This window comes from Microcebus murinus, chromosome 1 (genome assembly GCF_040939455.1).
Source record: "Microcebus murinus isolate Inina chromosome 1, M.murinus_Inina_mat1.0, whole genome shotgun sequence".
Lineage (NCBI taxonomy): Eukaryota > Metazoa > Chordata > Mammalia > Primates > Cheirogaleidae > Microcebus > Microcebus murinus.
Genome location: NC_134104.1, coordinates 62991672 through 63135850, shown reverse-complemented (window position 1 = coordinate 63135850; position 144179 = coordinate 62991672). Strand labels below are relative to the sequence as shown.

Sequence of the window (144179 nt, the reverse complement as noted above, 5' to 3'; positions counted from 1 at the left end):
TTCAGTCTTCCCATATTTTATTTGATTATAATACATATTAATAAGTTCTAACATTTCCTGAACACTGACTCTGGGCCAGGCACTTGGCTAAGCACATTACTTCTTTTATTTCACTTAATCCTCTTTATAAATCTGTTAATTTACATATAAGGAAACTAACGAAATTAAGTAACTTATCAGTGTGTACCCTGATCTACCTGACATTAAAGTCAGGATTCTTAGCTACTACATTTATTTTTATAACAGAAAAAGTACACATTTAAAAAAAAAAAAAAGAGTTTAGAATTGTTACTGAGCCAAACTAAGTTTTGCTCACCCAGTGCAGTAAAGCCAGACACTGAAGCTAAGACTTGCAGTGAGAAAAAAAAGGCTTTATTGCAGGGTGACACGTGAGGAGTACCAGCAGCTATCTCTTAAGAACAGGACTCCCCAATGGCTTACAAGCCAGGGTTTTTAAAGGCAGGAGTACATTTCAGGAAGGCAAAAATGTAAATCAATATATAGAGGTTATACATTGGCCTAGCCCAAAAGGCAGGATTATCCAAAAAGGAGGGCAGGGTGGGGATAGGTGGATTCAGAGATTCTTGGACTAGCAGAAAGGAATGTTGGGGTGAGTGTGACAGGAAAGGAATGAATGTTAAAATGAGTGTGACAGGCCCCCCAGGGGGAAATTTAGAACAAAGAATAGTGGTCAGAGGTCCTATTCCTCAGTTCTCCTTTATCTGCATTTTCTATCAGTGGGGATTTCTGAAAAACAACGCAAGAACATATGTTAAGTTGTCATGTTTTAGTTTTTATAGGGAACCAAAACGCCTCCTAACTCTGGCTGGCTTGGAAGGCCTTTGTTCTCATGGGTTCCCCATTTACTTTCCAAAGCTAGCCAGGCACCTAGAATTTCCCCTGAAAGGAGTCAAGATTTTCCTTTATTTCCATGCTTGGGGGGCTCCACAGGTCCCTAAAAAGGGATTTATCTTAAGGAATTGAACTGTTGTAAAAATGAGACGGTACATGGTATGGTAGTATATATAGTACGGTGGCTAAAAGCCTAGATCCTGGGGCCAGAACTCATGGGCTCAATACCCAGCCTCCTGTCTTTCTAAATCTATGACCCTGAACATAACTTCTCCATGCCATATTTTCTTATCTATAGAATGGAGATAATAATAGCAGCTATATAGCTGAGCACATGGAGGTACCTGGAGGTTTGCACGCCCAGAGAGGGAATGGAAGGTCTGCACCCCTTCCCAAATGCCTTGCGCCATGCATGTCTCCATCTGGCTGTTCACCTGTACCCTTTGTAAAATCCTGTTGACTTAAAATCAAAAGATCTATAATGATGGAAAAGAGAACTTTATTTCTTATGATGGGTTGCAATCTGCAGGGTGGGAAGTGGAGCCTTTGGCTGAGACCAAAAGCAGGCACCTTGAGGGAAGAAGGATGGGACAGAAGTTGTATGCTAAAAAGGTTAGCTAAACTGTTGTATGCTAAAAAGGTTAGCTAAACTCACATATTTAACAGGTTATAGGAGGAGCTGTGAATATTCATGAAGAGGGGGTCACACACATGTGTGGTAAGCAAACATGTATGTTACATATGTCCATCCCATATTCACTTTGGGGTGGAGACTGAAAATTACCCTGTGTATGTCCAAAAGAGAAACATAGGGCACAAAGGCATTTTGTGCATTCTCCATAAATCAGCCAGAACCAGTTTGTGGTTGGTGGTGATTTATCAGCAAAGAATACTTTGTGAACTTGTCAGTTATGTTAAAACTGCAAAAAGGAAGGGGAGTCTGGCCCTGTCATCAGGAGGCTGGTTGAAGTTGAAGTCAGTGGAAGAATCTTTTGATCTTTGTTTTCCAGGGCTGACTTCTGTTTAACTCTTAGGGAAAAGTCTAGTAATGGTTAATTAGTGATGAAGAGAGTATATTGAGGTGTAACTGGCCTTCCTTCTCATGACAGCCAGGAAACTTAGTTTTTACAGTTTTTCTGTGGTCCTTGGCCAAGAAGGGTCCATTTAGTTAGTCGGGGGACTTAGGATTTTACTTTTATCCCAAGATCCTTTATAATAATTGGGTAAGCACAAGTGTTTCCCTCAGTTCTGTGAGTCACTCTAGCAAATTAATAGAACCCTAGGAGAGATCATGGGAACCCCAATTTAGCTAGTCAGTCAGAAGTACAGGTAACAGCCTAGGACTTGTGGTTGGCATCTAAAGTAAAAGAAAATCTTGAGGGACTGAGCCATCAATCTGTGAGATGTGACTGACTCTACATAGATAATGTCCATTGAATTCTAGGACATCCAGCTGGTATCTGCTGCAGAGCTGCTTGGTGTGTGAGGAAAAACCCCACTCACATCTGGTGTTAGAAGTGTTGTATTGAGTGCTGGGTCTCTTATATCTCCTGAAAAGCAATTTGGGTTGTAATTTGCCTAAGCTCCTAGATGAAGGATTTTAAGAATGAGACTGTCTGCCTTTCCTAGTAGGATGGCTTTAAGGTAAGATATGGGATGGGGCATGATGCAGCAGGTGGGGGGCTCAATTTCTCTTGGGGCTTAATAGATGCACCTTACAGGAATAAGTCTCCTGGTATTATTATTAACAGCACAGCTAAGCCTCAGAGCAGAAATTTTCCATCTTTTTTCATGTAATAATTATAATTATTATTCTAATTATTATTAAAAGTATCATATTATCAAAGGTCTTCATCATTTTTTAAAGCAGAGGAAAAAATGTCTACAATTTACCAAATGAAACTCAAGGATATAAAAAGTATGCTGTATAGAATATTGAAAATATTTCTGCAGCAGAAACAATAGTTGCCTAATATATGATCAAGAAGCAAAATGAGTCCTTCTGTTATTAGGCAAATGGATGAATACAAGAGCATGAGTTTCACTGAGGGGAGATTGCCTAAGGAAGGGACTGGGTTATGGGCTCCGGTGTTCGGAAGTGGTGGTCTCCGCTCAGAAAGTCATGGGATATGTGGAGCCCATTTTCTTGATCTTGTGTCACCTCACTTTGGATAACCGGTTTAAGCTTAATGCAGGATAGCATAAATGGTGCTAATTCACTGTCATTTCTTAGAATTGAATAGTATTCCATTGTGAGCATATACCAAATTTTAGTTATCCATTCGTGAATTGACAGACACTTGGGTTGTTTCCATGATCTTGCAATAGTGAATTGTGCTGCCATAAACATTCGGGTGCAGATGTCTTTATAGTACTGACTTATTAAAACTATGATGCTCAAATGGGGATAGTGCCCACTAGGGTTTGGGGGAGGGAGAGATACACATCTTAGGGTTGTGGTGAGCATAGTGGGGGGGGAGAGGGAATACATCTAAACCTTCCAAGGGAAAGGCTAAGATATACAATGTAACCCAAAGGTCAAAAAAAGGGAAAAAAACAAACAAACAAACAAACAAACTTTTATCGGGTGTTGGGTAAATGGGAGGTGGGAGGAGGGGAAGAATTTACACTTACAAAATAGGTGCGATGCGCACCACCTGAGAGTAGGACATGCTTGATGTTTTGGTACAGTGGGGGGGGAGGAATGGCAGGGGCAATATATGTAACCCTAACAATATTTGTACCCCCATAATATGAAAAAATAAAAAATTAAAAAAAAATAAAATCATGAGCTAAGAATCCTCAGACTTGGTTCTTCCCCCAATATTGGTGGCTCCCAGGTCGAGGCCCAAGAATATATGTGAAATATCAGGTGAAATAACAGCAAAGAATCCAATCGAGGCAAAACAGAGAGAATGGTATCTCATTTGGTCCAGGGAATATAAATCAAACAAATATACGTCTTCACTTCTCACTCACCTCTGTCCAGTGTAAAGGTCTCCTCCAAGGTAGCCATAGTTGTACTTCTGGGTATTGGGAGCTCTCTGTTACTTATGTTGTACTATAATCTGCCTTCTTTAGCTTATACTCTACATGTTGACAGGGCAGAACAAATTTATTCTGCCTGTCACAAAAGAGCATTTTAAATATTTATAGATAATGATATTACAGACAATGGTATTCCTTTGGTTGACTATTTTTTTTTCTTTTCCAGGCTAAATGTGACTATTTCTATCAACTATTTGTGATATCCTGACCCTTACCATCCTATTACCCTTCTCTAGTTGGTCAATATCCCCCAAGAATTGTGGGACCTACCACAGAACCCAGTACTTCAGTGTGGTCTGACCACAGCCCACTGCAATAGGACCAGACCTGCATATAATCTCCACCTCACTTCCCTTCATGCAGTCAAAGATTGGGTTGCTTTTTTCCAGATGACACATCATAATGCTGGAAAATATTCAACTTGAGGATAATTAAAGCCCCCAGTCCTTTTATATGAACAAATGCTGTCCAGATAATTGCCTACATCCTCAACTTATATGGCTGTTTTTCTTTTTACCCTAAATATAGAATGCCATAATTATTTCTGATATATTCCATCTTATTGAGTTAGACAAGAAACTCCAGACTGTCTAGACAATTTTGAATTCTTATTTAGCTCTGTAGCTATACTTTCCAGCTTTGTGTCACCTGTAGGTTTAGTAAGAATGCCATTTCACCTATCGATGCACTGCAAAAGTAAAGCAAACTTTTCTAACATTATTGAAAGTGTAGGCTTGGGTACATGACACAGAATGACTTCTAAATTAGCTAGAGCAATTTATAGACAGCCTTTTTCAATTCTCTCCAACCCACCTGCGTGACATGTAATACAAAGCACACAAAGAAGTAAAAGAGTCCTATTTAATGTGGGTAGTGAGCAAAGAAGAAAACAGAAAGAAGTAGTGACACTACCTGTACCTGTACCTCCCTCCCTATTCTATCCCTGGTCCTAGAATTGAAAATTCTTGTGATTTTGACCAGGTATTATCCCTTGGAAATGGAATGGCTGATGATATGTTTACAACTCCTCCTAGACCACGGCTCAGCCTAGCCACCCAACCAACTTCCCTGGCCAGGGAGATCAGAGGCAGTAGGTTGATATCAAGGCATTGTTTGAACAAGATAGGTGTCAAATATAGCAGCCCTGGTCTGTATTAAGACTCGTTCCTTTGAAAGTTCCCATCTCCCTGCCAGAAACCGTTTCTTCTTCCCTCTTGCCTTCACCTCCACAGGATCAGTACCAGTCAGAAAAGGACTTGTTCTTCTCATTGATTTATTTCCTTCTATTTAGACCCAGTCAAAGGAACGGGGGCCTAATTTTTATGACCTTACTGTTAGGAAAACAAAGCTTACTAATAATATTAAGGAATAGAAACAGTTTTATGGCCAGGACCTGCTGACCAGTATAATGTTTTTCTGATACAGTTGAAACTAAAACATACTATCTGAACCTGAACACAGTCAATATGACTTTGACAACTCCTCTTCCCAAGGGTGATAATCATAACAATAGTCTCTAGGAAATTCCCTAACATGGGCTGATATTCTGCTCTCTTTTCCTCATATTTCAAGGTCAGATCATCTCAAATGGAAATGAGTGTCCTACACCATCATCAGAGTGGGAGCTGTAAAGCAAGAGGGTAGAGGATAGGACTATATTTAGGAGCTGGCCCTAGAATGCGGCCTGAATTTCAGTATTGGCTTCTTCACTTACCAGCCACGTAATTTTTCACAAATTACTAACCCCTCTGTTCTTAAGAGATAAATAAATAAAAACAGAGTAATCCTGTTTTCATTAATCAATAAAATGATGTGATAAGAATAAATCAAAATAAATTATGTAAACTAGTTAGTACAATCCTTGGCAATATATACAGTGCTCAATAAATATTGGTTATAATTAAATAGCCTTCTACATGTTCAGCTTTCTTTTTCTAGTACTGAATTTCTATGCTTTGAGCTAAAACAATTAAGAGATCTGGTAATAGTATCATCAGGTTCTTAGAATCCTCATAAGTGACTTAATCCAACCCTTCCTTTGATAGATGATGAAAATCAGGCCAGGAAGGAAAAAGGAATTTCCCACGGTACACAGTGAGTGAATGGTGGAGCCAGGACTATAAACTGGGTATCCTGACTCCCAATCCTGTCCCCAGTTGTAGCCCCCCTTATCCCCCAGAAAGGAATCAGAACTGGCTGTAAAACCAAATGCAAATTTAGATGCTCGTATATTCTATATATAGGAATGTGATAGTTATTGTGGAATATACTTAAAAAGATGTATTTATATGTATTTCATTCTATATAGAGAAATTATAAGAATTATCTATAAATATGTATGCATAATACAATGAAGCTGATGCTCCAAACTCCCACTTCCAAGCCTCCTGTTTCCTAAGCAGCATGGGATTACAGAAAGAGCAGAGAACTTGGAACTGACTGAGCTTAGATTCAAATCCCAATTCCACCACTTACTGCTTGCATGTCCTCTAGCAAATTACTAAACCCCTTTGAGCCTCAATTTCTTCTTCTGGAAAGTAGAGATAGCAAGTCATTGCAGTGGGTTTGTAATGCTTCAGGCATATATCAATAGTAGGGAATGGTGCCTGGTGTAAAGAGATGCCCATCACACACGGGCACCCTCCTTAGGTGATTCCCACTTGGCTTCCCGGATCTGGTGCTTTGCTGGAAGCAAGGCACTGCCCAGGGCTGAGTGGCACAGGAACCATGTTTAGGAGGAAAGACAGTCGCCTGCTTTCTTTATCATGAGTGTGATGGGAAATGGTTCTTGAAGTTTCCCTCAGGGCCACTTGGGAGAATAATGTTTCCTAGAGGACATCAGCTTAGGAAGAATGCCAAGACCCAGGGTTACTTACCACAGGGAAATTGTCTCTAGATTGTTCAGGGTTGGGCCTTGCCTGGCTGGACTCAGAGCCGTCTGTGCACCAACCCTACATATTCTAATTCTCAAAGTCCATTATCACCTAAAAGCAGTTTTTGCTTTTTGGCACTTGGATTGTCAACTGCCACAGCCTCCTCTTGGTAATCTTCCTTATGCATTAGGTATTTATAAATATTTATGGAAGGACGAGGGAAAGAGGGAGGAAAGAAAAATGGTAGTAGAGAGGTAGGAAGAAAGGAAGGAAGCTCACGGATGCAACAGTGATTGGTCCTTGATAACTAGGAAATAACATTTTATTCTGAGAGATAATCTATAAAGTCGATCTATAATGGATCAAATCAGAATATGCAAAGTCATCTTAAAGTGGCAGTATAGATTCTTAGCCAAGTAAGACTTTTATATCAGTGGTTCCCTAACCTGGCTGGGCCTGAGTGGGACACATTTGCTCTGATGAATTCACTGGAGTCCAGGGTCAGGCCCTCAGCTTTGCAGCACTAGACACTTGAAACCTGGCCTGATCAGAGTCACTTGGGATCCCCTGATAAACATTCAGATTCCTAGACCCCTCCACAGATCTAATAAACTAGTATTTCCAGCAGAGTTAAAAAGCCTGTATTTTTTTTTATAAATTCCCCAGGTGCTTTTGTGGCAACCAGCCTCACTCTGGTGGGCAGACTGACTTTGGGAATAAGTTCCACTGCAAGAGGTCTGAAAAGGATTAACATATATAAGGGGCACTGTGTTGATCAGAAAAACTTGGTCAGCAAGGGGAATGTGGGGAAAAGGGCACACTTGGCACATCTGGCTCATGCATGCATGCATGGTTCAGGAATGGGATCCCCTGCCAGGGTGCCCGAAACATCCAAACCATCTGGAAAGTGGATTCCTGTTGAGGAGCTAGAGGCCCCAGGTGAGCAGAGCCTGATGTTATTAAACATTTGAATCATCTAACTCCCTTTGTCAAAGTTCCTTGTTCATTGGGCAACTTTCTGATGATCTCTCTCTCTTCCCATGCAGCTGGCCTATAGGGAGAAAAGGGGCAGATCACACCAAATGCTTCCCACTGTAAATTAATAAACTGGCATTCTGGTTATATATAAGTCTCTTGTGGGTTAGTATGAGTCAGCATCCCTGAGTCTGATCAACTGAGAGGCTCTGCCAAGATCAAGTTTCTGATGCTGCAAAGCTGAGGGCCTGAGCCCTGACCCCAGTGAATTAATCAGAGTAAATGTGTCCACTCAGGCCCCAGGAAGTCAGCCAGTTCACCTCTCCTGGAGAAGGGAGGTGAGAAAAAGCCCATTTCCCAGAGAAATACACGATGGAAAACCTTGATACTACATGTGCTTCACTGGGCACACAGACTAGGTAGGAAGGGTGATATCCTTATAATAACAGTCCTTTAAAAATCTTTTTCTGTTCTCAAAGGGCTTTCATATGTATAAGCTTATCTGACATTTGCAACAATCCTGAGAGGTAGGTGGCAGGTCAGGCATATATATTATTATTTTTCTTATTGCAGAGCTGAGGAATCTGAGCACACAGTCACTTACCTAAGATCCAGAGTAAGTGGCCCAACTAAGACTAGAATCCAGGTCTTTAGACTCTTATCCATTATTCTTCTTACTTCCTCTCTCATTTAATAAAGAAAATACCCTACACAGAATCCTAAAGAGGTAATAGAAACACCTGAATGGGACAGAGTTGGACTGTAGTTGCATGTTTGTTGGCGGGGGGCCCGAAGGGCAAATTCACGGCAGAGCAGAAAAGATATCAGACCAGTGGTGGTGATAAGAAAGCTCACTCAATTATTTTCTTAGCCAAGGGAACTGAGGACTGATTTGATTTAATTTGAACAGATGATTATTGAGAATCTACTGTGTGCAAGGCTTTGTGTAGTAAGTGCTACCAAGAGGAGTAGAGCTCAGAAAAGAGCATTTTTAAACATGTACTTTGGTGTGGTGAAGAGTGACCCTGAAATGGCAGCATCAGAGAATGTGACCCACAACCCAGGGTATTTTAGGGGAGACAGGAAAGGGGAGAAGCTGACTGTGATTAGGACTCTGGCAGTCAAGACCATTTGGAAATTCAGGCTTGATGACATTTCATCAGGGATGGATGTTTATATAAAATCTTTCTTGGGGAAATAAAAAAGGATGCAACTTCCTCAACATTTTCCCATCATTGTATTTTCTTAGTTCTTTAAGTCCTTGGTGACTTAACTAGTGACAGTTCCCAAAATAAATCCTGGGTTGTTTTTCTTTTTTACTGTTTTTTTTTTTACAATTGTATGAAAAGGAACTGTGGGCCAGGTCCCTGGGCTCCTCTTTCTCCTACTCTAACAAGGGCTTCAACACTATCTACAGCTGAGATGGGGGCTCCAGCTGGACCTCTGCTCACTGGCGCACAGACACTGCCCTGTGGCTTGCTTCAGTCTTCATGTTTTGCTAACAGGTTGATCCGGTTCTCTCTTTATAAATCTGTACATTCTGATGTGAGCACTCTGGAGTGGCAAAGGGAGGGAGAGCTGCCTGTTCCCCACCCGGTGGGTTCATGTCTGGCTGGATCAGCCTCCCACCTCTCCGGCTGATTCATCAGGCTCAGTCTATTCAAACAGATGGAACTTCTATTTAGGTATTTTAATAGCATGTATTTAAGATACCCTATTGAGAATCTGATCTGACAGAGGTTTGATGAAGTGTTGATGTACTGAGAAACCAGGCTTACTAGGCAAATAACTTCTTCCCCAAAACCAGATAATTTACATCAACTCAACAAGTACTTGACGTGGGCCTACTGTGCACCAGTGTGTGTCCAGCACTGAGTTAAGAAAGCTAGAAAGAATGCGGAATGCTTGGCACACAAGCCTTTGGAAGCTTCCACTTCCTCTGGGGAGAAACAGTGCATGGATGGATGCATTTACAATTTTACAAATGTCTTTGACTACCTACTATGTGCAAGGAGTTTGAGCAAGTAAGCAGCTAAATAGGGTATTTGCCACAACACCTCTTTTATATTAAGCCTACATCAAGCAATTCAAAGGAAAATGGCTCTCTCGTCTCTCATGATGAGAAAAAGGAAATAAAAGGTCTAACATGTATTGAGTGCCTCAATTAAATGTACTGAATGCTCTTCAATGCATCATGTTCCTTCTTAACATCATGCTATTGCTTCTGTTATTGCCCTGACATTAGGTGATATCCACTCCTTGACTCCGTTATGCTTATTCAATTTTCATCCTTCTTTTTTCGAGCAAATCTAACCTTTTCCAAAAAGTTTTTGGTTTCAACCTTCTGACAATAATATCTTTCCTTCAAAGCCTTTATGGTTAATACCATGCTGTTTGGATCTTCAGTTTAGTAACTAACAGCATATATTGTCTTGCATTGATCTTGAATCTTTGATGTTTTTTATGCTTGAATATACAACAATACTATAAGCCCTTTAAGGGTAAAGCTCAGTATATTTGTTCAGTTAATCAATATTTGCTCAGCACTACTTTGCACCACATCATAACTGTGGGAAAAACAAATATGTATAAATAAGAAAAGATTCTTGCTCTTAAGGAGCTCATACATTTTGCTACTCTGAAATGGAATAATAATCTCTTTCTGAAAAGCATTTAGCATAGTGCCAGACACATAGTAAGTCTTCTATAAATGGATGCCATTATTAGTAATTATTTCTCTGAGACTGGTTAGAAGAGTGGGAAGTAGTAATAAGAACTGAGAAAGGAAGTTGCCACTGTTAAGATGCTTTTGGAAGCAAGTAACAGAAAACCCAACTCAAATGGCTTAAACAGTAAAGGGGATTTATTGGCTTTCCTCACTGGAAAAGTCTAGAGGTAGAGTAATGATTGGTGATGATTCAATCAGGGCTTTGGCTGTGTCTTTTTGTGATTCTTTTGGAACTACTCTCCCCCCATGTGCTGGCTTTATCCTCAGGCTGGTAGCAAGATGACTATAGTAACTCTAGGCTTCACATTTACATACAACATCCAGAGAAAGAGAGAACTCATATCTTCTGGTGGCTTTCTTTATGGTGAGGAAACTTCTTTCCTCTATGCCCCAGCAAACCTCCCTTCTCATTTCAGTGTACCAAATGAGTCCCAAGCCTTTTTCTCAACCAATTCCTTGGCCATGGAATGCCCTGGACTGCTTGGTTTAGGCTCCAGGTTCCTGATCCAGTATTGGTAAAAGGATGAGATTACTATGCCATTTAGGGTGGTCTTCTACTGCAGTAACAAGCAACCCCCAGATCACAGTGGCTATTTAATACAGCTAAAATTTGTTTCTTTCTCTTACTTCATGCGTGTGTATAGGTCGGTAGGGGGAGCTCTACCATTATGGTCACCCTGGGACCCAGGCTGATGGAGGCTTCCTCTTGACACAGGCTTCAGCAATCACCATAGCAGATGGAAGGGGACCTGGTGAATCATACACTAGCTTTTAAAGGCGTATGCCTGGAAGTGATATATACCATTTCTGTTCATATTTTATTGGCCAAAGCAAGTCACATGGCTACCCTTAACTTCAACAAGCTGGGAAATGCAATTCTACCATGTATCTAGGAGAACTAGAATATTTATGAATAGCCCCAATTACTACCATAATTACCCTTGGCACAATCAGGATCAACTATGGAGATGACCATAGAGTTAGCTTCTTCTAAAGCACATGTACTACCTTGGGAAGGAGATCCCTTAGTAAAACTCAGGTGTTATTAGGAAGGGAGCAATGGAGCTGAGTAGACAACCAATGATGTTTATTATAGAAGTTGTATGAAGGCAAACTGATCTCAGACATCAAAGAAATAGAAAAAGCAAGATCATGAACAGACTGGAAAAGTTAGAGGAAAACAGAAGCAACTACTGTTAAGAATGTAGCCACTTAGAGATGTGCACAGCAGAAAGGGCCCAGATGAACATAGGCAGCAAGGCCAACAGTGATGAGGTAGTATCTTTGCTGCTGCACTTGCCAGGCTGGGAGTGGGAGCATAAAAAAGCAGACCTGGAAGATACGTAGGAATGATGGATGATTTGAAGAACTTTGTGGGAGGTCTTGGGTTGTGGAAGTTAAAGACTTGAAGTCAAGAGGTTCTCAAATGGGCAGCACAGCCAAAATCATAATATAAACTCAAACAAGAATCATATTTTTAAACTGAGACTTTGAAAAGTAATCTATAACAGTAACAAAGACTTGTGGTAGGTGGTACAGACAGACGAAATGGAATCCAAATAATGCAAAATGGAGAACAGCCAATCTGAAAGAGATACTGAAACGCAGATGAGGCTTTCTGCCCCACTGGGCCTTATGGGTATTGCAGAAAAGTCTCCAAGGGAGACTTGGAGACTTACACTCCAAGGCAGTGTAAGTTTACATTAGAGCTGTGTTTCTACCCAGGGGAGCCAACATAATATAAAAGAAAGAACTCTAGATCTGCAGTCAGGAAAATCAAGTTTGAGTCCCAGCAGTGACTATAAATAGCTTTATATGGGCAAATTATCATAAACTTCTTTTGACTTGTTTCCTCAGCTAAAAAGAGGGGATAATGCTTTCTCTATCTTCCTTGGAGCTTTGTGTGAAACTCAAATGAAATAGAAAAGCCCCTTGACAGACTAAATGGCCCCAGGGTATCTATGAAATTATAATACTGGCATGGGTCAGCAGGAGAAGTGGAGAAGGTCAAGAATAGAGGCAGATGCTATCACCAATTAAATAGGGCCCAGAGGGAAAGACACAAGAGAGATATCAGTGGGCTGGCAGGCATTGCTTGGTCAATTCTTTTAATTGCAAGGGATAGAAACCCAACTCAAATCGGCCTGAGAATAAAATAAAATGTATTGACTCACCTAACAGAAACAATTGAAAGGGTAAAATGGCTTCAAGTGTGGCAGGATTCAGGTGCTCAAGTGTTATGGCTGGAAGTCTGCTTCTAGTCTCTGCCTTCCACTGTACTGGTTTCATTCTCAGGCATGTTGTCCTCAAAAGGTGACAAAGATTGCCCCCAGTAGCTATCAGTTATGTTCCACCAGCTTAGTAATCCTTGCAGAGAGAGTGCCTTTTTCTCGTCTTAACTCTTATTGTCTGGCCTGGATCCTGTACCCTTCTCTGAGTCAATCACCATGACAGCCGTCAAGCCCAGCTGAATCACATGGATGGAGAGTGGGGAAGAAATGCAAACTGTGGGGGAGCAAATGAAAACCACCCATACCCACCACAGGATGCAGGCTTAAAAGGCTTACTCCAGAAGCGATGATTGAGGAGAAGAGGATGCTGAACAGAGGAGGGACGAAAATCAAAGGAGCGGCAGAGGGAGAGTTTCACTCACGGAGAAAGGCACATTTAAAAAGGACTCCCCATGTGCACTTTGGGGAATGGAGCGGTGGTGTAGGGAGACAGATGCTGCAGCAGATAGCTGTGAGTCAAAGAAGGGGAGGACAGCAAGGACACATTTAAGAATTCGCAAAGTGGCCCAATACACTCTTTGAGAAATAGTAGTTTAGGAGGGAAAAGGAACCACTGTCACATCCTTTCAGTTATTTCTGTGCTTGGTGGGTGTTTTTGTTCCTAACTGTTGGTGGCAGCGGGGGCGAGAGGGGTAGGAAGCCTGCGTCAGTAGGAAGGATCTAGACAGCTAGATGATGCCAGAGACGTGGACCTTTGAGATGCCTGGAACACAGCAATAATGTTATAGCTTAATGAGTCTCAGTGGAAAAAGTAGCAAAGAAATTATCACTAAATTTACTAGAAGTTACAGCCTGTCAAAGAGATGTGAAATGTGACTGACATACACCGCACGGTAGGTCCTTCTCCACCCACACTAAACATAAAGGCCCACCCTGTCTTGCCTTTTTTCCCCGCCCTCCTACATACACATAATACCTGCACACAGGCACATAGCAGCAGGGAATGATTCTCCTGGAACATTGTCAGAGTCATTCTTTAGACCTCCCAGGTAGGTTACTACCCTGAAATGAAAAGCCGCCAACCTCTAATTTTCGAAGCTGGTAGAATAGCGCTGATTAAAGTTGACTCCATACTGAGCAAATACTGTGAGGGGCAATTTAGTTCTGGATCCATCCTCTGGATGCTAACAATTGCCATCACCGCCACCCTTAATATTGTTACAGTTCCAAGCATATTCAAACAGAAGGGCCTTACCTCCCTGCTTAACTGAATGAAAACATTAGCCCACTTCTGACCCTGGGCTTGAAGACTTGATTATGTGACAGAGAATTAGAGAGATCAGTTCCAGGTTAGAGTGCTGGAAGGTCAGGATGAATCCGTATTATGACTTGGAGTCAGAATCCCAGGAATAAATGTAAAGGGCAACTTAAGAGAACCTAATTCCTTCAGGGGGTGGGGTGGGGACATAAAACAAAAAGACCCTCCAGAACTCCTGAATTCTTATCTCATGTGCACAATTTCTATTAATCTGTCCTCTGTAGTTATTGCCAAGAAAGCTTCTCTGGTCACAAACCCTAGAGTTCTGGTATTCTCTGTTGACTCTCACATCCAAAACAAACATCTTGTACTATTCCCCACTGAATGACAGCAGTTACTGCACACAGTGCAGGAAGAGGTATTACTTTAAAAAGAAATAGCACATAAACATAGAATTCCCATATGATCCAGCAATTCCTAGGTACATACCCCTCAAAACTCAAAATAAGTGCTCAAATACTTGTACACAATGTCCATAGCAGTGCTATTCACAATAGTCAAAATATGGAAACAACCTATATGTCTATCAATAGCTGAATGGATAAACCAATTGTGGTATATACATAAAATGAATATTATTCCAGAAAAAGGCATGAAATATTCATACATGCTACCATATATGTAAACCTCAAAAACATACTAAGTGAAAAAAGCTAGACATAAAAGGTCACATACTGTATGATCCCATTTATATGAAATATTCAGAATAGGTAAATCCATAGAAACAAAGATGGTTTATCCTTGCCAAGGAGTGGGGGGGGAGGGAAGAATGGGGAACAATTGCTTAATGGGTACTGGGTTTTCTTTTGGGGTGATGAAAGTGTTTTGGAACTGAACAGAGATGGTGATTATACAATATTGTGAATATTCTAAATGCCACTGAATCATTCACTTTAAAATGGTTAGTTTTATGTCATGTGATTTTCAGTACAATTTTTTTTAAAAAAGCAGGGCATACTGATTTAGCTAGCATATATATTTATCATCTTAAACCCTCCCTTCTTTCTAGCTGAAGGTGAAGGGGGATCAGCCATTATCAAGCAACAAGCATTTCCCAAAGGAGCCTGAACATAAAGACAAAAGGAACCTGGGTCTTTGATATCATGAAGGCAACCACAGAATCACCATTTTTATGAGAAAAATAAAACCCCTAGTTGATTTAAAAATGAAATAGCACAATCTTTGTTCTTTACATATTTCCTCTTTAAAGAACAATCTTAACATAGACTAGATGAACAAAATTATGCGCAAGCCTTGGCTAGACGTTTTTGCTAAATGTACTTTTGGTTAGGTGGCTTCACCAGTTGCTGGGAAAATGTCCTTTGCTGCACAGGTCAGCACTCACCATCTGTAGACACTCCAAACAGGAAGTTCTGGACAGATAATTAATACAAAAGAACATCAGACATTAGGTATACAAGTAATGACAGAAATTGAATATGGCAGCCCTTTATGTAAGGGACATAGTTTACTCTTGGCCTGAAGAAGCTGACACTTAATTGTTTATTCATTTAACAAATATGCACTGATGGCTACTTACTACGTGTCAGGCACTGAGCCAGGGGTATGACCTGGAATACTACAGTGAGCAAGAAAGATAAAACTCCTGCTCTCATGGAGCTTATGTTCCAGCAGGGAGGGAGGAGGAAGATAGACAATAAACACATGAGAAATTTAACACATATATTAATACAAAGCATACAGATCAACATGTTGGGTTTTCAACTCTCCTCTGATTTAGGACTGGCTCTTAGCTCCTCCATCTCTGGTATGGCTTGGCAGGGTGTTCAGGATCCTCAGATACCCAGAAGTCAGCAGCTTTTTCCATATGACACCACAGGTCTCAGTAGTTAAAAACTTTTCAGTTCCTTGTTACTATTGCTGCCAGTTTCCCTCCATTCCATCCTACTCCAGAAAAAAGGCAAGTGAACAAAACAGACCACCCCAAACACCCCCAACCCTCTCCAAAAGGGGAAAAAATAAACCAGAAGCAAAATCCATTATTGTTCTCCAAAACAAAGAGCCTACAAACAAAACAAAGCCTAACTTTCTGGTAGAAGCTGACGGAGGAGAGAAGAGTGGGCACAGTATTCAGGTAAAAAACATTTAGGAGGAAAAATGCAAATAATCATTAAATACAATACATACGGTTATACATGTTAACTGTAGCATCTGAAGAAAATGCCCTAGATCAGTGCTAACCAATAGAAATATACTGCGAGCTACAAATGTGAGCCATTTATGCTGTTAATGCTGTTAGAACTATTAAATGTTCTAATAGTCATATTAAAAGAAGTAAAAAGAAATAGGTGAAATTATTTTCCATAGTACACTTTCTATAACCCAACATATCTACAGCATTCTTTTCAACATATAATCAATATAAAAATTAAGATACCTTACATTATTTATTCCCATACGGTCTTCAGAATTCAGCATATACATTTGCATAACATCTGAATTCGGATTAAATAATAGCCACAAGTGGCTTGTGGCAACCTTGTTGGACAGTGTAGCCCTAGAGAAAGTGCTCACTAAATTCCTTTTTCCATGGACATTACAGCTAATGGCTCCCAGAATTAAAGCCTCTAGATGTCTCCTTGGCTGTGCCTTAGAAGATATATTCCAGCACTCCCTCCTGATAGTCCTGGAGACACAGCCCTAGTACCAAGTTCCATGAGTGAGCATAATTAACTGATTTGCCATTCAGGTAGTGTCAGGTGTGGTTAGGGAAGAGTTGTCCTGGTTCTTTGGCTCCTTGCTTGGAACAACTGCAAGCAGGGCCGGTATGACGGAGCGATGACAGACACGAAGCACTTCCACACAAGCAGCTTTTATTGCAAAGCGAAAGTAAGGTCTAGAGAGAGGAACAGGTCAGTCCCCAGGAGTGGAGAGACCCTGAGCTTAAAGACACAGTGTAGAAAGTATAGCCTCATCCCAGGGTTAGGGTCTGTCCTTTATGCTAATCCCTAATATGTTAAGCGGGGGGTGGGGGGTGGAATATTCATATTTTTTTAGTAAGTGGGTGAAGATTCCCTGAATCATGTACCCTCCCAATTTCAGTCCTTGTATGCCTGGTTCCGGAACTGTCATGGCACTAGGAGTTGTGAGTTTTGCTATGTCAGTGAGGGAAAGGTTACCTTTGGTCATAAGCTCCTAGCTTCTGCGCATGCTCCCTGTCAGGAAAAGTCCCTAACCTTAAGTTCTTGCTGTTGTGGTTTCTTTTCTGTTTTTATTGGTCCCAACACTTGGCCCTTGACCACATCCCCCTAACGCCTGCCCTGCCACGTGCATATCCATATCCCTACTACCAGTAGGAACAAAATGATAAGCCTTAGTGAAAAAAAGTCTATGTTCTCTTTGTGTCAATTCTGTCTGTGCATCCATTTGACATTTATTGAGAGCCTACTATGTACCAGAACTCTATCTGCCCTCAAGGAGCTCATAGTCTTTTGGGGGAGTAGTGGGTGGACATAAAAAAATCAAATAAGAAAAAACACGTTCATTTCAAATAATAATTTTGCTGTGAAGAAACTAAAACATATGATAGTGAATGTTAGAGATTACTTTACATAGTAAGCTATCGATAGAGAAGGCTGGCTTCTCTGAGGTGGCATTTAAGCTGAGAATGAAATAACAGGGACAAGAATAGAGAAAAGAGCTAGGGCAAAGACCTAAGGCAGGAAAAAGGTTGGCATATTTGAGAAACAGAATGTCAATATGGTTAGAGTAGTTAACAAGGAGATTTGTAAGAGATGTAGGTTGCCAGGGGCCAGACCACATGGGACCTATTAAAAAGAGTAAGAAGTCTGGATGTTATTCCAAGACAAATCAATGAAGGGTTTTAAGCAGTGGAGTAAAATCATCTAATTTACATTTTTTTAAAAAATCCCTCTATGGGGAGAAAATGGTTAAAATCCCTGTGTAAAGGGGCGGGGACATAAGAGTGGGAGTGGGGAGAACAGCTGGAGGCTGCTGCAGCCAGCAAGAGAGTTGATGTGGCTGAGAGTAGGGTGATAGTGGTGGAATAATGAGGTCAGATTTAGAATGTATTTTTAATTTATCAGCAAGTCCTGCCAGCTCTACCTTCAAAATTAAGTTACATAAATTAGATTATATTTTGAGTCTGACAAGACTTGCTCAAAATTGGTTATAGGATGGAAAAAGAAAGGATGGCCAACTATTAAGACTTTTGGCTTGAGCTTGTAGATATAATAGTGGTGCCATTTGCCGAGTCTAGAAAAAAGAGTAAAACTTGCTCCTCCTCCTGTATTTCCAATCGTGGTGGATGGAACCTCCATCCAGCTAAAAACCTGAGCTTCATCCAAGACACTGCCCTATCCAAACAGTCACCGAATCCCATTAATTCTACCTCCCCAGTTTCTCAAATCTGTCCGCACCTTTCCATCCTCACTGACTTGGACAGGTCTTTAGACCAAATTACTCACCAAGCCTACTAAAATGGCCTTAATAATCTCCAGGTTTAAACTTCAATCCAGTATCAATACTATAGTTCCTCTGCTTAAAATTACCAATCTTTTTGAAGAGCAATTTCAGTATCTATCAAAGTTTAAAATAGACATATCCTTTATTTATTTTATGATTCTAACCTATATAAAGAATGAAATTATGAGGGTAAATTCATTACAGAACTGTAACAGTGAAAAACTGGACACAACCTACATATCCATCAAGAAGGGAATTACTATAAAAACATTATACAATTATAAAATTCCATCTAGTTCTTATTTTTAAAAAATGAAGATCTAAATATACTGAACAGAAATCTAAGTTACTTAAAAAGCAAATAGTAATGTCTATGATTTCTTTCATTTATGTAGAAAGCACAGAAGTGTGTGTGTGTGTGTGTGTCTGGTTTCTGAAGGCCTAGAAAAGGTCTGGGAAGATACACATTCAACTATCAACAATGGTTACTTCAGGGTAGTAAGATGGAGGTAAGCTAGGGAGTTTTCATTTTTTACTATATGTATTTCTTATTGGATGAATTTTTATAAATGAATACTTACATCAAAAAACCCTGTACAACCATCAGGTATACCTTAACAATTCAAGGCATTTTAGGACCTGACACCAGAGCCTTCTTTCCAGACTAATTTTTCAGGATTATTTACATTAGGTAGGCAGTAAGGTACCTTTGTATTGCGGGAAATGTGGGTTGACTGTTGAGGCTGGGTTGTACACTAAGCCTACTTGTTTTGCAACTGGAATAGGAAAGACTGCCTCTGGTACTCAGGAGGACGTGAAGCTCTTTTTGAAGAGAAGCTAAGGTACCTGTTCCTGCATGTGTGGGCATACCAGAATTAGTTCATTCCTTTAGTTCTTCAAGGAAGATGTAAGATTTCATGACTCTTTCCCCTTCCCAGGCCATTTTGGTTTTACATGTTTTAAGAGTACCTGTACTTATCTTGTTCATAGTTTATTTTGCTTCTTTTATAGCAGAAAAAGCCAACAGAATAGACAGTAAATTTACCATAGTGCCAGTTCCTTTCTGAAAATCTTCCTGTTTTCCCTAAGAGATGTTTAGATATTAAAAAAAAAAAAAAAAAAAAAAGAAGTGATAGCAGCCCAGCTCTGCTAGAGATAATACACATAAAATAGTTTTGGTAGAAACAAAATGTTAAACAAATAGAAGGTGGAATTATACTAAATTCTAAATTTTTATATTTCTTTCTTGTCATTCTCTACTTACTTTTTTAAAACTTGGGAATAAAGAGAACAAGACAGTACCTATGTAAGTCTTTCTATGGTAGTCCTGTCTAGGAAGCCTGTCATAGAGCCAACAGGGTAGAAGAAAATGAACTGTTCTTCCCAATCTTGTTTCCATTCAATGTTCAGTTGTCTCAAAAAATACAAAAAAGTTAAGAAATATTCAATTATTTCTCCTTCAACCAGATGACTAGAAATGAAGTACCTTGGCAAGATGAGGAAGGAGAAACATAATTAGCTATTGTTTATGTTGTAGTTTGCTACCACCTCAATCCTAAACCTGCCAGCTCCCCACCCCACCTGACCCCCATTGGTCCCTCAACTAATAAATACATACTTGAATTGCTCTAGCGTTTCAGAAGACTGTTTTGTTTTTGGTTATTATTTGGCTTTATTTCAAAATGTATTATCTACCACCATAAAATATTAGAGCAAGAGGGAATCTTGGTGATTATAGCAAAATCCTCTCATTGACAGTTGAGAAACTGGCCCAGAAATATAACATAACAGTGTCACAGGAAACAGTGTCTAGTTTGCTGGAGCTGGGATTAGAACCTAGTCTCCAGACTTACAGAGTATGCCAAATTGAATATTTTCTTTTAATCATTTAAATTTAATACTCCTTAAGGTGCTTGGAAAGAAAAGGGCTTCGAAATTTTAAAAAAGCTTAAAAGGCTTTAATGGCAAATAGAATGAAAGCAGTCTTCCACCAGACACAGTTTATGGATCACCTACAGCCAAGGTTGTTTATTCTTCACCCTATTTTTGGCAAAGTGTGAAGAGTGATTTTTTAGTGCTGTGGGGAAACTATTAATAGTTCCTCTTAAAGCCGGTTACCCTCTTATGCTGACTCCTAGAGGTGGAGAGATTGCTCCTTGGTTAGGGAAACATATTGATAGGCCATTGGGATATAATAGGAACTTTCAAGGCATTATTTAAAAGGAATAGGAACAAAATAAACAACTAAGTTATTTTCTCTAATACATTTAGAACTTTCCAAGGCCTTTGTAAAGAAACAAGTGATGAAGAGAAGGAAAAAGAAAGCTGAATTTTTAGTAAGATTTGAAGGCAGGCTTCTACTTGGAATGAAATCTGTGAGAATGGCTAAGAGATTCCTTAACAAGGATATATACAATCCAATCTTAGCCCTTGACTATGCAGAGCTGAGACAATAACCCCTCTTTCATTGTCCCTCTCCCCTTGGTCATTACTATAAAACTTCAGCAAAGATCTGCTACACAGACTTGTGTTGATGGTTCTGGGGGGAGTCAATACAGGTGGTACAGAGGAGATGGAAAAGCCATGGAAGCAGAGCCAGAGGACATAAGCTCCCTGCCTTCCCACAGCCCCTCAAAAGAACAGTGATTTCCCAAAAGAAATGATACCAGAAGTATTCTGGCATGTTAGGATAAAAAGTTCTATTTAAATTCTAAAGGATGGTGGAAAAGTTAGGAAACCTGAGCAGCTAACACTTGAGTTACACTAACACAGTCAGTACATTCAGATAAACCAAGTTCCTGGCCATCCCTTATTATAAGCTTTGGGTGGTGACAACTCCAGTTGTCCTGGGGTCAAGAGACACTGTGTCTGCATGAATCTACCTACCTTGGGTGTGAGCCTGCCCTTTTAGAGTTCAGAGACTGATAACTGGCTGGGCTCCCATTTTTGATACTTCTGTCACTGACTGGTTTTCCTCACCAGATTGTGTCATTCAAGAGACAAATCTGTCTGAGAAAGTAATATAAACTCTATTGATTCTTATTAGCTATGTTATTGAAATAGGGGGGTAGTGTTCAAAATTTTACATATTAAATTATATTTTCCCATTAATTTTGAGTATAAATTTGGAGACATTTATCCAAGGAAATGATAAACCCAGGATTTAAAAGCCAAAAAAGAAAAAAAAAAGCCCCACAAAAAATTCTAGCATCAATCTAAAAAGAGCTTGCTTTTGTCACTCTGTTTCTTTCATTCTACCAGGTCACTTCTTACATGAAATTCATTAAATGTCCGTTTGATTCTTTTTCCAAAATGGGAATATCATTTTTATTATAATAGCTTAATATCACTGTAACTTTCATCCCCAATTATATATATTTATATATGTATACCTACCTCATAGTTTTATTACAAAAGATTAAATTAATCAACATATGCAAAGCAGTTAAAATAGTGTCTGGTACACAGTAAGCCCTATATGTTAGCTATTTTTTCCCTTTACATTAAAAGGCTTCAGGGGCAGATAAAATTTAAGCAGTTTACCACAAGACACAAGTTATAATCACCTACAAAAAACCCTAGAAAACCTGAGTCTTATATTTAACACACTATGGATATCTTCTCACTGTTAATTGAGTGATCCTTCCACCTCAACCTCTTGAGTAGCTGGGACTACAGGTGAGCACCACTGTGCCTGGCTCACTATATTCTTTTTACTATCTTTGTGGTTTCATGAAAAATAATTTAATCACTGATTAATGCATATTTGGTGATTGTATCTATCTTTCTATTTCAAATCTTCTGCAATAAATACCCTTATTCACATTTCTGTAATCACTTGTGACATTTTTCCATAACACATACACACACAAGAACATACAGTTTTAAAAATGAAGTACATTCTAATATTAACATCTGATCATTTAAATTAACTTCTTTCTAGAATTATGAAACCTTAAAAAACAATGTTTAAAAGTTGAATAGCATCACTTCTTGAACGTTTTGGCTAACATCAAATGTGAACATCGAGATACTCCACATATATAAGATACAAACATAAAGGTCATTCTTAAGGCAACTTATTGCCAGAAAAAATTTAGATCACATACGATGCATCTATTATTATTAATAGAAATGAAATGACTAATAAGAGAAAAATGTCTTTAAATTTTTTAATGGGAAGAATATTCTTTTTAATTATGTTCTAAGATATTACAGAGCTAGAAATTAACAAATTTCAGTCAGTATAAAATAGATTTATTGTCAATAGTCAGTAATTAACACAACCCAGGTAAATGAAACATCACTTCACACAAGGCTCAGATACTCTAAAATGCTATCTTAACTTCACACGTGTAGTATAAAATGATAAATACTTAAAAATTACAATGCAAGAAAAAATATTACAAAAAATACAATTGTAATAGACCCTTGTATGAAAGTTCTTTAGTTTTAGAGTTCTGCCCTAGGGAATTAACATGCTACATATGCGAATCCAAAATAACTGTTCCTTGAGGTTACAATACTCAAAATACCACATCTGACAAGAACAAAAAGTGAGACAAAGAAAGCCTTCAATGATGCTGGGTGTGGGGACGGTGAGGGAAGAAGGGAAGGATGTAACCAATTATTCTATGTTGATTTCTGCTGGAATGGCCTCATGAAACAATTTATAGCACTGACAAGAGGACTATAGAAGAAAGGAGAAAAAACCAGGACCAGTCCCACCTCCACGTAAAGGATTTCCAAATCAGATCAAACTCAGGCAGTTCTAAGGCACTATTCCCAATGCTCTCCACTCTTTAATCCCTTATATGGACTTCTTATTCTATGTCTATGTTTTTTCTAATTTCTTCATAAGGGTTTAGCAAGCATACTTTCTGTTTTCTATCACGCGAAGTCCAAACGAAAAAGGATGAAACAAAACAACAGAATCTACCAGTTGGGTCAGTTTTAAAGACACAAATTCTGGTTCAAACATGAGACTCAGGCATATCCATCCCTGGTCCACACACACTCCGATCTCCCCTTACAAATTGACCTCCAACCTCAATTTTGAGCAAATACTCAAATTTTGAGGAAGTTTTAGAAGTTTTTTTTCCTGTTGGCAAGTTGCTTTGGCTGGCAGCAATATAAGGAATTATTCGGAATGCTTGGTTAGAGCTGATAAAAAAGGATGTGATCAGTGAATTATTGTAATCTATCGTAGTAGGCTTCTGCAGGCAGACAGGAAGAATTTACACTATGGACTTTCCTCACTCATTTCAGAAGAGAGAGAAATGTCTTTAAAAGGAAAGGAAAAGATTAGATAAGGAAATACAGTAAAATATTAATACTGTAGTAATAGAAGGGAAGGGAATGCTTATAGCCAACCTACCTTACCTTGCTGGAAAGTTTCTGGCATAGAAATTAAACTTTCTCTCCATTATTCTTTGCACAAAGTTACAGGTGCTTTACATCAAGAATGACAGAAAGCTATTTAAACACTTTGTTTCAAAGGTGGGGAATTTCATTTTGAAATGAGCATTAGAGAAAGAAGGAAAAGGTAGGGATAGCTCACTCAAAAAGGTCCTCAAACATGCGTTGTCCCATTGCTATGTATGCTTCCTTTTCTTCTGGTGTCATCTGGGCCACCAGCTCTGGCCGTTGGCTCACTTCACTGTAGGAGAATGGACGGCCAGCCACCATGACAGTGGGGTCATCTGCTACTTCTTCAAACTCATCGTCATCTTCCTCATCCTCTTCCCGATGATGCGTAGCCACAGCTGCTGGACGGGGTGGAGAATCTTCATCTGACTCACTGGTCTCACTCTCTGAGTCACTGCCATTGGCGGTGGTCACAGGAGCGGCCGCCCCCACTGAAGCAGCTGCGGCAGAAGGAGTCTTCTTCTCATGAATAAGCAGCGCTCGCATGACCTCCTCATTATCATCCGGCCCTGCACGGCCTTCCTCACGCTCCTGAAATGCATCCATATCTATGCCACCTGGGGAGTAAAACTCAGAAAGTCAGGATCCTTAAATATAAATGGTATTCCTTTATAACTAATAAAATAGGATTTTAATATATTTAAATATATAATAATCTAATAAAATAACACAGACTTCACTAATTCCATTTTTTGAGATGCTGTCCATAAGATATTCAAATGTTTCTTACAACTGGAGCTTAAATAGCATAATGGTTAAATACATGGGTTTTAAGAGTAATATAGCATGGATTTGAATCCTGGTTCTTCTATATGCAAGCTGTACCAACCATGGGCAAGTAAGTTATCTCTAAACCTCAATACTTTTTTTCTGTAAAATGGGGTTATAAAAGCATCTCTATTCTAAGGCTTTGGATAAGAACATAAGAAATAATGTCTATAAAGGACTAAGTACAGTAGCTTGTATAATAGTAAATCAAAACATGGCTCCTCATCTTGCTCAGAGTAAAACCCAAAGGCTTTACAGTGGCCTATAAGGTCCTACACATCATCGGGAACCCTTCCTGACTACCTACCTCTTACTTCTTGCTCATTCTGCTCCAGCCACAGTGGCCTCTGTGGACTCCTACTTCACAGCCTTTATATGGTCTGTTCCCTCTGACTGGAATATTTTTCCTCTAGGTATCCATACAGCTCTGGCCATTGGCCAGTATCTCTTATTAGGAGTTCTACACTTTCCAAAATGTCCAGGGTTACAGCTAATTCATTCTAATGTACTAATGTCTTCTACTTCTCATGTTTTTACTCAAATGTTGCCTTCTTTTAATTCACCCCATCCTTACATTTCCAATGGCTCTATTTTTTTTTCCCCATAGCACTTAATTTCTAACATAATAAATAACTTATGTCCACTGTTTTTGTAACCCTCTTTCCAAGGATGTAGGTTCTACCACAACATACATTAATGTTTTTTTTTTGTTGTTTTTTTTTGAGACAGAGTCTCACTCTGTTGCCCAGGCTAGAGTGCCCATGGCGTCAGCCTAGCTCACAGCAATCTCAAACTCCTGGGCTCAAGCAATCCTTCTGCCTCAGCCTCCCAAGTAGCTGGGACTACAGGCATGCACCACCATGCTCGGCTAATTTTTTTTTCCTATATGTTTTTAGTTGGGCAATTAATTTCTTTCTATTTTTAGTAGAGACAGGGTCTTGCTCTTGTTCAGGCTGGTCTCGAACTCCTGACCTTGAGCGATCCACCCGCCTCGGCCTCCCAGAGCTCTAGGATTATAGGCTTGAGCCACTACGCCTGCTCTATTTATCTTTGTTTTATTTACTGATATTATCCCATGTACCTAGAGAGTACCTGCCACTAAATATTTGATGACTGAGTGAATAAACAGCAGTTTTATTTTCCTAAAGCAAACTAAACATATGAACTCTTTATAAAAAAGGAATCTAAATTTAGGAGTAAAATTTCTCTCACCTCACCACACACCTATCATTTTGTGTACACATCTTCTGTGATATATTGCACATAAAATAGAAGACAGCTGTATTCTGCATTGTGATAATACTACCAAACATACTGCCATTTAAAACATATAAAAGGATTAAAAGTATTGTTTGAAACCTGTCTCCTCACTTTCAACTCTAACACTTATTAGCTGTGTGACTTTGGCCAAGTTACTTCATCTCTCTCTAATTTTCTCAAGTACAGAAAGGGAAAAAAAATGAGAGTATTTACATCACTGGATTACTGTGGGGATTAGATGAATTTCTGTGAAGTGCTTAGATTAGTGCTATCATTACCATCGTCAAGAGAAGGCTCAAAAATGGTCAATTCTGACAATGGATGATGTGACAGCATCTTCACATTACAATGGATTAGCTGTAATCCTGGACATTTTGTAAAGTACAGAACTCCTAGAAGAGATACTAGGCAGATAAGAGAAAGGGAAACAGGAATTGACAAGTTAAAGTCAAAAAGGCTTTTGATAACATGGATGTCAAAATGAGAGTTAAAAATCAAACTTAACTACTTCAAAACATTGCCAAAGGCTGAACTTCCTCCCTAGAGCTCTTACTGCCAATGTAATATTTCAATAATAACAAAAAAGGAAAGAAATGCATGCAAGTGTCTAAGACAACAATTGCTTACAAAAGAATGCTCCAAATAGGTTAATACTACCAATATAGTATTTTCAGCAATGTTTAATATAAAATTAGGGGAAAAGTAAATTAGTTTCATAAACTAAGTTACATCTAACAGATTTCTGACAGAACAAAGGAATTGTTTTGTTATGGATGAAGAGAGAAAACAAAAAACAAGCATAAATGAGCAAATCTCTGGATGGTAAAGTAGCAATAGTAGTTCTAGGAAGAGTCTTATTTAATAGAGTTATAAATTACAAAGAAGATGTATACTATGAAACTATCAAGTTCACTGATTATGCTAAGCAATTCTGAGTGCTTAAAGGCCAAGCTGCAACAAAAAACATAGGAAGAGCTGAAGGATGTATAAGTGGGCAGAAAGGTAGTAGATCTATTTCTATACTGGCAAGTGTAAGAAAATCTGCCTATAGAAAAATATTCTAAAATATACTGAAAGATATTTATTCAACCTATTGGATTCAAGGCAGGAGAGGGTCCTAACAAGTACCTGCACATGTTTCTAAAGTTGTAGGTTCTAATATGCTTCAAAATCAAAGCAAAAGCAAAATGTCTGGTGAAAACCAAAAGATACTAGAAATAAAACTCAAAAAATTAATGATGAATCCATGCATGAACAACACGTATTGTTCTGGTCACTGGTCCCAAAGTATATTACAATTGGAAATGGTCCAGAGAAAGAATTAAAATCAACAAAAACTGTAGGTAGAGGTGGTGGTGGGAAAGAGGACTATTTACAAGGAAAGCAGGTTCAAAAGGAATTAGAACTTTCATTATATTTATGAGGATATGATTGAAAGTCTATAAAATGCTAAAAGATATCAACATGATGAAGTTGGAGGAAAATTACTATAGGACAAATAAGACTCACTTCATAGTTTCACTGGATAAAGCCTATTCTACTATCATGAAACTTTTTACAAAGATAAACTTAGACATGACAACATACTATCCTATTTTATATAAAAAGAAATATTCACAAAACTTAATGAAGTAGACTAGATGGCTTCTTTAAGACCCACATGATTCAAATTCTATCATTCTAGGAATTGTAAACATAGTATGTTGGTTAATAAGTTTTATTTTCTTCAATTTTGTTTCTAAGTTCAAAGAAAAGAAAGTTTGGTTGCCTCAAAAACAAGCAAAAAGCCAAGCTGGGGAAAATAAATCTATTAAATAATTGTACAGTCTAACCACTATATAATCTAAAACAACTTGAATCAAAATAACTAAACATAGCAAGCTAATCAGAGGAGGAAAGAGAGTAAAGTACTGTTGCCAAGGAAAACTTTTTTCTTATTGGAATTTAAATATCTAAGAGAATCACAGTAGAGGTACTACCTGCTTTTACCATCACTACCCAACTCCACAGTACTTTTACAATTTCTAGTATAAATGGTGAATGCTAATTATGAAGGAAAAAGAAGTTAGGAGATAGCTCAAAAGACAAGTGTTTTTCAGTTACTTATGATTCTTTAGCATTAAAGAACCATACTCTCAGGTGATAAGTTAGCAATCATATATAATAAACCTGAAAATAGCAGCATGTAAATTCACATGCTGATGAAATCTAACCAGAGATACAGACTCCCATTCTCCTCTGCTTTTCAGTTTGAGTCACCTTTGTCCAGTATCAGCCTCCCACTTTCTACATATTCCTAAATCATCACCACCCAAAGTCTTGAATCCAGTAACTTAAACTAATCTTCTTGGACTGTGAGAATGCTCAATTCTTTACACATGTGGTACATATCTGAATATATTTCAGGCAGCACAAATTCCTTGGTGTTTATGAAGAGACATCTTAAAAAGTCTGGAGTATAGTTTTGCCTCCCAGTTCAGAAAAATAAAACACATATAAATTAGGGCAATAAAGGATTGCAGAAGAGGTGAAATGGCCACCTTGAACACAATAGCACTTTTCCAAGAAATTAAGATGAAGAGATGGCAATTTTTCAAATCTAAAAATAGAGATTCAGGCTGGGCACAGTGGCTTATGCCTGTAATCCTAGCACTCTGGGAGCCCTAGGCAGGAGGATCCTTTGAGCCCAGGAGTTTTAGATTGCCAGTGAGCTATGATGATGCCACTGAACTCCAACTGGGGTAACAGACTGAGACTCTGTCTCAGAAACAATAAATAAATAAAATAAAAACAGATTTAAAAAGCTATTTGTTATTTCCACTAAGCTGAAGAACAGTACAAGTATATGGGTTGTTTTTTATAATTACTGCTCAATTTCTTACTTCTCGATATAATGCAATTAATTGTTTTTTAAAACAAGTACAGTGGATTATCAATAAAATTAAGAACTGGTCAGTTTCCCTCTAAGCCGAGTTATACTGAACGCAAGACATATCCATTTTACTGACTACTTCTATTCTTACCTTCTTTCATCTCTTCAGAACTATACGCCCCTTGGACAGTGCTCTCTCTCAACCAAATGGGCCTCTCTTTGGCAGATTTCCCCTCCAGTGAGGCTCGATGAAGATCTTCCTGGTCATCCATGTTAATGACAACATTCTGAGTGTACAAGTCCTCATAAGAGGGGCCTTTGGTGGTCCATGCTTCCCGGTGGTGCCCACCTGCCAGGCCAGCAGCTCCAGCAGTAGGTGCTGCACGGTCCTTGCTACATAGAAAGATTAGAGGAGGACAGGAAAAAGAAAAATTAAAGTCTTGATGTTAGAAAAGAAGGACTGGGTGATTACTGACATATTATTTAAAAACAATGCTATCTAACAATCATGCACGCATGTTTTAATAATTCTAAGAAACCTCTTCTATATCTCAGGGTGAAAGCTGCATGGGTTAGAACAACACATCATATTTACATTTAAGTTCCTTAAGCACTGGATCCTCTGGTGCAGTGGTCTCCAACCTTTTTGGCACCAGGGACTGGTTTAATGGAAGGCAATTTTTACACAGTCTAGTTAGGGGTAAGGGTGAAGCTCGGGTGGTGATGTCAGTGATGAGGAGTAACTGTAACAGATGAAGCTTCGCTGCCTTGCCCACTGCGCATCTCCTGCTGTGCACCCCCCTCCCACGTTTCATGGAAGACAATTTTTCCGAAGCAGGTGGGAGGGTACAGAGTTCTGTGGCCCAGTCCACAGCCCTGGGGGGTTGGTGACCGCAGCTCTGGTGTACATAAATGACTGAGGTTTTATAGAGTAAGGTGTTTCCATAAATCTACTTGCAGGGGGAGAATGATATGGTGACATAATCCACTTAGAAACACTAGGTCTGGCAAAAATCTTTCCCAGTAATACTGTTCATGAGTATTTTGTTTAAGAAACAAAATAAAACTGTTGTATTATTAATAGAGATATTCTCTCAGCCCAACCTACAATAATTCAAAGTGGTTCTGTATGCCTTTTCCTTTCATTTGGGTGCTGACCATGGATGGAAAAAGCTTGAGAATTAAGTTCTCTTGCCACTCACCGAGTAAGGCATACCCTTCTGCATGGACTAGCCTCTTTTCTATTGAGCTGTATCTTTCTGTCTCCACATCTATCCTGACATCCCTACCCTGCACTGTGATCTGTTTCTCAGACTATTTTGTTTTACTTTTTACTTCTACTACCCATGATCTTCTTTCCTGTTAGCCTGTTTAGTCACTTATGCTCCCCCATCTCTATGAGTCAGGCCATTTCAGTCTTTCCACTGCTTGTTTCACTCTCATTCTGCTCCAAATTTTTTTGAATATGCCTGATTCTGTGTCTGAGCTCATACCTTGTCTTGCTCTGCCTGCTACTGATGCTTTCTGCTTCAACTTCTATGCATGACTCTCCCTCCCTCTCTGTTCAGATATCTTTTATCTCATAAACTATCTTCATGTTTCTTGAACTACCTGCTCACCCCATACCTTTTGCTGTGTTCCCTTCAGCATCCCCTGACTCTCTTAGCCTCATGTTTCTCTTTTACTTCTCCATTTTTCTCTCAATCTTTTCCACAGATCCTGGACCGTCTCCTGTGTGAAGCCCTGTCTCATTCTGAATCTAACTAATACTTTGTCTTCTCTCTTCCCTACGTCATTTACTATTTTGCTCTTACTTTTGCCTTACCTCATTCATCTTGGTTTACTCTGTTGCTCTTCACTTTTTTCTGGGCCCACTTCATATCTATCGGGGCTTTCTTGCTGATGCTTAATTGAGGTTTCTCTGATGTAAACCTCTGTCTGTGTATGTGATTGGCCCATTACATCTGTCCCTAACAACGCTGTGTTTCTGACCATCTTCTGGAGATAACCTTGGCTCATCCCATCCCTCCCCACCCTGCCTCTGGAAACCTACAGGGCCACTGGTTACTTTTGCAATTAAAAAAATACGCTCTTTCCAGTTGTCCAATCCACACTGATCCAGTCATTTAATCCATGCCTTCCAGCTACTGCCTCTGCATTCTTTTCATTATTCTAGCTCTGTACCCAGGACTACTTTGTAAAGCACTTTCCTACATCCCTTCCTTCTGATGCTTGTTCTGTTCCATGTATCAATCACTTCTTTTGTCTCATTTGCTCTCCACTCTAAGTCTAAGCCTATGAGGCATCTAAATATTACCAATCCATCTATTTGTCTTGCTATATTTTGAAGTCTTATGCTACAGTCACAAATAATTGGTTTCTCTCTAACTTCTATTTTTTTCTGCATCCATCTGATGTTACTTTTTGCACCACTACCTTTTTGTCTAATATAACTGTATCTGTCCCTATTCATTCTCTATCTTCTACCTGTTCCCATGTTGTTTTCTAAGAGGCTGTGTGGCTGCTTTCACTGCAATCTGACTCTGCTTACTTTGTGTAGGTTGGCTTTTTGAATCTTGGTGTCCCTCAGCATTCACTTTTTTCTCTTATCTCTTGGCCTTTTCTAGTTTTATGTGTGCCTGTGCTTATTCTACATTCTAAGCCTCTCCTCCCTCACCCATTTCTCTCCCTTACTCCTTTCCATGCTCCTTCTATCCTCAGCCAACATCCTTATCGTGCTGTGCTGAGCCTGATCTACACACCAGTCTGTCCCAAAATGTGTCTCCCTGAGTTAGCTCACCACACCTGGGAGACACAGAAAAGGAAATTTCTCTAGCTCTGATCTAGCCAACTACATCCTTACCTGTCTTTCCTTCATCCAGACTCTTAAGTGACTCACTCAATCTTTCTGAGGCTATTCTGTTTCTCTATATATATAATCTGAACACATAGTTTTCCTCTATCCTCTATCTTTAGCGTTAACTCTGAAGACTGTCTCATGAAGGTACAAAGTACTTTGAATAGAGAAAAACAAGAAAACTAGAGAGAAAGAACAAAACAATTAAAATAAAAGTTAATATAAGACTACTTTTTAAAGTCTTTTGTTTTTAGTATTCTGTTATGGAAATTCAAGATGGGTTTTATTCTAGCTTAAGGCAGGAAACATTTGATCACAAATCAAACAAATTTTAAAATTTGGAACAATTTTTATTGGGGTGAGGAACAATTTTTAAAACATATTTTTAACCACAGATGGTTGACTCCATAGATTTTTATTTCTACCTTCAAGACAGATACAGACAAATCTAAATCGCTAGCCAATGTGACATTAAAGAAATCTACATGAGAGATAGCTAGATTCACTCCTTCTGATATTTTAATTTCTTCTACAGAGAGAATGTACAGATTTTAATTGAAGATGACAAAAATGGCAATTTATGTTTGAATCTTTTTACATTATTTAAGAAATTTTAGAACTTTTAAAAGGTATAACTCTTACTCAGAGGTGAGAGAGGAATATTATTTCAAAACTAAATTTTTAAAGATCTTTAAGGTGAGTGTTAAGAGACGATGGAAAAGGGTAGGTTACGGGCAAGGAATTCCATTTCTGAAAAACAGGTGAAAGGGGTGGCCTTGCAAAAATAACAGGAAAATACCTAATCCCACAATTTCCCCAGTAACAGTTAAAGAGTAATCCTATGAGTTATCTCACTAACAAGCACCCTGCAGGAGTTCTATTTTGCACAACTTCTGAAATGAGCTGAACAGACAGAAAAGAGATGTAAATCTCTCTTTCAAAACTGGTTTTTTTTTTGAGAATCTGCTTTTACAGAATTCCTGAGTAAACAGCAGGAGAACAAGCTACAGACTCAACTATATCTTGAGGGCAGAGTCACATCTCCTGCTATAATCCTGATAATCCTGTCTCCAAGGAAAGGCAGGGAAGCCAACTCTTGGACTTTGACATCCTGCCACTTTTGTTATCAACTGACAGCCATCACCTTTCTTTTTCTTCATATTCCTTAATATCACCCAGTGGCCTCGGTGCTGCAACCCCTTTCTCTTTCTTTGGGATGTCATGCCATCTTCCTGTTCTCCCCCGCTTCCCCTTTCTCTTTCACTCTCTCTACCCTAAGAAGATAAACTTTTTTACTTTTATATATCCTAATCTCTGCGTGAGAAATCTTTCTCTCCCCATGCCATGAGCACCTAGTGAGCTTTCCACTCTAACACTCTATATATCACCAATGGATTGACTTGCTAAAAGGCTGGCACTGACCATCAACTCTTGGGTTAGGCCTACTGACAGTTCTGTAGAGGCAGTCTGGTTCCTGATCTAAGCATAAGATGGAATTTAACTGATTATAGATCAGTAACCAAAATAACAATGATACCACTTAGTTTAATAAACAACAACAAAAAACACCGAACTATCATCCCTGCACTCCCATACCACTCTCCCAATGCTTCTTTTCTGTACTGAGGCAGGAACAACTATTAAATCCTTGGACAGGATTGGCTATTATAGAACTTTATGCTCCTATAGTATAGAAAGGCCAAATCAATACCACTCGCAGAATGTTATATCTGGGCAGTGGAGCTTGTCAAATGCTTGATAACACCATCTTAGGCAGGGTAATATTGTCTAACCTAGCTCCAATGATTTTTCCGCTGACCACATAGAAACAACTGTACTTCGTTCTAGATGGCAGCTTCAGGAACCCCATTCTGTCTTTCTTTACTGCCTCTTCTTCCTTAGTAGCTGGGCTGTTGGGTATATTTTTTCCTGATCAGTTTATTTACACTACTTCCTGATTCTTCTTCATCCCTGGAGTCACCATCATTCCATGAAAAGAATGTGACTCGACACAGCAAGCTGCTGTAGGGCCTCAGATGTAAATATACCACTAAGACCTGTTTCAGGCACAGAGTGAGGGATATCTAAATAAAAATCCTGGAATGGAAGTTGCACTGTGGTAGGTGGGGAACATTAGAGGCAGGATGCCTGTGGTGGTGGTGACCGAATGCTACTGTAGTGGAGAAGCATCTTGATAAACAGGACAAATAACTATAGGTAGAAAAGGAAATACAAGAATAATCAGATAGTATTATATTATGTAGAAAGCAACCAGAGAGTATGCTGAATCATACTTCAGCATGACATAATCCATAAGCTTAGAGAATTATGTATTTTTATAAAATTAATTTCCCACATAGGCTTCTGTGTTAGAGCCACAGAATAATTTAAGTGGACAGAAACAGACATAAAAAAAACATATTCTTCTAAGGAGACCAAATAACCATTAACAAAAACATAAGCCTATTTATGATATGAATGATATTAGTTCCCTACCAACTGTGGCTCCTTTCCTTCTTTGCTTACTGGTTTTATTCAAATACTGATGCCTATTTGCTCCAAAGAACTTTGAGACCTTCTCTAGCCCAAGGATGTAAATCTTTATTAGTCTAAGAACTAATTATGTGATCCCAATTCCTTTGCCAGATGCTGGTTTAGAAATAAGCATATAAAACAATTCTAGCCAGTGAGACTATGGGGGATAGATAGAACAAAGGAGGCCCTATGGGAAAGCTTTCTCCAGTCTCAAAATAGGACACAAGGAAGGGATGATCTCTTTTTGCATTTGGACATTTTCATCCACCTTAGGCTATCTGCTCTCATAGTCCCAAGAGGACAACCAACAGGCTGAGTTCAGCAGAGTATAAAGATGGAACAAATCTAGGTCCTTGAGGATATAATTGAGCTGTGAAATTAACCAATTCTGAACTGTACTACCTCAGGATTTATCGTCCTGCAACACAAATTTTCTTACTGTCCATCTACTTATAGATTGGATTCTAGATCCAACTAAAGTTGGATTTTCCATTACCACAGGCAAAGGCAGCCCAACTGACACATGGTGCTAGATGAGAAAACTCATAATCACTTGGACAGATACAAAACTTTCTGTACAACTGGATTGCTTTTGGGTAGAAGAGCATTCCCTGATCCAATTCTCATTTATGCTTTTCTTTATTTTTTTTGAGACAGAGTCTCGCTTTGTTGTCCAGGCTAGAGTGAGTGCCGTTACATCAGCCTAGCTCACAGCAACCTCAATCTCCTAGGCTCAAGCAATCCTACTGCCTCAGCCTCCCGAGTAGCTGGGACTATAGGCATGTACCACCATGCCCGGCTAATTTTTTCTATATATATTAGTTGGCCAATTAATTTCTTTCTATTTACAGTAGAGACAGGGTCTCGCTCTTGCTCAGGCTGGTTTCGAACTCCTGACCTCGAGCAATCTGCCCGCCTCGGCCTCCCAGAGTGTTAGGATTACAGGCGTGAGCCACTGCTCCCAGCCTCATTTATGCTTTTCAAAAAGAATATATAAATCACTTGTTATGGCATGACAAAACTAAAGCTACCCCTAAAATTTAAAGATTAGGGAACACAGATATTATAGGGAGCCACTGTCAGATATTTTAACCCATAAGTAACATCTACTATACTTTCAAGGAATTTGCATTTAAAACTAAGATAGGCAAGAAATTGTGCTTAAAATGTTTCACAAATAAAAAAAGAAAATGCTGAATTCTTTAAAGAACTTCAGCCTTCAGAATTTGGCTAGGAAAATTCAAATATCCCTAAGAGGCACAACTAATTTAGGATTAGCTAACAATTGGCTGGGTTGCTGTGGGTCCAAGCAGAGCACCTGAAGTCAAACCTGACTATTTAGAGATTATTGCCTAAGGCCCACACAGTTCTGCATTCAGAACAATCGAATTTCATCACAGCCACAAGTTAATAATACAAGTATGGCAGAGCTTAGAACCTGTGTCATTATAGTCTTTAGCCTCCTTGTAAATTACTTAACCCACTCCTGCTCTCCAAAGTACAGTTAGTTAAAAACAAGGGCAGGTTTAAAAATGCTCTAAGTAAAAGCACAGAGCCTACACTCACCTCTGTTTCAGGGCTGGGATTTCTGTGGGTTCTGGCTCAAGTATTTCATAGGCCAAGTTTACATCCTCTGTCTCCCGAAGCAGTGCATAAATGGGCTCAATTTGCTCATTAAACCTTGCCAAAAGTGTGCGTGCATCTTTTTTGGGCATTGCTGATTCATCCTCCTCTACCTCTGTATGGCAAAAAGTACAGCGGAAAGTTCCTACAGAGAAAACAAAAGTCTCAGGTCAGGGAGGTGAAATATTTAAGATAGGCGTTTAGTAAACAGTTTATACCTCCAGCCCTCTCCCAACATTCTATTATTAAAACTTTCAAATATACATAACAGTTGAAAAAATTTTGTAGTAAATACCCATGTACCTACCATCCAAATTCTATGATTAACATCTTGCTATGTTTGATTCCTCACATATCCATCCCTCTATCCATCTATCATTTTTGATACATTTCAAAGTATTTTCACCCCTAACTTCAGCACAGCAGTTTTTAATCGCATTTCTAGCATATATTTATTTTAACTTAAAGGCAAATTCTTTATAGCTTACCACTGCAATTTACAGTGGTAAATTTTACCCTTTCTCAATGGCTTTCTTTCATAATTACACATTTGGACCTACATTAACAGAGAAAGCCAAATAAATACCTAAAACCAAAAGTTTCTGATTCTCCTATACATTGTCACAAGGCCATTTCTTCACTTACTCCCATTTATATCTAAAAAAACATAATGAATCCATTTCCAAAATTAAAGTTCAAGAAGCCTTTATTTTTCTTATTTCTATAGTATCTCCCTCACATCCAACTTGTAACTAAATTGTAGCAGTCCCTTAGAAATGTCTCAGATTTTTCATGTCTACTGTCATTTCACTAATCTAGGACACCATTATTTTGACTGAAAGGGCTTCCTAAATGTGGTCTTTGAACCTCCGGGTTCTCCCTCTCCAAGTTTCCTACGCCACCACTTTATCATCTCATCCTCCAACTCTAAAGTCCATGTGGTAGCTGAATTTCTAAAGCCCATAGCATAAAAATCTAAGTTTTTCATCCTAACATTTAAGACCCAGTGTAATTTGGCTCCAAAACATCATAACCCAACCCAAGTCCTTTACCTGTCAAGGTAACACAAACATTTGAGAGACTATATACTAAACTTTAAATATTTACTTTATTTGTATAGTGCTTTCGCTTTCTAAAATGCTTTACATACACTTTTTGATACTTATACCAATCCTATAAAGTGTTGTCAGAACTGAGGCTCTAAAGAGTTTTGTGATTTGTCCAAAGTCACATAGCTAATGAAAGAAAGTAACAGTATCTATTTTATATTGAGTGCTTACTAAGTGCCAGGTATCACCAACCCTCTGAAGCTATTAACTATTTAGATCTGTAAAATACAAAGGTTCTAAAGGGTTAAATAACTTGCTCAAGATCAGACAACTATTAGCAGAGGGAAGGGGACAGGATTCAAATCAATCCAAAATATTATGCTAAAACTCACCCTCTTAAACATTACTTAACAGTCTACAACAAGAGTCACACTTGGATTTCCAGTTTGGTTCTTATTCCCAATGGTAGGGATAAGCATCCTTCCTTTCTGACCCAATTTACTTGAGAGATTAAAAGAGATCATTAAGTAAATACAAGCACTTAGTGCCTGGCACATATTAAGTACTCAAACATTATAGCTTTAAAAGGCCCCATATATGATCAATACATAACCCCACCACCAGCCTTTCCTCACCCGGTAAAGAATAAACAACCTAGGCATCTCTGTTTCAATGTAACACAAGATTCAACTGATATATTCCCAGTAGAATAAGCTTCTTTACTGCCCCCTCAGAAATAGCCAACAGCATGTAAATTCTTCGTTCAAACAACCTGTCCAAAATACATTTTCCTGCTGTCCAAATGCTACTTAATCTGAGAGAGAGAGAGAGAGAGAGAGAGGCAGCCCTGCACAGCTAGGAGGCGGCCTAGCACTCATAGCTAGGCTGTGGCATTTTCTGTGGAACAGATTCTCACAGATCACCAACATCAGATAAGGTCCTCCATGACCATGATGGAAGCGAGACAAAACATAGCCACTGTGGAATCACCTCTGACAACAGACAAAAGCAAGGACTCCATACAAACTACAAAAAAGCCCAGCTAGCATAAGTGACTGCTGCTTCTTTATCAATTAGTTTTAGCCTGGCTCTGTTCTTCTCACTTCTTAGATAAGATTTATTAAGATAGCCAGTCCAGGCTGGGTGGTGGCTCACGCCTGTAATCTTAGCACTCTGGGAGACCCAGGTGGGTGGATCATTTGAGCTCAGAAGTTTGAGAGCAGCCGGAGCAAGAGCGAGACCCTGTCTCTACTAAAAAAATAGAAAGAAATTAGTTACACAACTAAAAATATATATAAAAAATTAGCCGGGCATGGTGGCACATGCCTATAGTCCCAGCTACTCAGGAGGCTGAGGGAGAAGGGATCACGTGAGCCCAGGAGTTTGACGTTGCTGTGAGCTAGGCTGAAACCACGGCACTCCAGTGCAGGCAACAGAGCGAGACTCCGTCTCAAAAAAAAAAAAAAAAAAAAAAAGAAAAGAAAATAGCCAGTCAAGAATTATCCCCACTTCTTCATAGCACCCAATCCAGAGCAAACATTCACCACTTCCTTGATTCCTCTCCAAAATTACCCAATGAAAGCCCAAATTCTCTAGGTTTGTCCAGCACTGTCTTACTAATATCCCATGGTTCCCCATGGTATGTAGCTTTCCTTGCTGCAGAAATGATCAATAGACCTACCTTTGTTTACAGTAGGTGTGTACCTGATGGTCTTTGACTAATGGACATAAACATAAAGATCCTAGCTTAACCAACTGGACAAGAACACCATTTACCATAATAAACAAAGAAAACGTTCATTTTTCTTTGTAGGCAGGATATTAAATTTCTTTAAAGATCAAAGTGGATATATTAAAAACCAACTTATTACATACAGCTTAGAGCTGAAGAGAAGGGTTTAGACTAGAAATTCTGATATGAGAATCAACAATATATAGGTGGCAACTGAAGCCATAAAGTAGACCAGAGTATCCAAGATTAAGGAGAGTGAGAAGAATAAACATCAAGGTATAAACCCAAAGGCGGCAGATTCCTTAAGAAACAGAAATGGTACAACCAGCAGGACACGGCAATGTTTCAAGGAAATGGTACAGTGCTAATATTTCAAGGTCAACAGGAACTGAAAACCAGCTTTTATATTTGGTAATAACAAAGGGTAAGTAGTGACCTTGGCTAGAAAGGTTTTAGATGGTATGCTATGTTAGATTATTCTCTAACTGTTCCAAACTGTCTCAGTATCTTCAACAAACAAAGAATATAATCCATGCAGGAGTTAAAAAATACACTACATAAAACCGGGTCTAATATAGCTCTCAAATATCTGCTAAATTAGAAAAACACACTGATGTGGAATTAAAGTTGTCTGTTAAAAGACAGGCACTTACAGAGACTGTCAATGAGAACTGAGAATACTTTAGAAGTTACCTAGTTCGGTACCTTTCAAATGTTTTTTAAATGAAGGTAAATGACTCCTCAAGTGACAAAGTGCCTAATATAGAAACATAAAAGCAAGTGCTCTGGTAGAAAAGGTCAGTACTCTAACCCTCTCATTAGTGTCTTCAAAGCATCACAAGCCAGCCTTCTCAATGTTTCCCATCAGGCACACTTCAACGACGACGCAGAGCCTTGGCACTGCCGTTCGTTCCCTCTGCCCAGAATGCTTTCCCTCCAGACAGTCAACTGGCTAATCTCCCAGCTTACTTCAGTTCTTTACTCAAAAGTCACCTCAGTAAGGCCTTCCCTAGCCCACATTATCCAAAATTTCAACATTGTCCTGTCTACCTCAACAATCCTATTCTCTTTCCTTAACATTGTCACTATCCAACATACTATCTTATTATTTATCTAGTTTATTTATCATTAAAAATTCAAGTTATATCCAAATTCTTAAAAAATGTCCTCCCAAATCATCCATTTCTTCTTTAAAGACAATATATATACTGCTTCACTTGACCAGTAAAAAGAAAAAAAAAAGACAATATATATTCCAAATTTCAGCTTTAATAAACAAATTGACATGCTTGTCTATGTAGCTTATCCCCATAAACAGCTATGCTTTTATTTTGGGAAAAGAGACAGAACACTGTTAACACCATTATTTCAGAGAAGGGCAATCTCATAACGACAGTCCTTTAACTTAAGTAAATTTATTTTCATGAAAAAGAATAGGGAGAAAATGAACATAGTATATAGTTAGTCATAAGGAACTTGAATTCTAGTCTCATCCAGATTTAACAAGAACTACTTATTGAAGTGCCCATTTTGCAGGTCTGAAAAGAGCAGCTTTTAAATTACTATCAAGAACCAAAGGGTCTGAGATTTTACCCTAATTTCAAGCTAACAAATTATTCTGCCACTGTGAATGCTGGCAGAAGACACGAGACTCCTAGTTCAGAGACAAAGAACTTTATTACTCATGGCAATAGCAGTAGTCAGTGCCAGTATTTGAGCCAGTTCCCTGAGTCCCAATTTCCATGGGGGTGACACAAGAGGGCCAGTGACAACTGTTCATACAATGGGCTGTATTAAAAGAAAGAAAGCCTCAGCTTAAAAGGAATTCAAATCTTTTATAATGGGCATATAAGCATGCCCATCCTTTGCTCTGGAGGGTGACATTATCTTTACTATACCAGACTTAATAGGCTCTAGAAGGATAAACTATTTTTATTATAGTGGACAGTAAGCAAATCTGCTCTTTGCTCTCAAGAGAAATAATATCTCTATCTTTTAAGACTGCTTGCTATACAAACATCCTTGAAAAAGTCCAGAAAAAAGGCAGTCAGTCAGTAGCCTTGCTTGCAAGACATGCATAACATGTGAGAGACCCATGGAGAAGAGTCTCTCAATGATTACCACGTCTGGCAAACATTACAAAACGAAAAGTTAGGTTTACATCTCTGATTCCTACGTTTATCACAAAAACACAAGTTGCAAATGAGAAGAAGCAGCATGTCAAAAGCCAAATGTAGAATTTATTTTTCTTCTTGGACTCTAATCCAAGAAGAAAAAGAAACTTGACATTTTATAGAAAATTATTTAAGACTAGTTTAATATGCCAGCAATATTTTTATGAATCTCACTATGCATTATAAAAATGCAAATCAGTTTTCCCAAAATCAGATGAAGCAGTGGGCTAGGGGCAGAAGGACATGGAAACTCAGCATATACTATGTACTAGCATGGCACCATGCTACTGTGAGAGCGGTGGTAGAATACACACAGACACAGAACCTGTCACCAAGAAGTTTCAAGTTTAGTGGAGAAGAAAAGCATCTGGAGATAAACATGATCAGGAACCACTGCAAAAAATAAAGTACATAAATGTTTTGGGATTCAAAGAAGGAATGTGACTTAGAGCTGAGGGCAATAGGGAAGGTTTATGGAGAAGGTATACCTTTTTGATGTAGAATTCAGAAGATAAAATGTTGTTATGGAGATCAAAAAAAGGAGGAAGAGAATAGGACATCTAATCATCATGAGAAGCAGGTGGTTGAAAAATGATGCTAAACTGCAATTTCAGTCTGGTAGGAATATAGTTATCAAAAAGAATAGTAAAAAGCAGAATTATTAATAACGAAACTAGAAATGACCATAAGCGGGTCTTGAGATAAGCTTCATTTTGACTTTATTCTCTGGTAACAGGAAAGCCATTGAAAGGTTTTGGAAAAGATCATGAGGTCATCAAAACTAATATTTATAAATATTGATCTGCCTTAGTGGCTTGAGACGGCCTTCCAATAAGGCAATTCTTAACTGAGTCAGTACATAAAAATTACTGGTGGAATTTATACTCAAGCCCTGCCCTAGAGATGCTGATTCAATAGGTCTGGAGTGGGGCCCAGGGATGTGAATTTTAAAAGTTCCCCAAGGAATTCTGATGCTTACTCCTTGTGGAGAGCTGCTGTTAAGTAAACAATATGCTAAATATCCCAACTCTTCTTGTAACTGGACCTCTCTACACTAAGTAGTGGGCACAGAATATACTACTCAAGAATGAGAGAAGAAACTGGAATTGAAACTCAGAGCTCTGCACCATCTTTTCCTTCCCATATTTAACACTAAGAAGGCAAAAACCAGAAACAGTGACTCTAAGCCACACAAGGATGAATAAGCAAGCTAGATCTGAGAATGTGGTAGCTGAGGAAAAACGAAGGCTACAAAGATTGTTTAGGCAGAGCTTAACAGATGATAGGGTTAGAAGGGAAAAAGGAGATCAATGACAGCACATTTGTTTGATCACCTACACTCAGAAACCACAAAAAAAAAACTAGGAAAACTACTTTACAAATAATCCTATGTATTCATCAGAAGCAAGTCTGTGCAACACTACTACCCAAATCTGACATATGAGGAAATAAAGACTCAGACGTTAAGTTTACCAGGTCATAACTTGAACACAAAAATCATTAAACCTGGATTCAGACATAAATCTGTTTAACTCAAAAGACAAAATTCACTGTACCATCCAGAATTACACATCCCTTTCCTAACCTCCCATCAGGTTAGGGAGCCAGCTACAACTTAGCAAATTTTCCTGTGTATATACATACACTCTAAATTTTTTTAATATGGAACAGAAGAAAGGATTTGTAACAAATAGTTTATTTAACAAACATTAAGTATCTATCACATGCCTTGCATTTATGTAGCTCAGACTTAACCTATCAGGTTTGCCAGAAGGATCAAAAAATACTCAGTAGCGGATAACAAGCAATGAAAGTGAGGAGATCTTTTACAAACAGATATTTCTAAAGTATATTTTGGGGTCATCTATTCAGTAGTATAGGCAATTCTATTACTTAGCCAATTCTATGACTCAGGACTCTTCTAATAAAGGTAAGATATAACTCCAAACAAGGAGAAAAGAAATGGAGACCTGATTGTGGGAATGAGAAGAGTTCTAAACCATTTTAACTTTCTTCCAAAATGAGAAATGAATTTGGGGCAGGGAGGGTTAGAAAGAATTGGGAATAAAAGAAAAAGAAAACAGTAAAATTCAACAAAATTCCAAACCTAACGTTTTTCCTTTGCTAAATACAGAAGAAGAAAATTTAAGTGGTATCTATTATGCTGGCCAAGGCCTTCAATTTAAATGCTTCCAACATGTTACTCATTTTAACATGTTATTTGCTTTAATTATTCAAGTATTCAGGCAAGAAAACAATAAATAAATACAAATAAAACCAAAGTGAAAAAAACCTATTTATCCTCCTTAGTTTGACAAGAAAGTGCTTTGGAAGTTTATAATAGAGGAAAAGGACAGAGATATAAGATGAGACTATGGGCAGAAGACATTATTAATCAAATTCCCAATTAGTCATTACTTAGGATTATACTTTTTCCCTCTTTCCTCCAGTATATACAATGATTAGGCCCACAATTCACTGTCAAAGATTTGTCAAAGGGATTAGTTGCAACTAGAATATTATTCAGCCATTTTTTCCATAAAGTAAAAAAGAAAAATTAAAATAAGCCCAAATGCTTTGATATGGCACAGGGTGCTGCAGAGCTGATGTGGGAGTCATGTTGCAGCCCATGTCCTCAAGGCTGGCCAAAGAAAAGGGAGGATCGAATGTCTGCTGGTGCAGAGCCCTCACCACAGAACAGTGGGTTTGATGTCCCAGGGGGTTCTGACATTCAGCCTTCTTTAGTCTAGCCAATCATCTTCTGAGTTGCTTTCCTGGCACTCACATTCTAGTGAGGAGTAGTTAAGAGAAAAAAAATAACATCACATATTATGGGGGGAAGAAAAAAACAGGGAAGGAAGATAAACAAAATAAAGGGTGGAGGGAAAGGGGTACCTCTCTATTATATAGAAAACTCAGGGAAGGCCTTTCTCATACAGCATCATATAAGCAGAGATTAAAGGAAGTAAGGGAGCAAGTCATGCAGATATTTGGGCAAGGGGAAGCAGCATGCAAAAAAAGGAAAGTGAAGGCATGCCTGGGGCTTGCAAGGCACAAGTCAGATGGCTGCTGTGAACATGGGAGAGAGTGGCAGAAATAAAAGTCACCAAAATGGGGGGTGGGTGAGGGTGTGGAGAGGAGTAAATATAAGACCTTATAAATTCTGGTAAGGACTTGGACATTTCTGAGTGAAGGGAGAATCCTTTGAGAGTTTTGAACAGAAGAGTGACATGACCTGATGTGCTTTTTAGAAGGATCACTGGCTGCTATGATAAATAGTCTATGGCAGGGCACGGTGGCTCACACCTGTAATCCTAGCACTCTGGGAGGCCGAGGCAGGAGGATTGCTTGAGGTCAGGAGTTCGAAACCAGCCTGAGCAAGAGCGAGACCTCATCTCTACTATAAATAGAAAGAAATTAATTGGCTAACTAATATATATAGAAAAAATTAGCTGGGCATGGTGGCGTATGCCTGTAGTCCCAGCTACTCCGGAGGCTGAGGCAGAAGGATTGCTTGAGCCCAGGAGTTTGAGGTTGCTGTGCGCTAGGCTGACACCACGGCACTTACTTTAGCCAAGGCAACAAAGCGAGACTCTGTCTCAAAAAAATAAAAAATAGTCTATATGGGCAGCAAGAGTCAAAGCAAGAAGACTACTTAAGAGAGTAGTGCAAAATCTAAGCAAGAGATAATAGCTAGTATAAGTTTTCTGGACAACCCTACGAAAAAACTTTAAGTTTTCTACTCCCTCTCACTCAAAGAGCTTCTGGGGGTGGGAGGGAAAGGAGAAAAAAAAAAAAAATCAAAAGACAATTCAGTAGTCAGGAACAGAACTCCTAGGATTTTAGTGAGATATAGAAGAAACTACAAAACTTCAAGACATAACACTAACATGTGATTTACTTTTACTGCACTGTAAAAATCCAACCACCATATATCTTAGGAAGCATATTTGGACACTGTTCCCTTTCCACTAAATATTTTATGGATTATGGATATATTGGGAAAGGAAGCGAATTGGGAAGCTTAGGAAAATAAGACTGCCTAAAACTGTAAATATCATCCTCCATTATGCCACAGTGTGTTTCTGAAAATGGTATAATTAAGGACAGCATATTTTCTATATGAACACTACTGTAACCAGGGGATTTCAATGTCTAACCAATGCTTTGAAATTAACCAAAAGTGATTAACATCATCCTCTAAAAGCAATGATAAAACAACCCCAAACTTCTCCATACTTTTAAAATGTCAACCATGTTCCAAATCAGAGAGTGGTACGAATTTAGAGTAGAGAGAAACGATATATGGTATAGAATAAACTTAATATTTCACACATGCTAACAGTCCAAGAGTGATTATAGGATTTGCCCAAGGTGATAGTTATCAACATGGAGCAAGACTGGAAGCCTGGGCTCTGGAATCCTAACATCCTGTCATTTTACTGCCTTATAGCCATTGCTAAACAGGAACAAAAACAAAAAAAACTGGAAATGACGCGAACACTGAACATACTGATTATGTAAAAGAACCCAATATAACAAGTGCTCTAAATAAAACCATACAATACTATGCAAAGTTGACCAAGCATTATTCACCATACACTGTTTTAACAACAAAATATTTAATTAAGAATCACTTTGCCTTGTTAGATTTCAAAAGGGCTTAGGGTGGGCCTGGGGGGCTGGGAATGTAATAAAAGGACTGGAAGGATAAACACAAAACTTAATAGTTAAGACAGAGAAAGTGGTGAGAATGGAGACTGGGTTGTGTGGGAGAGCCACAGAGAGGAAAAACTAGGTTTGCCATTTTGGTTTACATCTCTATTTGAGTCTTTAACAAGATTACAGTCATATATTATTTATGTACTGTTTTTCTAGAGACAGGGTCTCACTCTCATCCAGGCTGGAGTGCAGTGGCACCATCATAGCTCACTGTGGCCTCAAATTCCTGGGTGTAAGTGATCCTCCTGCTTCAACCTCTCAAGTAGCTGGTCCTACAGGCATGTACCACCATGCCTGGCTAATTTTTTTAATATATACATATTTTTTGTAGAGACTGGGTCTTGCATTATTGCCCTGGCTGGTCTAGAACTTATGGCCACCTTGGCCTCCCAAAGTGCTGGTATTACAAGTGTGAGCCACCACACCCAGCCAACTAATGTATTTTTAAAAGGAAAACGAATATTATTTTGACCTTCCAAAAACAATCAACTCCCTCTTATTCAATATGCATTAGTTATATAGTCATTCCTGGGCTTTGAAAGCATTAAGCCCTTTGTTACAACTTTTATAACTCTTAATGTTCAGGGGGATATATATTAAAATGTTGAGTCAAATGCTGAAATCTCAAAAAGTCAACTTTTATTCTGATTTCCAAACTTTATTTTCATAAAGCAAATCTCTTAAGTTTATTTAGTCAAGGCAAAATATATAGAAAAAGAAATTGCTACTATCAAATAGAAACACACATGACAGGAACATAATATTTTATATAATTATTTTACCTATAAAAAATTTAAAAATCAACCTTTAATTCACCACAGAAAACATACAACTGCAAAATACTCATTCACACGCATGCAAAACGGAAAAAAACAGAAACAGGTTTAATGTTTTTTGAAATTCAGAAGACCTCAAATGTATTAATGATTTACACAATACCATCTCACCCCCTAAAATTCAATTTATCAATGAAATTTGCTTCTGTTCTTCTTTCAATGGACACTTACCTAGATTTGGTCTAATCATATATCATCCCTGGATTCTGGAACTCATTATACAACAGGAAAAAATGGGCAGGGGGGGGTGAGGGGTGGTGGTAGCAAAAAATGACAAATTGAAATATGGTATTTAAATGAATACTAAAGCTTGCAATAAATTCTCTAAATTAGGGCTAAATCAAACTCAAGATGCAGTAGGCAGGCAAAAAGTCTGTGGTTTTGATATGACTATTTGAAAGACAATAACAGCACATTATATGCCAGCATCAAAACTAAAAAGTAACACTTCACAAATAAGCAAAGAAGTTAGTTCTTATCGGTATCAAAACACAAAAGATTTTTTTAAAAAAAGCTCTCAAATCATCAAATTCAAAGGCAGCAGAATTTTTTTAACTTTAAGGTTTGGGTGCGGGGAGAGGGAAGGATGGAAGGATGATACTCGTTCCTTATTGTCTTTCCATAACTTGTTTATGTATGTGTGTGTGTGTGTATATATATATTTAACTTATTCTAATAATCGCTCTGTCTCCCCCTAAAAAAATCCATACCTTTGAGCTTTCTGGTATAATTTTCTAATTAACTCATCCTAGGTAAGATTCCAAAGACAAATGAGGACTCAGCAACTGAGCAAACAATCCTAAAAAGATTTTCATGTTTGTGTTTTTAGCATTTCAGGAATTGAAACACTATTTACGAGACATCTCCTGTCCTGAGTAGCAAGAGATGAAAACAAGAAAAAGTTGCCTGACCTATGAAGGCAAATATTATTAACAAGTCTTAAGAGGCTCACAAATACAGGATCCTAATAGTTTTTAAATGTTAGGTTAAGAGAACAGAAAAGGAATTTCGATGATAAGGGGGATCAGGAAACTGATCTGTCTAAACCAAAAAGCTTTACCTGCAATCACTAGGCAAGAAGGAACTCATACTATTTAATCCCAAACTTTTACATATGAATATCCCAAGTAGATACCAAATTTATTAATACTTAAATAATCCAAGTGACTCAAAATTTATCACTAGAAGAGGTCTATTCCCCTTGTTGGCTACTTTTAAGAGTTATTTATTAGAGATTTATTTTTGAGTTAATTATTAAAGACTTCTTTACACTAATCCTAAAATCTGTCTGTAAAGTCTTTTCCATGGAGCCACACAAAACAAGCTGAAACTACATGAAAGTATCATATTCTTCCTCTGTTCAATCTAAAACATCCTAACAATCTGTATACCCCTAGATTCCTCTAAATCCAACAGTACAACATAGGAATGTATGTGTGCATGAATATACACATCATTTGATGAGTCAAACTATTTCTAAGATGTTCTTAAATGCATATTTATAAGATTCCTTTTTTAAAAATTTAAATTATCTTTATCTCAAAGTTTATTTAAAATGTGATTCCCAGGTCTCTAGGTGAATTCAGTAATAGGGGCTCTCAAATTATTTCTAATTCAAACACCTAACAATTTTACTCCACCCACAGTAAACTACGGGGCCATATACACCTTTACAGAAGTTGTACAACTATATTATTTTGCCTAATAGTCTCACTGCTAAGAATTCTTCTTAAAGAAAAATTTAACTTAAAAAAAATTTAAACATGAATAAAATACTATCTATACACAAAGGTATTCAAAGAATTTTATCTATTCCAGAAAAAAAAAAAAAAAAAAAAAAAAAAACAGGTAACACCAAAGTACCCAAAAGTGGTGGAAAGAAAAATGGGGGAAATTACACCTATTAAAACCTATTTCGAACCCTAGATAAAGATAAGAGTGTTTGGTGCATTAAGGAACCAAGAGATCACAAACTATTCTAGGCTACAACCGTAATTATAGGTAATATGTAAAAGGCTGGTGGTTTTGTGGGTGATTTTTTTTCTCTTCAAATTTTTCTCTGGCATTATGGTTGCATAATTTTTAGACTAAAAATGGAAAACATAAAGCTATTTCCAAATCATCTAGCCTTAACATCTAAAAAGAGAATAAGATTCCCCTCCCCCCTGTGGAGAAGCATGCTGCTGAACTTAACTTAGAAGTGCCATTAATTAAATCACCCATGGTTAAGATTGCTAAAATAGAAATACTGAGTCTATTTAAATGGTCAGAAAGCTTGCTAAGACTAAAACATGCATTTCTAAAACACAAGATGCTACTTTGCTGATTCATTGAGGGATTTCATGTTATGTTTTTGATTACATAAGCCACCCCCACCCCTCCATATTTCAGAAACTTAAAACAGCTAATTTTGCCTGATTAAGCTTCTGAAACCAGGGACTAGTGGGCAAAGGCTAGGCTATCCAATTTTAATGAAATAAAGTATCCATACATGCCAAGCATCAAATATTTGAAGAGAGTTCAACCCAGAAACACCAAAAGCAAATTCTGAATGAAAAGTACAGACAAAATTTACAATCTTCAGGAAAAGTAGAGATGCATAGGAAAAACCCATAAACTGAAATATGAATATCACAGGCTTATGTGTGAATTAGGGATGGTAAAATAATGCTTGCTGGGTTCAGTTTCTAGATGGTCCTCAGGAGCTCATCTAGCAGTTACTATCCTTTGTCCTGCGGCAGAGAGCTGCCCACACATACACTTCAGTTAACAATTTATTAGGGAAACAGTAAAGTCTAGAAGGCTTCAAATTCAATTCCTGAATAATGTAAACCACAGTTCAATCTCAGAACTGTCAAAAAGGAATGAAGATAGTAGTCCATCAGATATCCCCATCACTTAGAAATATGGTTAGAAATATCGTCAATCTCCTATAGCAACCAGGAAATTGGATAGTTTTTTTTTTTTATAGGACTGGGCTTAGGAAAAAAACTGCAATATACCAATTTAGACAGAGCAAAAATACTACAGTAGAAAAAGTTCCCTCCTCCCCCACTATACACACCAAATGTTTATTACTCATTTCTTCTTAATGGGGGTTGGAGGACAAGAGATGATGGAGGGATGAATACTCAGCAAAAGAGTAAAGAATTAGAGAAAAACAAAAACAAAGATATCTAAAGGGAATGTGTAGACCAAGGGAGGGTGTCAGGCATTAATAGTAAAAAAAAAAAAACCCCAAAACACCAGAACTGACAAGAAACTGGGGCCTAATACCACCTAATCACATTTTCTCCTTAAAAGAAAGTCCAAATAAAAGTCAAGTTACAATCAAAAGGCAAGTAAATCCTCAAAATGAGGGTCCTCAATGATTACAAATTTCAATCATGATACCTCAGGCTTCACTGTAGGGCCATAACTACCAATTAAGTTGAACATTAGTGTTGGCTGATTGGGGAACCCTCCCAAGTGATATCAAGGTTAAGTGACTTATTCTTGCTCTCCTGTACTCTTTCTTTCAACCTTCACGCTGACCATAGCCCTCATACAGTCTTTGTTCAGGCTGGCCATAATAAAATTGTTTCAGTTTTAGTTTTCTTACATAAAATAATTTCATGCCCTCTACCCTAACTCCCTGATTCAAATAACCTTGACTACACTGGGCCATCTCTTCCACGGGCACCTATTATTACAACTAGTTTTATTCAGACACTAACCCTAGGTGAAATTCAAAGTGCATCATGGATCAATTTCCTAAACAGTGATATTAAGTAGTGAAATCATCTCCTTTCAGAAAGTTTTATGAAATTAAATAAGACTCAAATGATGAACAAATGTAGAAGCACATTACTTTAGATTACCCTCTCTGAGGGACTGAATAACAGTTTCCACTGCAGTCTAGAGTAATGAAGACAGGACCACTGTATAACACCAACATCTGTAGAGAATTATAAAACCAAACCCAGAGCTCCTTTAAGAAATCTGTTAGAGTGAATGGCAAAAATCATGAGACTTTGTCTATTTTGAAGAGCTCCAGATATATTCTACAGCCATCCTCTATAGCACACTGAAGCAATTCTTATACCCAGATGGTTAAGATTTTCTTATAATCAAGATCTCTCCTAGTTAAGCCCTTTCAAGGTGAAATAGGTTCAAACAAATTAAACACTTAATCCAAATTTGAATCCTTTAAGTAACTTTTCATCCAAAACCACTGCCTCACAGTAAATAGGAAAAAAAAAAAGTCATAGGTTCTCTCTAGCTCTTTTTGTTGCTACAGTAATCTTAATTGATATTGGTGTAATTTCCCAATTTGGTGTAAATTCCCAAATAAATTTTTAAAAAAGTATTTAAAATGTACTATACATCAAATTAAAAAATGAGAAAACATGTACAAAAATCTGTAATTTTTTACAGCAAAATATTTCATGTGTGAAAGCTTAAACTTCTCTTAAATTTATCCATAACAAAAGGACAATCTAACTTAACAGCTTGATTTAATCAAACTTGAATCTAACTTGAGTCCTTCTATAGATTTTTATCTCTAGAAAATAAGAAAATTGATCCATTGAGTAATTAGCAAAACTATACAGTCTCTTTTCCGGTTTATAAACAAGGCAAAATAACCATACAACCCAGAACTTTAAAGTTTCCCATGTTAATGCTAGACATATTATATTTTCAGAAAATGCATGTTTTCTACATTGCGTTAAGAAAAATCCTTAAAACTGAAGTTCTTAATTACATGAGGCAAATTATATATCTTGTTGACAACTCTATTCCATTAATAATGTATAGCTAAGAGACACTAAATATATATCCACTTAATTTGGAAAGGGTTCCCCCTCTTTCATCTAGTTCTTATTTTGTAGGTCTCAGCTGTTAACTTTTACCAGAGGCCTTCCCCAAATCCAGATTATATGCCCTTGTCACATACTCCTGATGGGACTTTCTACAAAGCATTTAAATACACTGTATTGTAACTGTCTAGCAGTGACAAGCACAAGTAGGTGCTCCAATATTTGTCGAGTGGAGAGGTCAAAAGTAAAATTGTCAGAATAGCCTCAAAGTGGTAGAGAAGTTAACGCTTCAGATTAGGCTATAAATAAGGGGTGGGAGTGGGGCAGAGGCCTAATAGTCATGGATGCGAAAACCCCACAGATAAGTACACTCCTTTGTGAAGGAGAAAGGCTTTGCAAAGGCTTCTCAAAGTAGTAAGACCCCCAATTGGACAGTAAGACTAACTGTATGCTGTGACTCACACCGATCCATTCACTTTTATAATGACATATATGATGGTTTAAAAATTAGATGAGTCAATTTAAGAAAAAGGGTACATATTTTATTTTACTTAAAAGAAAGATTCACATCAGTCAAGGGTCACTTAAAGCAACATAAGTAAATAAATAGATAGATAAATCACAAACTGGATAAATCTCACCTGTCATGGGGTCAAAGAGCTGATTAGCTTCTAAGTCTGTGAAAGTACTACTACAGACAGGACATTTGAAGGAAGCCCGGTTGGTGGAATCTCTCTCATCGGTCTCAATCCTCCTCCTCATGTGATCCAATTTATATTTTACCACATTAACAAGAGTCCGATAATTGATAAAATAGTAGTTATGACGAGTGGTTTTCCCATCAGCAGCAGTCTCTACCCTCATTCTGCATTTGATAAACTTGTCTCCCTTTAAATTATTCAAAACTGATCGAAGTTGTTTCCGATCAAACTTGAGCAGCTCCAGCATATCCTCTTCTTTCACACAGGGGTTCCGGATCAAGATGTCCAAGGCCAAGGCATGCTCAATGCCATAAAATCCCCGGATCACATACTTGGCTAACCTCTTCAATGCTGCAGGAACCTCGGTGAGGACATCTGGGTCTGCCATCTTTAGCAGCAAATTCCAACTTTAAATATACTGAATTCAGGAAAAAAGAGAAAATCAGCCAGGCATAAGGACATGGCAACCATTTTAAATCTAGAATAATCAAACTGTTACTGGTAGCTGATAGCTACCACTATTCTTAGAGTGCCACAAAGGTACTCAAACATTGTTTTAAAAGACTTCTAATAATACCTAAGCATTTAAGAGAACAAAATGTTTCAGAGTACACAAAAGATACCTAAAAACCCTGACACATTTCTCAAATGGTTACTTTCATAATCTATGTTGAGTTTGATTCTAGAAGGTGACTTCTTATTTAAAAAATGATATATTGTCAAGTCCACTTTCAGAAAAGCAACACAAAAGCTAAATCAAGTGATCACTATTCTTAATGATATAGATCTTTGCAAATGCTGAAACTGAGAAACCTAGCAGTTGGAATATCCTTAAAGTGTTTTTCTTTTCTTGAGTAAAATTTTTCTAGCAAAATTCTAGGATGTTTTCATAGTCGTACTTCACAATAAAAATCACAACAAACCAATAAACACATTAAGTAATCACCAGTTGACATATCTGACAAATTCATTAACTGTTCTATTAACAAATCTGAAAGAAATTAAGATTAGATCCAGACAGCTTTACAAACCTTGAAAAGTTAAATCTAGCAATTAAGTAAAGGCCATTCAATCCTTAAAAAGGAAGGAAGGGGAGGGGGAAGGGAGGGAGGACAGCCCAAGATATCCTTAAATATTGGATCCCTTGTAGGACAAAACAGAAGCCATGCCATGGCCCAGAAAGCTGTTTTCTCAAAGCTCATACTGGTAAGTGGTTTAGTTAAAAAACCTGGCCTTTGGAATTCAGAGTTAGACTATATTTTGGTAACTGTGTGATCCTGCACAAATCCCTTACTTAAAACAAGCCACACTTTACTCTCTGAGAAATAAAGATAATATCAACTACATCAATGGGATTGTTGTGATTAATAAACAAGAACAAAATTAAAGAGTTTAGAAAGCTGTCGTTTACAAGGACAGCTTTTATATTGATTTAATATGTTCCCAACTAAGAATGGCTAGGCTATCCATGCAGACTACATCAAGTTAAATTTCCCTATTTCATGGGGAAATTTTTAACAGAGGTCGCATTGAAGTTTTTCCATGGGAAATCATATTGTTATTAACAGTAGTTTTAACTGATCCTTTTATTTGAAGTCAGTGGTTACCAATCCTATCAGATTTAATGCTTCCATTTATAAGAAACATTTTGATATCCACAGAACTATACTATAAATAAATTCCTAAATAACCAATTAATATACATATTTTGGGGAAAAAATATAAAGCCCTACCTACAATAAAGGGAAAGTAAAAGGAAAGTCAGTTATAATAAAATATATAATTTAGATTATAAATACGTGGGCATGATTATACAAAAGATATAACAAAGTAGCTCCTAGATCCAAACCTGTGGTCCTAGAGATTTCCTATCACTCCAGGGCTTAAGGATGCCAGGCAAGTGCCTGGGTTCAACACCAAAGTAGTACCACAGCATATTACTGGACACATTTGCTCTCCTTTCCAATTTGGTCTATACATTGTACTTAAACCCAGTTTTGGATTTTGTTTTATATGCTCAAAAGTTAGCAGAACACAACTTATGGCTTCAGAAACCATTCTTTGGTCTGTAGACCATATGTCAGCATAACCTATTTTTCCAGTCTTATTTCCTACTATTGTGTTCTCCTACCTCACAACCTCTGTCTTATATACACTCTATGCTCTAGATTAACGGTTCTCAACCCTGGCTATAAAGCAGAATCAATCATCTAGGGAGAATCTTCAGAATATCAACCCTGGGCCCCCATTCCTGTTTTGTTTCAGCTGGTCCAGCAGGGCTAAATTAGGCATCACACTAATTTTAAAAGCTCTTTAGGTGACTCCAATATGCAGCAAAAGTCCCTCCCCACTGCTCCAAACTGGGTCCTTGGCTACTGCGTATCCTGCCAACGCCCATCTGCATGGACAGGTCCCTGTGCCACTTACCACTCAGCCTGTTTCTTTTGCCTGAAACATCTTAGGAAGCCCTGAAGATTAGAACAAGGGAGTGACATGAGGACTCTGTAATCCAACAGTTCTGGGTTTTGAATCCCAGTTCCACTATTTCTTAGCCAGTGATCCCAGAAAATTCTCAGCATCGGTTTCTTCATATATAAAAAGCAATTACCAGTGCCTTACTCAATGCCACACACCAAGTTGATGTGTGGACTGAATGAGAAAATTCATGCAAAGTGCTCTGACATAAGAGGTCAGGTAAATACTGGCATTCACAGTAAGATCTCCTATTTAGAAAAGTGACTCTTACAGCAATATGAGGAACTGAGAGTCTGTCAGTGTGGCTGGATATGAGGCTGACATGGTAGACAGAAGGTAGAGAGTGCATTCCTTTCAACTTTGTTTCTTCTGCTCCATGCCTGGTGCCTGGTAGTCCTTAAAACTTTGTATGATTACAATACATGTGGAGCTAGATAAGAAGCTAGGTAAGGCTGGGAGATGGACTATGTCAATAAAAAGAAAATACAAGGGCCCTGAGAAGTCACACTCAGAAGTCTCTGGAGACCAACCAAGGTAGAGGCACTGTGGAAGTATAGAAGCTCTAGTAAAAAACTAAGAGAGCAAAAAATTGCAAGAAAACAAGATGAATGAAACTTATTACAGAAACAAAAGGGCTCAACAATATTTTCGAAATAGAGTATTAGAGTAGGAAAAATCTTAAATAGCCCTTTTTTTGAGCCAGTGTAACCAGGAAAAGTTCTACTATGAGAAATACTTAACACCTGAAGAGAAACAAGTTTGGAAGAAATGAGGCATTCACTTTTAGATACTTGTCTTTGAGGAAATACCATAGGCTATTCCTCTGAAGATACCCAGCAGATAGCTGAACAAATGAAACTGGAGTTCATGAATGAAATCAAGCTGTGCCACCCTGCTCAAAATCTCCATGTTCTGAAATCCTCCTTCCTGACCACTGCCTTCTCTCCTCCACCACTTCCCCTTTCACACTCATGATGAATCTCCTGCATAATTCAATCTCTGGATTTCTTAAATTACTAAGGTCAGAGGTCTCAAACTGGTGCCCCACACACATTGTTTCACCCAGAGAATGAAAATTTCCTAATTAGCCACCAACATTTAAAAATCTTGACAGTTCACATAAATTTCAACTTTCAGTTTCTCTTAAAAATTGGAAATATCTGAGAAAAAGAAGTGAGCCCATGTTCCCACATGGAAACAATAAGATGAAGCTGAATAGCAGCTGACACTGTTAGGGAAGAAGGTTGGCCAGTCTCTGTAGACTTGAGCATGTAACTTCTCAGGGCCCTTGTTTCTTCTCTTTCTACACATTCACCAGTCATCTCCCAGCCTTACCTACCTCCCTACACAGTCGAGACCCACATGTATTCTAATCATACAAACATTTAAAGACTACTGTGCACCAGGCATGGAGCAGGAGAAACAAAGTTGAAGAGAATGCATTCTGCTTTGTCTACCCACGTCAGCCTCATATCCAGCCACACTGGCACCTCTCAATTCCATGAGCCTACTTCCAGGTCTTTGCACATGCTGTTCCCTCTGCCCAAACCCCCTTCACCTAATCATCCTTCAAGTCTCAAATGACATTTCCTCATAGAGGCCCTCCCAGATACACCACGGTAGTCTAGAATGATCCCCTCCACATGTTCCTCTTAGCTCTTTCCCCTTGTACTTTCTCCATGTCTATCTAAGATCAGGGACTTCATCTTGTTCACCAATGGATTTCCCGCATCTAGGCACAGCTAGGCAAGTACTTCCATAAAGTTTCAATACATCTCCTAGGCACGTGTTTTTCCAACATGGCCCATCTTGTCAAGTTCCCCCCAGTTCACCTCCTCCACTCCTGCTTTCACAACGGAAAAGGACAAGCTATTGGACTCTCTCTTCTTAAACTTAAAATGCTTCTCAGCAGGTGACTGGGTCAAGTTCGCGATGTTAAAATTCAAAGATTATGCTGACTGTAGGGTGGAGAATAAAAGCAGAAAAGAAGTGGATGCGGGAAATTCTGTCCGGTATAACACTATTACGGTTCTGGTTCTAGAAGAACTTGAATTCTATACATGTAACTGAGGGTTTTCAGTTACCATATTTCATGACACTTTCCACGCCTTCATACATATAGCGGCAGGCTACCGCCAAATCTCTGGACCCAGCTGTCCTCCGCGAGCCGCGTTCAGTAATGTTCACTCCTCCCCATTGCCTGCGAGACCCCAAAGTCCCTCGGACTCTCCCAGTTGGGTCCGGGGCCATACTCGGCGCAGCCAAGCCCGTCCTACCAGAGGTCGTACACTGGCCGCTCCCGGGTCAATGGTTCTTTGGAGGACCAAGGCAAGAAGGTAACTAACGAGGACAGGATAGTTAAGGAGAGGGGAGCGAAAAGGAGGAGAAACCATGAAATGCGACGCCAAGCCAGGAAACTGGGAACAAGGAACAGGGAACAAGGTTTACCGAAACGAATCTTCGAATACTCCCACTACAGCTTCCCTCAGCGATTCAACTACCGGCTTAAAAGAGTCACGCCACTTGTGCGACAAAGAAAACGCCTTATTCCTGCGACCAGCTTTGGAAACCACCCGCTAACTTTAACCAGACCAGCCAATCAGTACAGTGAAGCCTTCAATCAAGACAGTCACGCTCCTACCGGCCAATGAAACTGAAGGCCCTGCCCCCCATGCCCAGCTCTGATTGGCCTAGAATCCCGGAACAGGCGTTAACCCCGGGAAGGCAGTGGCAAGATGGCTTCCTTGGATCGGGTGAAGGTACTGGTATTAGGAGATTCAGGTGAGCAGTTTAACCCACCTCTGGGTCTCCCGACACTTTTGAGTTATCTAATAACCCTCTGCCTTCACTACTTTCCTCCCAACTTTCTGGCTTTTCGGCCTGTGGACGAAGTACCTCCCAAGGGCTAAAAACTACACTTCCCAGAGGACTTTGCTCCATTTGACGAAGTGGCAGCGTAGCGCGGTAGGGGGCTCCGAACCTCAGCTCTTCCTTTTCGCGGCTTTCTAAGCTGGTCTTCTGGCTACTCCAGTTTAGGGCGCATTGTCGGTTCCTTTGCTTTAAAAAAATAATTGCAGGCATTGAGCATTGTATTTGGTGCAGTGCTAAGGGTATAAAAGTTAGAAGGGTCCTAACTTCAGGTGATTTTGTTCATTAAGTGAAACGTGCACTGAGAAGAATGACGCTGGCAGGCGCTTTGCATATATTAACTCAATTCTGAGATCAGTCATATTATCCCATTTTACAGATGAGAAAAGTGAGCCTGAGATGTAAATGACAATTAGTTTGAATCCAGAGGCCACGTATTTAGGCACTAAGCTATATTATGCACTGATATGCTGGGTGTTGGCCCTGTTTTAATTGGGCTTCCTGATTTTCTTGTTCTCATTTGACCTTACCTGCAAACCTATGTGCTAGATTGTAGGAAATAGACAAATTAAGAGTCACAGTCTGAAGCAGCTAGGACTTAATGCAGAGTGTAATTTAATCCTATTGTCAAAATCCCTTTGTTTTTGATCACCTGTGACATTTGAGAACTGCAGTTCGAGTATGCCTTTTCACCACTGACCTGGCTACTCTTCTCTTTTGCACCATAACCTCCATTCCAGCTCTCCTTAAGAACTTGAATAAATGCTTACCTTGCATTTTATAGATGTGCTTTTCTGGAGTTGACCTTTGAGCATGTGCTGTGAGCAATGATACTGTGCTAGAGATACTTGGAGGTGGAGAGGACATATCTCAAAGAGCTTGAAAACTAACCTAACAGGAACTATATAAAACTGGGGAAAGGGAGGTTAAGAATGTTTTCACATTGCTTTTCACATTACGGAGAGCATTATTTAATATTCTCCTAAGAAAGTTGCCTTATGAAATTCTATGAACATAATTGCAATTTGTGTGAACGTCATTTTTTCCATCATATAACATGAAGTGATGCTGAAGTCAGTTTAACAAACTCACTCACTTTTAGTGATGAAGAAGGTACTGGTGTCCTAAAGGGACTTGGCAAGTATCACCAAGTAGGATTTAAGACTGGACTCCAGAACTAACACAGTTCTTCGTGATATGTTAAATAGGTGTTCCCTCTCCTCTATAATTTCCTTTTCTATTGCATCTAACAATCCCTTCATGTTAACAAACTGTTGGAACTAGTCAATTCATATTTTTCCCCTAACAGGCACTGTATTAGGTGCTGGGGTTATAACTGTGGAATCAATGTATTACATAACGGGTAGAATTGGCTGTTGCAATAAATGTGGAAAAGTAACCAGGCAATTAGAATGCTTTCTTTTTTCCCATTGTGTTTGTCTGTAAAACAGACACAGCTGTGCTCTACAGAAATGTGATTGATTTTGTCACACATGCAGTAATGTTAGGCTCTTTGTGCAAAGTCAATTATCGTCTTTTTATCAGTTTCCTTTTAACAGCGAGTTAAAAGACTGAGCAATTTAATATAGTTTTTATACTTCATGTGCCTTTGCATTCAAACTTCAAAGTTTATTTTTGAAGAAAGACCATTTCCCTCTTGGAATTTTGAGGGTTTCACAAATACATAAAGGAGTGACTTGAGATTTAGAGGTTTGTGTTTGTATCCTGTAGAGATATTTGGTAATTTAGTAAGGAATCCTGAAGGTCTCACTAACATACTCTTTTCTCTTTGTTCTTTGAGAGATTAGAGATGAGCTTAACACATTACCAACAACTATATTTGAAGCTGGCATTTAATTATATTGGACCATTTTTTTCCCCAAACAAATCAAGTGCATTCTTTTGATCTAATTTAGTTCTAAAGGTAAAAACATAGAATTCAATCTCCCAGAAATCTTAAAGAAATGAATAGTTAGCCACTATTCCCTAGCACTTTGACTGTTCTTACGATTTATAGTTGTATCCAGTGTTATCACCCACAGCAGTTAATTCATGGAGAGCTATATGGTATTGCTGCATATTACCATGATGCAATTAAACTAAACTAGGGCTTAAGGCTTGCATCAGGCTGGTGACTAAATGCCTAGTTATGGGCCTCCAACATAAACCTACATGCAAACACAATATCAACAATATACCCTAAAGGTTACAGATAAAAGATGCAATCCAGTAAATTCAATGACAAATATAATCTTAAATGTATGTAAAAAAAAAAAAGAAAGAAAGAAAGGGGAAACAGGAAAATGTTTGATTCAGTTCTATGATTGCATGAGACAATTAATATTTTTAATGTATAAAGAGATCATATAAATCGATAACATTAAAACCCAGTAGGTAAGTGGGCAGAGCACATCAACAGAATTTAGAAGAAAGACAACTGATTTTCAAAGATAATCATAATGTATATCTTCACTAGAAAGTAAAGAAATGCAAACTAAAGCAAGATGCAGACTAAAGCACTTTTTTCTCTTATCAAATTAACCAGGATGAAAAACCAATTCTGTGATGCTGTTGAGGTCCAACAACAGCCATGTACATGAGGTGTAGGTTCATGTGTATGGCTGGTGGCAGTGTAACCAAATGAAAGTTATTTGTCAATATGTATCAAGAACTTTAAATATTTGTTTCCTTTTAGGAATTGAGTTTACTTCTGGGGAGGTATAAAGGAAATAATTATAATTCTATATTCTAGAACAAACTATTATAAGCAAAGATTTATGTTGTTTTATTGTTTTTAAGTATATCGTGTGTATAATCACAATAACCACCTGCTTATAGAAAACCCCTTCTTACAGAATTAAAAAACTTACGTGTTGATAATAGTGGTCATTGGTAATTTTTTTTATACTTTCTAGACTATAAATATAACTTTTTATAATAAAATAGAAACATAAGTGATAGGTTCATACACAGTAATGCACACAAAGAGATAATGTAAATTTTTGCTACAACTAGTGATTCATAAAAATTCACCAACTGTGCTTGTCATAATGGAATCCCAAAATGCTGTTAAGTGAATGAGTGATTCCACACATGGATGTACAGGGAGAGGTCATTCTCTGATCTCCTCATACAGATCTCTGAATGCTACCCTTAGCATTAATAATTTGATTGCCCTGAGCCTAAAAGAAGCTAAAGTGCTGCCTTAAAGTAAAGGGCCATAATGTAGAACAGGGAGTAGAGTTGTTCTTTTTTTTCCAAAGAATAGTCTGGGCCAAAAGTTTGGCTGCTTTTTAAAAAAATCACTATGTGGGAGAATTTGGAGTGTCTAAATATGAAATTGTGAAATGGGGAGTCCCTGTCACTGACAGTGTTCACAATCTGGAAGCCTCTCTAGCAGGGTGCCACGGAAGGGACCTTGACATTAGCGTGTGGGATAGAGGGATTACCTCTAAGATCTGTTAAGATTCTGCATTTCTAAAATAGGCTAAACAGATGAAATCATTCAAAAGGAAAGGGATTAGTTAATATGGAATTGTCTTAGAACAGTGGTTCTCACTCTCTAAGGTGATTCCTTAGACTTGTAGCATCAGTATTACCTGGGAGTGTGTTAGAGGTACAGAATCTTGGGCTCTGTGACAGACGTGCTTAATCAGAAAGTCTGAGGTCAGGACCCAGCAGTCTGTGTTGTAACACATCCTCCAGGTGATTCTGATGCTAAATTTGAGAGAAACACTGCCCTATACTATCTTCACTTTATTCACTAAAGCTTATATCGTTGGCATTGTGTGAATAATCATGCTTTAAACAATCATGCTTTACATATCATTATTCCTTTGTATTATCAGCCTTACTTTGGCCATAATAGATTTCAGCATGTATCTTATGTGACTAGAGTTCCTATATCTTTTACAGGTGTTGGGAAATCATCATTAGTCCATCTTCTATGCCAGAATCAGGTGCTGGAAAATCCATCATGGACTGTGGGCTGCTCGGTGGATGTCAGAGTATGTCTCTCTTATATTTTAGTTTTTTAGTAATCCTACTGAAGATAACTTCTTCAAACAACATGATCCAATTACAGTACTGTAGTCAAGATTAAGTAACAATAATAGCTGGAACTTATTAAGCTCCTGCTATGTGCCATGTACTATGCCAAATGCATCACATGTCTCTTATTTAATCTTTTCAAAAGTGAGATGTATAGATGCAAAAACTAAGGCATGGGGAAGTAAAGTAACTTGACCAAATTCACTCAGCTCATAAAAAGCAGAGTCAAGATTTAAACCCAGTTTGTCTGATTCCATAGACTTCAGTTATAATCACTTGGCTATATATCCAGAGTTTACTTAACATGATTCATAAATAATTCTGCCTAAGCTTCAGCCACTATAACTGCCAACTTTTGGTTAGGCATATAGTATAAAGGCAAAAGCTCCCAGAGCCTCATGTCTGGGTCATCTGTTGTATCTCATGTTTAGGAATCAAGTGCAATTTCCATCAAATTAAGTATCCTTCCAGATATTGTTGGTCTTTGCTAATACCAGTTATTTCTGAGCTAGTCTCTCCTCTGCTGGCACTCGTCTCTCCTTTCGTTAAGAAATAAAGAGGGAAGGAATGGTAGTTAGCTAGATTGACAGTTATTTTCCTTACTTTCTTTGAAGCTATTGTTTCATAGGCTCTAATTTATATTGCTGCTGATTAGAAATCTTCTGTCAGACTAATGTTGCTTTTAAAAGATTGATTTTTTTGTCTTTGATGTTCTGTAGTTTTGCTAACATGTCTAGGTGTGGATTAGTTTTTATTTATCCTATTCATACGTTGTCGTGCTTCTCATATCGTCTTTTTTCAAAATTTAAGCCATTATCTGTCTTTCCTCATTGCCTCTATCCCTCTCTTTTGAACTTCTATTAGATTTTTGTCTCCTTTATCTGTTAATTGCACTGTCATGCCTTTTATTCTTTATTTCTCCTTGCTGCATTCTGGACGATGTACTCATCTGCCTTCCAATTAACTAAGAATCTCTTCGGCTATGTCTAGTCTGCTTTTTAACAATATCCACTCAGCTTTTCATTTCAAGTAACTATGGTTTTTAATTTCTAGATGTTCTCTCTGGTTCTTTTTCAAGTGTAAAATTTTTTCAGAATGTCCTGACCTTATCGTATCTCTTTTTATTTTAATCATTTTTAACATACTTATTTTATGGTTTCTTTTAGATTGTTCTGTTTTTTTCTAGAGTGGGGATAGTTATCCTATTTGCTGTACATGCTACTCTATTTCATGGAAATGTATCTCCTTGTGTGGTTTGTATTAGTAATTCTTTGAAGATGATCACATCTTCAGCAGGATTTGTTTTCCTCTCCCATGGAAGTCCTATATGCTATGTTGTGAAAGTATCCCTATACAGAGCCTTTCATTTCTGTTGCTGTCAGGGCCCTAGGGATTTCAGGTTCTAAGCTCTGAGTTTCCATGCCATCTAGATAATGTAAATTCCTCCAGTATCCAGTTGTAGCATAGGCCTATGTTTTCCATTTCTTGTGGATGTTTTATCTATTCTCTACCAACCTACCTGAGGTTCTTGACAAATAGAAAGTTTTTTCTGCTTTGCTAAGCCTCTGGACAGAGTTTTTCCAACTCTCTGTTTTCACTGACTGGCCAGCTCATCAAGGGTCCAGATTCAAGAAGGGAACTGCACTCTGGTCTTTATCACTCACCCACATATACTCTTACCTTCATAGCTGGAAAACAGATCTGCTATTCCTGGATGGACACTAAGACTCCAGGCACCAACCCCTGAAGCTATATCTGAATCTATGTCAGTTCCCACTTCTCACTCTGATTTTAAATTTCTTCTTCATTTATAGCATCTGGGGGATATTCCTTTCTTTCTCTTAACTTTCTCTTGAGCTAGTCCCCTCTGTATGTCTGTCTCTCTCTCTCTCTCTCTCTTATTTTTGTAACGTTTCTATGAGTTTGAAGTAGGAGAGGTCTGTGTCTTTTCATTCTACCATGTTCCTAAATCCAGTGGCAGCTTTATTTAGGTTTGGGAGAACCAACAGCAAGTTCTGGACAAAATGTCTCTTTGGACTTTTCTAGCTGCCCTTCTGTAACAGCACATGATGTATTGAAAAGAAAGACATATTGAAAAGAAACTTAGATTTAAACCCCTACTTCCTGGATCAGTTGCATTTTGCTTCTTAAAGAGTGACTTTATTCAGTTTACCTCTCTGAGGCTTAGTTATATCATCTGCAAAATAGAGGTAAATAATACCTTCTTCATCTAGCCTACAGGTTTGTAGGGAGTAACAGAGAAGCTTAATAGATGCAAAGTTATGATCTTGTACTTTGCAATTTGAAGTTGAACTTCAGTCCAATTTTTCTGCCCCTCCTTTTACCCCTAATCCTCTTTTCTGTCATCTTTTTTCTTGGTTTGTTCCCCCTTGTCTTGTTGAATTAACTGAGCTCTAGTGCAGTGTTGAATAGAAGTGGTACTAATAGGCATCTTTGTTTCATTCTCAAGCTCATGGGAAATTTTCAATATAATGTCATTAAGTAAGGTGTTTGCTATAGCAGTTTTTGTAGGTACATTTGATCAAATTAAAGAAGTTTCCTTCTATTCCTATTTTGATGAGAGTTGATATCATGATTGGATATTGGATTTTATCAATTTTTCATGATAATCCTGATTTTCCTGCTTTATTCTATTACTGTGGTAAATTTATGTTGATTGATTTTTAAATATTAAACCAACCTTATGATCCTGGAAGAACTCCAACTTTGTCTTCTTGTACTAGTCTTTTCATATACCATTAGATTGAGTTTCCTAATATTTTTTTCAGATATTTGCACCTAAATTCATGAGAAAGATTAGCCTGTCGTTTTCTTATAATCTTCTTATGGGGTTTTGGTATTAGGCTTATACTAGCCTCGTAAAGTGAGTTGGGAAGTATTATCTCTGTGTCCATTCTCTGTAGAGTTTAAGATTGGTGTTATTTCTTTCTTAGATAATTAAAACAATTCACAGGTAGACATCTGGAACTAAGGTTTTCTTAATGGGAAGTTTTTAGGTAATATTAAAGAAAACATGAAAATGACTATTTTTTCTTTTGTCAATCGCAGCAATTTATGTTTTTGAAAGGATTTGTCCATTTCATACTAAATTGCTCCCCCCAAAATTGTTTTTCTGGCTTCTAATTGTCTTTCAATAAGACAATTGAACCATAAGACTATTATTAAAAATCCTACAGAGGAAATCCCATTTTCATGGGTAATTTCTTGGGTATGAGTAATTTGTGGTTTTTCTATTGTTTTCTTGATCAGTCTTACCAGAAGTCTGTCATAGATTAATTTTTGGCTTTATTGATTTTCTCTCTATGTCTGTTTTGTATTTTATTAATTTCTGCTCTTTAGTATGTCTATACTTTTTTGGGGGGGTTACTTTGCTATCTTTTTTCTAACTCATTAAAATGAGTAATTTCTTCATTGATTTTTTTTTTCCAGGCTTGCTTTTAGAGCTCTCAGGCTCCACAATTTCAATTTAAGCACAGCTTTAGCTGTATCCCTGAAATTTTATTCATTATCATTTAGTTCAAAATAATCTCTAATTTCCATGATAATTTCTTCTTTGACTCATGGGTTATTTAGAAATGTGCTTCTTAATTCCTAGTATTTGACAGTTTTTATTAACTTTTAATTATTGACTTCTAGCTTACTTTCATTGTGCTTAGAGAATATATGCTGTATGATTTTATCCTTGAAATTTGTTGAGATTTGTTCCATGTCCCACTTTATGGTCAATTTTGGTAAATATTTCAAAAAGAATGCATATTCTATAATTGGGTACAGTATTCTAAATATGTCAATTAGAGCAAGCTTGTTAATCATTTTGTTCAAATCTTCTCATCTCTGCAAGTCTGAATTTGTCTAGTCCTCATTTTAGTTCTGTATTTTTTATTATATATTTAGATGTTATGTTACTAGGTGGTATACATAGTAATTGAAGATTGCCTAAACTTTCTGAAGGATTTAACATTTTATTATTGTAATATGTCCCTCTCTGTATCTGTTAATACATTGTGCCTTGAAGTCTATGTTATCTGATATTAAAATAACTAAACCAACGTATTTTTAGTTAGTGTTTGTGTGGATTATCTTATATACATCTTTTAATTTTCATACTTCCTATGTCCTTATGTTCATGGTGTATCTCTTGTAAGCAGGATGTAGCTAAATTTTGTTTTGATGACCAGTCTAACAATCTTAGTTTTAATTTGATTCTTGGGCCTTGCTCCCAGATATTCTGATGCAGAGTTATGTATGATGCACAGGAATCTGCATTTTAAGATCATCTGAGATGATTCTGTACTTTGAGGAACACTAGTTGGGGGTAGAATTGGATTTCCAAGTGGATATAGAAATGGTTAATGAGAGGACTTAGAGCAGAGGGGCAAGACTATCAGATGGTGATAGGAAGCTAGTAGGTATTAACAATAAGACCAGGGAAAGGGGAGGATAGCTGTTGGTCCAGAGCCTCTGAAAAACGCAAGTGTTTTTTTATGTATGGGTAGAGGAATAATGTACTGGAGGTAGTTTTGGAGAGTAAGCAAGGCATTTGCTGTTTTTTAACTCTAAGATAATTAGAATGTTAAAGAATGAACAACATCTCTCTGAGAGGGCATAAGGAGAAGTTGTATCTTACGGTAGAGGCAGGGATTAGTTAATACAGGTGAGGTTAAGGATGGGATGTAATGGAATTTTGTAACCATGAAGTAACATTCTGGGAGAAAAGTAGAAATATTTGGAGGAAGGAAACAAATGAATGACAAGAGAAGAAGCAAAAGCTTTTTGGAAATAAGAATATGAGAGATACATTAAGGACCCATCATATATGGTAACTGAGGATAACAGGGATATAAATGTCTTGAGTGTAGCTCGTGGCAAAGTTTCCAAAAGAAACGTTATCTCAGCAGTCCCTGTATATGAAGATGGAGTCTTGATTGTGTCTGCAAGGAATGCTGTTGTGCAAATCCCTGAGAGCAGGCCAACATGAGATTACTAGTTAGTTCTCGAGACTTGGACCAAGTTTTAGACGTAACAGCAGCAATTCCTTTTTGAAACCCTTGCTTTGGGAGAAAGTGTAGTTGGAATTCTGTAGCAGTTAGCTTGTGCTAGACTGCAGATTTGTTTTCTTAAGACAGAGTCTCCTTCACCCTAGGTAGAGTGCAGTGGCATCATCATAGCTCACTGCAACTGCAAACTCCTGGGCTCAAGCAATCCTCTTGCCTCAGTTCCTCTAGTAGCTAGTACTACAGGAGCCCCCCACCATACCCAGCTAATTTTTTCTATTTTTGGTAGAGACAGAGTCTCTATTTCTCTCTCAGGCTGGTTTTGAACTCCTGACCTCAAGCCATCCTCCTGTCTCTGCCTCCCAGAATGCTAGGATTACAGACATGAGCCACTGCGCCCAGCCAGACTGCAGATTTTTGAACTCTGTACATAGTTCCAGGGAACACTGCAGAAGGCATAAAACTGCACAAAAGGAGACTGGAATAGAGGATATGTAGTCAAAGATAAAGGTCATATAATAATGTGACTGATTTTACTAAAATGAATATGGTACTAATTGATTCCTTTAAAGACAGTTTAATGTGCCTTATGGAAGAATGGGGCATGTGGGCCTGAGAACGACCTTGCTTTCATTACTGTTCATTGTATCTTGGGCTTGTTGAGTTCTGCCTTCCATTTTTGAGAAGAATGCATTTCTTGAGTGACAACATAAGTAAAAAGCATTTTAAAACTATAATCTTAAGGAAAGTTGTCATAGACATGTAAATCATTTTGACTATTATTATATTAAAATGAATAGTTCTTCCCTCTAGAAAGAATGTTTTAAAGCTTATAAAGGATTTACCTAAATAGCTTAGGAGAACACTGTCTTCTGTAGCAGCTTTTATATTACAATTACAGTTTCTATGTTATTGAAACCTGTGAGAGGAGAGCTTCAGAATTAGTGTAGATCCATGGATACACATTCTTCAAAACTCTTAGAAATAGTTGCCCCATTTAGCTCACTTCAAATCTATTAAGAGCCAACTAAAAATAAAGATGATAAAGATTCTAATCATTTAATTTCAAGTATTTGGTGAAGCTAATCAGTTTATTTTATTTTATTTTATTTTATTTTGAGACAGAGTCTCACTTTGTTGACTCGGCTAGAGTGAGTGCCATGGCATCAGCCTAGCTCACAGCAACCTCAAACTCCTGGGCTCAAGCAATCTTACTACCTCAGCCTCCCGAGTAGCTGGGACTACAGGAGTGCGCCACCATGCCCAGCTAATTTCTTCTATGTATATTAGTTGGCCAATTAATTTCTTTCTATTTACAGTAGAGACAGGGTCTCACTCTTGCTCAGGCTGGTTTCGAACTCCTGATCTCGAGCCTACCTGCCTCGGCCTCCCAGAGTGCTAGGAGTACAGGCGTGAGCCACCACACCCGGCTTAATGAGTTTAATGTATATACTCAGTAATTATTAACATTTTAGATTTAGTATGTGGTACAGAGTTATTCGTTACTGAACTGAAGGGAAAAGAAAGAAAACTTTTATTTTATGATATGCTTCATTCATTCATGTCTTCTAATTTTGTTGCCCCAAGTCTAATAGGACTAATATAAATACTTGGCTACTCTAATTATGAAAACAAGACTTACAGAATTTAATCTTTTCACAAATTATAAATAAGAAAATTGATTTGTCATTTCTAGTTCACTTTAATGGGATTTTAACTCTCTAATTTACACATTGCATAAAATCAATATTTATTGAATTTTTCTTTGAGTAGCATAATAATGCAGAAGCACTGGGAAGAAATAAAAGGTATAGTCTGTATCCTCACTAAGAATATGAGGTGGGATCTAGTAGCTGGGACAAACATTTTTTAGAATTTACTTTGGCTAGGCATCCACTTACATAATAACTGATTTAATCCTACAATAACCCTTTGAAGTAGGCCCTATAAGTGTCCCTATTTGACACATGAAGCCATTGAGGCACAGAGGTATTACATGACTTGTCCAAGATCACATTGCTAGTAAGTGATAGAGCTGGGATTCAAACCCAGGAAATCTGATTCAAGAGCCTATGCTCTTGATCACTACTCTGTATTGCCTTGTGTTCCAGAAAAGTATGAAGAAAAATAGTATTCTGATGGTATTCGATATACTAGCCACTAGCCTCATATGGCAATTTAAATTTAAATTAGCTCAAATTAGTTTCCCAATTGAGCAAGCCACATTTCAACTGCTCAATAGTCATATGTTGTTAGTGGCTACTATATTGGACATTTCTATCATTGTAGAAAGTTCTGTGGGACAGTACTGGTATAGAAAATAAGTGTTAGCAGTTCAAGAAAGTAAGTGTAAAATTATACTAGGTGTTAATGATTGAATAGGTGGCCTGGGTAAGTGGGAGGATGAACTATTCCCACTAGAGGGGGATTGATTATATTATAGGTGAAAAAGAGGGAAATGGTAATAATTCTAGAAGTAGTAAAGGGAGATATCTGTGAGCTATCCAACTGAAGCTCTTCTGAAAGCATTTAGAAATGAGGTGCTGGAGCTCAGGAGAGAATTCTGACATGAAATCATCTATATAGAAATAATCCTGACCCATGAAAGCTGATAAGATTTTTAAAAGAGAAAATTTAGAAAGAGAAGAAGGAGAACTTTGGGGTACATTTAGAGAGTTGAAGGTGAAAGAGGAGTCCAAGAAAGATTGATCAGAGAGGTAGGAGTAAGATGATGATGGAACTACTACAAGAGCAAAGAGGTGAGAATTTCATGAAAGAGAGATTTATCTTTAGCATGAAATACTGTAGAGATATAAGGACTGAGAGAGAAAAAATACTGGATTTGGTGATGACAAAGTCAGTACTGACCTTTGAAAGTACAATGTTGATGTTAGAAACCAAATGATATGCCGGGTGCACTGGCTTATGCCTGTAATGCTAGCACTTTGGGAGGCCAAGGTGGGAGGATTGCTTAAGGCCAGGAGTTTGAGACCAGCCTGGGCAACATAGTGAGACCCCATCTCTAAAAATAAAAAATTAGCTGAGCATTGTGGCACATGCCTGTAGCCCTATATCTCAGGAGGCTGAGGCCAGAGGATCACTTGAACCCAGGAGTTTAAGGCCAAAGTGAGCTATGATTGTGTCACTGTACTCCAGCCTGTCTCAAAAGAAAAGAAAAGAAAAAAAGAAGCCAAAATGATGTGACTGGGCAGGAAGTTTAAAATTAGTTTTTCACAAAGCTTAAAGGTTAAATAAAGGAAAAATGGGTACAGAATAGAATGGAAAGTGAAATTTTTTTTAAAAAAACATAGAGGAAATGATCTTGACTGAAGGCAAAAGAGGAGTTATTGGAAATGAAGAGGTAGTTAGCTGTAACCTTTATTCATTCATTCATTTGCTTATTCAATGCATATGTTGCATACCAACTTGATACCAGACACAAGGCAAGGAACTGGAAGTATAGCAGTGAATGAGACAAATTAATTTCTGCTCCTGTGGTATATTCTCCTAGTTGCTCTTTTTTACCCTTTCCCTTTTCCCTCCGCTCTCCCTTAAGACCTGCCTTCCTTTTAGTAATAATTCTGTTTAGTAATAATTCTGCAGGCACAAATACTAAAACAAAGTTATTTGCATCTATAATATCCAGTGTTCTTTCTTGATGTGTGTTGTTTTCTGTACTAAATTTGTTTCTGCTTTTTAAAGGTTATAATGAATGAACTCTTCAAATGAGACAAAACCTTATGAGACCTACATAGGTCTTGATTTGGTTTCCAATAAAAAGTTGAAAACTCAGTAAATGAGAAGGTCCAAAATGGCAGTAACATTGAGGAATATGGTTCCTTTTCCCATTTGATGATGAGTATGTACTTTTGCTTCTTGTTAAGAAAATCCTTATTGACTAGCTCTAAGGACTTTAAGTATCAGATCCTTGATGACCTGTTTTAAATATAAAAACACTTCTAGGCCTATAATCCTAGCACTCTGGGATGCCAAGGCAGGAAGGTTGGCTTGAGACCCCTTCTCTACAAAAAAATATGAAAATTAGCTCATGCCTATAGTCCCAGCTACTTGGGAGGCTGAGACAGGAAGACTGCTTGAGCCCAGGAGTTTGAGGTTGCAGCGAGCAATGATGCCACTGCACTTTAGCCTGGGCAACAGAGCGAGACTGTCTCAAAAAAAAAAAAAATTCTTACAGTTTTGCATTACCCTGCCATCATGTTGGGCTCCTTAGTATAACAAAAAAGTAGCACTGATTGTGTCAAGAGAAATATTCATTATAATGTCAAGCTTTCCTTTAGAGATTACTCAGCCATGTGAAAATACAACATCATAGCTATAAGCTATAAGATACTGGTTTAAAGTCCTAGGACACATTCCATGTGAATTTAAGTTTAATTTAGCCAGTATTAATTGAGCAAGTTGAAAAGTAAGGAGGGCACCTTCTCTTCTGATTCTAGAAGGAAACATGAAAAGATTTGATTAGGGAAGGTATTTTGTGGTGGTGAAGCGTATAGATGACCCACTATCAATACCCACTGGTCAATATGGCTTAGGAGTATGCATAGCCTAAAGGGTGCTAGCTAACAGACTTGGCATGGTGCAAGGCTAAGAGGGAATTCTACCTATGAATTTGTATTGGATGGTGGCTATTCTCAAAATGAGTTATAGTCTTTTATGGGAGGCAGCATTAGACATTTGAAATAATTGCAGAGAAAAAACTGGTGTATTGCAATGGTTGCCAAATTTAATTATGTATCAAAATCATGTAGGGAGCTTTTTAAAAAAAGAGACTCTTGAGCCCCATTTCAGAAGCTTCAGGGATGGACCAGGAATTTGTATATATTTTTTTATATATACAAACTTTCTACTGATTTTAATTTAGTTTGCTCTCAGAATTGCATTTAAGAAGCACTGGAATTCAGTAAAATAATAAATATAATAAAGCTTTAGAGCTTTATTATATATCTTAAATTTATTCATTTACTTAACAAACATATCCAAGCATCTAACATATGCTAGTTATCATGCTATTTTCTAGGGCTACAGAGATGAATAATACATAGTCCCTGCTCTTAAGCTCAGAGTCTAATAGGAGAGATATTGGTAGATAAATAAAACAGTGTGCTTAGCGAAATGATAGAGGTGTACAGGGTGTTTTGGAAGCAAATAGGAGTACCAAACCTGCTCTGGTTCATTTGGGGCCAGGAGGAAGGTAGGATCAGGAAGGCTTCACTGAAGTGGCTGAGCTTTTTTATAACAGATAACTTACTCCTTATAACACCTTGTGTTGTTTCTTTCATTGTTTTACTTAGAAATTTTGTAAAAAATATATTATTACCTTTCCTTGCCTTCTTACATATAATAGAACTCATGTAATTTAACTTTTTTATTGATGATTCAGCATGATTACATATTATCAGTCATTTATGCTATATATAGCAAAATAGTGATTCCTTTTACTGCAATATACAGTATTAATTTCCATTTGCTATGACTGTACTATTCTCCTGTTTCTGTCTTTTTATCTTTGTTGTCAGTCTGATAGTTATCTTCTTAATATCAGTGTGGCTATCAATAGAGTACCATTTTTACTTAAACTTTTCCTTGGCCAAGAGGATTTGGACCAAAAAATTGTGAATAAGTAAAAGTGTAAAGCATTTTGATGAATATAGTATATGAGTTTCCGTGCATTTTAAGACATCTGTTTTAACTACTGAGCTATCTTGGCTTTTTTTTTTATTATGTAAACGCCAGTAGATACTTTAGAAATCACATAATACAACTCCTTCATTTTATAGGCAAAGAAACTGAGGCTCAAAGATACTAAGGATGATTAGTGACAATCAAGGAGTATAATCTAGAGCTCCAGATACGAGAATAGTTCCATTCTATAAAATCAGCAGTTCTTAACTAGGGAGTTACAGCAGAATCATTTGAAGAATTGTTCAAAATACGCATGCCTAGGATTTAATCCCAAAGGTCCTGATTCAGTAAGACTGGCATGTATATTTCTAAAAAAAATTTTTTTAATATTTGGAAGATTCTGATGCATACCCGTGAAGCACTATGCTTTAATCTGGTTGTCATATATCATAATTTATTTCTGAATAGTTATATAGTACTGGTAATAAATACTTAGAGAGCCTAGACCATGAGAAAAATAGACACTTTGGAGTTTACTCTGAGTGAGAAAGTCATTGGAGAGTTTTGAGCGGAAGGGTGTGATATAACATCACTTGCATTTTAAAAGGATCACCCTAGCTACTATTTGGAAAACAAACAGGGGAGTTGAGGGATGCCTCTGGTAGGGCCACCAGTTAGGAGACCATTACATACATGAATTCAGGCATTGAGATACATAGAGGCTTTGACCTGGTTGGTAGTAGTGGAGGTGGTGAGAAATGGACAGATTTTGAATATATTTTTAAGGTCAAAGCCATAAGATATGCTGACAAATCAGATGTGCACTTTGAAAGGAGTCAAGGGTCACTCTTAAGTTTTTGGACCAAGTAACTGGAAGGATAGAATTGCCTTTTACTGAGACATGAAAACTGAGAGAATAGGTTTGGGAGTAAGATTAGGACGTTATGTTTGTATATGTTAAATCAGAGATGCCTGTTACACATCTAAATTGTATTATGCTGGTTATGGTGATCTAAAGTTCACAGGATGGATATGTTTGAAATTCATCAACATAATGATGACATTTAAAATCATAAGATTAGATGAAATTGCCAAGAGTACATATTGATAGAGAAGAAAAGAGGCTGAAGAACTAAACCTTGGGACACTTCAACAATTAGAAGTCAGAGAGATAAGGAGAACCCAAATAGAAACTGAAAAAGACTAGCCAGTGAGATAGGAAGAAAACCAGGAGAGTGTGATATCCTGGAAGCTAAGTGAAGAAAGTATTGCAAGGCACAAGGAGTGATTAGTTGTGTCAAATGGAGTAAAATGAAAAGTGTTACTTGACCATTTGGAGTTAGCAATGTGGAGGTCATGTGACCTTGACAAGGAATAGTTCAGTGGGGTGACTGGGATAAAAGCTTGATAGAAATGAGTTCAAAAGAGAATGTGAAGAAAATAATTGAAGCTGAGAATAGCTAGTATCTTTGGAGGGCATTTGCTGTGAAAAGGAAGAGAAAAGTGGCATAGCAGCTAGAAGAGGACATGAGGTCAAGAGAAGGGTTTGTTTTATTTTTAAGGTGGGAAAAATTATGGCATGTTTGTATGCTGGTGAGAATTATCCATCAGAGAAGGAAAATTTGATGATGTAAGAGAGAAGGGAGAACTGGTGGAACTGCATCTTTAAGTAAGAAAGTAGGGATGGGATCTCATGCGCAAGAGGAGGATTTAGCTTTAGGAATACAGACAGCCTAAAATAATAGCAGGAGGGAAAGCAGGTTATATGGGCATGGATGAAAGAGGGTGGATAGATATGGGAAGAGCAATTTGTAGAAGTTCTTTTCTAATTATGTCCTAGGAAGCAAGGTTATTAGCTGTGATTAAGGATTGGGGATGAGAGACTGGAAGTTTAAAAAGAAGAGAAAGTATGAAATAGTTATCTGGGAGAGGAAAAGGGCAAATGGACTGTGGAAGTGATTGAAGGATAGGTGCAAAGGTACACTTAAAAAGAATTCATTCAGCCCGAATGTATATTTTTGTGAGCTCCACATTCAGCCAGCGAGGTTATAGATATGGAACAGGGGGAAAGGTGGATATAACCAGGGTTGGAATTTTGTCAGATGAATATAATTGTGAGTGAGTGCCAAGGGAGTGACTGTAATGATGGATCATGGAATTTATGCTTAGTTACGAAGGAAATGAGGCTTTGAAAGTAGAAGGGGGAGCTGTGAAAGATGTTAGGATCAATTAACTGTAGGGTCCTCTGGAGTCTCAGATTATTAGAGTTGGAATAGTAAAGAGAGTAAAGCTTGAAAGATAGTGAGTGGTGATCAGAGAGAGTGACGTGCAGACATAGAATGTCCAATGCTTTCAACTGGAATGAGGTGAGGATGCTTACCAGTTTGTTTAGTGGCTGTAATAATTATTTTAATTGATTGATTTGTTAGGTTCATGACTACAAAGAAGGAACCCCAGAAGAGAAGACCTACTATATAGAATTATGGGATGTTGGAGGCTCAGTGGGCAGTGCCAGCAGTGTGAAAAGCACAAGAGCAGTATTCTACAACTCTGTAAATGGTAAAGCATTTTTTAATTTCTCCCAGATCCTAATGGTTTAGGAGTATAGATCATCTGTATAAGAAATGCTATGGCATGCCAGATTCGTCTTAATTTGAGAAAACTCTAATATACTCAGAATTCTCTCAAACTGCAATCACATTTTAGTTTTGTTTATAGATTCTAACCATGTAATTCAGAACATTAAACATCTGCTTTGTCTGAGTGTTTCTATTTATATTATTGTCATAAGCTAAATATTGATAAATAAAATTGTATTTTGGGTACTTGACATAAATCATGGGACTTTCAAAACATTGTCCTCTGAGAGTACTGTCTCTCCAGTCTGTTGAGTAAGTACAGTAGGACCACAGAAGTCCCATAGTCTTAAGCAAGATGTCACAGAGATTTATTTCATCTGTCCTATGTAGTTATAAAGAGCTGCCTTAGAGTATTTTTAGGGGTGTGGAAATTTTATGCAGTTATAGGTATTCAAATACCTGAAGCCGACTTCCAGATGGAGGTGTATAACAGGGACAATTCCCTTCATAGAGTGCCTACTCTGAGTCAAGGAACTAAAAACTTATGCCTGTGACTTGCCAGTAGAGTTTCTTTTTTTGTCTTCTCTTTTTTAAAATTCATTTTTTAAAACTCTTTTTTACTGTGAAATATAATTTCAACTTCTCTTTGATGAGTATATAAAAAGATTTGGCATCTCACCTCTTCTGATTAATGTGTTGCCATTACTGGGGTCTCATTTATGCTATGCTTAGATCTCATTCAGTATTAGGTAAGCATTGCATTTATTCAGTACATTCATTCTTCATATTCCTCTTTCAGTATCTTCCCATATCATAAGGTATTGTAGATACTACAAAAACAAGTTGTGAATGTTCTTTCTATTGGCTACATATTATAGAATACAGGATGAGTTGTGTTGGTTCAGACCCATTCCCATATAGAGAATTTTACCTGAAAGTGTCACAGTCTAATTGAAGAAGCAAAATATTCATAAATGAAAAAAAAACAGTTATAAGATAATGACATTAATATAAGCCATTATCAAGCAAGCAAGTATATATAATGATGGCATATATTAACAGAACGTATATAAATGAGAAAAAGAGTAAGATAAGACTGATACAGTGTGAAGTGACTTCTTAGAGAAAAGGAGAGAAAGAAATGAAACCTGGTTTAGACTTAGATTCAAGTGATAAACTTGTATTAGTCAAATGACTTGTCAAAGCAGATATCAATCTGATCTGGCCTAGGAAGTGTGGATATATAAATAACACCTTTGCTGTCTAGATAATTTTGAAACAGAGGTAAGACAGAGATATAGATAATTTATCTATAAATAATATAGATAAATACCATCAAATCCTAGAAACTATGAAATTCTGAGTTGCAAACTTATAAGTGCTAAAGAAGAAATCTATCCAAATCCATATTTATTTGATTATCTCCCTGTACCTACTATTCATTAGGTTTTACAGATAAGACTGAGATACATTTCTATTTCTTTAAAAAAAAAAAAAAAAAACGGTTTATTGAAAAACCTATTTCTGTGTTCTTTCACCTCAGCTCTGGAACATTTCTCCTGGTAGAAGCACTCAAGGTTCTTTACTCTGTCTACCATTCTTAGTTTCCTAAGAAACAGAGCATAAGGATCACTCTATTCAAATGCGCAATCTTCATTCTTAGCAATAACTTTCTTCCCTCAATACTTAGCTTCTTCCCTCTCTTATGTACTAAGCTGGTAATCTCAGAAGGAAATTGCAAATGTCATTACTTCTTTCCCTTAAGATTAAAACATTCTCATCAGCTGTCACCCTGACTTCTTTCATCTGGGCCCCACCTTTGCTCTTCTAGCTCATATCCACAAAGCAAGAACTCTCAGCCCAAATGAAAGAGACGGAATGAAGAAAAAGGGTGCTCAAATGCCCTTATAAGCTCAAAAGCCTTACTTACAGAGCCTCAAAAAATAAACTCGCCCTATCCATCTAATAGCTAAGGCCTTTAGAACCCTTTCATTCCCTCATCCAAAAGTCTCACCCATTTTTTTGTGATATTTATACCTGAAAAATAAAGAAGGGAGATATAGCTGCCATTCCTTTGCCCTAAAATAAAATTTTATTCTGCTTTCCTCAGTCATTTACTCTCAGATTACCTGAGTTCAAATTCTGGTTTACCATGTGACCTGGGACAAATTACTTGATCTCTCAAAGGCTCAATTTTCTCATGTGTATAAAGATAATAATTCTTACCTTATAGGACTGTTCTGAAAATTAAATTAGATAACAGGTGTAAAACATGATATCTAGCTTATAAGTACTAAATTAATATTAGTTATACTCTTTAATGGTAGCTCTTTATTCCTTTTTTTAATTTATTTATTTATTTATTTATTTTGAGTTAGTCTCACTCTGTTGCCCAGGCTAGAGTGCCATGGCATCAGCCTAGCTCACAGCAACCTTAATCACTTCAGTACCACACTCACTGGCCGTGAAACCTTGCCCACAGCTGGCACTTGTAGTCTGCACGATAGTTTGTGCTGTGCATTGAAGTCGAATCCGTTTTGCTCTTATGTGATGAGGAAAGCTTGAAAACTTGAAAGCACTGAAAGCTTGTTTTACTTTACAGGCAGCTTTACTTGTAATGTAAATCAGAATAGGTAACATATACATATATGTTTTCATTATGTTATTTTTAAATGTGCACAATTTTATTTTGATAAATGAAAAATTAGAAAAGTCAAGTTTTGTTATTAACACTAAAGTTGACACTCGGCTGTGCGCCTTCATATCACGGCTGTCGGCTAAAGCCGAACTCGGCTATGTGCGTTCATCTGTGGCTACCGACTATAGTCAACGCTGGTACCAAAGTGGTTTAAACTCCTGGGCTTAAGTAATCCTCCTGCCTCAGCTTCCAGCTGGGACTATAGGTGGGCACCACCACACCCAGCTAATTTTTTCTATTTTTAGTAGAGACAGGGTCTCGCTCTTGCCCAGGCTGGTCTCAAACTCCTGACCTCAAGCAATTCTGCCTTGGCCTCCCAGAGTGCTAGGATTACAGGCGTGAGCCACCACGCCTGGCCATTCATTCGCTTTTTTAAAATCTATGCCATTGATGGTTCTTAGACCCCTCATTGTGGAAGGAGGAGTGAGTGCAACTAGATACTAGGACAAGTGTCAGATCTCTATTTTTTTTTTCAGACACCAGGAGAGACAGAAGTTTATCTGAGCTTTATGTAACAAGTCACCTATAGCTTGCACAGCACCTTGGTTACACAGATGGCTATAAAAACTATAGAAACCAGTTAATTCTGCTGCCCTTCTTTTTCAAATTGACATATACCACATCTTGAAGATAGAGGAATCATCAGTTTTTCATGTCCTATTTTTATAATATGGGTAATATAGGAAAAGATTGGGAATTTGAAACCTATAGTCTTTTGATCATAAGATGATATCCTGAATTCTATGGGCATTAAAGCTTTTCTGCTTTTGTATGTATCTTACTGTAATATAATTACCTGTTTTGCCTTTCTATCTAGAATCTTATCCTTTAATTATATTTGTGGACCTCATTATATTTTGTTATTTTTCTCACTCTCTCAAAGTCCATGCATGTGTTTTCTACTAATTCATACTTCTTGACTAACTCCTCCTACTCTCTCCCAGTAGCATATTTCTGTGCTCTAATTAACTAAATCTCTTATAGGTAGCAAGCTTGCATAGCTAATCATTAATTCAAAGAACTAGGAAATTAGACTTTTGAGTTGATTAGGCCCAGGTGATCTACAGGATAATGTTTTATCAGCTAAAGAATAGCAATTATATCAAATTTGTACCTTTTTTTTTTCTTTTTCTTTTTCTTTTGAGACAACAGAGTCTCACTCTATTGCCCAGGCTAGAGTGCTATGCCATCAGCCTAGCTCATAGCAACCTCAAACTCCTGGGCTCAAGCAATCCTACTACCTCAGCCCCCCGAGTTTCTAAGACTACAGGCATGTGCCACCGTGCCTGGCTAATTTTTATATATATACTGTTAGTTGTCCAGCTAATTTCTTTCTATTTTTTTAGTAGAGACAAGGTCTCACTCTTGCTCAGGCTGGTCTCAAACTCCTAAGCTCAAACTATCCGCCCATCTTAGCCTCCCAGAGTGCTAGGATTACAGGTGTCAGCCACCACGCCCAGCCAAATCAGTACCATTTTAATAAATTTTTATTATTTTTAGTGAGTATAAGTAATATCTCTATGTACTGGTGTCTGTGGCAGTACTATATACAGTGAAGAAACAACATAAGTTTTGAATGAATGTAATTTTTTATGTGCTTGATTATCTTGATTGATAAGGTGGTTCTGCAAATAGGATCAGGTATAGAGTAGACACCCAGGATGTGTTAAATGAAGAAAAAATATTCTAACAGTTTAATGACAGTTTATCAGCCTTTGTAAAAATTTTTAAAAAGTTACATAACTGACAAGGAAAGTTTCATAGTTAATTATCTGTAAGTATTTTTAGAGGAAATTTTCAAATAATTGTGTCTGAGTTTGCTAGTCATACTAGAAGGCTAGATTCATTGAGCAACTGAATAATTATACTTACTAAACTTCACTTTACAATTGTGAAATGAAGAATTTCTTTAGTATTAACATCTTTTCTCTGATTATTTTAGGTATTATTTTAGTCCATGACTTAACAAATAAGAAGTCATCTCAAAACTTGTATCGTTGGTCATTGGAAGCTCTTAACAGGGATTTGGTGCCAACTGGAGTCTTGGTGACAAATGGGTAAGTCCAGAATTATTTCACAATTGTTTTGAAATGTTATAGCAATCACAGGTATTTAGTCTCCAAAATAACACTTCGTAAGTGTTTGATTTGCAAATACTTTCTCCCATTCTATGGATTATCTTTTCATTCTCTAAATAGTGTCTTTCACGAAGCAATAGTTTTCATTTTGATGAAGTCTAATCTCCCACTTTTTCTTTTATGGGTTATGCTTCTGATATCATGTCTAACTCTTTACCTAATCCCAGACATCCCCAGTGACCAGCTTTCCATTCCTTGGGCATAGTGTGTTATTTATTTTATATGTCGCTGGATTTTTATTTGCTAATATTTTCTTGAGGATTTTTGTCTGTGTTCATGAGGGGCATTCATATGTAGTTTTCTCTTCTTCTACTGTCTTTAAATTAATGTGAGAATAATGTGGGCCTCATAAGAATGAGCTGGAAGTGTCCCTTCTATTTTCTGGAAGCAATTGTATACCCCTCGTGCTATTTCTTCTTTGGATATTTGGTAGAATTTACCATTTAGACCAGCTGAGCCTGGAGCTTTCTTATTTGAAAGGTTTTTAATGACAAATTCAATTTCTTTAATAATGATAGGACTATTCAAGTTATCTCTTTCACCCTAGGTGAGTATTGGTAATTTGTGGGTTTTGTGGAAGTCATCTATTTCATTTAAGTTGTTGAATTTATGTAAATAGAGTTGTTTATAGTGTTCATTTATTGTCCTTTTGATATTTACCCAGTCTGTAGTGATACCCCTTTTTCATCCCTAACTTCAGTAATTTATGTCTTCTCTTTGTTTTTTTGTTTTTTGGGTTTTTTTGTCAGAATCGCTAGAGGTTTATCAATTTTATTAATCTTTTTCACAGAAACAGCTTATGGTTTCACTGATTTTTATCTATTGTTTTTCTATATACAATTTAATTGATTTCTGGCTCTTATTTTGCCATTTCTATTTCCTTCCTTCTGCTTGCTTTGGGTTTATCTTGCTTTCTCATTATATTATAGTTTGTTAAGTTACTTAGATTACTGACCAAAGATCTTTCTTCTTTTGTTCATATAAGCATTTATTGCTATAAATTTCCCTCTGAACACTATTTTAACTGCATCCAACAAATTTTTTAATGTTTTTTAATTTTCATTTAGTTCAAAATATTTTCTAATATTCCTTGAGGTTTTCCCATGGATTATTTAGAAATGTGTTTTTTGGTTTCCAGACATTCAGAGATTTTCTAATTATCCTTTGTTATTAATTTCTATTTTAATTTTAGTTTGGTCTGAGAACATACTTTTTTATGATTTTATATTTGTGCACTACTAAGTGATCAGTATGTGACCTATGTGTTGGTCTCCCTGTTGTTTCAGTTTTCATTATCTTTGGTATTGATTAGGATCAGATCCATACATGCACAGCTTTGAGAATGAGCCTAGAGATTCATTAATAAAAATATTTGTCGGGTTGCTTTCTCAAACTTCATCATCTCTACAATCTCCCCCATACTTTGAAGTTTGCTGGGGCTCATTTTTTTTGTGCCCTGGCCAAAAAACTGGGGGTTTTGTTACCTATTCTGTCATATACTTGTGCCACTGCACCCATGTCCAGGGCCAAGTGGCAGGAGGACAAAGAAAAGAATAAATACAATGGGAGTTGGCCCTACCCTCTTGGGATTACAATTCCACCAATCAGAGAGAAAGGTTTCCCTTCGTCTATGCTCCTGAACATTCCCCTTGTGTTATAGCTTTTGCCACAACCATTATGAAATTGCTCAGGGGCTGGCTTATGACAGAAGGAAAAAAATACTAGACTTCTACACTTCCTGCAAGCATTATAAATCCCCTTTCCTGTTCCACAGGACTTCTTCTGGAGTTCTCTGTCCACACAATGACCACTTTCAGGTTCTAAGCGAAGTTGCATTCAAACAAGGGGATATGGGAGGAAAAAAGTCATAAACTCACTGCTGGTTCAATGGTACTTCAAATTTTAGCCTTTTCCCTCAATGTGCCCACTACTATTTACTTTTCAGAGTTCTCAAATAGCTGCTTTATGCATGCTGTCTGTCCATCTTTTATAGTTGCTGTCAGTGGGAAAGATAAGATAGAGTTTACTTACCTTGACCTGAGAACTCCACTTCCCATTATCTAAATAAGTTCCCAATATCTAAATAAGGTTCACTCATTATAATTGGTTTCTTAAGTTTCTTTTAATCTTAGTTTCCTCCTTCTTGTTGTTTTTTTTTTCTTTTTTTTTTTTTTTTAACTCTCTAGCAGTTTATTTGCAAAAGAAGATGGCTTGTTTGTTCTGTACAGTTTCCTGTATTCTGGAGTTTGATGGTTGTATTCCTGTAGGGTCTTTTAAACTTGTTTGCCTGAATCCTAAATCTTCTCTAAAGTGGTAGTTAAATATAGTGGTCTGAAAGATGCAGATTTTTTGTTTTTGTTTTTCCAAGTAGTATTGTACATATAATATGATACCTGGTTGTCCGTCTCTTTGTGATGTTAAGGAATTATCAGCCTTATCCATCCATGATAAAATAGTTTTACAAACAGAAAAAGATTTTAAGATCAAATTTCAAATTGGATACAAGATTTTATGAAAGAAAGTGAGAAAAACAGTAAGCTAAAAAGAGAAATAAGAGAATAAACTATATATGTATGTTTTATATATGTCAATGTGCAAGAGATTGTGCAAGACTATAAGTGACATATGTATGTGTATAAAAGATGATATTTGATAGGATATATACAAAAATTTGTAAATGAGACAGAATTAGTGAATGTAAGAAAAGGAAACACTTGTAAAGGAGGGCCATCAGAATTTTATTCTCCATAATAAAGCAAATTTCAGTTTTTCACAATGTCTCCTAAATCAGGATTGATGTTAGTGAAAACAATCAAAGGCCTTGAATGGAAGCTATTGCTTTGATGCAGTAAATAGAATGGTAATATTTTTATGAGAATAGGGGGGTCTGTAGCTGAAAACAGATGTGTTCCAAGACTGAACAGTACCTAGGACTCTGTAAGATTATTGTGAAGTGCATAAAAATTTAGTAACTTTGCTCCCTACCCCAATTTAGATAACTCTAAGAGAAAGAAAAGTAATGTCAAAGGGAGAAAATAGCTGCACTCAACTGAGTTGTAGTGATTGGATTATGCAATATTGATTTACTACCATAAATTGTTCACAACCAGATTTTGCTGACTGTTGTAAATTGAGCTTATAACGTGTCAGAAATTCAAATCTGTTTTATTTCTGTGAATTAAATTTAATTCAACAACAATAGGTTCTTGTTCCTTTGAGTAATAAGAAGTATCATTTATATCACCACTCAATCCTTTGGGTAAATATAAGAAAAAAAGAATTGTAATAGTCAGTGACTCAAGGCCACTAATCCTAAGTGATTCTTATTGCCTGTCCTCTGTCTCCCATGTCAGGACAAACTGTTTGGTACCAAATTCTTTCCTTTTATTACTTATTTTGCATTTCAGCTATTTCCTTCCCTATCTATTTGTTTAATCTATATTTCCCAGGCTATAGGATCATCTATATTTGATTTATTCTAGGCTTCATCTTCCCTATTTCTTATTTTCCTAATTTCTTTACCTTTCAGATAGAAATATGTATCATAGATTTAGAGTTTATACATACCCCAAAAGGCCCAGAAGCTTTTCATTTTCCCTTCTGGCACAAGGCTTGAGTGGCATGGTAGGCTGCTGGGTTTTCTCTACACTGAGGTTTAAATCTGCTCTGTGCTTCTACACTGACAAATTCCTGAGCTGTTAGCCTTAGAAGACAGAGCCATGGGGGAAGTCAAGTTAACTGATTGTGCTATACTTGGTGGGCACTCAGTCGTTCAAGTAGTCAATAAAAATACATGGGACCAAATTTTGAGTGGTTGGATGAATAATTGGAACTCAATAGATGGTGAGGGTGGATTGATAAATGAATAAGTAGATGGAAGAAATTGGGAGAAAAGTAGATTTATAGGGGATAGGCGAGCAGGAATCAGTTACTTTTCAGTAAAATAATGTAAGCTAGATGCATTTAAATATTACACATCTACATCAAAGTTAAATTCTATTCACCTGTTCATTATTATTTATCACAGGGATTATGATCGAGAACAGTTTGCTGATAACCAAATCCCACTATTGGTAATAGGGACTAAACTGGACCAGATTCATGAAACCAAGCGCCATGAAGTTTTAACTAGGACTGCTTTCCTGGCTGAGGATTTCAATGCAGAAGAGATTAATTTGGTGTGTATTTTCCCTAATGCATGTTTATATTATTATCAGGTTAAGACAAAACCAAAGATTTATGTTGGAGTCATATATTCTAGAAAAAGCAGCTTTGGACTTAAAGTCAGGCTATTTGGGTTCTCATCCAAAATGTAGTCAAGATTGGAATCAACATGTCTAGACTGTCAGATATACACAGTGCACAGTCACTTCAGCCTTATATGCCAATCTATTATAATATTCAGACTTTATTCTACGAATAATGGAAATCATGGGCTTTTTCTTGAGAATATTTTTAAATATCACACCAAAATTAAAATAATTAAATTGATTAAGGTGACACTACACCTTGATTATTATTACTTTAGAAGTACCTCTTAGCTTCTTAAACTATAAAATTTTCCTTACAAGGCAACCTAAAGATATATGAGAAAATTACAAACTATAAATTAGGAGTGCTTCAATAAGGACTAATTTTTATAAACTTATGAATATACAGATTATTGAGAACCTTCATTAGATAGCTAGCTCAACTAGAACTGAATTCTAGAAAGGCTAAGAAACAGTTAATATATAAGCCAGTTAGCAATACCCAGAGAATGATCCTGGCCAGCAGCTTCAGTCATGGTTATATGTTGTTGTTCACAAACAGGATTTTGGCAACATATTTGGTGCACTGGTATTCCAGATATACAGTGGTGGTAGTGTAATAATACTAACGGCCAACATTTATTGAGCATTTATATGCTGAACACTGTTCTATTACTTTACTTACATTATCTCACATGCATCTTCACAATCAACCCTATAAGGTAGGTGATACTGTTGTCCTCATTTTAAAGACAAAGACAAGAAACAGAGAGAGGTAACTAGGCCAAGGTCCCATGGGTCAAATAGGGCACTTAGACTCAGAGCCTGTGCTCTGCAGTTAAGCCTATTTTCCACTTAATTGTCCTTTAGCTAACATTTAGAATTTTGGAGTTGAAGGAACCCTTAGAATCACCAAGACCAACAGTTGACCAAACCTGATTGTGTATTACCAACAGTACCTATAAAAAATTTTGAATACTTGCCCCCCACTGGAGATTTTTATTTATAAGGTCTGGCAAGAGGACCTATAGTTTTCACAAATAACTCAGATGATTCTGATGCCCTTACTCTGTGAGTCAACATTTGTGAACACTGCTTGGATCAGTCCCACCTCTACTTCCATAACTGTCAGCTTGTGCTTGCCATTCCATAGTTTTTTACATTCTGCTTTGCAATGGAGGGTGCCTTATTTTTCTCAGCTCCCACAATGGAATATTTAATATAAATACACCAGGTAGTGAACACTGAACCATGATTTTCTAGAGATTCCTGCTATATAGATATATGATATCCTTGTGGAAGAAGTGCTAAGGTTACTTTATTTGAACATTATTTCCAAAGGGAAATTTACCATTGAATACACTTAATTTGTTCCAGTGCTTACTTTTAATTTGTAAATGTATCTGTTTCTAGTGTCTGTGGGTTTCTGTGACAATTACCTATATATTTAATATATGTTATTCCTACTTGCCTTATAAAGATAAGGCCATCTTTTAATTGTTAGACAGTTATAAAGATACACAAATAGTGGAACTTAAGCACACATGATCTCCAGGGAGTTCAAATACAACATGCTTTTGGCCTTTATCAATGTATAGCATCAAGAACACAGCAGAAACAACAATAGGAGAGGGTCATGAGGATGCAGAGACAAAAAAATGAGGAGGAAAATAGGATACAAGAGAGTTTCAAAAACAGCAGTCAAAAACATTCCTCAAGTAAATATAAAGCCTAAAATGAAAAACTATTAATAATACAACAGTATTAGTGTTAGTATCATCAGTTACTATATGAATTTACTTAAAACTGTAGAAAAGTAAGAACGTAACATATATACTTCAAAGGTAGAAAGTTATCTTCTGCCTGAATAAAATGCCAATCATTTTAGTTATAAATAGGTGGCAGATTAATTTTTTAAAATATCGTTAGGCTTATTGTGTCTAGTACAAATTTTTCTCTGTGTCTGTTTACTTCACTGTGATCATATTGAAGCATATTCCCTAGTTAATAGTCCTTTCTCAAGCTCAGACAAGCTATTTATAGCTATTAATTTTCAGGCTTTACCCTTAGCCACAATCAATGGCAGATGGCTCTATCAGCTCTGAAAGTCTCATCCTAAAAATCATAAGCTTTCATAAGCTTCATGTCAACCTAAAATTGTAGAGCCCTAGAATTAAGTTTTTTGGGGTGTTTTGTTTGCTTGCTTTTTGATTTGGTACTTTAGCTCTATTTAGAATTATCTCTGAAATCTTTTGACATTTTGATAACTAATCAATATTCATTTTATAAAACATTTCTACCACAGGTCAAAAGTTTGTCTCTTCTTATATGCCCCAACTGGTATAGAAATGTGTTCAAACATCATTTCAAATACAGTAGTTTTTACAATGATGTTTCAGTCTATATAATCCATATATGGAATTATCTTTATTATGGTAAGTGCTTTTTGTGCCTGAAAATTCAATCTGATAACATTTTCTTAAATTGAAGGGAGAAGGAAATTGATATTTCAATACCTGCTATGTCCACACATGGATTATCTCATTTAATATTCAAAAAAAATCCTATGGGTTAAAGTATTGTTATTCCCATTCCACAAATGAGTATGCCCAACTTCAGAGGTTTAGTAACCTAAGCAATGTTACAATACAATCTTAGAAATGTTAGGACAGATATTCAGATTCAGAGGTTGCTGGCTCGATGATCCCTGAGTTTTGAAAAATTTGCTATAGTCTCTTTTTTGTAGTTTTAGAGAATGTATTATAGTTTCCAGCCAAAATTTAAAATGTGAGCCTTGAAATGTTGCATATGAATAAAATAAGTAATTGTTCGTAAATTCATTAGAAAGGATTCATGTGGGCCTAGAGTTGTCAAAATATAATTAAATGCAACAATAATTTCAGTAATTTCTCAAGGACCACAGAGGGTCTGTAGCTGAAAGACAGATATCATCCTTGCAAAGGAGCCTACATGCTATCCTCATAATTTAGTCTTAGGTAGCATTTGAGGTAAAAAATCAAAGTACTCTGTTTCTTGAGGTGGCAAGAAAAAAACAATGCAACACTGGAATTCCAGAGAAGGGTAGTAAGCCTTTTAAGGTCTTTGCAAAGTTATTGTAATGATTTAATGTTTCACATTGTTTTGTCTCTTCTGAACCCATTTTTTTCCTATTTTAAAAAATCCTGTCAAACAGTAGTAATATATCTATTGTTTATTATCAAAAACAATATATCTTTGTGACCTACTAGGAGATGAAGTACCTTGTGTCCAATGAGTGAGAAATCCCTGGCAACTGTTCTGTTTGTTCTTTGCCTCCATAAACCCTTATTTTCATGCTTCCTGCTAGTCATATGAATTATACAGTACTTAATTAGTTGAGCAGTGATAAGTAACTAGTACTAAAAAGTGAAGTGTTTACTGTTTTTAATGGCTCTAGTCTGGTTTTCAGAGTAAATGTAGGTAGTCACTTGATTAATACCTTGGTTTTGTTGTTGGTAAAATATTAGTAATCTTGTTTTCCTCTATGAATTATTTGATTATAACTACATTGATTCAGTCAGTATACCCTAAAATTACTTAAATGACAAAGAGTAAGTGGCCTTATCTTCTTCCTTTAGTGCTCTCTGCCTTGCTTCACGCATCATAATTTGAAAATTAGCAAATATTTTATGAGAGTATTATGCCTAAAGTAATGTGAAACAGGAAAGGTTATGACTAACAAAGAGCTTAGGTTTTCTAACTTTCAATTGTGGATCTTATGTTTTTATCTTCTAGGATTGCACAAATCCACGGTACTTAGCTGCAGGTTCTTCCAATGCTGTCAAGCTCAGTAGGTTTTTTGATAAGGTAATGGCTTCAATTACATTATTTTTAAACTTAATTTATATATTATGAGAGTTTAAACTTTTGTAGGATCCTGTGTCCCTTTATTCCTTTGTACGAAACCTCACAGCCTGCATAGTTCTTGTTTTGATCTCTCTTATCTGTTGGTATAATTGCTCAAGGCCTGCTGACGTAGTTATTCCATCATCAGTGTTCTCTGAGTAAAGGGTGAAAGCTACTGAATTTAAATGTGGATTTTCAAAAGATACCTCTCCTTAAAACAAATTATGTTGACCCATTTTCTAGCTTTTTTGTACTCATTCACCCGCTTACACCACACAAACACGGCACTGAACTGAGAAGATTCTACTTAAAGCCCTGAGTTCTTTTTGCTCTCCCAGCTATTAATATTCCCTGCATTAATGTTACTGTTACTTTTTAAGGTTATATCATCTTCTTGATTTCCTAATGTTTCCCTGTCAGGAATTTTTGCATTTCAATTATTGACTCTTTGCTAGTAAAATCTTATTATCCTAAACTGGAATGAAAATGTAGACTGACTCAGCAAGCTGGCAAATTAGAGCTCTGTCTTCCCTTCACAAGGCCATACAGCTGCATTGACCAAGTTTAAGTTGTTCACCCAATGTTGACATTGCATAGTAAAGTAGAATAGGATGTCTTTCTGTATATATTACTGAAAAAGGTTAATTCCTATATTATATTCCTTTTGAAATGAAATCTCTTAAGAAAAACATTTCCTCATAGCTCTTCTTTATGAACCATTTTTCTTTTAACTATTTAGGGATCTAATACTTGGCTCTTTTGTTCAACATATCAACATAAGATAAACCCTACTCCCCTCTATGTTTAATATTAGACCACTAGGAAAATTTTGTTTCACTGCAGAACTTCTTAACTAGTTCATGGCAAATAGGGCACAGGTGTACTGAGATATTGATTCACGCAGTTCTTAGAGCAGCCAGAGCCCTCAGGGTTGGGGACTGGGTGATTGACAGCCTCTTCCATTTTCCCCAGTCTGCTGTACAAATATTAGCTCTTTCTGTGTGTGCCATGACATGAAAACTGTTGGGAAGCACTGCAAGGAACCAAATTTTCTCTCCACATTGTTTTCAAACTTAAAATATAAGAACTTCCATTTGGTTTGGATCCATGGCTCCCATCTGATACAAAATTCTGTCCCCTAAGAACAATAGCTTATAGATGTGGTCTGACATGGAAAGATCCCACAGTATATTGTTTTAAACTTTTTAATAATTTATTAATTTTGAAATTTAAAAAATAAGATGTACTAACTTATATCCTAGAGAAACAATGGATTATAGACTAGTGTAACCTAAGTTGTCAGGCAAGCCTTTATTTAAAAAAAAATCAGGAGCCACTGTTTGGTTTTAGGAAGGGGGCAAGATTTGGTAAGAGAAGGGCATTGCAAGTTGGGGGTAAAGAATTATGACCAAAAGCAAAAGGTAACTTCACTCTTCATTGCCTAAATCACAACAAGAGGTATGTGTATTAGTGGATTGGCCACACCTCTGGTCTAAGCGAGTTGCCTGAAACTAAGAGACCTGACAGCTAAATTTCACCCAGTTTTCTATATATCAAATTTTTCAGAATTTAGTGTAAAGATTTCCTCTCCAAGAGATCTGACTCCTTCTCCAGACTCCCTTGGCTGATAAGATTTTCCTGTCCTGCCATAGAGAGAGGAAAGGAAATCAGTCCCCTTCTTGGTTTCTTTGGGGTCAACTGTTTTGAGATGTACACTAATAATGAACCAATTTTTCTACTTCTGGGACCATTGAATGCAACTTTGCCCTGGATCTCTGGTGGCTAACAGTAAGCCAGCCATAGTTTCCAAGATAAAAATAATCTAGATGAAGGGCTTTCAGGCCAGGGAGAGCAACCTGACACATGCTTGGGAAGAACATGTTCTGCTCTTATTCCAAGGAATTCATAGCTTTACAATTCCAGATCCAAATGTTTTAGAGCTCATCCCCAGCTAATCTGTATTCTTATCTGATTAATTGTTCTTATCACAACAGCTCTATGTAAAGAAAATACAGATGCTCCTCAATTTACGATGAGTTTATGTCCCAGTAAACCCATTGTAAATTGAAAATATTGTTAGTCAAAAATGCATTTAATACACCTAACCTGTCAAACACTGCTTAGCCTAGCCTACCTTAAACATGCTCAGAAGACTTACATTAGGCCACAATTGAGCAAAATCATTTAACACAAAGCCTACTTTACAATAAAGTTTTGACTATCTCATGTCAAAACTCATTTATTGAATACTGTCCTGAAAGTGAAAAACAAAATGGTTCTATGGGCACTCTGAGTATGGTTTCAACTGAATGCATATTGCTTTCACACCCATATCAAAAAATCACAGTCAAACCATCATGAGGCCGAGCGTGGTGACTCACGCCTGTAATCCTAGCCCTCTGGGAGGCTGAGGTGAGAAGATCACTCGAGGTCAGGAGTTTGCGACCAGCCTATGCAAGAGCGAGACCCCTTCTCTACTAAAAATAGAAAGAAATTATCTGGAAAACTAAAAATTATAGAGAAAAAAATTAGCTTTCCATGGTGGTGCAGTCCCAGCTACTTGGGAGGCTGAGGCAGGAGGATTGCTTAAGCCCAAGAGTTTGAGGTTGCTGTGAGCTAGGCTGATGCCATGGCACTCTAGCCCAGGCAACAGAGCGAGACTCTGTCTCAAAAAAAAAAAAAACCATTATGAGTCAGGGACCTTTTATAATACTGCTTCTGTAACCATTGCAGTTTCTCAAATGTTAGAACAAAATTTATTATTTTTAAAAATGTTTGTCATTATCTGAAAACATGGTGCTCTTTAACTCATTACATTTCAACATATATTTTGAGGATTTCTTTTCAATAGTGTTGATGGAATTGTGCAGATACATCTAATGCTTGAACTTGATTCTCCTACTGACCAAATACAGACAATTCTGAAACTACTGAATTGAGGGTGCAGATTAAGTCCATAAAAAAAAGCAGTCAATAAAACAGTCAGACTGCTTTTTGATGTGTCATCTGCTTACATTGAGGACACATATAGAATTTATCACTGTTTTCTATAGGGATATGATGGTTTGCCACATTAAGCAGACTTCTCTTTAAGAAATAGCTATGCTATTGTCGCAGGCAATTGCTTTGCTTTTAACTTATGGATTTTGTTTGGTCCCTTTTGGGGCTGACTGCTAATAAACTTAGAGTCAAATTTGCTGCCATACTCTAATCACATGGGATCTTGTATCATTCTCTCATTATTTAGTTGTTCATTTATTTTGTTTGATCTGTTATTAATACTTTTTGGAATGAGGTAGGCCTTTATGGAAATACTCTCACAATATGATTTTGTTAACACCAGATTTAAACTCACTGGACTAAACATCTACTGCTATTAAAAAGACCCTTAATTTGGATATATTCCTTTTAGTCCCATTAGTGGCCACTATAGTTAGCCACTTTTTCCAGGTATGTGTACTAAGCCTTTAAAATCTTTGTTTCTTGCAGGTCATAGAGAAGAGATATTTTTTAAGAGAAGGTAATCAGGTTGGTATTTCTCTTTTCTTGATAAAATGGATTCTTAAATTTGGACAGGTGATTTCCAAGTTTATTTTCACAAGTGGTTAAAAAGGTTGGGGAAAGACCTTTATAGGCACAAGCAACTGATTTTCTATCCTATTAAATACAAAAGGAGAAAATTAGAACAAAGGGAAAATAAAGGTCTAAGAAACAAGGAGAATCCAGGAATAAAATTATATTATAAAATAATAGAATAAAATCATTTGCTTGGGACTCCAAAGGTATATGTTCAGAGTCTGTCACAATACAAATAATTTATATAAAAGTATACTAGGTAAATATTATGAGATTCACCTTCATCCTTTCTGCTTTAACTGATATGTTACCAGTTTATTGGCAAATATTTTCCATTTTGATAGAATTTATTTTTTATTATTTAATCTTATGTGGGTTTTTTGAGAAAAACTTCACAAAGCTAGTTCTTTAAGTAACAACAGGCTGACATACAGAAATGGAAAAGATGAAAAAAAATTACTATTAGCATTTGAACTTTTCATGATTGAAACTTAATGTGATTATCTTTCTTGCCTGCAGATTCCAGGCTTTCCTGATCGAAAAAGATTTGGGGGAGGAACATTAAAGAGCCTTCATTATGACTGAATTACACTCATCCTTCGGAAGAGTGAGCAAGCAGTGACAGTTTTTCACAGCTTTCTTATTGCTGTGTCGATTATTAGTGTCTTTTAACGAAATCATCTTAAAATGCTACCCTTCAGCTTCACCCTTTAATGGAAAATGAAGGAAGTGACAACATGGGAGGCCCAAACTTTGTCCCCGTTCTCTCTGTTCCTCCCTGTCTGTCCCTATTTATGGATTATGTAAAAGCCCTGTGGAAATATGAGATATTGTCAAAATGATGCAGTAAATGAGCACTGACGGAGTAGTGCAGAGAAAATTTACCCTTGCCTGGAACTGGAGGGATTTTTGGGTCTGTAATTTTCCCACACTCATTGCTGAAGGCTTAATTAAGTACTTCAAAAATGTATCTCTATTGTTTTACCTTCTTTTGAGGGGAAAGGTTATGTTAACCAGCTCTGAATTGTCCACCCCAAACAATCTCTGTCATTTTCAAAGACACAAAATGGTGTTATTTAATTGTCTCCACCTTTATCACACACAGAGATGCCTAATAATAGCAACCCTTGTCTCCCTCTTCTCTCCTTTGCAAATGGTTCAGTGGCTGGAAGAGGCAGACTAATAGCTGTAGTTAAATATAAATACAGATTAATAATACATGGAGAACAGCAGTATCAGAAAAGAAGAATTCTGTGAAAAATTGACAGCTCCTTCACTCTTTACGTTGCAGCTGTCTGCAGTCTCATTGTTTTCTGTTTAGAAATAGGTATGGTGAAATCTAAGACCTGCACAAGGGCAGTAAGAGATATATAGCCTCTTCATTTTTTTTTTTTTTTAAGGAAAAGTCAACTCCTGACTTAGTCAGAAAACTAAGAATATTATTCATGTGTCAACAATATATTTATGGAGAGAAGTAAAAATAAGTTCCACAGCAACACATTTACATGAATTATGAACTAGGATCCTTGGATTTCATAATCACTCCAAAGCTGCCTTTTGGGGGTGGTGTGTGTGTGTGTATGTGTATGTATATGTATGCATAATTGTTCATCATTACTTTTTTTTAAGCCATCCTTTTTACTTATTTAACTCTCTCTATACTAACTTCTTTCTTAGTTTATAAACCTGGTTTCTAAAAACTAATACATTCAACATCTTATCACCCATATTCTCTGACTCTGTTGCCGGTCTCTACACTTCTGATTTTGTTCCATATTAAAAAATAATAAGTACATAGTTTCTGCTTCTTTTAAAGCTAGGGAAAAAACCAAATTCACTTTCTATTCCATTTTAATTAAATTTCAGAAGTACTTTGGGAATCAAGGTATAATAAAGAGGATATAAAAATAATGTGAGAGAGTGCTTTTAGAAAGGCAGTCTTGGGAATTTGGAAAAGAATTTTTAAAGCAGTTTTCATCAGCTAGACTATTCTCCAGACTTTCTTACTTCCTCTCTGATAAGACCTCGCCCTGGTTTCTTTTTGATATAGAGAGCTATGCAAATCTTGATCTGTATGTGGAATTTTTCACAAGTATGTTGTAGCAGAGGCTGTGCAATTGGGAAGTAGAAACCAAAGGCTACACAAAGACCTAAACCAGCTAAGGGTCTTTGTATTCACCTTTAAAAAATAAAGCAAAACCTCCTTCTTTCCCTCTCCTTTCATTCCCTTAATTTAAAAAAAAATCATCCTAATTTCTTTTTTCTACCTTATTAAAAAATAAAATAACCCATCACTGATTGCTCCAGGGTTAACCTGGAAAAATGAACAGTATTCCTCAACTCCATTTCTTCTTGCTACCAGGCTTGATTTCCTGAATTATAGTTTTCTAAAATAAATAAATAAATACTAAATAAATGAATAAATTTGTTGCAAATATTAGTAGCAGGAAAATAAGGCTTTTTGCCCAAATGCATATTATTAGCTGGAGTTCTTCCAAAAGAATGTTTTTGAACATTAATTTTTGCTAAGACTTCCTGAGAACTACTTATAAAAATTGCTTTTAGATAATAAAAGTGTAAGTATCAAAATATTTTTAAAGTGTTAATTAAATCTTAATTTTCTTCTTGATGGGACAAGTTGGTAGCAACAGAGAAAGACTTTTTCTTGTTATGATTTAGAGCTCTAATCAATATTCTCATTGTGGAGGTGACCAGATGTTAAGGCCTTCTCAATTAATGGGAGGCCTGTTGTGGCCACTCATCTGTTCCTTGGGTGGATAAGACCCTTAGTTGGAATCCATTTAAGGATTTGGGCTGGTCTTTCCACCTTAGTGCTGATGGGGTTCAAGACACACTACCCCAAAATATAACACCCTGGTATTTGAAAAAACAGCAGAAATAAGAAGGTCACTCCCACCTTCCCCTCACCCCTTCTCCCCTAATGCAGGCCATAAAACCTAGGTGACCTTTCCCTGAAGTGGGTCATAAAACCGTCATTCTAGAGGTACCTTTTATCCTTGAAGACACAGAGACACTAAGACTCTGAACAAACAGGCCTTGCTAAGTTTCTCCCAGTGTATTACCATTAGATCGTATCCTTTTCTCCTCCAATTGTACTTCTGCATGAGTATTCATAAAAATATACAGGTTTCCCTATTTCTTTGGGTCTTCATTTCTGAAGGCTCCCATGTCGCACAAAACTTATACCAAATGAATTTGTATGCTTTTCTCTTGTTCATCTGCCTTTTGTTATAGGTGCCTCAGTCATGACCCTGTAGCAATGGATGAAAAAAGAAATCTCTCCTCCCCTATAATGCTCTAAGAAAAGCTGTTCCTAAAGGGACTGATCCATATTAGCTTTAGCCTCAGTTCTTAGAATTCCCCAAACTTCAGGCCTTCATGATATAATCCAAGTGCCCTGACACTATTTGGTTTTCTGTACATTCTGAAAATGGGCTTTATGGAACTGATGTGCTGGGCCATCAGACTGAGATGCAGAGCTCCTAAATGCTGCCATAATCAGAGGTTGTCAGTCTTCATTTCACTAGTGTATGCTATTGCACCCAACATAGAAGTAGGACCTTGTATGGGTATTTAATAGATGGTGGCTTAACTGAATTTTTAAAAGCACAGATACCATCCTATTTTAAGAAGTTTGAAGGTCTAACAGGATGTCTGCATTGATTTAGTATCTGTTAAAATTCAAAGGAGGATACTGTTTTGGGGAAAGGAGAAGAAGGAAATTAAAAATTTATTTCTTCATAGTCCCAAGACTGAGCTAAATCACTGTGGTAAGAGAGGAAGGGTTCAGGAAATCTAGCCCCAAGCCTTAAACAATCCACAGTATGTTTGCCTATGCATAATGTCTAGAGCTGGAATCTGCAGTACTGCTCCATGACATAGGAAAGGGACCAGATTTCCAGTTACAATTAATCTGCACCTCCATTTAAGGACTTAAAACAATGCCTTTCACACTCAAAAGTGTATAAAAATACCCTGAAGTTCTTTCTTAAAATGCAAATTCCAGCATTTCATTTCTCCCCACCCCACCCCCGACCCTTGTCCCCAATTTCTATATGTATGGGATAGAGCCAGGATTTTGTATTTTTTATCAGGAAAACTAGGTGATTTTTGATGCAGGTAGTCAGGATCTAGCCTTTGAGAAAGTCTAATAAATTCATCAAAAAGTAGAGACTATAGATTGTAGACTCTGTACTTTAAGAGTGCCATTATAACAGAGTTTTGTTTTGTTTTGTTTTGTTTTGTTTTGTTTTGTTTTTTCAGACAGAGTTTCACTTTGTTGCCCAGGCTAGAGTGAGTGTCGTGGTGTCAGCCTAGCTCACAGCAACCTCAAACTCCTGGGCTCAAGCAATCCTGCTGCCTCAGCCTCCCGAGTAGCTGGGACTACAGGCATATGCCACCATACCCGGCTAATTTTTTCTATATATATTAGTTGGCAATTAATTTTTTTCTATTTATAGTAGAGACAGGGTCTCACTCTTGCTCAGGCTGGTTTCGAATTTCTTACCTGGAGCAATCCACCTGCCTTGGCCTCCCAGAGTGCTAGGATTACAGGTGTGAGCCACCGCGCCCGGCCAATAGCAGAGTTCTTCAAAGCTCATGTGTGGCTGGCTCCATGTGACTCACCTTAATGAACTGAGCCACTAATAAGGCTACACCTGCTAAGGTGAACACGAGGTGATTGTCATACCTTCTGTTGGCAAAACAGGAAATATTTGTCTTTGATATACTGCTATCATTTTTATTACCGCCACTTTCTTCCCTCTAGGTATATCTCTTTCTCATTAGTGCCTTGCCATCATATACACACCCCTTCTTTTGTACCATGTTTGTTTTCTTAGCTACCTAACCACTGAGCTTTACCAAGGTCATCAGTAAGTACTGGTGAAGAAGAGAACCCCTAAACTCCAACCAAATCGTAAAACCTTGCTCAATACCATCAAGTATATCAGGTAATCCATCCATTCTATCTTCTTGGAGACATCTGTCCTGGAGTGCTCTATTATCTAACTCCATTCTGGAGTGATTGCTCTGTAGACCTGTCACATTCTGCTTCATGTACCTTGTAACAACTTCCAGCTACCTGGATATAACATTTTCCACTTTCTTGGTGTGGGTCAGTGGTCTTCAAGTTGGGATGAGTACAAGTATCCCCTCTAAGAGGTATAGAAGCACAGATAATTTTTAAGGAAATCATTTTCCAGATCAATTTCCATATGTATATCTTTGTTAAAATTGTTTGCTTGTGAATGCAGCTTGATATTCATTCTCATTTCTCACCTCAACTTTCATAATCACCCATTTCCAACTATAGAAAAGGAATAGTAGTCTGATATATTACCCCAGGGTATAAATGTCTTCAGGATACCAACAAAAGGACAACTCTAAATATTTTACGTAAGGACTTTGCTTGTTCCATTGCCCACAATTATTACTATTATTTGTTAATGCAGAATTCCTGAAAGCAAAACAAAGAAAGCTTTGGTAGGAAATATGCAAGGCTGTGGCATATTCTTTCATGGCAAAACTTCTATCTGGTCTCTCAAAATACCAAAAAAAAATTTTATCAAAAATATACAAAAGTATATAAAATTAACATTTTTATTTCCCCAGCCCTTTTTGGGCAAATGAGTTTGGCAAAACATCTCTAAGTAAAAGTATAATATTTAATTAAAATAGATGATTCTAGCAGGGGGGAATGAAGCTTTTTCTAATCAGGTTTCTAATTATTTGCTTTCAACACAATTAAAGAAGAAACTAATTGAGTTTTTGACTGACAATTTATTAAAAATAATGTTTCTAGATAAATCACTGTGTGGTTTTTAATATTTACTTCAGAAGTGAATGATGGAACAGAATTCCTTCCATTCATATCTACTAATTTATGTGAACAAATTTTCTCAACACTTATTTCTATAAGATCAAAAAATAGGATGAAATGATACTGAATCCTATCTCATTTTAGAAATAATAATCATTCATGGATCTAGGAAATAAAGGGATACCTTATTAAAAGAAGCATTTCCAAAAAGATTGTATTTTTTATGCTTAATAATTACTTATCCAAATATATAGTATTTACAGGCCATTGTCCTAGAGAAGAATCCTCCAGTCTCCTATCTGGAGAGTAAAACACTTGTGGATAGCATGCTGGTAATGTAGTACCAGAAGGAGGCTGGAGGTTTTATCACTACCGATTATACTTAGTTTTGGTCCTACTCCCGCTGTCTGGCATCTTTTCTTCTGGAGCTTCTGCAGAGAGTAAACCTTCTATCTGGGAGAGGCACACACCAGAACTCTCCAATTCCTGCTGCCTTTCAGGTTCTCTGCCTCACACATTCCCCATTTTAATTCACTGACTCCTCCTCTGCTTCATTTTAAACAACTTTTTCTTGCTCACAGCTTTGGGATTGTGACCCTGCCCTGGTCCAGTTTGTGTCTGGCTTCCTCCTGCACACAACCTGCTCCTTCCCCTCTGACTCCTGGCTGTCTTTGAGTGCTGATCACCCTGTCCAGGAGGTTCTTTCTATTTCCCCTGCTTCCCCAGAACCCTTCTGTGACTAGACCCCTCCATGCTGCAATTTCAGTCACATTACTCTAAGCACTGTTTATTGAATGGACTGTACTTCCACTTTTCTATCTTTGCACACACTGTTCCTCTGCTCAATGCCCTTTCTAGCCAACTTTTATTCTATGTGGCTTGGCTCAGACATCTCTTCTGGGAAGCCTTCCCTGGTCCTGCTGGTCTGGGGTGGGTGCCCCAGTCTCTTCCATAGCACCCTGGGCTCTTCCCTATTACATTATGTTGTAATGGTCCTAAAAAATTGTTCAGTAAGTAAGTGTATGTGCAATTACATTAATTAAAATGGAAGGCCATTAGACAGAATCAGAACTACCTGTACCAGTGTTTTATTTATTCTTATATTCTATTGTATGTGCAGCACAGTGCCTGATACATAGCAGTTACAAAGCAAATACTTATAGAGAATCATTGTTACAAAAACAGAAAAAGAAAATAAAATCACCCCATTTAGGAGGAATCCCTAAAGTTTGGTGACAGATTTATTCAATTTTAAATAGTTTCAGGCTCCTCAAAGTAAATTTCATCCAGTCAAGGATCCATTATCACTTTTTTACTCCTTCAGAAGTCTCTCACACCTTAGATAAAAACTGAAACACCTCTTAAATCTTCCTTCAAAGCTGGTTTAGTGGAAAGAGCATAGAAAGTTTATGGAAAAATAAAGCAATAAAACTTTTCTTTTGTCTTTTATTGGCTCCCATTAATTTTCCAAACGCCTCCTTCCAGTATCAATGGAGATTCAAGATCCAAGGTACTCATAAACTCAGATACCCAAGAGCTCACTTTCTTAGGCTCAATAAAGCTGAAGTCTTCAACTCCCTTCCAGGTTGCATATAAATTCCAGGGAAGTGCATATAATGCCACAATGTCATCTGTCTATGCTGCCATGCTGAAATGTCCTATGAGCTGCCTAGTCTGCAGGCATCAATCCACACAGTTCGCTACTAATCTGTTTCTTGTTTCTATCAACATGTCCCCTTTGGCCCACTCTGTGCTAGCACCTCATACATAGGCAAATTATTCTGCTGCTACTGCAATATGCTGGAGGCTGGGGACCTCTGGAGGTTGTTTATACCCATTTATCTAAAGCAGAGGGTCTCAAACTGGCAGCCCATAGCCATTTTTTAAAATTGCACACATGGCTTTTGACTGCTTGATTGTCTCAGTTATCTATCACTGCTTACCTAAAACTTAGTAGTGTAAAATACACCATTCTATTGGCTCACAATTCTGTGGGTCAGCAGTTTAGGCCAAATTTAACTAGTGGTTCTGCTGGTCTCACCTGAGATCACACATGTGTCTGTAGTCATCTGGATTGCCTAATTCACCCGTTTGGGAGTTAGTGCAGGGCTTGCTGTTACCTGGACCTCTGGAGGGTAACCTGGCTTCTTTGCATAGTGGTCTCAGGCTGTAAGAAATGGACAAATCCTAAGGCACAAGCACTTTTTAAACCTGTATTTCATGTTTGCTAGTGTCATTTGCTACTGGCCAAAGTGAAATTCAAGGAAGTGAAAAAAAAAAAATGACTCCATCTTTTGATGGGAGGAACAGCAAAGTCACATCTAAAGGGGCACACATACAAGGGTAGGAAGAATTTGGGCACTTTACAGGGGGAGGCATTTTTTTTTTTTTTTTGCACTGTGCCACAATAGTTTTCTTTTTATTCTCTGTTATTTGTTCTAGTTGCCAATATTTAAAAATTGAAGCTTCATTTTATCTTGAAAAATCACCTAGCCTACTTTAGTCATTTATATTTCCTTCCTGGTCTGTTGCACTTCAGTTGTGATAATGCCCAGTGTACAAGAATATATTTTGTGTTGGCCGGGCGCTGTGGCTCACGCCTGTAATCCTAGCTCTTGGGAGGCCGAGGCGGGCGGATTGCTCAAGGTCAGGAGTTCAAAACCAGCCTGAGCAAGAGCGAGACCCCGTCTCTACTATAAAATAGAAAGAAATTAATTGGCCAACTGATGTATATAAAAAAAATTAGCCGGGCATGGTGGCGCATGCCTGTAGTCCCAGCTACTCGGGAGGCTGAGGCAGGAGGATCGCTTGAGCCCAGGAGTTTGAGGTTGCTGTGAGCTAGGCTGACGCCACGGCACTCACTCTAGCCTGGACAACAAAGTGAGACTCTGTCTCAAAAAAAAAAAAAAAAAAAAAAAAAAAAAAAAAAAAAAAAGAATATATTTTGTGAAATTAAGGTAATGTCTGTGGAAAAATCTGACACAAGCAGGCACTCAATGTATGTCTTCTTCCTTCCTGAATGCCACACTAGCTGTGAAGTTGCTACTTGTCAGTGACTAAGGAGAGTAACCCAGATGAGGGACAAGAAAGTCATAGAGAAAGTGGCTGGAAAGTAATCCCTTGGTCTGTTTTTAGAGGGATAAAGGCAATAGGAAACAAAACTCAGAGAATTTATTAGAACATTAAATGTATTTTAAGAAACTAAGAGGGGCAATAGTAAACACCTCAGTTTGCTTTAAGTGAAATGTTTCAGGCTCTGAACAGTTCACTCAAGAACCTAAGCTCATTCCTGGGAGGCTCCTGCAGAGAGCTATCTGGTCCTGCTCTCTGTCTTCAGGCAGCCATGTGTGAACATCTTACCCAGAGTGTAAATATCTGGTTTGATAAACATCTGGGTCATTTTCTCAGTGCTGTCTGGTTTCTCTGTTCCTTCCTGGCACTGCCATAGTTTCTTTCCCAGATAGCTTCAAATTCTCCACCTTTGTAATAAGCCTTCTTTTTGTTGTTTCAATTTTTTTTTTATTTCAGCATACTATGGGGGTACAAATGTTAAGATTACGTATATTGCCCTTGCCCCTCCCCCTTGAGTCAGAGCTTCAAGCGTGTCCATCCCCCAGATATAAGCCTCCTTTTAACTGGAACAGATAATTAGCCAGTCTCTACTTCAGGTAAAGAGGAGTCAGGCTTCTGCAAACACATCTAGAAACAACCTGTTTAAAAGCCAAGAGCAAATGTGAGCAGTTAAGAAATAAGCTTGCTGGACTTTCCCCCTTTGTGTCAAGTTAGGCAATTCTTTTGGCTGGTTTGAGTGACCTGCTGACCAATGAGGCACAGTGGAGCAGTGAGAACAAAAACCACCTAGAGAGTGGTTTGAAGGAGAAACAGAAGTATTTTGGCTTCATATGCTCTCTGGACCTGGGTTTCCTGAACTCATCACACCTGCAGCAGAGGGAAAATGGCCGAGTTGAAGGTAAGGAACTATCTGGCAAGTTCACTGTGACTTCTTCAGCTGGAATTTGTGGAAGCTTCTGAGAACTCCAGGGTATCAAGTTTGGAAAAGACTTGGAGAGGCCCTGGTCCAAAGCCCTGTGTTCAGAAACTTCACTGTGGTATCTGTGGGCATGGCTGGGGCTGAGGGACAAGGGAGAGGTGATAAAGGAAAAAGATGAAGCTCTTATTGGTCATCTCTTGCCTTTGTTCATTTCAAATATTGTCTTGAAAATCTGTAGACATCCTAAGGGCTCCCCTTCACCACGTACACATTTCTCACTATGTCTCTTTCCCACTTCTTAATCTCTTGGCACCTTCCTGTTGCTGCTTCCAGCAAACCAATTAGTTATGCTTGGTCTATTATTGTGTGGCTCAGAATCAGCCCTTGGCCAGTAGAAGCCCTAACACCTCCTCTAGGAAATAATTCCTTCGTTTTATTTAATGTGCAAATCCTCAAAATTAATCTGGGACATAGACATTCTTATTTCTATATGACCAGTTAGAAAAGTAAAGCTCAGAGAGACTGACTTGCCCAAGGTCACTGTTGATAGCTAATGAGGACTGGATTAGAACCTGGGTTTTTCTGAAAGCCCAGGCTTAAAAAGGATCTTTAGTGGCTCCTAATAGACTAGAGTCTTAAGGTCAGGGGAAAAGAGTGTAACCTCAGTGTCTAAAACTGTGCCCAGTGCCCAGCCCCAGCTTGCATCAGTGCCCAACACATGCATATGGACCTGAATAGAACTGTGCAAAACCTTGGCACAAGCCAGGTGGGCCAGACCTTCACCCAGGCTTCTACCCAGAATTCAGGGTTTGAGCATTGCCCTAATCCCCATTATGCCCTGATGCTGAATTTGAAGAAACAAACATCTCCCTAATTGATAGGGATCCTGAAAACACTCAATACCAAAGTAAAAGAGTTTGTTTCTTTATCTTTATGCCTGAGAGTTAATCTTTCGCTTTCATTCAGCAATGTATATAGCATGTGCTAGTGCATGATGCCACAGACTAATAAAGGAGAGGAACTGAGTCTGGGCTAGGTAAAGTCAAGAGGAACTTTCGGCAGGATGCTGTTTCTAAGCTGAGTCTGAAGAGAGAAGTAGGAATTGGCTAGGTGAGGACGGATGGGGGCCGGAGCAGCAGTGAGTGCAAAGGCACAGCACGTGCAGAAAGCCTTGCATATTCTGGAATCCAAGAGTGTTTCAGCCAAATTTGAGTTGCTGGAGGGACAGCCAAATGGAGATACCCAGAAGGTGGTTGGATGTATGGATCTAGATCTTAGGGGAATGGGCAGGGGTAGGGGAATAGATGGGGGAATCATCATGCCAATGATAATAGCTGAAGTCTTAGAAGAGGGAGGGTACCTAGAAACTTTGTTGTCTCATGAAAATCATACGAGGAAGTTCAGCAGGAATTAGAAACATCCTTACCATTTATAAATAAATGATATCTAAAATCCTATCCTGCTGTAATGTTTAAGCAACTTATTATGCACAGCACCCTAATGTAAATTGCATGCAAGTCTTTGTTCTAAATTTCAAAGGCATTCTTCCCAGCCTGCTGTCTAATCTCCACAAGGAAAGGTTAGCTCCAGAGGTCAGGAATTCAAACACAGAAAGCCAGATTGCATTATACTTATTCTAATCAATAAACATTACATAATTTTTTTAAATGTTTCTCATCTTTTATTTCTTTATTTTAATGGATATGTCAACACAAATCTCAAATGAAATCACATTTATACAAAAGCATAGCTTTTGAAGAAAATTCAAAAGATAAAATTTAAAATGGAATATATACCCTATGATTTTGAGTAAGTTGCTTCACTTCTCCAAGCCTTGGTTTTCTCGTTTCTAAAATGAAGAGCTTATTTAACATGCAGACTTTCAAGCCCACCACCAAATTTGATTTGGTGGCTCTGGGTCTGTATTTAACAAGTTTCCAGAGAGATTCCAATGATTAGTCAGAGACACAACCCACTCGTCTACATAATTAATTTCCTGTTGCTGCTGTAATAAATTGCTATGAATTTATTGGCTTAAAACAAAAATTTATTCTTACAGTTCTGAAGGTCAGAAGTTTGAGACTAGCTTCACTAGGCTATAATCAAGATGTCAGAGTAGCTGCTTCCTTCTGGAAACTCTAGGTGAAATGTGTTTCTCTGCCTTTTCCAGCTTTTAAAGGTTGCCAGCATCCCTTGGCTCATGGTCTCCTCTTCAAAGTGCATATTTTGAATCTCTGATTCTGACTTCACATAACCTTTTCCTCTTTTGTAGTCAAATTTCTATCTCCCCCTTATAAGGAAACTTCTGATTACATTTAGGGTAAACCCAAGTAATCTGGGTATTTCCCCATCCCAACATCCTTTACTTAATCACATCGTCAAAAGTCTCTGTTGCTACATAAGGTAGTAATACAGATTCCAGGGATTAAGACATAAATATTTTTCAAGGCCATTATTCAGCCTATTGCAATAACCTTCAAATTCCCCTAATGATCTATTAGTCTATGTTTCCATCAAGGTGAACTAGAAATACTGGACTCTTTTTTACAGGAAAAAAAGGCAGCAGTAGTTTCCATTTCTACCCTGACTTTCCTCTTTCCTTCATGCCCAGTAAAAGGAAGCGAGGTGCACCATCTGCTCATCCCATCAGGTGTTACCTAGAGTCAGAGTCAGGAGAAAGCACCTCATAAAACTACTCTGACAAGTAAATCATATCCTGCGGACCAAGTGAGAATTAAAAAGCTGTATACTCTTAAGCTGCCAAAGAACTGATGGTACTGAAGTCACATGGAGCTGAGTAATTTATTCTTTCATTTAGAAAGTATGCATATAATTCTCTTGGAATGAAATGAAGTCATATTTTTATGTTGGATCAAATTATTCAGAAATCTGAACTGAAGAAAATATACAAACATACACGCTTAATGTTAGATTTTTAAATTTTATTTTTGTATAAGATATATATTTACATAGTCATTGAACCAGCTGGAATCAAAAGCTTGGATTTGCACAGCTGATAAAAGCAGAGTTCAGATTCTGTCCTTGAGCTCAAAGCCTGGAGAAAGCAGCTGCAGAATGTTGCTTCCTCAATTCAGATCCTTTGGCAGTGAGGGACATGGCATTTTAAAACTCTAATAAACTCATCTGTAATTTTTCTCTCAGAGGGTTAGAAAAGCTTACTGATTTGATAGTGACTCAGCAGTTTCCACCCCTCTCTTTAGCCAATGCACTGCAGTTAAGATTGAGAAATGGATTCAGAACTCACACCTCTGGGTACTTGGGTGGCTCCCTTCCAAACTACCAGCTGTACTTTCTGCTTTTTTTTTTTTTTTCTATTTTTTAAAGCACAGCCTGAATCAACTGTTTCAGAATCACACACACCAACTCTTTTTCCTTGTTCCAAACACGCATATAACCCTGGACTCTGTTCAGAGGCCAGCAGTTACAAAGAAGAGGGAAGGTTAATAAGTAAATCCACCCATGCCAGCCAGAAACCTCAGCTGCACTCAACCTTCCTTCCTCCCTCGCAGAGAGAAACAATGCTGCAGCGGAACAAAGTGAAGGCACTGTAATACTCAGCGGCTTCAGCCACAGGCTGGTCTAAAATTCCATTTCACAGAACTGAGGATAATTTGGGTTTATTACCAATTCTCAGCAGCTCAAATTCAATACTGTAGATGATGAGCATGAGGTTCATTTTGAGAGAAGAAAATTAGATTCAGTGGAGAATCAGCATGCTGGATGGTCTCTGCCATTTCCTCAAAGATATCATTCCAAACTGCATGCTGCTGCTAACAAATCTGTATATATATATATAAGCTGCTGTTTTTTAATGATGACAAATTTTCAAATATACAAAAATTGTGTCTAAAGGCAAAAAGAATAATTTCACTTCCATTGCTTTCTAGGTCATAACATTTCACATTTGATATTTCTTCCAAATATAGAGCTGTTGGCCTGATCATCGCTCACACACCCAGGCATGTTACATCTCCGTGCCTCCGAGAGCTCTGGAGGGCCTCCCCTCCACCTACACCCATCCTCCTTATATCTCTTAAGGAGATGTGCTCAGATGGTGGCATTTCACTCACTGAGCAAGACTGCACTCTCATTATGCTGGGCTGAAATCAATTGGTATTTAAGTTAGAGCGCAGGGGGTGCTAACCCCACTTACAGCAGCATACACAACACCCACGTTAGAACTGGCTTTAAGTGAAAAACTAAATCAATTAACAGATATCTATTGAGTACCTTCTGTGGGCCAAGACTGCTGCAGTCAAAGCCATCATGGAATTTATAGGCTAGCGAAGAAGCCAGACAGTGAATAAGAACTCAGCTGTGTTAAGCGTTACAAGTAAGTTTCAGCGGTTCCCCATAACTTACCTTGTTGAGAAACCCCTTAACTTTTTTCTCTGGATATAAAGTTAAGAGGTGGCGATCAGAGTAGTCTCCATTGTGCCATGGTGAAAAGATTCTGGGCTGGAACTTCTGAAAGCCACCCATATCATCAAATTTCATTTTCGTATAGTCACACAAATATCAATCAATCAATCAATCAACACATGTATATGCTCCATAGAAGAGCCAGGCAATGTAGGCTTTTGCCTATAGCAAGAGTAGTTTGGAGAGCTTTCTCTCAAGGGTTTTGCTGTCAGGATGGATGCATACACCTCCTCCCAGTTGCTTTTTTTTCCCCCCAGAGTAGGGAAGGGCTATGGAGCCCCAAGCTCAGGGAGGCTACAAACTAGGCATCACAGCAAGATACTCAATCTGGAGTTGAGGTGATGCCTGAGCTATAACCCCTGTCAGGAATCCCAGATGGAAGCAGTATTAAAGAACCTGCTCTTAGGTTGGGATGATTAAAAACAAGCCCACAAATCAGTCAAGTACAGCTAAGAGTGACAAGTCTGTGCAACATCTAGTGCTCTTCTTTTGATTAATTGGAAGTCTTTAAAATTTACAGAAAGCATATTGTCTTTCCTAAATGATTCACATGCAAAGATATAGCAAAGACATTATGTACAGAACATTATACATAAACATATGTCCCATATAAAATTCTTACCTTTGTAGAATGCCAGTGTTACAAAATGCTCTTTAAATCCAATTAATGGTGGCATTTGTGTCTTTGTTACATGCAGTACATTTCTGGATTTGGGAATGAATGTGCTTCAGAGGACCCTCGCTGCCCAGGTTCCCTGCCAGAAGGACAGGTAAGAGTGAGTACAATGATTGGAGAGCTCTGAATCCTATGCCTGGGTGAGTAGCCTTCAGGCCATGGTGCCTCTACCCTCCTAGGCTCTTCTAATCTAGCCTGGGAACTGTCTAGGAGCTTCATGAGTCATTAGGGCAACATGGATACAAAGCAATGACAATACAAAGGTTAAAATTGGATTGGTAGTTACCTATGGCAAAGCACCCAACCCAAATTAGATTAGTGTAGGACTTCCAGGAGGATCCTCAAAGTCCAGGGTTAAGGGAACTTCCTCATAGTTTCCTTAAACAGTATAAGATATAACAACAATGATAAAATAATAAGGTACTTAAAAAATATATGCACAAAGACGTTCACACTAGTGTTGGTCACAATAGCAAAAATATGGCAAACAGAAATTTTCTCAAAACTTTTTGAAGAACATTTCATGGCATCCAAAGTGCTCAGGATATAATGTTTCCTTAAAAAGAAAAAAAGGCCTGATTATTACAGGATTACATGAATTACAGGATCCCCATTTCAGAGGATAAGAATGGAAGGAAAACACCAACATGTTATGATAATGGGTGATATATAGTTTATAAATTTCCTACAATGAGCATATATTTTATAATCAGGAGAAAAGTCACATTAAAAAGTTATTACAAGAAGTATATATTAATGGGAAATGGTCATGTGCAGGGCCCAGAGCATCCCCATCCAGGGCAGGGTTCCCCTCCTGAGCTGGTTGGTAGGAAGGTGGGATGCTTTCTGGATTGGAATGATATTATTGCCTGCTTTGTTTCAGAATAATCCTCAGGTCTGCCCCTACAATCTTTATGCTGAACAGCTCTCAGGATCGGCTTTCACTTGTCCGCGGAGCACCAATAAGAGAAGGTACAAGGATTAGATGAATTCTGACCTGTGGGGAGGGAGCTGGTACCTCTGACCAGGAGCTATGACCAGGACTTTGTGCTGCCTCCTACCTCGGAGCCACAGCCTCCCAGAGCTGCCCAAGATTCTGCTTCTTGTGGGCTGTGCTGTAGGTCATAGCCAGGGAAGGATGGGCCTCATCCCCAGCTAGAATCAAGTGACCAGTGGAAGAAGATGAAGGAACAGCTGCACAGAGCCTGGAAAACATACATGACCAGGTCCATTTACAAATTCTCACCTCTACTCAGAAGGAAATGTTCCTAACTGTCTGCCCTTCCTCTAAAGATTGTCCTGTGAGTTCAGGTTTGGGGGTTTGCCTGTTTTGTTTTGTTTTATAATGATTAAGTCACAATTTTGGAAGATTCAGAGCAATATCTTCCTCAACTGACTAGAAGAGTATTATGTCCTTTGCATGAAAATGTTAGCTAATCCAAACATGGGTAGTTGAAAGGTCATGTATTATGTCCCTTTTTGGTTTAAATTAATAAAGTTTTAACTCTGGAATTTGCCTTTGTTGGAAACCAGCATATTCATTAACACAGTATGTCATGTTCCATGTTAGCACTAATTCTACAAGCCAGGTCTATAAACTCACTCCCTTGATTAACTCCTATGGGCCAGGTTGGATGTAGTAGGTGTTATAGTTTGAGGAAACAGTAAGTATTGTGATTTAAATAAATAGTGTGTGTTGGCCGGGCGCGGTGGCTCACGCCTGTAATCCTAGCTCTCTGGGAGGCCGAGGCGGGCGGATTGCTCAAGGTCGGGAGTTCGAAACCAGCCTGAGCAAGAGCAAGACCCCGTCTCTACTATAAATAGAAAGAAACTACTTGGCCAACTAATATATATAGAAAAAATTAGCCGGGCATGGTGGCTCATGCCTGTAGTCCCAGCTACTTGGGAGGCTGAGACAGAAGGATCGCTTGAGCCCAGGAGTTTGAGGTTGCTGTGAGCTAGGCTGACGCCACGGCACTCACTCTAGCCTAGGCAACAAAGCGAGACTCTGTCTCAAAAAAAATAAATAAATAAATAAATAAATAGTGTGTGATTGCAGGGATTTCAAGGTAAGGCATTTCTGAAAAAGGTTGCTGATGACATTGGAGATTTGGGGAGGAGGGCAGGTGGTCTTGTACTGCTTAGCAGGAGAGCCTGGGTTTATCTCCACAGGGTCTTCCTGAAAAACAAGTGAGATAATGACTATGAAAGCATAATGGACCACACAAATAATAAAGATTATTTCCCTTAGTGGTTAATCATGCCTACTCTGGAGTCAGGCCTCTGAGTTTAAATCCTGGATCCTTCTTTTCCAGCTGTGTGGCCTTGGGCAAATCATCTACCTTCTTAGAACCTCTAGTTCTTCATTTGTAAAATAGAAATAATTATAGTACCTATCTCATAGTTGTGGTTAAGATGAAAGGAAAGGATCTGTATAAAGTGCTTAGAACATTGCCAGGCACATGGTTAGTTAGTGCCCAATTAACATTAGTTATTATTGTAATCATCATCATTAATTATTGCCACCATAGCAGAATTTCTGCTTTGATTCCAAGGTATCCCTAGGAGGTTGTCAGAGAGCTGAACATGACATATGGCAGGTGCCATGTTACAATGTTGGTATCAATATTGCTTTTCTCTCAATATATATGCACATGAAGGATGGAGGAAAAGATCGAGTTTTCCATACATGCCAAAAATCAGGGGCTAATTTTATTGCTATTCAATCATCTCTCTCCCTGCAAGCCCAAATAGACAGGGTCAGGTAAGCACACAGACAATTCCTGCCCATTCTAATTTATGACAAACTGGCCTCCATGACTATGTTCTTGACTTTATGGCCCGTTCCCTAACAGGCCACCTGGTCTCCGGATTCTGCTGCCTGCCCCCATTATTCAGCAATATCTTCAGCCAGCAGGAGCTGAGCTCTGTTCCAGGAGGCTGAAAAGGAGCTGTTGGCATTTCATTAAGAAGCTGGCATTGTTCCCTGAATCAGAATTAAGTCTCTGTCCAGGGCAATGTAGTGCTGCCTGGGGAGTTTTAGAAACTCAGCTAAAAATTAAGGGACACTAGGTATGGCTCACCCATCTGTTTAAAACTCTCCAAAGGTATCCACAGAATTTTCTGAAAATTGCTCAAAATCTCCAGTGGGAAGATGGGCCCAGCCCCATCCATATGTGGGCCAGCCTTCGATTCTTTCCTGCTACTCATTTAAACCACAGAGTGGCTTATTAGAGACTCAAAATTATTAGAGAGTCTATCAGGGATTAATTTTTATCAGATTAGTTAGCTATTCCCTTGAGTCTTGGGAAGGCAAGAATCAGGTCAGAGAATGTGGAAAATTTGGACCATGTAAAAAAAAAACCCAGATAATTAAAGGAAGAAGACAATTCAATAAATATCTAATAAGTGAGCACCTACCATGTGCCAGGCATTTTAGGTACATGAACTCTTTGAGTTCTCACAACAATCCTATGGGATAAGGATGAAGAATACAGAATACAGAAAGTTTAATAACTTGTCCAGGATTGCACAGCTGGTTCTAAGATAATGCACACATGCTTTCAACCCCATATATGACTAGGAGTTGGAGAGGCTTAGTAAGTCCAAGGTCTGAGGTCACATCATCAAGCACTAGAGGAATCAAATGGAAACAGAATAAATCTAGCCCATTTATTCCCCAAATGGCTCAGTGTTGGGCCAGGTCAACTCCATTCCTCCTGAGGTCAACTGTCCCTGGGCTCAAAGGGCCAGAGCCTGTTAATGCAGGTCTGGTCTTCATGGTCAGAAGTAGGGTTCTTCTTCCTTCTATACCCAGTCTGAAGGGACTTGGGTCCCTCTTAGTGAGTTTCAGTGTCCCTCTCACCTTCTGGAGGGTTCCCCTCCTGGTGTCTTTCAGGATTTCTTATCAGAGTTTTCTTCTCTTCCTGACACCTGAGATCTGGTCATGGCAGAAAGATCTTTGGCTCAGGCCTTGACGTGTACAGATAGTAAAACTTAATAAAGAAAAGGCAGAAAAACAAAAAAAGCTATAAAATGTACTATAATAAAACATGGACACATACTCTTGTTAGACTACAGAAGAATTAATCTTCTAAACCCCTTAATATCAAAAACATGAATAAACTCAATAGAAAACAGTAAAGTACTTGTACAAGTAATTTATAGAAAATTTACAAAGGGCCAATAAGCAAATGAACAGATTCTCAACCTTACATTAAAGGAAATAAAAAATAAAATGAGACACTATTTTTCATCTATAAGACTAAAATTATTAATAATACCTAATACCCCAGATTTGTGAAGATGTAGGTGATAAGGTACTCTCATACATTATTATTATGAGAATAAAGTGGTACAATGATTTGGCAATTTTACTTATCTAGGGGTTAGAGATATCTTAAAGAATGTATAAGAAAATCATTAAACTCTGATGCCTCTGAGGAATACCCTGGATGAAATTAGAGAAGAAGCCATTTACTTTTCAGGACTTCTGTAATTACATGAATTATTTTTAGTGTTGGCATGTATTACTTTTATGCCTATAATGTATATAAGCTAATGTTTTCTATGGATTTCCTGCACAGATATGTCTCAAGGTACTCTCCCTTCCTTTGTAGTTGTTGGGAAAGGCAATTCTTCATTTTTTGGCAGCAAAGGAATAAACCAATAGCCAGAGTCCATTTGAACTGTGGTGGGTGGAGTGAAAAGGTGAGAAGAGGCCAGGGCTCTGAGCAGCAGATGGCTATTAAAAAGTGATCCTATGTCATTTCTTCTCACATTAAAGCCCACAGATCATTGTTGACTTGCATATCTTCCTGATGGTACTACCTGAGCCAGTCTGGGTAACACTGGGAACATTTCTCTAAGGCTTGTGCATCTTGTGTGCTCTTGTTTCCCCATAGCTGGCTGTATAGGATTCTACCTTCAGTTTCTCACAAGCCCTTTGAATCCATTGACCAAGGCCATGTCACTCACAACTGGGATGAAGTTGATCCTGATCCTAACCAGGTAACCTGCGCCTGTGAATTGGAGCATACCATATATCCAAAGCCTCAAACAGAAATACTTAAATCAGGCCCTGGTCTTTGAAAAAATTAGCTTTTAAAAATAAATGCTAAAGTGTGTCTGGTTTCTGCTCAAACTTGGGAGGGAATCTTGGAATTGATTGTGTATGTATTTGATGTATGTATTTGTATGTATTGATTGTGTGTGTTTGTATTTGTGTGTGTATAAGCTTGTATCTTCTAGATTAATGGCATGTAGATAGGCACAGGAATAGTTCAGACTTAGTAAAACTTCCCAAGTGAATTAGATGAGTGAAAATTATATAGACTAGCTAAACTATCTGCATGCCCATAGGTGGTTATTTAAATCTAAACATACCACTGAATATGGAAAACACATTCAATATTGACATTTCTGAAGAGAAGCCTCTAAAATCTGGTGTAGGGATTAGGGCCTTGTTGTCTGAGCCAAATTCTGTAGTCTATTATGGTGACAGATTGCTGTCACATTCTCTTCAGACCTAGGAACTTCCATTCTTTGCCTGTGAGTTCTTTCCTTTTGGTCTCGTGATGAGTGGGCTTTTCTTCTGGACATCAGTATTACTTCTATACTCTGCTTGCAGCAGTGAGACAGACCCAATGTTGTAATGGACTGAGCTCTTTTTTTTTACTATCTGAGAACCTCAGTGTTATTGCCTTTGTCCCTGAGTTTAGGTATATGTCACTGGTAACTGGTTATAGTGCAGGAAAAAAAACAGACCTAGGTTTGCATCCATGCCACTACTTACCAGCAGTGTCCTTGAGCCAGATGTTCAGCTGTATAATGGGATGATAATAACATCTGCCTTGCAGTGCTATAGTGCAGATTATAGGAGAGAAGAGGTGTGAATGTGCTTTGCACAGTGTCTGGTAAGTGGTAGGCAAGAGCCATGGTTCTGATATAGCCATTGTGATATATTCACTTAAAGGCAGTGGTAGTACATGTAAGTCTCAGAATTTATCTTCAGGTAAATTTAGGTAAATTTGTTTCATTTTTATATTGTTTTTTATTCTGTAGTCCTCATCTGTTTCTTTCTCTCTCTCTCTCTCTCTCTCTCTCTCTCTCTCTCTCTCTCTCTCTCTCTCTCTCTCTCTCTCTCTCTCTCTCTCCCCCTCTTCTTTCTCTCTCACCCTCTCTCTCACCCTCTCACCTCTCTCATCCCTCATCCTTCTCACCTCTCCACGCCCAACGAAATCTCCTGCTTCCCTTTGTTTACCAAGACATTTTGTATAAACCTGCAAATCTTCCTCTCCTAAATGCTTAGACTTTTTGTAAAACCCAAAGCCATAATAATTCTAAGTCATCTTTGGTTTCCTGCCCAGTTCCATCTCTTGCCTTTATTATGGAAATCTTAGAGAACTGAATATCTGCTTGAATACTACCCCCCCCCAACATGAACAGAAAAGGAAGCATTTAGGGTGAAAAAATATGAATTGGCATTTAAAATATTATCTATCTCACAGCCATTTGAAACTAAGATATTTTGTCTAAATAACTAACCCTTAAGCTTGTATGAAGTTTAATGAGTGAAGGTCCCGGTTCCCCACTGGCCTATATATTGCCTTTGAACATATGGGGAAAAGGAAGCCCCTGTTTAATCCTCCACCCCTCAGATTCACTCTCCACACAAGGGGACAGAAGGCCAGGCTTTCAGATCCTGCCCCCTGTTCCTCCTGTACAGGTCACAACTTGCACAACCAACCTGGGGACCCTGATTTTACCTCATTCTTGAGTCTCACCTAGGTTCCTAACTCCTCCCCTCTTATCACCTTCTTTCTCTCTCACACTCTGAGGTTAGGAATGCATGTGGCAGACCATCCTCACTTAACCATTTGTTTCACACATTTAACCATTTCCTCCTCACTTATCTCTTTAAGAGCCATAAAGTCTTGACTCCTAAATGGGTTACATCTCAAGTTCTCTAATTTCTCTCTGAAAATGAAAACGGTCATACTTGTTTGTTTTTATAAATAAAAAGACCTGACTGCTTGATAACAGAACTCCATCTCCCATTAGAAAATATAAAAGATGAATACTTATGTTTTGTAGGATTCCTTTCAGGCTAAATGCCAATTAAATATTTACTATATGCTAGTTTTGGAAGGTGGAAGAGACATTTGGACCACAATATACCTTCTAATTCTTTTCTTCAGATGACATAGGGAATCTTCAGTTATGTTTCTGACAGTTCTCTCAAGTAGAACCAAATATCATACAAAAAAAAAAACCCAGGGTGGTTGTAAAATCAGCATGTAAGACAAAAATTAAACTCAAACAAAATTATCTCTGAGAATCCCTTAAATCACCCATAAAGTATAAGACACATGGTTTTGTGTGTGCTACTCCATATGGTAATTATGTATATGAAATTTGAGAACCATTGAGCTATACTAAATGAAGCATTGAAATGAAGCAATGAAAAGTCCATAGGCAGATTTGGGGAATTTGAATCATGTGGCCTTCAAAATAACAATCAAATCACTAGTGGTTAACACATTGACTGCCACACTAGGAAAAAAAAAATTCCTTGGGCTGCAGTGTTTTATTATGAAATAGAATAAAAACTTCGAAAACAAAATGATCCTTTCTAATTTAATAAAAAATTTGATAATTTTTATTGTTGTCTGTGTGTAAGTTATATGCAACTTGAAAAATAGTTCACGTGGCTCCTAAGGTAAAGAGAGATATGAGTTACATATGTTTCACAAGGCCCCAGGCTCAAAACTAGTGTGCATTAAATACAACTCACATGGCAGTTAATATGTTAATAGGGCAGGCTGGGGAGTTGCACATGGCTTCCTGCTCACAACAGTTGTCTAAGCCTCTGAATCTTAATATATCTTCATAGATTTGTTTGTGATTGTGTGGGCAACAGTGGAGCCACACTTCTTTTATATAATTTTTATTTGGGGTAGAGGGTTAGATTTTAAGGCTAACCTTTAAGGAAAATATATGATGTGACTTTACTGTGAGTGTGATATATACTCAGTAATATACTTTTATTATATATCATTATTTCCATGACTATTATTGCTACATTTTATTTAGCATGAATACACCCCTTCATAAAGATTGTTTTGGTGTGTAGGTGGCATATACATCGAAGCTAACCCTGTTCTAATAGAATTTTTCTAGTTTTGTCTATTTTGCGGGAAGTGGGAACAGACTCTCACTCTGTTGCCCCAGCTAAAGTATAGTGGCACCATCATAGCTCACTGCACCCTCAAACTCCTGGGCTGAAGTGATCTTCCTGCCTTAGCCTTCCAAGTAGCTGAGACCACAGGTGCACACCACCATGCCTGGCTAATTTTTCTTTCTTTTCTTTTCTATTTTTTTTTTTTTTAGAGATGGGGTTTTGCTCTTGCTTAGGCTGGTCTTGAACTCCTGACCTCAAGCAATCCTCCCACCTTGTCCTACCAGAATGCTAGGATTATAGGCATGAGCATCTGTACCTGGCCTAGTTTTGTCTTATTATACAAGTAACATATACTTATAAAAACTCAAATGCTATAGAAATTAATAAAGTAGGAAATGGAAGTCTTCCACTATAGGTGAAAGTCAAGTATATAAATTATGCATATTGGGCCAGGCACCTGTAATCCCAGCACTTTGGGAGGCCAAGGTGGGAGGCTTACATGAGGCCAGGAGTTTGAGACCAGCCTGAAAAACATAGCAAGACCCATTTCTACAAAAAATTTTAAAATTATCCAGGTGTGGTGGTACACACCTATAGTCCCGACTACTCTGGAGGCTGAGGCAGGAGGATGACTTGAGTCAGGAGTTTGACATTTGCAGTGAGTTATGATGACACCACTGCACTCTGGCTTGGGCAACAGAACTAGACCTTGTCTCAAAAATAAAATGAAATAAAATAAACTATACATGTTAATTATTTATTTTATAAATAGTTAACAAGCATTTTGACCAGGAAGTCTGAGGCGACCAGACTAAAAAGCTTGAGTAAATAGAGGCATCAAAATAGCTGTATTAGAAGTTTCTGCTTGCTCTCTAGTAGACACTCAATCCATATTTGTTCACCCACTTCCCACATTTCTCATTCTAACCTTGCTTTGCATCTGTCCTTGAACTTGTTACCTTTCTCCTGTTTTGAATTCCATATGGTAGCCACCAAGTGAATTTCTTCTCCAATACCTCTCCTGCTCATTTGAAACCTGTGTTCACACACACTGGAGATGTGCCTCAGAACTCGGTAGCACCTCTGTGAACACCAGCGCCATCAAGGTAGAGGTTTATCATCCTCCTGACCTGTGACCTGTGTCACCTGCCAACTGCTTCCCTTGCCCTCATACACACACCCTGGCTTTTCTTGCAAAATCTTTTGTCTTTTCATTTACACCTTCTTGACAAGTTAATATCTCTTTCCAATTTTATGCTTCATTAATTAACCATGGCATTCTGCATTTATCACTTCCCTCCTCATAACCTCTTCCAAATATGTACTCCAGACTCTCGGGAAGAAAGGCTGAGAAAATTATATTTAGGTACCTATCTGTCAGTCCTTCCCAGCTGAAGTCTGTATGATAGGTATGTCTTCACCTGTCATAGACTAAATCCAATATTTCATTAGCTTCGCCAACTATCCACATTAGTCATCTCTGGGAATTTGAAGTCCTAAAAATTGCCGAATGTTTCCTCTAGTCTAACGCTAAGTCCCAAAGACAGCATCATGGAATATGCTGTCATCACTGTCATCCTTTCCAAGGAAGATTGGGGACTGTCTCCCCCAAAGCTTTAATTTTCTTTAGTGTGTATTTAATCAACCATCCAAGAATTAATGCAAACTTTTTTTGAATGTATTTAAATTCAGCCTGTGGACATAGCAAATTCAATTCATTAATCTCACATAAGAAGTATACCTAATTTTATCATGTGTCTTCCTATAATTTCTGAAGTCTCAGAATTTAATGAACAGCTCAGCATCCAATTTAACCATGATTTTACAGATTTCAACTAGTATTCATCAACAGCATTTCTCTTTAGAGGTCCTTTACAATTTATTTTTCTTATTACCACATCCCTAACCTCTTGATTGTTGGAAAGTCAGATTCTCGACAACATTAAAACTCAGCTGAGGATATTACTTTTTGGTTCTCAACCAGTATAATTTGGACCAAGTAAGCAACACCTCAAAGATAAAGATTTCATCTCCAGATATAGTCACATTCTAAAGTATAAGAGGTTAAGACTTCAACACATGAATTTAAGAGAGAAACACAATCCAGCCAATAATACTCTCCTCTACTTTCCTTTCCTTTCAAATATTAGCTAGCGATTCTCACTTGTGTTGGATCCTCTTTACCTTAGAGATGAAAGGATAGTTGTTATTGGTAAGAAATACCCGGTTAGGATAAATCAAGAACTCCTTCAGCATCAGAGGATTTTCCTAGCACACTGTCCTTCTCCCTCCCTCCCTCTCTCCTGTCTCCTCCCCTCCAACAACACACGTATACACACACACCAGCAGGTAAGATTGTAAGGGACTGGTTTCACCCAACATGACTCCAGCCCAACACTTGGTATAACCCTGTAGGCTACACTGCTGGAACTTAGGCCATGGCCTTGGGCTTTGGAAGCGATGTTAGGGCTGCCTTCATTGTGGAAACCTCATTTAAACCCTATCATCCATTTTTTCTCACTCCCACCATCTTTTGCATCTACCAGATTTAACTTCTTTAAAATCTAACAAATATGACGCATTCCCATGACACTCACCTCTCTCAATATGTTTTACAAATCTCTCCTCTAACTTCAAAACTTCTGTTGGATGTTGCCGTGTATGTGTCCCAATTTGACTGGTTTCATACTGAAGCCATCACAGTCTCATCCAAACTATCTTCTCCCTTTGGCTTTTCTAGGCCCATTACTGACCCAGCCATTTTTTCATACACTCTGGTATGATTCCTTAGTGTCATCTTTGAGAACTTCTTGTCCTTTTCCCTCTATATTGAATCAGGTGCTAAGTCCATAGAATGGTGATGTCCCAAATTGTTAAGTTATCAGAAGACTTGTTGAAAATGTAGATGACCCAGCCTCACTCCCCCACGATCCTAATTCCATAGGTCAGAGGAGGTGCTCAGGAGTCTCTCCAGATGATTCCCACACAGGCTGGCACTGGACCACACTTTAAGAAATGCTGCTCTAGAGTTTGGTTCTAAGATCTCTCTGGTTCTCTCCTTCCTTTTCTTTCTTTTTTTTTTTTTTTAATTTTTTTTTTTTTTTAGACAGAGTCTCACTTTGTTGCCCAGGCTAGAGTGAGTGCCGTGGCGTCAGCCTCGCTCACAGCAACCTCAAACTCCTGGGCTCAAGCAAACCTGCTGCCTCAGCCTCCCGAGTAGCTGGGACTACAGGCATGTGCCACCATGCCCGGCTAATTTTTTTCTATATATGTTACTTGGCCAATTAATTTCTTTCTATTTATAGTAGAGGCGTGGTCTCGCTCTTGCTCAGGCTGGTTTCGAACTCCTGAGCTCAAACGATCCACCCACCTCGGCCTCCCAGAGAGCTAAGATTACAGGCTTGAGCCACCCTGCCCGGCCCCTTCCTTTTCTTAACTCCACCTAGTTCAGAACTCATTTCTTCTTACCTGGACTATTCTAATAGCCTACTAACTGGCTGGTGTGTCTTCCCCTCCCTATTCCACACCCTGCCAGACTCAGACTGAGCTTGCTAAATTATCATCTCAAAACTCTTTAATTCCCACCCTCACCCCTCCCCTCCTCTGCCCTGCCAATCCAGTGCAGGCTCCCAAGACAGGAGATCAGGAGCCCTAATTCACTGTCATAGGCTTTCAAGCTCCTAACTTCCTTCCATGTCCTCTACCTACCAGTCACATGGGAACCACCACCATTCCAGGGCAGTTCTCCTGCCGTGGTACTTTATGCTCTTTTATCTACCTGGAATTTCCTCTTCTTCCCTTCCAAATATCCATCCTTCTGAATCCCACCCATCATTTAAGACTCATTTTAAACAACATTTTCTTCATTTGAAACCTTTCAATATTTCTCAGAGCATTTGAGAGTAAGATCTATGTCTCCATCATCTTCATCTCATCTGCAGCGTCCAGCACATGCCTTCTTCCAAATAATAGAATCGCAAGTATTTGAATTTACTCCCTGATAGCTCAGATCTCATCTTCCTATAAATAGACTAGATTGCATTCCCCTAAATGCATTCACTGGCATTTGCCAACACTGCAGTGCACACTGCCCTGTTCAGCCCTTTTGGACAGCTTGCTAGCTCTTTTTACAGTACATCTCTATCAACTTATATTTCACTCCTTGGAAAGATATTGAAGCTGTCTGGAAACCAGATGATTTCATTACTTGTATCTCTTATTTTCCATGTATAAGAATGTTAAATAGGCCCTTTGCCAGGACTTATTCCTGAGGGAACATTACTGTTTACATTTCTCTTCCAAAGTCATTTCCACTTATTCATTTCCTTGTTTTCCTATCAGAGGTATTCACATTTCCAGAGTTCCCTGAGGGAAAAGACAATGTCACATCCACCTCCAGCACCTAGCATAAAATCTGACACACACAGAGGTTTAATAAATATTGTTTGGATAAATTAATATAAGGGAATTGGACAAGAATTGTTGACCCTGAAGGACCTCAAGCAAGGAGTCAGACTGGGCCAGGGTGACTCAGCAGTGGAGGAGCAATAAATAAGGGTTAGGTTTGAAGACCAAGTACAAGACCATTAAAAGGAGGCAAAGCTTGGGTTTAGGAGCCAAGAAGGTCAGTAATAGTTTGGGAAGCAGACCTAAGGACTCAGGGTATAGTTAATATTATAAAAGGGGTAAGGGGAGTGTTGGCATTAGTTCTTGGTAAAGAAAATCATTAGTTTTCTAACTTCTAAAATAGAGATGATATATGATCATAGTATCCTCAGACAGTTGTGAGAATTACATGTCATCCAACAAATATTTAATGAGTGACTATTACATTCCATGCTCTATGCTAGCTGCTAGTTAATGAATAGGAAGCCCTTAGCTTTACATTCAAGGGCAAGGGCAAATGGAAATCCAGGTTTCTATCCTTGATGACTCACCTTTTTTTGTAGCCTCACGAAAGATTTGGAAATCTAAATAAATTACAGTGAATCGGATCCTCCTTTCCTGTGCTCAAAAAATTCAAGTGAATCAATTAAAGCCTGATTTCTCCCCACACAAATCATGCTACCTTTTTTTTCCCTCAAATTGCTAGATTTTCTGAAGAACTCAGTGAGCCATTGTTTTATTTTATTCACCCTTACCTTCCCTAGTCTGGATAAAACTCACTACTACCAATTACCCTGGGTCTCTCCCCACCATTGCTGCTGCTAACAATTGCTTATACCTCATGATCACCATTTCACCTACCAGTTATTTCAAAATTCTTGGATAGGTGGTACGAATTTACACCTCTCTTTAGCCAATGTTGTTGACAGCATCCAATTCATCCAATCGAGTTGAGTCCATGGTAGTTTTCGAGAGAATCTCAGTAAATCAAAGAACCTCAGTGTTGAAAGGGATACTCAGATCATCTAGCCTAAATTTCAATTTTTTGACTTTAGAGAAATACCAAGGCCAATTCTCTATTTCTTTTTCATCACTGAAAACAAATTTTGAATTTTGGTCATTAAATGTTGTTACCAATTCTCTGTCTTCCTCCTTAAATTATCTTAAAGAATTTTTAAATCTAACTTTGGGCACCCTTGAAGATCCTTTTTAAATTAATTTTGACTACCTCATTTCTATTAAGTAAAAATTTATTTTCCAATGGAATTTGCAGAATACAGCTGTAAAATATGTGAATAAGTAATATAACTAAAGGGATAGATAGACAAATTCACAATTATAGTTGGAGACTTCACCCTTCTATCAACAGTTGTCAGGATGACTTAATAGAAAATCAGAAAGGATATACAAGTGATGGTTTTGCACATGTATAAAGAGCTGACTTACATTTTGAAAATGATCTTTGGACTTTTAGAAAAATTTGTCAGTTTCCTAGCTATTGCCCAAATGTTGTTTTGACTTCCAAAAATCTCACAAATTTGCTTTAGTCTTGTATTCTTTGAAATATTAGCAATGTTCTCAGTGCCTTAAATTTAGTCACTCATTCAATCATTCAACAAATATTTATTAATGCCTACTATAGTCAAAACATTGCATTGGGCATTACAATTGATTTCATTGTTTTTGAAATGTTTAATAAGTAAATCCTGTATGGGGGAACTATTTAGCAATAATATATACTATAAATAAAATAAACTGTTAAAAAGTTGTAGGACTATAGTAGTCTATTTGGGCTGCCATAACAAAATACCACAGACTGGATGGCTTAAACAACAGTAATTTATTTTCTCACAGTTCTGGAGACTGGAAGTCCCAGTTCAAGGCAACAGCAGGGTTGGTGTCTGGTGAAGGGGTCTCCTTTGGCTTATAAGCAGCCACCTTCTCACTGTGTTCTCACATGGCCTTTCCTCTGAGTGCATGTGGAAAGAGAGCAAGATCTCTTCCTCTTCTTATAAGGCCAGCAGTCCTAACAGATTAAGGTCCCACACTTATGATCTCATTTAACCTTAATTACTCCTGAATGCCCCAATCTCCAAATACAGACATATTTGGGGGCTAGGGCTTCAACATATGAATATGGGGAAAGCACACAATTTAGTCCATAGCAAAGACTAAATCAGTTAACAAGCATCCCTTCCTTCTTCCAGAAGATCTTCCCTGAAAAGAATTATGGAATTATAGTTCTCACCAGCACCCCATAGTTACATGTAAGAAAAAACATGTCTGAGGCCACAGAGTAAATGGGAACAGAGGCAGTAGCAGAAACCAAGTCTTCTGGCTCAGCCCAATGCACTACCCCTCTTGTCTGGCCTTGGATCAAAGAGCTACTGTTCTACAGCACACAGTGAAGCTGAGCGTCTGGCTTTAGTAGATGCTTCTACTCTGCACGCCATGGGCTCTTCTTGTTCATCCTCTCCTCAAATCTCCCTCCTGACAATTGCCAAAATATCACATCAGGGCTCTTGACCAAGATCTCTTGCCTCAGGATCCAAAGCTGGTTTTCCCTTGTGGGTGCTGGGTTTATCAGAACCACCCAAGTCTTTATTATCTTTCATCATATAGGCCCTGTATGACTTGAATATAAATTCTAAATAATCTTCTGCCATCAGGCTCAACAGATAAATGACTCCTCTTCCTATACCATCTCTGTGATTTCATGGGAATCATATTTTGCTTTAGAGAAGGTTCATCAGGGCCATTGCTTCCTCTGGGATGTGGGCCCTATTGAAGGTATGCTCCCCACATCATCACGCGGTTGCCTTTCCACCTGCCACCCCACACTTGCTCTCTCCTCATGACTTGAGGGCTGATGTGCTACAGAAGATCTTGCAAAATGACCAGCAGACCTGTCACCATCAGCCTCTCTGCTTTAGTCTTGCCCACTCACAGAAGACAAAGCTCTTCTCTGGGGGCCAGACTCTTACTTCTACTCACACTGGCATTTTAACTTCAGGCAATCACACAAAGGTCTCAGTGCAACAAACCAAGCAGCAGATCTCCTGCTACTGTGATTTTGGGATCTCTCTCTCTCTCTCTCTCTCTCTCTCTCTCTCTCTCTCTCTATATATATATATATATATATATATATATATATATATATATGTGTGTGTGTGTGTCTGTGTGTGTGTGTATGTGTGTCTGTGTGTGTGTGTGTGTGTGATTTTCTGAAACTAAGATTCTAGGTAGTATTATCTACTACCTAGATGTCTAAGTAGTATCTCTCTATTTATATATATAGAGAGAGAGAGAAAGAGAAACTAAGATTTTCTGAAACTGAGATTCTAGGTGGTATTCCATATATATATATATATATATATCCTGTTTTCTCTTTCTATATACACACACACATATATATTTATATATAAGATTATATATATAAGATTTTTAGAAACTAACATTCTAGGTAGTATAATATATATATACACACACACATACACTGTTTTTTCTCTCTCTCCCTTTTTTCTTTCTTCTTCTTTCTTTTCTTGCTCTCTTTTTTCCCTTAGATTTGCAAATCTTTATATTTGCATTAATTAGTCATTCTTGCTATTTGTTAACTAGCAGTATCACTGCCACATCTGGCCCAAGATGCCACAGGTTAGTTGATTGATTGATTTGTTGGTTGGTTGGTTGGTTGACTGGGTGTACTTTTCTGAGCGTGATGCTTGGTTCAGCGATACAAGAATCACAGAATCTCTGGGTTGAGTGTGCTGGTTCTTAAACCCTAGCTACACATTAGAAGAGCTTTGATAAAATGCTGATTCCTGGGCCCCACATTCACAGATTCTGATTTAATTTGCTCTTGGTCTCAAAAGCTCTCCATGTGATTCTCCAGTGTTGAGAATCTCTGGATAGAGCTAAAAGGTTGCCCAGACAGCCATACATAGATCTGATACTTAAATCCCTTCCATTGGGAAATCTAGAATGATGACTCTTGCTGAAACTAAGACACGCTAGGTAGTATTCTCTTACAGACAATCTCCCTCAGTATACAAACTCTGCACTGCTACTACAGAGGGAAGCAGCAGGTAATGTTTAGTAGCAGAGCAGAACCTCCTCCCCAAAAATCCAGCAGTGCCCAGCTGTGGACTTCCTGATATCAAGGGATATCTTCCTAGGTCAGTAGTTCTTAACTGGGGAAAATTTTTCCCCCAAGTGACATTTGGCAATATCTGGAGACATTTTTGGTTGTTACAACTTGGGGAATTGCTACTGGCATCTAAGAGTAGGGGGATGCTGCTAAACATCCTACAATGCACAGGACAGCGCCTTACAACATAGAATTTTTCAGTATGAACCGTCAATAGTGCCAAAGTTGAAAGACCCTCCTCTACATCCTTGCTCTCAAGTCCCCACCCCTTCGACTCCCGAAAATATTAATATCGTCCTCAATAGAAATAGTCCTGAAGTGTTTCCTTCTTTCTGAAGCATGATTTCAACACTGTTTTCCAAATCAACATTTTATATCCTTTTAAATAGTCTCAAAATGTGATCATCCTGCTTTGCTTTTAAGAAATGAAGGCCGCTGCCTGTGTATGTCAGAGAGAATCATCCCAGCATTGCCTTTTCCTCTTGCTGCTTCCTTTCCCATCTGGCTGCCCTTTTGCAACACAGAATGAGCTGAGCCCCAGGACCTGATGGAGGCCCTGCCTAACGCACCTTGACCAGGCACTGCAGCCAATGGAGCCAGTCCTCAGGGTGCAGGTCACTCCATGAGATGTGGCAGCTGGGTTTGTCAGTTGCCAGCCTGGCTGGGCCAGGCTTGTGGCCAAGCTGATTAATAAGCGCTGGGCTGACACTTCAAGTAGGGCTTGAACCTGCTGATTCTTTTCCCCACTTCCTTAGATCATTTCATTATTAAATTAAAGATTGTTGTGATTTAAACCGAACCACCAGGCAGCCTGGGGACAAACGTAGGGTTTGGTGAAGAAATGGAACCCAGTACTGCATTTACCAAATCCAGTCTCAGCTGGGTGCTTTTTCTTTCGTTTAAAGAAATAATTTAAAACTCCAAGGGCTGAAAGTAGAAGTAGAACCTTTCCCTGCAGTGTCAGGAGCCCACACAGAGAGGCTGGCATGCCAGGAAAGGGAGCTGATTATAAATAGCATGAAAAGCAGCATCAGTCAAAACTCACTGATGTGCCTGAGCAAAATGTTAAAAGAAACAAATAGCTTCTGGAAAAGGAAGCAATGATTTTTTTCTTATTTTTATAATTTAAAGTGCTAAGAAATAAAGACAGTTTATATTTGTATAGCTTTAAACACACATATGCATGCATGACATACAGCATACACACCAACAGAGCCCCTTTAAGAAAATGGGTAATCATTAATGTTAAAATAACAAAATCACAAGTAGTTGGAGCCTCACAGAAGGAGCACCTGCCTTTTTTCTTCTATGTAATCGATGCTATTTATTTAGAAGGTCAATGGCTTCCCCTTACAAAATAATTTTCCTGTCTGTATATATTTTTTTCCAGCTTAGATGGAAACCATTTGAGATTCCAAAAGCATCTCAGAAGAAAGTGGACTTCGTGAGTGTAAGTCAGCACTATCTGCACATTCCCCCTGCCCTCCTCTCTTCCATGGTAGTGATCCAACCATTTGCAGGCCGAATACCAAGCAGAAGCAGTCTTATCAGAAGGCAGCAGAGACAAAACCACCTGCATAAGCTTTGGGGGCCAGCCAAGGGTGTCTTTCTTATAGGCACCTTATGGCCCCTAACACCAAAGGGCACTCATAACTAATTACATCTTAGAAAGGCCAATGGAAATTGAACATTTTCCTACTTCAAGCTCCTTTGCTTTTGGCTAGAACAGGGGCTCTTAACCTTTTTGCTCCAAGGACCCCTTTGATAGTCTAGTGATACCTGTGTTTTTAAATGTGTAAAATAAATTACATAAAATTATAAATAAGCTAATTATATTGAAATAGAATGATAAAAACATTCCTAAAAACAAATTTGGTTTGGCTTATAGTCATATATAAGTTTCCTTGTTAAGGTACTAAATCATAAGATCTATGGAAAAATCTAATAAATAGGATATGAGCATAAATGTATTTTGAGATATCTATAACAACTATAATATGATATAAAAATATCCATGATACCAAAGGTACAGGCACTTCTAATACTGCTGTGGTTGGTTGCCTATATTCATATTAATTGAAAGAAATGATAAATTCACTCAGGTATTAGTGAAAATAAATATAAAATTTCTCTCTTCCAAGATAATGGACCCCTGAAATAGATGCCTGGGCTAGAATGGCATCAACTCAGGGTGGCAACTCTAGTTAGTACTATGCTGGTTGGAAGCTCTGTTTGGTAGTTAAGGTGCTGGGTTATTGGAATAACTGCACCCCAAAGGGAGAAGGGAGCTGAGAGAGACTAAAAGAGGGTTCTGCAGACCAGCCTCAGCTCATGGCTTACTTAGGGACAGTCTACATGCCCAGCCATGGGCCAAATTGCTTGAATCATGTTGGAATTCTTATCCTTATTAATTGCTCTAAACTCTGTGTTTAGAGTTGCTCCTCAGAAGCAGTCTGGATCTCAAATGTCCCACTGGTCCCAAAGGGAAGACCCTGGTAGAACTTTGTCTCATAACCCTAAAGTGACAGAGGGAGGGCTGCCTCTTGGGCACATTCATACTTTCCTTTCACTCTTCCGTGGGTCTTCCCCAGGGCCTGCACACCTTGTGTGGAGCTGGAGACATCAGGTCTAACAATGGGCTTGCTGTCCACATTTTCCTCTGCAACGCCTCCATGGGGGATAGGTAAGTGGCTCAGTGCTGGGGCAGGACATGCCATCTCCCAAGGGCTGTTGGCCAGAGAGTGAAGGCCAGGTCTTGCTTTGTGAAGTCACACATGCACCTACATTATTGTTTTTGTTGTTGGGTTTTTCCTCAGAGCAATGTTGACATATACTTATTGATAATAAAAATAAGTAAGCATTTCTTATCTTGACTGACCCCCATGACATAAACAAGCATGTCATATCATGATGCAAACAGAGGATGGGGCCCTGGAATGCAGGCATAGTTCAAGAGGCATTTTGACTTTAAGCAGGTTTGGGTCAGAATGTCCTAATTTTCTAAGGTTCCCCTGGGATGTTCTTGAATACAAAGTCACATTGCATAAGCAGCCATTAGGGCCACCCACCTGTTGGTGGCAGTTTAAGCTAACAGAGTTTGGCTTCAGCTGGCTAATAGTTTTGTATAAGCTTAAAGTTCCTAAGTAGAGGAGCTTATATATTGGCTTCTTTAAAAAATTAAAAAATATATAAATGACATTCCTGCCTTTTCTATGGGAGGCAGAACATCATAGCAATTTTATATCCTACCTCTAGAACCAGACCATTTATGTCCAAAGCCCAACTCCAATCCTCCTTGCTGAGTGATCTTGTGCATGTCATTTAACTTCTCTGACCCATGTATCAGAGCCAAGTTCACAATCCTATGACAAGGCACTGGAGACCTCCCTTTGGGTCCAACCTCATATCAGGCCACTTCCCCTCTCCACTTGAGCCACACTGGCCTTCACTCACCTCTCCAATCGGCCGTGTGCCCTCCTGCTTCAGAGCATTTGCACGTGCTGTTTCTTCTGCCTGGAATGTTCTCTCTACTCTCCATACCCTCACCTAAAAAATGCTTTCAGATCTCAGGTCAAATATGTCCCTTCTTTGAAGAAGCCTTTGCTGACTCCCCAACGTAGATCAAGTCCCTAGTCTTTCATTCCCTTGAATTTGATGTTCATACTGCCATTACAGTTTGTAATGATACAGTTCTATAATTATTTGATTGCCGGTTGACTCCCTACTAGACTCTAGATTCCAGAAGGGCAGATTTTACATCATTTTACTCAGCATTTTATAGCCAGCTCAGAGTCTGGTATGTACTAGACACTAAACAATAATTTGTGGTATGAATTAATTTAGCTAGATGGTATTAAAACTGAAAATCACAGGAATTACTCTGTATATTTCAGATGCTTTTACAATTCAGATGGGGACTTCTTGATTGGTGAGTTCTGAAGATTTCAGACCTTCTGCTGAAATTGCTAACCAGTCTCTAGCCACAAGCTGCCTTCTAATTTATACACATTATTTTCCTTCATCTTCCAATCTGTCTTATTTCATTTAGTGCAATCTACTGAGATCTAGAGGCCACTGGTGGCCACTGGTAGTCTGGAAAAGATTCCTAGTGTCCCTCAAAGCCCAAATACTATTTTCTGGTCTCTCTATCTTTGCCCATCTCTTCTGGGCCTTTCTGATCTGGGAGAACTAGGCAGCTGAAAAGAAATGAAGATTAATACCAACATGTGATTAGTTATTAAGGTAACTATTTGTCTTCAAGCTCACCCAATAAAAAACACATCTGTCATTCATAACTACAATTTAAATTCAAATTTTCTTGAGACCATCTAAAATGTAATGTCTATCATAGATTTTTCTGGTCTGCTCATTCTATTTGATGGTTTTTTACTATTGGTATTTTGGAGTCAACATTTTGATGTAGACATACAAATACCAGCCTTTCACTGGAGCTATCAGAAACGGATGACATTAGGCCGGGCATAGTGGCTCACGCCTGTAATCCTAGTACTCTGGGAGGCCGAGGCGGGCGGATTGCTCGAGGTCAGGAGTTCGAAACCAGCCTGAGCAAGAGTGAGACCCCATCTCTACTATAAATAGAAAGAAATTAATTGGACAACTAATATATCTATAGAAAAAATTAGCCGGGCATGGTGGCGCAGGCCTGTAGTCCCAGCTACTCAGGAGGCTGAGGCAGAAGGATCGCTTGAGCCCAGGAGTTTGAGGTTTCTGTGAGCTAGGCTGATGCCATGGGACTCACTCTAGCCTGAGCAACAAAGCGAGACTCTGTCTCAAAAAAAAAAAAAAAAAGAAAAGAAAGAAAGAAAAGAAATGAATGACATTCCATCCTATTGTATCTGCTGCCCATTTCGGCCAATTCACTAAACTGTGTATATACAAGCTCCTTATCTGGAGACAAAAAAAAAAATCAGTCATTTTTTAAATTCACGTTCTTCTAGATAACTAAACAAAGTTGTTAGAAGATACCTTCCCCCCTCCCAAGATATTCATTCAAGCTCTTTTCATTTGGAATGAAAAATCAAATGCAGCCCTTAAGGCTCCTCTCTTCCCGAAGTGGTTCTCACACGAAAAGCATTCCTCACCACTGCCCTGTCTCCTTCGCCAGTTCCCCAGAAAGGGAAGCTTCTCATTTATACCGAGTTTGGCAAGATGCTTGTGCAGCCCAATGAAATCTGCGTCATTCAGGTTGGTGATGTGTCCCCTTCTCCTCCCTGCCTCTCACTAATTTGGGAGCAATCAGATGTTTCAGCTGCTGCTATTTCCAACTCTAAAATTTCTCTGTCATGTCTGGGCAACAGGAAGGGAGTCTGAGTTATGCAGAAGGCTCCATGTGCTGAAGGGCGAGCAGGCTTGGGTGCTTTAATACAGCACACGATACCAAAGCAAAGAGCAAGTGTCGCTTCGCTTGCCTAAATATTTATACACATGCTGGGTAAGCCCCTGTTCCCGCTGATGACGGTGGGGACAGTGAAGGTGCATCTTTTTTTTTATGCTATGATCTCTAGACTCAATGAGAGATAAGACTAGAGTTGGCTTGGGTCACAGATGTGATTAGGAATTAAGTTTTTCTTTCTAACTCATCTTCGTTCTGGTGCTCTCTCAAACGTAGTTCAGCGAATCAGAGCTTTACTTTTGCACTGGCTGTGGCCCTGAAGTAGCTTCTTTATAACTATAAGTGTGATTTGAGAGGGCACACTCATGTCTGCTTTCCATTCCAGAGGGGAATGCGGTTCAGCGTAGATGTCTTCGAGGAGACCAGGGGCTACATCCTGGAGGTCTACGGCATCCACTTTGAGTTACCTGACTTGGGACCCATTGGTAAATCTTCACTATGAGCCTCTAAGGCTCACTTAAGATATAGGATACAGATAATTACATGAAAGTTAAACATCCTTCTTCCCTCACTATCTCACTCAAACTTCAGCTTTTCTCTCTAGACAACTTCTTCTCTAGACCAAGTGTCTTCCCATAAAATACATGCATAACAGAAAATGCCCCGAACCAACCCATTATAAATCTCCCTAGAACAGTACATCAACACTGGAGATAAAGACAATATATAATAGATTTCTGGTTTTACAGTGTACACTGTAAAGGATGTAGAAGTGTGGGTTACTGTGGGCTGGAGTCACCAGGAACAGCTTCACAGAAGAGATAATATTTGACTAATTCTTGATGAAAAGTTGAGGAGAAGTAAAAAGAAAAGGAAACAGTTTTGCAAAAGCATACAAATGTGAATGAGCTTTGTGAATAGGACAGAGAGCCTTTTCTTAAGTCAATGGTTTGTGTGTAGACAGTAAAGTGGGGAAAACCATAAAAAATGGACAGGGCTATATTCCTATCGAAAGAATGGACACACTGGGTGACACATAGTCTATGAACCTCACGTTCCTACTTAGCACGCTCCACGAAATCCACATATAACAGTCAAAAATGTACATCACTCAGTGCTATGAAGGAGCTAAAAACCACAGACCTGTGAGGCAGATTAAAACATTCGCAAGTGAACAAAGGTCCCTTCAGTCCTCATCCTTCTGGCAAACTGGAGGCAGGAGATGCAGTGTTGGGAGGGGTTGTTCTCAAAACATCTCTTGGAGCGAAAGGAGTGGCTGGAAAAATTGGCCCTTGGTTTCATCTTTGGTCACACCTCCCAGTTCTTCCCTTCCTTGTGAACAGCTTTTTAGAGCAAAACAGGGACAGGCCAGCATGTGCCTTCTGGTCACTCCCCTGAGGGATCCAAATATGCAGAGGAAGGTGGGAGGCAGCAGAGAGGCAGCTGGAGCCATGGTGGGCCTGCTGTCATCCTGCTCACCGCCCACTCTTCCCACTTTGCTCTGGCTTCCTGCTGCTCTGCAGTCAGCATAGCCTCCAGGTTCCAGGGAACATGTACCCTCTGGAAAATATATGTAATTTACTAACCAGCCGGGGGCTTATTTTTTTTAACCCTAGGAGCTGGAAATGATAAAACACTCCCCAGGTTTCTCCTCTCAGAGTTAAATTATGTTTTTGCACTTATGCTTTTTCATATTTGGTCTTTTGATTTGTTTTCTTTCTCTGGAGGGAACACTTGCTCCTAAGCAAAGGTAAGCAGACAAGTCCTGAATACTTCCTCCCTGAGTGGCAGACAGACCTTGCAGGCTGGAGAGGTTTCATAGACTTGAATTCTGAGTTCTGTCTAAGGAGCAGAGGCATGCCTGGGGCAACAGTAAGTAACCCTTCCTATCTGAGAAGGGTTACTCACGGACTATCGATGAGTTCTAGAGTCATCCAGGTTTCCTTAAAAAGAAAGGGTCTGGGATTCTATCCCATCTTCCCTTTTCTCTTTTCTAGTCTCTTTCTCCCCCTGCCCCTTCCATCACCTATAGTGAGGAGATAATCATATGAAATGGTTTTGTTAACCATAATCACAACCTTAGGAAGTGATGCTGGTGATAATAATGATGATTTTTGTGAATTTTTTTCTGATGAAATTCCTTGGATCCTCCTGAAAAAGTACTAGACTGAGAATCCAGTATTTAAGCAATGAAAGCAAATTTATGGAGTGGCTCTTGACATAAAAGAAAACCTTTCTCTTTGCACAACTGTGAGCATCTTTCCTATGTCATTTTCAAAGTGTCTAAAAGACTTGGGTTACTGTGTTCTAGGAGCAAATGGCTTGGCCAATCCTCGTGATTTCTTGATACCTGTTGCCTGGTATGAAGATCGCCAAGTACCAGGTGGTTACACTGTGATTAATAAATACCAGGGCAAGCTGTTTGCCGCTAAACAGGTAAAGTAAGAGGGTTGGTAAGCAGGACACAGAATGGATAGTTATTGGGGACCTCTGAATTGCCAAGACCTGTGTTCGATACTTTGCATATCCTTCATCTTTACCACTCAACTAAGGTACAAAGGGTCCAAACCAGCATTTGAACCCCTGTCTGTCTGACTCCAAACATTGTGTTCTTTTCACTTATCAGGCAAGGAAAACACTGTTACTATGTAGGTCTCTAGAAACAGTGTGGAAAACATAATATGCAGGCAGCATAATATGTTCTGAAAAGGAAAATGAGTTAACAAGCAGATCAGCCAAGATTCATATTTTCCAATCACTGCCACGTTTCAAATACAAGCAATAGCTAATACAAAACAAGTAGAACTCAGTTAATAAAGTTGGTTTATACTACCAAGCTGGGAAATTCAGAACATAAGCAAAGGCCCAAATCATAATTTAGAAGAAATAACATATGCAATCTATATTATATTTCTATATAATATTACTTGATATGCTAAATATATAATATATGAGAATAAAACAATCATACCATAAAAAGAACCCAAAGATCTCTTCTGGTTAGCATTATTTGTTTGCTTTATTTTCTCTATTTGACTTATTCCTTGTATTTGCCAAAGTATGTTATTGTCCTTGGAGAGAATCTAGAGGTTATGCCAACTAGCAGAGCCCAACCAGTTTGACACTTAAAATTCAACTCTGAAGCAGACAACATTGTCATCCTCATATTCTCTGGGTCAGGGTCTTTCAAAATTCAAATTCAGGGGCTATTTGCATTAGAACCCCTCAGGGAGGCTTGTTAAAAATGCAAGTCCCATACTACTCTATCCTGGCAAAAATGAGAGTCTCTGGAGATGAGGCATGGAAAGCTACATTCATTTTAAGCATGTGCCCCAGATTACTTTTTACTACAGTTGATAGAGAACTACCATTCTAGAAGCAGCCAGAAGCTTCTCCAGAAAGGTTTCCACTTTCCATGTGGACCCTGAGCTGCTTATTTTGTGTGGGCCCTTACTGATCCATTCTCCATTCTTTGCTATGACCTGTGCCTGGGAGCACAGATCTATGTGGACTGTACCATCTGGGCTCCCTGGGCAGCTGTTTTCCAGCTGGGTTCAACCCACAGGAAATTGGAGGGCAGAAGGAAAGACAAGTTGGGGTATTTCTCCCCTGCTTTCTCACTGTGGGGACTGTGTTTCTGGCAGTAGCTCTATCCCCTATGGCCTCATCTCCTGCTGGGTAGCCCCAGTGGTGTGCTGGAGCTGATTCATACTGACTTGCCGGAGCTGATGTGCACATCTCTTGCCAATTCTGTGTTCAGTGACGTCACATTAATAGCTCAAAAATGATCATGGTGAGAGTATTTACACCCCAGAAATCTGAAAACACTATAAATCAAAGCTTTATATTTTTCTCCAAAGAGCTGCTCATTAAATATTTAGTAAATATTTAATGGGGCATTTCACTGGGTAGCTCCCTTCTTCATGGTTCTAGCTCTTGCTGGAATCCTGTAACTCCAGCTTCCCTCCCTTATTCCACATGCCTAGGGATGGCAGTGTCTTCCCATTATTGTTAGGCTCAGATACCTCAACAGCTCTCTTGTCATTCCATTGAACTCTAACCACACTTCTATGAGTAGTCCCTTCATTAAAGCCTTTAGGGAATTCTGAACTGGATTCTATTTCTCAAAGAGACACATAGCTGCAGTGGGGACCATCTTCCTATAGCAGAACACCGATCCCTTTCTGCCCCAGTACAAGACCAAGAAGCATCACCTGAAGATTGCTCTGAAATCTTAATTCCTTGAGGTTGGAATTCTTGGAGGCCTCCTCTCCTCTCCTAGACTCAACCACCCAGGCACTATGTCTACTGGAAGCTTCTCTAGGCTGCAATTACCTGGAGAACTATCATAGCAGGTGCCTTCTGCATCAGGAAACAGAAGGTAGCCCAGATTTGAGAATTGCTGACATCCACAGATTCCCACAGTTAAGTTAAAAATTGTTGAAAAGGCACTTCTTGGAAAATGTGCTGTGCTTTGCTGCACATGTGATTGGAAGGCAGCTGCAGCTTATGAACTGGAAAAATAGGGTTAGTGGCTAAGTGAGGGCCTGGTAGAGGGTGTGTGAAGCAACCACAAAATCATTAAGGGTTATGCTTCTCCCAAAGGATGGTATAATTAAATTGATAACAAAATCAAATCAAAAGAAGAGAGAGTTATGCACAGAACATACTGTGGAATCACAGCTACAAAAACATTAGAAGCTAAAATCACCCTTCTCTGCTTTTTGTGATTAGGATGTCTCCCCATTCAATGTTGTGGCCTGGCACGGGAACTATACACCCTACAAGTACAACCTGGAGAACTTCATGGTCATCAACTCAGTAGCCTTCGACCACGCAGTAAGTCTGAACCATGTAGTGGCCCTGGGGATTGGGCAACCCTTGGGTGGGAGGGGTCCACAGTAGACCCCCGACATTCACAGATCTAACATTTCCACTATCACCCTTGGAAGCCCTAGATACAATCACTTGTCCTTTAGAGAAGTAGCAAATAACATAGCTAGTGGGGCAGCCACGCCAGATACTCAACATTCACCTGAACACAGCGACTCTTATAGATGGGTAAAAACTTAGTTTCTTTGTGGAACATTTATTCTGAAAAAACAACCAACTGCTAAATGTTAGTGATAAAGGGAAGAGAAAAGAGCATTTATGGATTTGGAGCAGTCTCTGTCCTCACAAATCTTGAGTCTCTCCTGCATGCTCTGGCCCCCTTCTGCAGTGCCTCCACTCCTGGCTGAGTTTGGTAGTGATGGAGCTGACGGCCCTCTTCTAAAGTTACTCATGTTCAGTGCTTGGATTTAAACCAAAGAAATTCTAGAGTGTGGACTTGGTCATATTTTTCACTCAGTTAGGAAGCCACGAATAGGTCCCTGGTCTACAGCGCAGGCCCCGAAGGCCCCACATTCTTGATAAAGTGCTAGTTCTGAGATCCTGGGGGAAGGTTCATTTTGCAGCCTTGTTCATGAGAGATTAACTTAACCCACGAGCTGGAGGGATAATTAGAGCAGAAGCCAGAGAATCACAGACAGAAGGATTACTCTGAGCCAGTTCATCTTATCTCTGGGGGGAACAAAACTACCTTTCTGAACAGCAGCAACTCTTAATAAAACCAAAGGGGAAAAGAAAAAGGAGACAGCAAGCCCAAAACAGCATGAAAAAGGATCCTGAGCCACTGATAAAGCTTTATTTGTGCCTCACTACCTTCTCTTTAATAGTTTCAGAGAAACAGATGAAGAACTGTTAACTCTCACAGCAATAGGAGAGTTGGGTTTTTTAAAAATTTGAATTTACTAGAGGTTCCATATTCTCTGTATTGCTGCTATAGTTATGTTTCCAAAATTCAGATCTGATTATTCCACCACTGCATACGAAAACCTTTGCAGGCTTCCCAGGGCTTAGGATTAACTCTGAGCTCTGAAGCATGGTGTTTGATGCTCTTCGCCATCTGTCCCTGGACTCATTTTCCAGTACCACCTCTTGCCCCTCTCCCTTCTGTCAGTGCACCATGGGTTTTAGCCTTCTTTCTTCTTGGCAAAATGTCTGTGTGCTTTGATGTCTCTTCTGTTTTCTGTGATCAGAATTCCTTTTCCTTCTCTCCTTCCATCCCTCCCTTCCTTCCTTCTTTCCTCCCTCTCATTCTCCATTTCTTCCTCCCTCGCTCATTTTCTTTCTCTCTATCTCTCTTTCCTTCCTTCTTTCTTTCTCTTTTCCTTTCTCTTCTTCATTCTTCAAGACCTACCTCAAATATCACCTTCTCTTTGAAGCATTCCTTAACCCTTTCAGGCAGAAATAGCTGCCCCACCTCCACCCCACAATTGATGCTAAAGGGGCAGGGAATAGGCTCCAGTCATCTTTGAACCCCCAGACCCTGGCATGGCATCTGAAAGCAAACATGACTGTTGGTTTCAATTAAATTGAACCTCAATCTTTCCACTAAAGAATTCTAAAGTTCTTGAAAAAGCACGATCTTGTCCTTCAACCTATCCCACCTCTACACTACCACTACCAAGACTAGTGATGTAAATGGGATATTTTAGGCCTGAGAGTCAAACAAGGATAAGAAAGCAATGAACCAGTTCTCAGACTTTCTTGCCCACAGATACCATCTGTAATCTCTGTGATTCCCCCAAAGAGAAGCACATCTACACCAAAACTTGGATATTGTGTTATTTCTATTTCCACCTTGCTCTGAGCATCCCTTCTGTGGCACATCCCATCTATAATCACCCTGACCTGAGGTTGAGAGGCAGGCACCATTGGTTCTGAGACCCATGGAGTAGTAGGTTGCATGTAATGTAGGCTCAGCAGGGTGAAAAAACAGTTCAGAATCCTCTTAGCTGGTGTTAATTCATTTTGCTTTAAGCACAGCAAGAGGGGAAAGTCAGATGAGTGATTACTGCACCTCCACCTCGATGATAAGCCAGACTTGGCTTGTTTGATCAGAAATTAGACTGTCACTTGCAAACACCTTCATGTGTGGGTGAAACGCATGTATACAGCCACCTCCCTTGCCTCCTATGTTCAGTCTCTCCTCGTGCATTCACAGGACCCATCCATTTTCACGGTGTTGACTGCCAAGTCTCTCCGCCCCGGAGTGGCCATCGCTGATTTTGTCATCTTCCCACCTCGATGGGGGGTTGCTGATAAGACCTTCAGGCCTCCTTATTACCACAGTAAGTCTCTCTTTTGCCAAGCCACATGTAGAAACCAAAGAGTCAGCAAAGCAGTGAACACTACCCATTGGGAATAATGCCTGGGTTGTTTCTGGACACTTTGCCTGGGCTTGAGGTTAGGATCCTGCCTCAAGAGGCATAAAGCCAGTACCCAGACTTCAAGCTGCTTAAATAACTGCAACTTCTGTAGGGACGGTAGCGAAGCATTGACTCTGAGCCTAGATCCCAGTTTCTCTGGCCCTGAAGGGAGGCAGAGAGGCTGGCAAAGTGTGAAACAAGAAGTCTCTTCACATTTCAGTTGTTTCTTTTGGGAGATGGGAAGTGGTGGGGATGTTGGTAGTTTGTTTTTGGAAAGCTCATTACCTGTCTGTTCAAGAGTACCTTTTCCAATTATTTTGGCAGGGCAAAGCAGACTGCAGTCAGTCTAAACAGGGATGGACTCTATTCTGGAAGGAGTGTCTGTAGAGCATTTGTTGCCTAGAAGAAGACCTAACAAATCTATTTTTATTTTATTAATATTATTATTACTGAGAGCTAACAATTATTGGCCAGTTTCTGTGGCCCTGTTATAAGTTCTTTAAAAGTACTAATGCATTTAATCCTTAATTATAAAAGATAGGTAGTATCATTTTCCTCTTTTTTTCAGACAATGAAACTGATACAAGAGGAATTAAGTAATGCTCTCAAGGCCTCACAGCTAGTTAAGTGGTAGAGTCAGGATTTAATTACAGGCTGTCTGATGCTAGAGCAGACACTAATGACCACTAACTGATGTGGCTGACATAGTGCCTGGTACAAAGCATGCTTTTAATAAATATTTATTTAATAAGTGAATGCATCACCAAGAATGAATAAAATACTTCATGGCTGTTCTTAATGAAGTTGACATTTTTAATTGTGTAATAGCTGGCTGAAAATCAAACCTAAAGGTCAGTGTACAATTACGCTTTCTGGAGTTTGCCTGTTTTTTGTACATAGAGCTTTGTAAAGACTCTAAGATGCATTTCATCTGGAACATTCTAGAAAACAAACCCTTCCTTGGTTAGCCTCAGGGCCTTCTGTTTATATGAGGTTCCTCTCTATATATACCAGCTCCCAGGTGCTAGAGCTCAACAGAATGATGGGCAATTTAGGCATTGGGGAACTAAGGATGGGGAACTAAGGCCTTCAGTATGGAAGAAGGCCACTTTGTGGTCAAATGTTAGCATCCTCCTTTTCAGGTGATACCATCATGGTGGAGAAAAGAAAACAGTTACTCCTACAGAGACACCAGCTGCTTTGTGAATAGTGTCATAAATCCTTTCTAAAGAACGTCAAGCCCATTAAACACCCTAACTGTTCTCCTCCTGGAAGTTAGTGCCCTAGAGCTGTGGTCCCCAACCCCAGGACCACACAGCAGGAGGCGAGTGAAGCCCCCTCTGCACCCACAGCCGCTCCTCATCGCTGGCATCACTGCCCGACCCCTGCCCCCTGTCAGATCAGCAGTGGCTATCGGACCATCATAGGAGCCCGAAACTGGGCCTTCGAGGGATCCAGGCTACTTCTCCCGGTGGGAATTGAACACCTGATGATCTGAGGTGCAGCTGAGGCAGCGACCTCTCCCCAACCCCCTGTCTGTGGAAAAACTGTCTTCCACAAAACTGGTCCCTGGTGTCAAAAAGGTTGGGGACTGCTGCCCTAGAGAATCTGTTGTCAAGGAGAATTTGCCCTGGCTTACAGCCTGCACCTTACATGCTAGTCTTTAATAATTCAATATATAAGGCCAGGCATAGTGGCTCACGCCTGTAATCCTAGCACTCTGGGAGGCTGAGGCAGGAGGATCACTTGAGCTCAGGAGTTGGAGACCAGCCTGAGCAAGAGCGAGGACCTTGCCTCTACCAAAAATAGAAAAATTATCCAGGCATGGTAGTATTTGCCTATAGTCTCAGCTATTTGGAAGGCTGAGGCAGGAGGATTGCTTAAGCCCAGGAGTCTGAGGTTGCAGTGAGTTATGATGATGCCACTGCAGTCTAGCCTGGGTGATGGAGACTCTGTCTCAAAGAAAATAAATGAATAAATAAATTAAATAATGCAATATTTCACTATTGTTCTTGTAGTGAGCTTGCTCTGTGTGTCTGGGGTAGGGCTTTTCACAGTTTAGCATGTGCCAGAGTCACCTGCATGGCTTTTGCTAAAACACAGATTACTAAGCCCCACACTTAGAATTTCTACTTCAGTAGGTCCAGGATAGGACCTAAGAATTTGCATTTTTAACAAGTTCCCCAGTGATGCTGATGTTCTAGGGACCTCACTTTGAGAATATTCGGGGATATAAAAATCACTTAGAATATCTTTTTTAGAAAGTTTGTTTTCAAGGCCCACCCTCAGAGAGTTTATTGATTGATACTGAGGTGGAACCCCAGAATCTGCATTTGTAACTAGCAAGTCAGGGGATTCTAATGGAGGAGATCAGCAGATTGCATGTTGAGAAACACTGGCCTAGGGTTTGTCTCCCTACCTACGTGGAGGAATAATACAGTGATCTGACTTGGACAAGCTTGCTACTATGTTATAGGCACTCCACCCACTCTTTAATTTTGATTTGTAATTTGCACTGCCTGAAACAAATAGCCTTGTGAGATGCCTCCTACAATTTTTCATTGATTCTCAGGGTAAATTTGGCCCGAGGGTAGATCTTATCAAGGTATGGTGGCCCTGAGTTAGTTGGAAAACACACACACACACACAGAACCCAAGTTAGAAATTAGACCAGAGATATTAAAAATAAAGCTTTAGCAATATTCAATATCTTTGCTACTTTGTTGTGACTTTATAAGAGAAGTAGGGGATTACTTCTGTAGAAATATTGCCTTTAGTCATCTTAATGCACCTTAGTCAAGTAGATTCAGCTTTAATCAGAAAGGCAAGGTCCATCATCCCACTGTCCTTTGAAATGTAGAAAATGATGTAGAAATGTCATCACCAAACTCATTGCTACCTAAATTCATATTCTGATCAAAGCTGAAGTCTGTCTTGCTTTCTTCTTAAAATTAAGCCATGAAGGTGACCCTGAGGACACATATTAGAGCAAGGATCGTGACAGCAAATTTAAAGTATGAGCAGAACTGTTCTTAAAATATAGATACTATATGCTTACATTTACTTCGTTATTCCCACTTCATGGAGAAAGGAGCAGAGCTCTGATCTGCATCTCACACCTTTTCTGCAGGAGCTGCCCCATTCTCACGCACTTTGCAGGGGCCGGCAGTAGCTTTTTGTTTTCTGGGCAAGGTGGTTGTAGCTGCTTCATGGATTATAAAAGTATTTTGGCACTTGGTTATATTTCACTTGTAAGTAAGAAAGGCAGCCACTTATCATGTCAAATGTTTGAGTTTGCAAAGATTGCCACTGCCATATCTTTCTATTCTATCCACAGTTTGGACGCTCAGCACTCTCACAGGACAGACTATAAGTAGATTTCAACAGGATGTTTCTTATTCATCTCTGTATAACAGTACCCAGCACAATGTCTAATTATGTATGTTGGATGGCTGGATGGGTGAAGTGGGAAATGGACAGATGAATGGATGGATGGGTAGAGGGGTGGATGGAGATGGAAAGGTACTCACATTTACTTAGGGGTTATAGCTCTTTAATTCTTACTCTAAATGTATTACTGTTCTAAAAAAGAGCTTTGTTTCAACAAGCATAAGATCGGGAAAGTGGAATCATGGTGATTTTTGTCATGTTTTGTGTGGCCCCGGAAAGCACAACTAGGACCAATGAATTTAACTTACATAAAAGCCAATTTCCATTTACTATAAGAAGGAACTTTCTAATACCCAGAGCTCTTCAATAATATGATAGGTTGATGTGTAGAGTAGAGAGCTTTCATTCACATGCAGGCAGAGCCCAGGAAGTAATCTGTCAGGAATGATATAGAAAATTCTTCTGTATTGAGTAGAAAAGTAAGGATCCCTTCCAATTTTAAGATTTAGGATTCTATGAATAGGATGTCAATGGAAATGGAAAAAAGAAACAAATCTAAAAGACATTTTGAGGAACAGAAGAATAAGATGATATCAGATTCAGATATAAAAAAACAGTATTTGTTATAATTAAAAGCATTTGTTGTGTGTGTTTTACAGATACCAAGTTTCTTACACACATAGATCATCATTTGATAATGGCCTTTAAGTCTAGGTTTCTTTTCATTACATCATCTTCCATCAACACTCACACACACTCACACGCACACACACACACACACACACACACACACATACACACATCCTCTACTTCAGCTTTCTAGATTGGGAACCAGAAATATGGTGATGAATATACTAAAGTGCAGCTATTTGGGAAGGGGTTCTCATCTGGGGGCTTGTAAGCTTAGATGATAAAGTGTTAATATATATGATCCTTATTATGATTTACATTTTAATGATTATTTTGTCTGGGCCCTGATTTTTTTTTTTTTTAGATCTTGCCTAATTTCTTATAGGTTGTAGAACACAAGACCTCTGATAATCCACATGATGATGCAGCAGAGATTTGCCTACCAAGAATGACACACTGATGAATATTGTATGGTTGTTCTTCTGTCAGTTGTACTCCTTATTAATCCTATAAAGTGTATTAGATTCTCGTATCTTCTTGCCATTCTGCAGAAATAATGTTTTAGGGGTCTTGGTGTTTTATTGGCCTTGCCTTGGATAATAAAAATAACACTGCTTCAACCTTCCCAGGAAACTGCATGAGTGAATTCATGGGACTCATCAGAGGTCACTATGAGGCAAAGCAAGGGGGGTTCCTGCCAGGAGGCGGCAGCCTGCACAGCACAATGACCCCCCACGGGCCTGACGCAGACTGCTTTGAGAAGGCCAGCAAGGCCAAATTGGCACCTGAGAGGATTGCTGATGGCACCATGGTGAGCAAGTTAAATACTAGGCTCTGCTAGCCTCTGGGCTCCCCAACCTTGTTGAGAGGAGTGACTAGTTTTTATTTCTCCAAAGTCATGGAAAAGAATTCAAAAGAGAAGTGTGTGTGTGTGTGTGTGTGTGTGTGTATGTGTGTTTGTGTTTACACGTGTGTATGCACACACCCTTGTGTATGTACCAGACTCCTGGTGTGGTAGTATAGAAAGAGCTTTGGACTTAGAGTCAGACTTAGCTTCAAGTCCCACTTCCTGTGTGACCTTGAACAAGTCACTTAACTTCTTTGTGCTTCGTTTTCCCCATCTGTAGATTGGGTATGGTATCCAACCCAGCAGATGGCTGTGAGTTTACCTTATAGACTGTCCAATACTGTTCAAATGTAAGGGAATATTATTAACAGTGTGTGAAGGGTCTTCCTGTTTTGTATGCAGCCCTGTATATATGCTGTGTCTCAGAGTCTTCTGCTTTTTGAAGTAATCCTCTAGGACCACAATAGCAGCAGAGGCAGGATGTCACCTTCAGCCAGTTTCTCAAGCCAAGGGGAGGTCAGGAAGCCTTTGCCTCACTATAGTCAGGGCTCGTGAGCAGCAATTCTCAGCTGTTTGCTCATTTTCCTTTGCTCTGCTTGGCATGGATGAAACTGATGGGATTTAAAACCTGTTTTGTATTCCTCCTGTGTCAGGCTGTAAACATTGAGGCTGAACACAATTGCAGTTGGCTGCGGTACTTGATTTTATTTTATTTTTGCATTCTTGGAGGTAGAGTTTATGGACCACAGGGAGTAATTTTATGCTGAACCATATGCAAATTTGCTTTACATTTTTAAGCAAATGCCTTCAAGGCTACCTGGTTTAACATCTGTAACACAGACCTGCCTGACTCCATGCTTGCAAACTACCTAAGCAGTGAGCATAGCTGTCCATCTGTCCTGTGCAATTTGCTTTCAGTCTCAACCCCAGGGCCAGGGTTGGTGGAACTCCTTTGGAGGGGGAGTGTAAGAGTCCCATCTGTTTGCTTCAGCTCTATTTCCCCTTGCAAGGCCTCTCTGGAGTTTCTGTAGAACCCCTACATCTCAATGAGATGTAGTTTGACATTCTCAGTTAAGCTATTGCCTCTGAAGGCTCCTAGAGGTGCATTCTTGGAGGCTACCCCAGAGATGCCACTCAATAAGCTTTGGTGCCCCAACTGGGCTTTGGGTAGTCGATGTCACCAGGTACCTGTGTTCTACATCAGCAAAGCAGAAGACAGGGCTGTTCCTATGGGGAAAAAGACTTTGGCGTAATGTCTAAGACCTGGAGTATTAGTGAGAAAGAGCTTCTATGTATGGGTGTTAGGAGAATGGGAAACCCTGGGTATCCAGGGAGCCAAAAATAGCTGGTGGGGAGGATTCAAAATTTTACCTAGACCTACTTTGAATCTTCCTCACCATTTCTCATTATATAATTTAGACTCATGTCTATCTATATGCCTTATCCTTTTTCTAGTCTGTAATGATTAATTTGATATACTATCTTCAAAGCTCGGGTGAGATGGGGCTTGTTACCCTAGTCGGACAGCAAGGCCCCTAAGAAGCAATCAGCAAAGAAACAACGATAATGATGGCCATAATAATGACCCTGCTATCTGAATAGTGCTTTATACCTTGCGTAGCACTACACATGATCTCATCCAGTCCTCAAATCAGCCTGTGATAGAAGTCAGGCAGGAATACTCATCTCCATTGTTTCAGTCAAAAAGAAGTTAATGTACAGGCATATTAGACCCCAAATCTTAATGTGGGTGCTCTGTGTTGTGTCACAAGAGAATTCTATTATTTTCCTTTTGCTTGTCTATATTTTTTTTTATTTCGAAGTGTGAGCATATAAGAATTTTGGGGTTTGGTTTTTTGTGTTTGTTTTTTAAAAGCCATGATGGGCAGGAAAATCAACATTTGATGAAGCTGGAATGTCTAAGATGCACAGAGTAGTTGCATATTCTTTCTGCTATAAATAAAAACCTCCAGAACACAGAGCAACAGCCAAACCCTTCTGAGATATGGCTTTTGAAAGTGCTATAGCCATTCCTGCCATTTCCCTCCTCTCCTTCCCACACCCCCTTTTCCTCCTTTTCCTTCCCAAGCCCATCTCAGTGGTCTGAAGAGGCAGGCTCAAATTCCAGGTCTTTTCTGACTTGTCAACTTAGGCAAGTCATTTCCCAGCTGTGAGCCTTAGTTCTTCCTCTGCAAACTGGGAGTATGCCCTTCTTCACAAGGACATAGCCACAGTAATTCCAGCATTCTCCCACCTCTGCCCTTAGATCTAACAAACTTAGCTCCATAATGCTATGAGGACAACGTGAGGCTTAAGTGCCCACTTCTATTTTACAGAATGAAACTTGAAGCTCTGAGAAGTTAGGGGTCTTGCACCAGGACTCACTAGCTTATAAGTAGTAGGACTAAAGACAGAACTCAGGGCTTGAACCTGCTCTCCTCTCCAAGCTAGCACACGTGACTAATTATTCAAAGATTCCACCTACCCATTCCTTCTCTTGATCTAATCAAATGTGTTTATTATCTGCCTCACCTCTTCTTTCTCATCCCCATCTCCATCTCCTCCAGGCATTTATGTTTGAATCATCTCTAAGTCTGGCTGTCACCAAGTGGGGACTCAAGACCTCCAGGTGTTTGGACGAAAACTACTACAAGTGCTGGGAGCCTCTCAAGAGCCACTTCACTCCCAGTTCCAGGAACCCAACAGAACCTAACTGAGACTGGAGCATCACTACCATAATTAAGAGTGGATTTGTGTGGTTTCCTTGAGAATCTCATGCCCTCTGGCAGTATTGGGGGAGGCAATTGGTTAAAATAAGAACTCACTTTTCATAATCAAGGAACTCAGAACTTGATTTGTAGAAACACGTTTGGAAAGTTCTATGGTTGTCACCTTAGCTATTCAATAAATACTTGCTGATGTTCTGTGCAAATGACAATTGGTCATAATTGTCTTGATGGCACAGACCTATAGCAGCCAGGACCAGCAGGCCAGGTAAGCACGTGAGATTGGACCAAGACCAGGGCCCCTTCCCATATGCTTAGCCTGGGGCCTTCCTTCTAGGAGCACAAGTCCAGGCATCTACTAGAGACCATAAGACCAGGCCTCAAGGAAGGGTAGGCCAAGCATTAAGACCCTGAGCTGAGGCCAAAGCCATGGCCATGCTCTTATGAGCCACTCCAGGCTTGAGGAGGTGTAGGAGGTCAGCAGATCTCCAAACATCCAGCTTTTGGCCTAAAACAGATGAGGAGCCAGGTCAACAGACTGTCTAACCTTGGTAGTCAGATAGCAGCCAATATGGTGATTTTGGACAAGAACCCCAGTCACCAAGAAATGAGAACCATTCATTCCCTTGGGGAGACCAGCTGTCTCAATTTGCCCAGGATGGCCTCCATTTTTGAAATGAAAGCCCCACATCCTAGGAAACCCCTCAGTCCTGGTCACTCATTTATCCATTAGATAACCACGTGTTGAGCCCCTTACTACCAGCTACAGAGCAAGATGCTGGGGATGGATGGTTGAAAAAGAAGCAGCAGCCCCTCCCCTTAAGGAGATCAGGGCCAAAGATCAAGGCCTGAGCACAGGGCCATGACACAAATGAGGCAGTACTGTGTGGAAAGCTGTACCTAACAGTTCCCTCCCTGTGGTCAGCATCCCTCCAAGTACTGGGCTGCCCAGGACTTACGGTGTCAGTTAATTAGGCTCTCATGGCATGAGAAGACAGGCAAATCAGAGCAGAAATATGACAGGAAGTGATGCTTGTCACTACTTCAGTTCTGTAGTTTTAGCACATTTCTCCCACTTTGTTGCCCTGGTAGCAATTTTGATATTCTGCTACCAAGTTTTCATTCAATAATATGTAGTGAGAGTCAGGTACATGTCAGGGCCTAAGGACTAGGACTGCCAGATAAAGTACAAGATGCCCAGTTAAATTTGGATTTCAGACAAACTATGAGCAATTTTTAGTGTTAAGTGTGTCTTATGCAATACTTGGACACACTTATACTAAAAAATTATAAATGGTTTACCTGAAATT

At 38.6% G+C, this 144179-nt stretch overlaps 3 protein-coding genes across 5 annotated transcripts; 2 read left to right on the top strand and 1 right to left on the bottom strand.

Annotated features, from left to right (window-relative positions):
• Positions 1 to 22631: 22631 nt before the first annotated feature.
• Positions 22632 to 56907, bottom strand: GTF2E1 (general transcription factor IIE subunit 1). The gene is made up of 5 exons (XM_012780538.3): positions 56750 to 56907; positions 51767 to 52244; positions 35757 to 35958; positions 28950 to 29191; positions 22632 to 24455 (listed from the first exon to the last, which is right to left on the bottom strand). Exons 2-5 carry the CDS (start codon positions 52212 to 52214, stop codon positions 24028 to 24030), a joined length of 1320 nt encoding a protein of 439 aa, XP_012635992.1. The 5' UTR covers positions 52215 to 52244; positions 56750 to 56907; the 3' UTR covers positions 22632 to 24027.
• A 26-nt stretch (positions 56908 to 56933) lies between these two features.
• On the top strand, positions 56934 to 91754 carry RABL3 (RAB, member of RAS oncogene family like 3). Of its 2 annotated transcripts, XM_012780542.3 has the most exons (8): positions 56988 to 57082; positions 61085 to 61176; positions 74307 to 74436; positions 79097 to 79211; positions 83320 to 83470; positions 87317 to 87388; positions 90917 to 90955; positions 91523 to 91754. In XM_012780542.3, the coding sequence occupies exons 1-8, from the start codon at positions 57037 to 57039 to the stop codon at positions 91586 to 91588; spliced, it is 711 nt and encodes a 236-aa protein (XP_012635996.1). In that variant the 5' UTR covers positions 56988 to 57036; the 3' UTR covers positions 91589 to 91754. The 2 variants fall into 2 exon arrangements, with proteins under 2 accessions (XP_075857940.1, XP_012635996.1); XM_076001825.1 differs by lacking the exon at positions 74307 to 74436 and having other exon boundaries at positions 56934 to 57082.
• Positions 91755 to 100531: 8777 nt separating this feature from the next.
• Positions 100532 to 143075, top strand: HGD (homogentisate 1,2-dioxygenase). Of its 2 annotated transcripts, XM_012780543.3 has the most exons (14): positions 100534 to 100815; positions 105978 to 106049; positions 106839 to 106927; positions 110860 to 110965; positions 124061 to 124120; positions 125262 to 125353; positions 126564 to 126598; positions 127796 to 127875; positions 128409 to 128508; positions 130335 to 130459; positions 132758 to 132862; positions 135072 to 135198; positions 139926 to 140107; positions 142711 to 143075. In XM_012780543.3, the coding sequence occupies exons 1-14, from the start codon at positions 100801 to 100803 to the stop codon at positions 142858 to 142860; spliced, it is 1338 nt and encodes a 445-aa protein (XP_012635997.1). In that variant the 5' UTR covers positions 100534 to 100800; the 3' UTR covers positions 142861 to 143075. The 2 variants fall into 2 exon arrangements, with proteins under 2 accessions (XP_012635998.1, XP_012635997.1); XM_012780544.3 differs by lacking the exon at positions 124061 to 124120 and having other exon boundaries at positions 100532 to 100815.
• Positions 143076 to 144179: the final 1104 nt, after the last annotated feature.

Excerpts from the sequence above, each read along its gene's own strand:
- GTF2E1 (XM_012780538.3), bottom strand. The coding sequence starts at position 52,214 with ATGGCAGACCCAGATGTCCTCACCGAGGTTCCTGCAGCATTGAAGAGG. Across the intron at positions 29,192-35,756 it reads ATCCCAGCCCTGAAACAGAG|CAAGGACCGTGCAGCACCTA; the intron begins GTGAGTGTAGGC and ends CTTTCTATGTAG. Across the intron at positions 24,456-28,949 it reads TTCTGAAGAGATGAAAGAAG|GTGGCATAGATATGGATGCA; the intron begins GTAAGAATAGAA and ends TTTACTCCCCAG.
- RABL3 (XM_012780542.3), top strand. The coding sequence starts at position 57,037 with ATGGCTTCCTTGGATCGGGTGAAGGTACTGGTATTAGGAGATTCAG. Across the intron at positions 79,212-83,319 it reads GGAGTCTTGGTGACAAATGG|GGATTATGATCGAGAACAGT; the intron begins GTAAGTCCAGAA and ends TATTTATCACAG. Across the intron at positions 83,471-87,316 it reads ATGCAGAAGAGATTAATTTG|GATTGCACAAATCCACGGTA; the intron begins GTGTGTATTTTC and ends TTTATCTTCTAG.
- HGD (XM_012780543.3), top strand. Across the intron at positions 124,121-125,261 it reads AGAAAGTGGACTTCGTGAGT|GGCCTGCACACCTTGTGTGG; the intron begins GTAAGTCAGCAC and ends GGTCTTCCCCAG. Across the intron at positions 130,460-132,757 it reads AGCTGTTTGCCGCTAAACAG|GATGTCTCCCCATTCAATGT; the intron begins GTAAAGTAAGAG and ends TTTTGTGATTAG.